Source organism: Balaenoptera musculus, chromosome 3 (assembly GCF_009873245.2).
Source record: "Balaenoptera musculus isolate JJ_BM4_2016_0621 chromosome 3, mBalMus1.pri.v3, whole genome shotgun sequence".
NCBI lineage: Eukaryota > Metazoa > Chordata > Mammalia > Artiodactyla > Balaenopteridae > Balaenoptera > Balaenoptera musculus.
Genome location: NC_045787.1, coordinates 155,653,409 through 155,791,084, shown reverse-complemented (window position 1 = coordinate 155,791,084; position 137,676 = coordinate 155,653,409). Strand labels below are relative to the sequence as shown.

At 47.2% G+C, this 137,676-nt stretch overlaps 6 protein-coding genes and 12 non-coding genes across 28 annotated transcripts; 5 read left to right on the top strand and 13 right to left on the bottom strand.

Annotated features, from left to right (window-relative positions):
• The first annotated feature begins 18,597 nt into the window (after positions 1–18,597).
• On the top strand, positions 18,598–19,199 carry EID1 (EP300 interacting inhibitor of differentiation 1). The gene is given in 3 exon segments (XM_036847336.1): positions 18,598–18,882; positions 18,914–18,987; positions 18,989–19,199. Coding segments are annotated over 3 exon segments (570 nt in total).
• Positions 19,200–21,234: 2,035 nt separating this feature from the next.
• On the top strand, positions 21,235–21,316 carry TRNAL-AAG. The gene has a single exon. It is a non-coding gene; the product is annotated as a tRNA-Leu (tRNA).
• Positions 21,317–21,671: 355 nt separating this feature from the next.
• On the bottom strand, positions 21,672–21,744 carry TRNAV-AAC. The gene has a single exon. It is a non-coding gene; the product is annotated as a tRNA-Val (tRNA).
• Positions 21,745–22,054: 310 nt separating this feature from the next.
• On the bottom strand, positions 22,055–22,126 carry TRNAP-UGG. Its single transcript has one exon. It is a non-coding gene; the product is annotated as a tRNA-Pro (tRNA).
• Positions 22,127–24,608: 2,482 nt separating this feature from the next.
• On the bottom strand, positions 24,609–24,681 carry TRNAT-UGU. Its single transcript has one exon. It is a non-coding gene; the product is annotated as a tRNA-Thr (tRNA).
• A 2,163-nt stretch (positions 24,682–26,844) lies between these two features.
• TRIM7 (tripartite motif containing 7) lies at positions 26,845–40,260 on the bottom strand. Of its 5 annotated transcripts, none has more exons than XM_036847036.1 (7): positions 40,228–40,260; positions 36,402–36,497; positions 32,168–32,398; positions 31,334–31,356; positions 30,932–31,047; positions 30,377–30,412; positions 26,845–28,473 (listed from the first exon to the last, which is right to left on the bottom strand). In XM_036847036.1, exons 3-7 carry the CDS (start codon positions 32,390–32,392, stop codon positions 27,962–27,964), a joined length of 912 nt encoding a protein of 303 aa, XP_036702931.1. In that variant the 5' UTR covers positions 32,393–32,398; positions 36,402–36,497; positions 40,228–40,260; the 3' UTR covers positions 26,845–27,961. The 5 variants fall into 5 exon arrangements, 4 of the variants coding, with proteins under 4 accessions (XP_036702931.1, XP_036702928.1, XP_036702929.1 ...); XM_036847033.1 differs by lacking the exon at positions 40,228–40,260 and adding an exon at positions 37,386–38,222; XM_036847034.1 differs by lacking the exons at positions 30,932–31,047; positions 40,228–40,260 and adding an exon at positions 37,386–38,222 and having other exon boundaries at positions 28,272–28,473.
• Positions 40,261–40,465: 205 nt separating this feature from the next.
• TRNAA-UGC lies at positions 40,466–40,537 on the top strand. The gene has a single exon. It is a non-coding gene; the product is annotated as a tRNA-Ala (tRNA).
• A 472-nt stretch (positions 40,538–41,009) lies between these two features.
• On the top strand, positions 41,010–41,082 carry TRNAK-CUU. The gene has a single exon. It is a non-coding gene; the product is annotated as a tRNA-Lys (tRNA).
• Positions 41,083–47,538: 6,456 nt separating this feature from the next.
• On the bottom strand, positions 47,539–47,611 carry TRNAV-AAC. The gene has a single exon. It is a non-coding gene; the product is annotated as a tRNA-Val (tRNA).
• A 3,261-nt stretch (positions 47,612–50,872) lies between these two features.
• On the bottom strand, positions 50,873–50,945 carry TRNAK-CUU. Its single transcript has one exon. It is a non-coding gene; the product is annotated as a tRNA-Lys (tRNA).
• A 391-nt stretch (positions 50,946–51,336) lies between these two features.
• TRNAV-CAC lies at positions 51,337–51,409 on the bottom strand. The gene has a single exon. It is a non-coding gene; the product is annotated as a tRNA-Val (tRNA).
• A 728-nt stretch (positions 51,410–52,137) lies between these two features.
• TRIM41 (tripartite motif containing 41) lies at positions 52,138–63,153 on the top strand. Of its 4 annotated transcripts, none has more exons than XM_036847022.1 (6): positions 52,138–54,381; positions 58,135–58,230; positions 59,974–60,204; positions 60,758–60,780; positions 60,876–61,105; positions 61,533–63,153. In XM_036847022.1, exons 1-6 carry the CDS (start codon positions 53,572–53,574, stop codon positions 62,135–62,137), a joined length of 1,995 nt encoding a protein of 664 aa, XP_036702917.1. In that variant the 5' UTR covers positions 52,138–53,571; the 3' UTR covers positions 62,138–63,153. The 4 variants fall into 4 exon arrangements, with proteins under 4 accessions (XP_036702917.1, XP_036702918.1, XP_036702916.1 ...); XM_036847023.1 differs by having other exon boundaries at positions 59,941–60,204; positions 60,978–61,105; XM_036847021.1 differs by having other exon boundaries at positions 59,941–60,204.
• Positions 63,154–63,989: 836 nt separating this feature from the next.
• RACK1 (receptor for activated C kinase 1) lies at positions 63,990–69,062 on the bottom strand. Of its 2 annotated transcripts, XM_036847052.1 has the most exons (9): positions 69,045–69,062; positions 68,608–68,808; positions 67,422–67,593; positions 66,387–66,534; positions 66,043–66,138; positions 65,518–65,628; positions 64,941–65,081; positions 64,461–64,571; positions 63,990–64,100 (listed from the first exon to the last, which is right to left on the bottom strand). In XM_036847052.1, exons 2-9 carry the CDS (start codon positions 68,714–68,716, stop codon positions 64,035–64,037), a joined length of 954 nt encoding a protein of 317 aa, XP_036702947.1. In that variant the 5' UTR covers positions 68,717–68,808; positions 69,045–69,062; the 3' UTR covers positions 63,990–64,034. The 2 variants fall into 2 exon arrangements, 1 of the variants encoding a protein (XP_036702947.1); XR_005019298.1 differs by lacking the exon at positions 69,045–69,062 and having other exon boundaries at positions 63,994–64,100; positions 66,387–67,022; positions 67,375–67,593.
• Positions 66,699–66,777, bottom strand: LOC118893704. Its single transcript, XR_005019554.1, has one exon. It is a non-coding gene; the product is annotated as a small nucleolar RNA SNORD96 family (small nucleolar RNA).
• LOC118893713 lies at positions 68,277–68,344 on the bottom strand. The gene has a single exon (XR_005019562.1). It is a non-coding gene; the product is annotated as a small nucleolar RNA SNORD95 (small nucleolar RNA).
• A 9,055-nt stretch (positions 69,063–78,117) lies between the features above and the next one.
• TRIM52 (tripartite motif containing 52) lies at positions 78,118–82,465 on the bottom strand. Its single transcript, XM_036847053.1, has 2 exons — positions 81,632–82,465; positions 78,118–78,186 (listed from the first exon to the last, which is right to left on the bottom strand). The coding sequence occupies exons 1-2, from the start codon at positions 82,436–82,438 to the stop codon at positions 78,118–78,120; spliced, it is 876 nt and encodes a 291-aa protein (XP_036702948.1). The 5' UTR covers positions 82,439–82,465.
• A 2,607-nt stretch (positions 82,466–85,072) lies between these two features.
• Positions 85,073–85,145, bottom strand: TRNAR-UCU. Its single transcript has one exon. It is a non-coding gene; the product is annotated as a tRNA-Arg (tRNA).
• A 5,890-nt stretch (positions 85,146–91,035) lies between these two features.
• LOC118892390 (H-2 class I histocompatibility antigen, Q10 alpha chain-like) lies at positions 91,036–107,501 on the bottom strand. Of its 3 annotated transcripts, XM_036847048.1 has the most exons (9): positions 107,158–107,501; positions 103,222–103,329; positions 97,519–97,779; positions 96,021–96,296; positions 93,224–93,493; positions 93,007–93,102; positions 92,649–92,681; positions 92,320–92,412; positions 91,036–91,494 (listed from the first exon to the last, which is right to left on the bottom strand). In XM_036847048.1, exons 2-8 carry the CDS (start codon positions 103,268–103,270, stop codon positions 92,348–92,350), a joined length of 1,050 nt encoding a protein of 349 aa, XP_036702943.1. In that variant the 5' UTR covers positions 103,271–103,329; positions 107,158–107,501; the 3' UTR covers positions 91,036–91,494; positions 92,320–92,347. The 3 variants fall into 3 exon arrangements, with proteins under 3 accessions (XP_036702943.1, XP_036702942.1, XP_036702944.1); XM_036847047.1 differs by having other exon boundaries at positions 91,036–92,412; XM_036847049.1 differs by lacking the exon at positions 107,158–107,501 and adding an exon at positions 98,761–99,099 and having other exon boundaries at positions 91,036–92,412; positions 103,222–103,293.
• Between the last annotated feature and the right edge of the window lie 30,175 nt (positions 107,502–137,676).

The window sequence follows — 137,676 nt, the reverse complement described above, 5'->3', positions numbered from 1 at the left end:
CCAAAGACTATGTGGCTTAAACAACAAAAACTAATTAACTCACAGTTCTGGAGGCTGGAAAGTACAAGATCAAGTTTCTGGCAGGATTCAGTTTCAGGTGTGGGCTCTCTTCCTGGCTTGTAGACAGTGACTTTGTCCTCATGTGTTCTTTCCTCTGAGCATGTGCAGGGAAAGACTGAGCTCTCTGGTGTCTCTTCTCATAAGAACACTAATCCTATCAGATAAGGACCCCATCCTTATAAACTCCATTAACCTTAATTACTTCCTTACTCCAAATACAGTCACACTGGGTATTATGGCATAACTCAATAATTTGGGGGAGACAAACATTCATTTAATTACAGGCACCAATGATATTTTTAACTTTGGTATCAAATAAATGTTTAACAGAATTAAGTAAAATTAAATTAAAAATTTTTTCCATGTTGAAGCTTTCTGTTTGTCAAAAAAAATAGGAAGACCTGGATAAGATAAAAGAGAAATTTGAAAGCATCAGAAAGAAACGACAGCCAAGACTTAGAGGCCAGAATCACAGAGAAAAAGGAAGCATGCTAAGGTGAACTCAGTTTTATCTGACCTTTTCCCCTTGAGTTGTCTGTTGATTAATAAGTAGCATAAGGCTCAGAGGGTGAGAAACTGAGCATAAAACAGAGAAGAAAAGGTTAGGCGTCGAGTGGACCTTTTGGTAGTCTGATGTGCTGGAGATCCAAAAATAGGTGTTAGGGCTTAGCAATGGGAAGTTATTCTCCTCTAAAATTTTTTTAAAAAGAAAAGAGACTTTTCAGGTGGAATGTTGAAAAGAACACACCCTAGAAGCAATGGTGAGCTGGAAAGAGATGAGCTCTCACAAAGACCATAATGCAGCTTTAAATCAGTTCAGTCATAGATCATATTAAGGTGAATGTCCACCTTAAAGCAAAATCCAAAAGCAAAATCAAAAGCAAACCCTCTCTTTAGGAAGTAACAACCTTCAAATTATTTCTATGGTTTATAAAATTACCAGGCATCTCAGAAGATAAGACCAAATAAACAAACAAACAAAACAGGTAATAGAAGCAGACATAAAGGAGATTCAGGCTTAAGAGTTATAAGAAATGGACTTTGAAATAACTGTTATTTATATATTCAAGGGGGAAAATCACACAGTGGAGAATTTTACTAGATACTTGGAATCAATAAAAAAAATCAAATGGAAATTTGAGAACTGAAAAATACATTAAATAAAATCGCAATCCCAACATATTTACCTCCAAATAGAATTTGAATTTACCTCCAGAATAGAATATAGGACAGCTGAATATAGGATTAGCACCAGTAGAAAATATTCAGACTGAAGCATAAAGGTAAAAAGGATACTTAATACAGCAAGCCTGCTCTAGCCTCAGGACAAGCCTCACCCAAGAGCAAGGGAACAACATCAGCAGGACAATTGCAGCCCTGCAGCCTGTGGACCCAGCCCACCCATCAGCAGGCCAGATCCTGCTCAGGAACTAGCTGGGTTCTGGCCCCACTTACCAGCAAGCTAACACAAGCTTTGGGACACCCCAGACCTTACAGGCAGCTGTGTCAGGAACCAGCCCCAATGACCAGCTGTCTGGCGCCAGCCCTGGGACCCCTGGGCCTTGCAACAAGACCCCAGGACACAGCTCTGCCTGCCAGTGGGCCAGCACTAGCCCCAGGGCCTGGCTTCACCCACCAGTGAACAGACACCAGCCCTGGGATCTCCTGGACACTGACTCTGCCCACCAGTTAACCAGAAATAGCCCTGGGGTCCCTTGAGGTTATGCACCAGCCACCTCATGACCTGGCCCTGCCAACCAGCAGCATGCAGCATCTGCACAAAGCAGGATCTGGCAACCAACCAGGCCAGGAGTGAACCAAGACTACCAGACCCAGTAGTCAGTTCATCAGTACAGAAAAGCCCACACAGCCCACACAGGGGGACCCCTAGAGATACAGCTCTGTTGACAAGACAGGAGTGCACTGCTGAGATGCATAGGACATCTCCTACAAAAGTCCACTTATCCAAGGTCAAAAAACATAACTAACTTAGGAGATACATAGAAAATAGCAATTTAGGCAAAATGAGACAGGAACATGTTCCAAATGAAGGAACAGGATAAAACTCTTGTGAGGAAAAACAAATTGAGTGGAGATAGGAAATTTACACAAGAAAAAGTTCAGAGTGATGATCATAAAGATGATGAAAGAATTCAAGAGAAGAATGGAAGCACAGAGTGAGAAGTTAGAAGTTTTTAAGAGTTAGAAAATACGAAGAACAACCAAAGATGAAGAACACAATAAATGAAATGAAAATTACACTAGAAGGAATCAACAGTAGACTAAATGATACAGAGGAATGGATCAGTGAGCTAGAAGACAGAGTAGTGGAAATCACTGGAACTGAACCAAAAAGAAGAAGAAAAGAATGAGGACATTTTAAGAGACCTCTGGGACAACATCAAGTGCACTAATATTCCCATTATAAGGGTCTCAGAAGGAGAAGACAGAGAGAAAATAGGGGCTGAGAACATGTTTGAAGGCATAATAGATGAAAACTTCCCTAACCTAGGAATGGAAACAGACGTCCAAGTTCAGGAAGCACAGAGAGACCCACACAGGATTAACCCAAAGAGGAACAAACCAGGACACAATGTAATTAAAGTGGCAAAAATTAAGATAAAGAGAGATTAGAAGCAGCAAGGGAAAAGCAAGAAGTTATATACAAGGGAACTCTCACAAGGCTATCAGCTGACTTTTCAGCAGAAACTCTGCAGGCCAGAAGGGAGTGGCTTGGCATATTTAAAGTGATGAAAGGGAAAAACCTACAACCAAGAATATACTACTCAGCAAGGCTCTCATTCAGACACTCTCTTCAATAAGTGGTGCAGGGGAAGCTGGATAACTACATGTAAAAGAATAAAATTAGAACATTCTCTATGATCATATACAAAAATAAATTCAGAATGGATTAAAGACCTAAATGTAAGACCAGAGACCGTAAAACTCCTAGAAGAAAATATAGGCAGATTACTCTTTGACATAAATCGCAGAAATATTTTTTTGGATCTGTCTCCTAGAGTAATGTAAATAAAAGCAAAAATAACCAAATGGGACATAATTAAACTTATAAGTTGTTGCACAGCAAAGGAAACCATAAACAAACAAACAAAAAGACAACCTACAGACTGGGAAAAAATATTTGTAAATGATATGACCAACAAGGCATTAATTTCCAAGATATACAAAAAGCTCAAAGAGCTCAATATCAAAACAAACAAACAAACAACCCAGTCAAAACATGGGCGGAAGATCTAAATAGACATTTCTCCAAAGAAGACATACAGATGGCCAAGAGGCACATGAAAAGCTGCTCAACATCATTAATTATTAGAGAAATGCAAATCAAAACTACAGTGAGGTATCACCTCACACTGATCAGAATGGTCATCATCAAAAAATCTACAAACAATAACTGCTGCAGAGGGCGTGGAGAAAAGGGAACCCTCATTCACTGTTGGTGGGAATGTAAATTGATACAGCCACTATGGAGAACAGTATGGAGATCACTTAAAAAACTAAAAATAGAACTACCATACAACTCAGCAATCCCACTACTGGGCATATACCCTGAGAAAACCATAATTCAAAAAGAGACATGTACCACAATGCTCACTGCAGCACTATTTACAATAGCCAGGACATGAAACAACCTAAGTGTCCATCGACAGATGAATGGATAAAGAAGATGTGGCACATAGATACAATGGAATATTACTCAGCCATAAAAAGAAATGAAATTGAGTTATTTGTAGTGAGGTGGATGGACCTAGAGACTGTCATACAGAGTGAAGTAAGTCAGAAAGAGAAAAACAAATACTGTATGCTAACACATATATATGGAATCTTAAAAAAAAATGGTTCTGAAGAACCTAGCGGCAGGACAGGAATAAAGATACAGACGTAGAGAATGGACTTGAGGACACGGGGAGGGTGAAGGGTAAGCTGGGACAAAGTGAGAGAGTGGCATGGACATATTTACACTATCAAATGTAAAATAGAGAGCTTAGTGGGAAGCAGCTGCATAGCACAGGGAGATCAACTTGGTGCTTTGTGACCACATAGAGGGGTGGAATAGGGAGGGTGGGAAGGAGATGCAAGAGGGAGGGGATATGGAGATATATGTATATATATAGCTGATTCACTTTGTTATGCAGCAGAAACTAACACACCATTGTAAAGCAATTATACTCCAGTAAAGATGTTGAAAAAAAATCTACAAACAATAAATGCTGGAGAGGGTGTGAAGAAAGGGAACCCTCTTGCACTGTTGGTGGGAATGTAAATTGATACAGCCACTATGGAGAACAGTATGGATGTCCTTTAAAAAACTGAAAATAGAACTACCATATGACCCAGCAATCCCACTATGGGGCATATTCCCAGAGAAAATCATAACTCAAAAAGACACATGCACCCCAATGTTCATTGCAGCACTATTTACAATAGCCAGCTCATGGAAACAACCTAAATGCCTGTCGACAGACAAATGGATAAAGAAGTTTTGGTACATATATACAATGGAATATTACTCAGTCATAAAAAGGAACAAAACTGGGTCATTTGTAGGGACATGGATGGACCTAGAGACTGTCATACAGAGTGAAGTAAATCAAAAAGAGAAAAATGAATATCGTATATTAATGCATACATGTGGAATCTAGAAAAATGGTACAGATGAACCAGTTTGCAAGGCAGAAATAGAGACACAGACATAGAGAACAACATATGGACAGCAAGGGGGGAAAGGGGGATGGGGGGTAGGATGAACTGGGAGATTGGGATTGACATATATACACTAACTAATATGTATAAAATAGGTAACTAATGAGAACCTGCTGTATAGCACAGGGAACTACACTTTGCTGTACAGTAGAAACTAATACAACATTGTAAAACAACTATACCCCAATAAAAACAAAGGGGGGGTGGTGTAGAGTGAAATTCTCTCCCAAGTATCGAATGTATCTTTCTGGGGATATTTTGTGCATTTAAAAACCAGTACATACATGAATTCCTTCCCCATGTTTACACAAAATTTAGAACACTATAAACACTGTTCTACACCTTGATTTTCTAATTTTTAGTTTTTTATTTTAAAATGTATATAATGTATACAAGAGATTTATATATGTAGTGTTTCTTTGCTAACTTCCTGAGATGGAAATTAGACAGTTGGCTTTCTGCCTTTTTCATTTTTAAATATATCCATTTAAAGTTATGAATTTCCCACTAAGCATGGCTTTACCTATATTCCACAAGTTTGGACATGTCATATCTTTGTTATCTCTCTTTTCAAAATATTTTAAAATTTCCATTGTAATTTCTTATTTAACTCATGGGTTACTTAGAAGCTTATCCCTTAATTTCCACATATACAAATATACTGTTGACCTGAAACAAATAGACTCCAGATATTTCTCCAGCAAAGATGGATTTATTCAGGATCAGCAGAAAATTGCAATTCAAGGTCTGCTACCATGGCGAGCCATATGCAAGTGCCCTAACAGCAAGGGAAGGAGAACCTTTTTTTGTTTTAACATCTTTATTGGAGTATAATTGCTTTACAATGTTGTGTTAGTTTCTGCTGTATAACAAAGTGAATCAGCTATACATATAAATATATCCCCATATCCCTTCCCTCTTGGCTCTCCCTCCCACCCTCCCTATCCCACCTCTCCAGGTGGTCACAAGTTGGGAGGGGTAGAGCAAACAGAATCCACAGCTTTTCATCTGCTGAGTCCTAGTCAGGAAAGATGTTTTTCTTCTTCCTGTTGGGCTCTGCTATCATGGAAGGGCATGAGAGCTCCCCCTTTTTGTCTCACAGCTCTATTTAATTGAGTTTTCTGTTTACTAATTTTTCATAATACATATAAATGGATTTTCTAGTTTTGTTTATTTGTCAATTAATTTCTAGTGTAATACTAGAAGAATATTGAAATCTGTCTGATTTCAAGGCTCTGAAATATGTCAAGGCTTGCTTTATGGAACAGCATGTGATCAATTTTGGCAACTGTTGGGTGTGCACTTGAAGAGAATGTGTATTTTGTGGTAGTTGGTTACAATTTTCTACTTATGTCCACTAGGTCAAGTTGCTACGCTAGTTGTTCAAATCCTCCATATCCTTACTGGTATTTTTGTTACTGTATTCTAAAGTTACTAAGACATGTGTGCAAAAATGTCACATTATGTTGTGAATTTGTCTATTTCCACATTTAGTTCTTTCAAGTTTCCCTTTATATAAGGCCACATTGTTAGATACATATAATTTTTTTAATTTTTAAAAATTTTTTATTTTTTTACAGTAGGTCCTTATTGTTTATTTTAAATATAGCAGTGTGTACATGTCAATCACAAACTCCCAATCTATCCCACCCCCCCACTCTTCCCCCCATAACCATAAGTTCATTTTCTAAGTCTGTGAGTCTGTTTCTGTTTTGTAAATAAGTTCATTTGGATCATTTTTTTAGATTCCGCATACAAGCAATATCATATGATATTTATTTTTCTCTGTCTGACTTACTTCACTTGATATGATAATCTCCAGGTCCATCCATGTTGCTGCAAATGGCAGTATTTCATTCTTTTTTTGGTTGAGTAGTATTCCATTGTATATATGTACCACATCTTCTTTATACACTCATCTGTTGATGGACATTTAGGTTGCTTCCATGTCTTGGTTATTGTAAACAGAGGTGCAATAAACATTAGGGTGCATGTATCATTTCGAACCATGTTTTTTTTCCAGATATATGTCCTGGAATGGGATTGCTGGATCATACCGTAGCTCTATTTTTAGATTTTTAAGGAACGACCATCCTGTTCTCCATAGTGACTGTACCAATTTACATTCCCACCAACAGTGAAGGAGGGTTCTCTTTTCTCTACAGCCTCTCCAGCATTTATCATTTGTAGATTTTCTGATGATGGCCATTCTGACTGTTGTGAAGTGATACCTCATTGTAGTTTTGATTTGTATTTCTCTAATAATTAGCAATGTTGAGCATCTTTTCTTGTGCCTCTTGGCCATCTGCATGTCTTCTTTGGAGAAATGTTGATTTAGGTCTTCTGCCCATTTTTTGATCGGGTTATTTGTTTTTTGGATATTGAGCTGCATGAGCAGTTTGTAAATTTTGGAGACTAATCTCTTGTCCATAGCATCATTTGCCAATATTTTCTCCCATTCTGTGGGCTGTTTTCTCATTTTGTTGTGGCTTCCTTTGCTTGCAAAAGCTTTTGAATTAAATTCTGTCCCATTTGTTTATTATTGTTTTTATTTCCATTACTCTGGGAGACAGAACGAAAAAGATGTTGCTGTGATTTATGTCAAAGAGTGTTCTGCCTATGTTTTCTTCTGAGTTTTATAGTATCCAGTCTTACATTTAGGTCCTTAATCCGTTTTGAGTTTATTTTTACGTATGGTGTTAAAAAAAGCTTGTTTCATTTTCTTACATATACCTGTCCAGTTTTCCCTCACCATTTATTGAAGAGACTGTCTTTTCTCCATTGTGTAGTCTTGCCTCTCTTGTCATAGATTAATTGACCATAGGTGCGTGGGTTTATTTTTGGACTTTCTATCCTGTTCCATTGATCTATATTACTGTTTTTCTGCCAGTACCATACTTTTTTGATGACTACAGCTTTGTAGTGTAGTCTGAAGTCAGGGAGTCTGATTCTTCCAGCTCCGTTTTTCTTTCTCAAGATTGTTTTGGCTATTCAGTGTCTTTTGTGTCTCCATACAAATTTTAAGATTTTTTGATCTGTGAAAAATGCCATTGGTAACTTGATAGGGATTGCATTAAATCTGTAGATTGCCTTGGGTAGTATAGTCATTTTAACAATATTGATTCTTCCAATCCAAGAACATGGTATATCTTTCCATCTGTGTCGTCTTTGATTTCTTTCATCAGCATCATATAGTTTTCAGAGTACAGGTCTTTTGTCTCCTTAGGTACGTTTATCCCTAGGTATTTTATTCCTTGATGCAATGGTAAATGGGATTGTTTCTTTCATTTCTCTTTCTGATCTTTTATTGTTAGTGTATGGAAGTGCAACAGATTTCTGTGTATTAATTTTGTTTCCTGCAACTTTACCAAATTTATTGATGAGCTCTCGTAGTTTTCTGGTAGCATCTTTAGGATTCTCTATGTATAGTACCATGTCATCTGCAAACAGTGACAGTTTTACTTCTTCTTTTCCAATTTGGATTCCTTTTATTTCTTTTTTTTCTCTAATTGGCTGGGCTAGGACTTCCAAAACTATGTTGAGTATAAGTGGTGAGAGTGGACATTCTTGTCTTATTCCTGATCTTAGAGGGAATGCTTTCAGCTTTTTACCATTGAGTATGAGGTTAGATGTAGGTTTGTCATATATGGCTTTATTATATTGAGGTAGGTTCCCTCTATGCCCACTTTCTGGAGAGTTTTATCATAAATAGGTGTTGAATTTTGTCAAAAGATTTTTCTGCATGCATTGAGATGATCATATGGTTTTTATTCTTCAATTTGTTGATGTGGTGTATCACACTGACTGATTTGCAGATATTGAAGAATCCTTGCATCCCAGGGATAAATCCCACTTGATCATGGTGTATGATCCTTTTAATGTATTATTGGATTCGGATTGCTAGTATTTTGTTGAGGCTTTCTGCAACTATGTTCACCAGTGACATTGGCCTATAATTTTCTTTTTTTGTGATATCTTTGTCTGGTTTTGATATCAGGGTGATGTGGCCTCATAAAAGGAGTTTGGGAGTGTTCCCTCCTCTGCAATTTTTTGGAATAGTTTCAGAAGTATAGGTATTACCTTTTCTTTAAATGTTTGAGAGACTTTGCCTGTGAAGCCATCTGATCCTGGACTTTTGTTTTTTGGGAGATTTTAAATCACAGTTTCAATTTCAGTACTTATGATTGGTCTATTCATATTTTCTATTTCTTCCTGGTTCAGACTTGGGAGATTGTACCTTTCTAAGAATGTGTCCATTTCTTCCAGTTTGTCCATTTTATTGGCATATAGTTGCTTGGGGTACATATAAATTTTAAATTATTTTACCTTTCTGGTTGAATGACCCTTTTATGAAATATCCCACTATATCTCTAGTTTTGCTTTTTATTTTAATGTCTGTTTTGCCTGATATTAACATAGTTTCATCAACATTTTTTTACATTGTTGGCATAGTATGTATTTGTCCATTCTTTTGCTTTATACTGTTAATACCCTTAATTTTAAGAGAATATTTTGTGTACAGTTTATGCTTTTTAAAAAATTGAGCCTGACAATTTTCATCATTTTTTGACATATTTAGTCCACTTACATTTAGTATGATGTCTGTGATAGTTTTCTAGGGCTGCCATAACAGAGTACCACAGAGTGGGTGGCTTAAACAACAGAAATTTATTTTCTCACAGTTCTGAAGACTAGAAGTCCAAGATCAAAATGTCAGCAGGTTTGGTTTCTTCTGAGGCCTCTCTCCTTGGCTTGCAGATGGCTGCCTTCTCACTATGTTTTTCCCTCTGTGTGTTTTTGCCCCTTATGTCTCTTTTGTGTGTCTAAATTTCCTCTTTTTAATAAGGACACCACTCAGATTGGATTAGGACTTGCCCTAATAGCATCATTTTAACTTAATCACATTTATTAGGCTCTATCTCCAAATATAGTCACATTCTGAGGTACTTGGGTGTTAGAGCTTCAATGTATGAATATAGGGGGGATACAATTCAGCCCCTAACAATATCTGATATATTTCAGTTTAAACTCATAATCTTACTATTTGGTTTTTCACTTGTCCCACTTGTACTAATTTCTCCTTGCCTTATTATTATTGTTATTATTATTATTAATTAGGTAATATTTTTCAATCTTTTCTTTTTCTCTAATAACTTGTTAGTTATCCTTATTTTTATTCTTCTTTTAGTAGTTACCTAGAAATTACAGCTGGCATACTTGATTACTAGTGTCTAATCCAAATAAATAAGTATTTTTGCTACTTCCTGCTTAACATGAGGACCTCAGAATACTTTACCCATTATTTTTTGTAAAAGGCAACTCTTACTCTTCTTACTGCACTTCTTAATGTAATCTGTCTTTTTTGATGGATGCTGTTAAATGTTTTCTTTTTGTTTTGATTATCCACAGTTTACACTATGAATTCCTTTTTATTCACCTTGCTTTTGACTAATAGAGCTTCTATGACTTAATGTTTTCCATAACTTTTGGAAATTTCTTTACCACTATTTTTTTCAAATATTGCTTCTGCCCTATTCTCTTTTTCCCCTCTGCTTTTGAGACTCCAGTTACATTTAAGTTAGACCTCACTGAGTCCATATATTTCTCATGCTCTTTCCCATATTTTATGTTCTTTTTCTGTGTTTCAGCCTTGATTTTTCTATTGACCTACTGCTCTCCTTACTTGTGTCTAACCTGCTCCTAAATCCATTTATTAAGTTCTTAGTTTAGTTTTTTTTTTTTTAATTTATTTATTTTTATGGCTGTGTTGGGTCTTCGTTTCTGTGCAAGGGCTTTGTCTAGTTGTGGCAAGTGGGGGCCACTCCTCATTGCGGTGTGTGGGCCTCTCACTGTCGCGGCCTCTCTTGTTGCGGAGCACAAGCTCCAGACGCGCAGGCTCAGTAATTGTGGCTCACGGGCCTAGTTGCTCCGTGGCATGTGGGATCTTCCCAGACCAGGGCTCAAACCCATGTCCCCTGCATTGGCAGGCAGATTCTCAACCACTGCGCCACCAGGGAAGCCCCTTAGTTTAGTTTTTGATTTTTTTTCATTCTAGAGTTTTATTTGAATGTTTTCATAGATTACAGCTGTCTGGTGAAATTATCCATCTTCTTTTCTTTTCTCTTGAATATAATAATAATAGTTATTTTAAAGTCTCTAAAAGGTAATGTCAATATATAGATCTCCTTTGAGTTTGTTTCTTTTTCTTCTCTCTTGATTTTTGGTCATTTTATCCTTGCCCTGGAATACCTCGTATTTTTCTTGAATGGATAACATTGTGAATTACAAATTATAGAGATAGTCTGAAGCTCTGGATGATAATCTTTTCCTTCTGTCATGCAGCTAAATTTTCAGCAGATTTTAATCTAGCCTATGACTGATCTGTAGGAAGCTGGGTCAGTATTTATGAGAATTTGTCTATTTCTGATTAATTATTATTCCTAGGATATAGTCTTTCTGTGGTCTTAGCTGGAAACCTGGGATGTTTTTGAGGGCTGTGAACTCCAATTTTTGTCTCCCAGATCTATGAGATTACTGAAAGTTCTGCTCAGCTTTCCAGCCATTAGACCCTTTGCTGTTTAAATCAACAAATTCCTTGAAAGAAAAAGCACCACAGAACATCCAACTCATCTCAAAATTCTTCCCTTCTAGCTGGGACCTCAGCCTCTCAAGTCATGGTTGCTTTGCTATTGTTATGATGCCTTCAAAAAATTTTGCTTTCTTGTATTTTATCCAACTTCTATAATTGTTCTCATTGTGAAAGTTGCTCTAATACAAATTACTCCACTATAGCTCGAAATTTTTTCTTCTTTATTTAATTTCTATTTTTAATTGTGTGAAACATTTGCCAAAACCCAAACTATAAACCAAAGTACATTCAAAGATGCCTAGTTTCTATCTCTGTCTTCTCCAAAATTTCTTCCTTCCTCCTACATGAAACATATTTTTATTAGTTTTTGGTTATCCATTCATTTTTGAATTTTGAAAATATAAACAAATGTATATATATACATATATATATAATTATCCTCCTTTCTTACACAAGAGATAGCATACTATGTACACTGTTTTGCACTCAACATTATATCCTGAAGATCAGCATAGCAGATAGAAATACTTTGTGTTGCTTTTTACAGTGTATAGTACTCCATCATGTGGCTATATTATAACTTGATCAGACCACGTTTAGTGAGCTTTCAATTTTTGTTATTATGAAAAAAATTTGGACATGTATGAAGTTAGAGAGAATAGTTTAATAAATGTCCATGTACCTATCACCTAGCTTTGACAATTATCAACTAATGGCCAATATTGTTTCATCTGCTCTCCCACCCACTTCTCCCTGCCTCCCTCATCTGTGGATTATTTGGAAACAAAAATTCAGGAATCATATAACTTCGTTATATGTAAATACATTAGTGTGTTTCTCTAAAAGATAAGGAAATAAAAAAAAATAATAGAATGAACATTTTAAAAGAATTTCTAACAGAGAAATATTGATATTGACATCTCATGGACATTTATGTCACAGTTACTGCTTTCTTCATAGTGTTTAAAGTTTGGGGGAGTAATTTGAATACCCTCAGACACTTGAAAAATTATTTTAGAAAATTACACTTACACATTAAAGTAAAACAGAATACTTCTATTTATTCAAGGTAGTTTTCAAAATAAAAAAGAAGGTATCAGTTCAGACTTCCTAGTAATTTATTTGAGAAAAATGGGCATTTCAAAGACTACGTCTATAGCCTTTAGAATCTTTAAAGATAAGGAATAATTGCTATTAATAGACTTTTCTTGCTTCCCTACTGTGGGTCTTCAAGCCTCAAGCTATCTTGATTTAGGATGGATCAAGGAGAAAAACACTGAATTTGGATATGAGATTCAAGTTTGATTTTTAATGGACTGGATTTAGAATACTTAAATGAGCTTTAGTCTAACCACCCAACTCTTGAATATGCATGAGATATCATGAGAAAATGGGGATGAAAGAATTGAGATGTCCTATTTAAAAGCAGTGGTTGTACAAAAATAAAGGCATTTCCTTGTTTGTACAAGATCAACTGGAGCCTGTTCAGTATAATGAATGGTAATATAGGAGATGTCACATGGCAATACAGTATATGTTTCCCAGTATGTAGACAGTAGGCTTGCAGTGATTCATGGGAGGCTGAAATCATGGTGGATTGAGTTTGGGGGTAGTTTGAAAGGAGAAGATGTGCTCAAGCTCGATTTTGGACAATTAGTAATGACCAAGGAAGACTAGAGGAAACAGACATAGTACAGTCATCCCCAGGTATACATGGAAGATTTACTCCAGGATCCCCCCTCCCCAGTGGATACCAAAACCTCTGCATGCTCAAGTCCTTTTTATAAATGGTTAAATTGCATATAACCTGTGCTCATCCTCCCATATACTGTAAATCATCATCATAATATTACTTAACTTAATACAATGTAGATGGTATATGAATAGTTGCCCGTGCATGGCAAATTCAAGTTTTGCTTGTTGGAACTTTCTGGAGTTTTTTTTTTCCTGAATACTTTCAATCTATGGTTGGTTGACTCTGTAGATTCAGAACCCAGAGATAGAGGGCTGACTGTAATCTCCAATGGGGAAAAATGGTTTGAGCGAAAGTGTGGACATTGAAAAACATCAGATGTATAAGGAGGATAAGAGGAAAAGGCTGAAAAGGGAGAAGAGTGGTAAATGCTCTAAGTCATGTCCTCAGCAGCCAATGTGCTGAAAACCAATTTGCCAGAACCCAATTCCATTCTCTGTTCTCTGGTCTTCCTGCCTTTCCCTCTAAGCATCCCCCTCAGTGTGTTCCTTGCCTCCAGCTGAAAGAGCTGGAAGCAAGAGCAGACAAAGGGGTACATAAAAAAAAAACCTATAACAAAGACACTGTTTTATGATGATCTCATCTTATCAATAACCAATGCTGTGGCTGGACCAGCCCTTGTGGTTCCTATTATGATTGCAACATACCCTTCAGCAATAGCCATCAGGAAACTTTGAAAAAATAGAGGTTGATTACATACACAACACACCTGGGACCACACAGAGAGGCAGCAAGTAGAGAAAGAGAAAGAAAGTGGGCCTGGGGTCCTGCTTTTACAGGGGTCAAGGGTGGGGGCCTAGGACTTTAAGGGATCACTCTTTATTAGTTAATTTAAACATAAGGCCGTGAATTTAAATCACAGGAAGAGAAAAAAAACAAGCAGCCCAAATGGCCAATTATTGAAATCAACCAGGATGTCTAAAACAAAGGAGCCTCAGTGGGGAGAGGCAGCTAGGCTCTGGCTCTTTGTCTGGCAACATGGCTGGCAATGTGTTCATTCCACATAGTCTTCTTTGAAGTGGATGCCTTCAAAGAAGTGGCAATCAAAGCTTAAGTCAGGTACTTGCATTATAAAAAAAAACCCAAAACACAAACAAACAAACAAACATACAAACAAAAAAGCCACTGTCAGAGCTTATACTACAGACACCTAAAAATACAAGGATTTAGAAGAAACAAGTCTGGTGACTTAGCCATTTGGCAGGTAAAATGCCACCATATTGGTCAGTGAGAAAATTAATTAATTCTATAGGACATAAAGCCAAAAAGAGAGAAACCATAAAATTTATCATTCAACATGAGACACTCTTGAGAGTGAAAGGGAGTGCTATCCACGATTACGCTGGGACAACAGGCATAATAACAAGACCACAGGATTGTCCACAGCAAACTGTGAAGGGCACTGAGCTTAGAGAACCATCTAACAGGGTTTGGGAAGACACCCAGCTCCCATGCCACCATCTGACTCTCTCAAAGATGGGTGCTTTTCTTTCCCTCCCACTAGGAGGGACGGAATTGTGTTCAGTTCCCACCTTTGATTCAAGTGCAACATCTCACCCAGTGCTCTGCATACCATAGGCCTCCGGTAGATGCAGGCTGACTTCACAGGGCAGGAAAAGGACAGGTGTGGATGGCGTAGTGCAGGGAGAGCCAATTGGGGCAGTCACAGGTAAAGACCCCATGTGGGCCTGGGAGGTCACTGGGGAACCATTGAAATGTGTCTGTGGTGGGGGATAGAGCACCAAGAAACTTGCCCCCCATTCCTGTGCCCTGGCTGCCCTGTGCCCCTCCCATGACCAGGTTTCCCCACACTGTCCCACTGGCCCTTCTTCTGGTCCTGTCCCCAAGCTCCCTGTTTGGATTTCTTTAATTATAAACTTGGGAGATTCTGCTCCAGGGCTGGAGTTTGTGGGCTCCCCTGGGACTTCACAGCTTTACCTTCCTCACTCAGGTTCAATGTTAAGCACCTGCATGGGCAGCGGGAGACAGTTCTGCAACCCAGGCTGGGAGGCAGCCCATGGAAGGGGGACGGGCATCAGGGGGTGGGCTCAGATACACGGATCCTGGCTCTGTCCCCATCTGCCCACCACCGTCTCCTTGACTAGGTTCACTTTCTCCACACCCCTTTTGCTGAGAGGAGGTTGTTGTCTGTCTGAGGCCCATTGTCTGAGCTAGAGAGTCACAGGGAGGCTGAGGGTGACGTGGACACCCACAGCTGGACTGAGAGGTCGGTGGGAGCTGAGGAAGGAGGTCAGAGCCGGGGGGCTCCTCCCTGACCCCGCTGATCCAGTAAGTGCAAACAAAGAAAGGAGGATGAAATGATTTTGAGGCTGGAATCTCCTTCACAGGGTATTTGCTGAGTTTGTTTTCTTCCAGGGAACCCACCTTTAGGTGAGGGTCTTTACCTGTTACCCACCTCTCTCCTTTTTGCAGTTCCTATTACTGATTGCTGGTCATTTCGCATTTCTGTTTATCAGCATTTTCTCTTCCTGTTATTTTCTGCCTAGGTTAGTTTTTATTTTCTTTTGGGGGGATGAGGGGGTGGGCATATATCTTCTAGTGTTATGCCTCTTCTCACTCTTTCTTCCAGTCTTCTTCCTTTGATTTACTTCTCCCTTTTTCTTAACTTAGTGTCTCATTGACCTTTTTCTTTTCTCTTTCCCTCTGTCTGGATTGGGGGGGCCACAGTGATGGGTTGAAGAGTTTTCTAAAGCAGGAAGAAAAAGGATGAGTGGAGAGAGATGCAGGTAAAGAGGCAGGGAGGAGAGGGGATGTAAAGTCACTTTTTCCCCAAAAGGTGACTTGTTTTATGGTGTCATTTCTAGGAAGAAAAATGAACTCGCTAACTAAACACCCAGAGAAAGGAATGACATTACAGTGCAAGAAATGAGCATGTGAGATGCCAGAATAATTTCTTGAATTGTTTTGCATAATACAATTAATCATTCAACAAATATGTGCTGAGAACAAAATATATGCCAGGCACTGTCCTAAGAGCCTGAGATCCCACCACGTGCAAAAGTGGCATCAGTGAATATAGGTTTTAGTTGAGAAATTAGGAGTATAACAAAATTCATGTGAATTAAATGTAGCATGCCCAAGGGTGTTTAGTGCAATGAGAAACATAAGGCAGGTTAGGAATGAGAAGGAAAAAAGGATTTCAATTCTAAATAGATGTGATGGAAGGCCTGGCTAACAAGGTGAGGAGCAGGTACGGGAACAAGGTGGAATATGCCTGGGGAGAGCCTTATATGAGGAGGTAAGAGCAAGCCTTGCCTCCGCCTGCTCTGTTGGAGGAACGCAAGGGAGGCCAGTGAGACTTGAGTGGAGGAAATTCCAGGGAGAGCAGAACATACATCCTTTTGCCTATGGATGCTCCAGCAACATCTGTTGAAAAGGCTAACCTTTCTCTGAGAAATTGAATTGCTTTTGCCCCTCTGTCAGTGTAGTATACAGAAGTAGAAATATAATGTTGCACATGAAACATATAATGCTATAAACCAATGTTACCTCAAAAAAAAAATAAATAAAAGCAAGCAGCCAAAAGGATAGCAACAACAATGACAAAAAAATTAGTTGGGGAGAAAATATTTGCAAGCCACATATTTGACAAAGGACTTGTAGCTGGACTAAATAAAGAACTTATCAAAACTTAATATTTTAAAAAGTTGTCCACATTAACAGAATTAAGGGGAGAAATCACATGATCATCTCAATTGATGCAGAAACAGTATTTGACAAAATTTAGTACCTTTTCATGATAAAAGCATTCAACAGACTAGGAATAAAAGTAGACAGGTGAATGGTTAAACAAACTGTGGTACATTTATACCATGGAATATTACTCAGCAATTAAAAAAAAAGAAATACTATTGATATAACTGGAATGGATCCCAAGGCAATTATGCAGAGTAAAAAAGCCAGTCTCTAGAGGCTACATATTGTCTATTCCTTTTATGTAGCATTCTTGAAGCAACACAATTAGAGACAGAGAATAGATTAGTGGTTGTCAGGGGTTAGGGATGGGAGACAGGAGAAATTAGAGGGGTTGTATGTGGCTATAAAAGAGTAGCACAAGGGAGTCTTGTGGTGATGGAACAGTTCTGTGTCTTGATTGTGACACTTACATGAAGCTACACATGTGATAAAATTGCTATATATCAGGTCCTGGGGCAGGAAGGGGCAGCAGTGCAGCTGTTACCTGTCACTGGGGGTTGACTGTGGCCCGGTGCCACCTCTTAGATCCTCCCCCGTCCCCTTAAAAAAAAGATAAGAAGTAGTGAGTCAAACAAAGAATCATGCCTCTTGAGAACTAGGTAAATTTAAATCTTGGGTAGCCTAATAGACAATGTTCAATCATGACATTGAAAAAACATGCAGTTTTGGTGTGCTGTGTTTTCATTTTTATTTGTCTCTAAGTGTTCTGCAGTTTCCCTTGTGATTTCTTCATTGATCCATTGGTTGTTTAAGATTGTATTGTTTAATTTCCACAAATTAGTGAATTAAAGTTTTACTTCTGCTATTAAAAAAAAAAGAATAATGATGTACACATTAAATTAATGCAAATTATATAAGTTTAAATAGTGAGCTGATTCCAGTGTAAATAAAGAATGAGAAAATGAATTGCTGGGAAAAAAAAATTGCTATATAGAGATATGGAGAAATCTGAATAAACTCTATGGGTTGTACCAACATCAATTTCCAGTTTTGTTACTGTACTATACTTATACAAGATGTCATCATTGGGGAGAGCAGGCGAAAGGTACATGAGACCTCCCTGTACATGTCTTTGCAACTTTATGTGAATCTATAATTATTTCAAAATATTTTCTTTCTTCCTTCCTTTCTTTCTCTCTTTCTTTGAGCCCAGATTCCAAATTAACATTCTAAGAAGTTAATGCTCTGATGTGCAGATAGTAAGAGCCCTGCTAATGTCAGGGGCTGTGGTTAGTTCATGATTCCGTGTGGTTTTACAGACACATTTTCTAATCCACACTGAGGACCTCACTGTGGAGCAGTGGAAGGGCCTGTTAATAAAATGACTGAGTGGAAGGTCGTGTTATTAAAACACGAAATACTCAGCTAAGGCCAATCTCTGCAGGCCCATGAGGCCTGAAAGACACACACATTGGTTGAAAAGCAGACAGCTATACAAAGTTATAAAAATCACACCACAATCTTTTCAGTAAGATTTAACATAAGCACCAGGAATAAAGGCACTGAATGCAGCAGTAATCCCAGTGTATTCTACTCTAGTATTGGTTACCCTCTTCTCTTCGAATCTCCCGTCCAAACTCAGAGCCCTAGGGACAGAAATCAGGCTACTTTTGTCTTCTAGAATTTGAGCCAACCATGCAAATGAGGTTTTGGAAAATTTAATAACATAAAAATCTAAGTTTAAAAAACGTGATTCAAGGCGTAGCTCCGATCTTGCTAAAAACGCCTTTTGGGAGGTTGAGCCGCTTGCACAATGTTGGGAATGAACGAGCCGTCCCAGCTCTATGAATAGAGCAATGACGTGCACATGGACCTGATGCCTGGCAAGAGGGACCTTCCACAGAGAGAGGTAGGCAGCGGGAGCCGGGAGCCATCCCCGAACCCCCGCACCGGAGCCCTGCCACAGTTCGACCAGGACGGCCCAAGGGCGGAGGAGGCGGCCCAGCCAACGGCGGAGCCACAGGGGGACGGAGCCCTTGCTAACCGGCCCAGCTCTGGGGAGTAGCCAGGCCGGCTCGCCAGCCCTGGCTTCGAGGAGGTGGGGGGAGGGGGGAGGGGGGTACGACGAGAAAGACTGGGAATTTGATGACTGAGAGGATGACTACGCCTATCCGGAAGAGGAGCAGCTGAGTGGTGCAGGCTACAGTTTCAGCAGCCTTTGAAGAAGCCAAGGTGTTTCTGAGAACCTCCAGAGTAAGAGAAGCAGCTCTGGATGGCGGGTTTCAAATGCATTATGAAAAGACCTCTTCTGATCAGTTGGCTTTTATGGAAAAGCTTTTTTCACTTATGGTTGTCAATCGTTTGACCGAAGAACTCGGCTGTGATTAGATTATTGATGTGATACAGAGTAGTTAAGTGATTTGGGAGCGACCCAGCGTTCCACTGTCTCTCGGGTTCATTCCAAATAGGTCCGTGCCAGTGGAAAACTTGATCTTAAAAAAATTTTTTTTTCTAATTTAATTAATTAATTAATTAATTTTTGCAGAGTAGAATAGGGTAGGGACAGCACAGTTATGAAAAAGGAAGATAATTGGTAAAGAAAAAGGCTGTTAGTACTGTTGACTCCTGTTTTCAAGAATGTCCTAAAACACCTATGGCTTTGACTTTGTTATTGATCCAGATTATTTTCCTTGCATTGGGGAAAATATCTTTCATATGTAAGGGATGGTTTTGCAAGAATAAGTCATGACCAAGACAAACTACCGGCACAAGAGCCCACTGTATTAGTTGCATGACAAAGAGTAACTAATTTGTCCAATTAAAGACACAAGATCTCTTTGAGTTATTTGGACTGAAAGCATTTTTATTATTTATTTATTTATTTATTTATTTATTTATTTATTTATTTATTTATTTATCTATCTGCCACACCGCGAGGCTTGCGGGATCTTAATTCGCCGACCAGGGATTGAACCCTCACCCTCAGCAGTAATATCGCCGAGTCCTAACCACTGGACTGCCAGGGAATTCCCTTGTCTGCAAGTATACGGAGAAAACTTTGAAGATTCCACTCTGTGATCTATCCAAGCTGTGGTTATCAAAGGCTAAATTTTTAGTGTAAGATAAATTGAGTATTCTTCAGTACCCCTAAAGGATAATCAAGCCCCCAAAGAAATATGTATTGTGTGTGCTATGTCTTAAAATGTGTTTCCAAGATCATCTGAAATTTTGCTTGTACTTGTATCTTAATCATTTAGATAGCTACTGTGATCTATAATTCAAGAAAATACCTTGTCTTGACTATTTTTATAAGTCAAACTTAAGACTTCCTTAATAAAGTTTCAAATTTGAGACATTAAAATGTATGTGAAAGTACAAGAAAACAAACTATTTCTAACATCCTTACACTCTAGAGAAAGTGTCTGTTTTACTTGCTCTCTGTTTTTCATTTAACTTTACAGGTAAAAGACTGTTTCAACTTCATAATGTAAGAACTGTTAAGTGAAAATTGTCAAGTAAAAAGAAAGCCCTACATCTAAAAGAGACTTTATGAACACTCATGTCCGTCAACCCTTAAAGGTTTTAAACTTGCCCAGAAATCCCCCTCAGTATCTGAAGTTTCCTCAGTCTCCTTCTCTAGTTAAGCTTGTTATTGGTTATGCACTGGCATTCGAGGTAATTTTTTTTTTTTTTAAAGCACAATTCAAGTCTGTATCTGAAGCAAAATCACTCACTGATGCAGGTAAAAATCAACAGAAAACCAAACTGGAGATTAGTTCACCAAATAGTGATGGTTGTCTCTGAGTTTGGGGCTTGCAGATGAATTTTTTTCTTTATACTTTTCTTGGATTTGCTATTTTTTAAGAAGTGGGTTTTTATAATGCGGGGCGGGGGTAGGGGTTGTCTCCGTACAGTGTGCAGTCAAGCATGTTTTGTCAAGACCCTGTACCTCCATACCTCCAACTGGAACATTTGTTTCAAGGGTGGAAACATCATCAGGCAACAGAACTGCATGGATGGAGGTTTCTGAGACCGCCAAGGCGGTCACTAATGAACCACTTCTGAATGTGTCGGTGTTATTGCCAAAAAATGTTTTGGGTTAAACAAAAAAGAATTGGGAGGAAGTAGTGCAGTGTTTCCCCTTCCTTTTTTTAATTCGTAAAAACAACACAAGCTCACGGGTAAACCAAAACAAAACAAGTGATAGTGTAGAAGGCTTCCCCTGCGTCCACGCCCACTCCCCCAAAGTGAACTGCCAGAGTGACTTCTTGAGTATCCTTCCCGAAAGCATTGTGTGCGTCTGTGCTTCGGTGGCTCTGGGCAATCTAATTCTGCTAGTTGGAGTGTGGTTCTCCTGACCTGTAGACCCACCCCAACAATTGACTTCCCACAGGACCCTGCGGATGTTATCTAAATTGAAAAATAACACCCAAAAGGTGGCCAAAAGCACGGTAGCGTGGCCGAGCGGTCTAAGGCGCTGGATTAAGGCTCCAGTCTCTTCGGGGGCGTGGGTTCGAATCCCACCGCTGCCAGCTTGTTTATCCCTTTTTTTTTCTCCCCACCCCCCATTCATCACAAAAAGGATTATACAAATTGGACGCTCAACCGCGGGCCCCGCCTTCACTCGGAGCATAGGACTGCGTTTACCAGCCTGCTGAGATATATCTCAGCTCAGGGCGCGCCGAAGTCCCAGACCGCAAGTTGAGTGGGTTAAGGTCTCTACGGGGGCCCGAGGATGAGTCGGGGAACCCAGCGCTGTAGATGCTGGTTCTCCCCTCCCTGGAAAACCGGGAGAGGTGATGATCGGATGTCCTGAACTGGAACCAAACTTACTTCAAAGTAATAAATTTCAAGAAGCAAAATGGAGAGCCAGCATGTGGTTAACGTTGTTTCCGCCCGGTTTCGAACCGGGGACCTTTCGCGTGTTAGGCGAACGTGATAACCACTACACTACGGAAACAGGCCTATCCAGGCTTTTTCATAATACTATTGAAAATCTCTGGTTAGGAAAACTTCTTGTGAGTACGGTGTATACACAGCTCTATGGTGGTGAAACAATGGTCCCACGATCCAGATCATTGGAAACGCCCACAGAAGGCTCTGCACCCAATCTCTCACCGGCAAGCTGCTCACCCACTCTTCTACCTATACTTCTTTCCCATCCCGGAACTCTTGGTGATGCCCACTGCCCGTCCAGGACGAAAACTGTCCACATAACAAGAAATTTTCAGAAGGTAAATGACGAAAGAAAAAAAAAAAAAAAAAAAAAAGGGCTCGTCCGGGATTTGAACCCGGGACCTCTCGCACCCAAAGCGAGAATCATACCCCTAGACCAACGAGCCACCCGCTAGAACAGTTTTTGGTTCAGTCCTTGATATGCTGCTATGTGGAGTCGTTTAATCGCTGAGAGAGTGAACATTTTTTTCTGGTATAATGAAAGCGTTCTCTGGGTCTCCGAGTCTCTCACGCCCAACCTATCCCTGTTCGACCGTCTTCGCGTCAGCTGTTAACTCTCAGCGGTAGATAGTTCGCTCAGCATAAAAGCTCGGTATCCCTTGGCCCCTCTGAGATCTCCTGGAATCCAAATGAGCGCCTCATTGCTAAGGCTACTCGCGCAGCAGGCAGGGGCATCCTTCCACTTTGGGGACTCCTCCTCTCCCAGGCGAGCCCAAATAAGGCGCAAGTCTGGAGGCCCAAGGGCAGGGTACAGAAGCCGGGAGAGCCGGGGGGCTCCTGGAGAGAACCGGGAGCCGGGCTTGTAGGGGACGCGGGATGGACTAGGTCCCGAGCCGCGACAGACGAAATGAAACCTGGGTAGTTCCTTCCTATGAAGCGCCTGGTAAGGGCGGGAGGGGGGGGCGGGGGGGGGCGGCTTTTCTTTATCGTTTTATGAAAATGTTAAAAACAACATATACTTATTTGCAAAATATTCAGAAAGTGTAGGGAAGTGAGAAATGAGAATCATAAATGAGATGGCCAGGAACCCCGCTCCCTCAAAGGGTGACCGACCACGGTAGTTGGTGCGCAGCCCCCCGAGGTTAGCATCGGTGCGCGCACGCACACACACACACACGCGGCGCCCAGGCCGCGTGTCTTGGCTCCCCGCCCTAGCTGCGTTCTCCCGGGATCGCCCCACAACAGTCACCCGCCCAGTGAACCAGAGGCCCGGGCTGTGCGGGCGCTTTCCTCCTCCAATTCCACTGGGTTATTTAGTAGTAAAAAGCAGTGATTCGGGATCCCTGCTTTCAAAGTTCACGAAAATCCACTCAGAGTGAACCCAAAAGTTTGTTTTTGTGCCACCAGCAGAGAAATTCCCTACACAGATGGCTGTTACAAAAGAGAGAGACGAATGGTGGTTAAGCTACTCCGAGGGGAAAAAAGTGCTATTTTTTTCCATTGCCACTCGCCGAGATCTTGCTCAGCCCTCTGACCTGACCTCTCTACTCGCTGCCTCTCCTCCTCTCGGCCTCTTCCTGGGAGACCGCGAGACTAACGCACTCCACCCCCACCTGCTGTGGTCTTCCCCTCCTCCCGTGCGCACTCAGCGTTAGGTGGGCTCTCCTCTGCTTCCGGCGGCTGTACGTCCTCGGCCTTCCAGTCACTACCGCCTCCGTGTTGTAAGCATTCGCTTCTCTTCTCTGTGGAATTATATAAAGTGCAAACAAATGTCCACACTCGTGACACCTGGACCTAAAAAGTGTAACTTTGTCACATGCGCTTCCAGTCTTTTTTTAAAACAATTATTTAGTTTTCCTTTTAACAAACAATAAACAGTAATACATGATGACCTTCTGACTTATTTATTCTGTTAACGGAAGTCAAGTGTACAAAATGACCCTAAATCCTCAGTGAACATGGGGGCCCTGCCCAATGGGCAGAACCAGGCCCGCTGGAGGTCTCGGGCGCCCGCCCACCGTGGCCTTCGCGGGCATGACGCATCCGGGGGGCCTTGGCAGAAGCAGAGACCTGACTAGGCCCCGCCGCGCCATCCGAGACCGCTGGAGCCCTCTCTCCAGCGGATGAGGACCCTCAGAAAAGCCCTGAGCGAGTCGCCATCCCACGTGAGGTCTAGCTTGGATCAGCGTTCGATAACAGAACCCGGGCCTCCGTCTCACCAGAGGAGAGAAAACCGCTCGCGGGAACTTGGGTAGACGCCCAGGAGGGGTGAAGGAGGTGGGTGGGGTGCGTGGCAGAGGAGGGACCCACTTCCCTCCTTCACACAAGCCAGCTCCCGTCCAAAGAGCCAGGCTTTCCATCAAGACGCGAAGGGACTCGCCCCACACGGGCACGCTGAGGCACTTGCGCGTCCCGGACTCCCGGGATCCTTCAACCCCTATGTGACTGCCCTACTGGAAGGCCACCTCATTAAAGAAGCCCCTGCGGGGACCAATGGCAAGCTACGCGGGGTCTTAAACATCGCTCCACTCTCGACTAAAATAGATTCCCAGGGGGCGGGGGCGGGAGGGCTTTCACAGGTGATCCCCCAAGCAACGCAGAAAGAATTAGAGACCAGGGCAAGCCCCTGGCCGAGTGGAGCGACAGGAGGGGAACGGAAAGACCCGCCGTGAACTCGCGGAGAGGGCGCGCATAAGGAAGCGAGAGAGGGGTCGCGGGGGAGAAGGCGTGCGGGGCCAGCAGAACCTGTGATCTCAAAGCCAGGGACGCAGTGGGTCTGGATCTTCGCGAGAGTAGACGGGAGAGAGGGACCGAAGGGTGGCAAGCATCTAAGGGGCACCTGAGGGGCAAAAACACGTAATGGCGGAAATTCGTGTTGGGGTGTGCATTTTCAGCTCTTAGAGGAGAGGGATGGAAAAAATTTAAAGTAGGCCCCAGCGAGATTTGAACTCGCGACCCCTGGTTTACAAGACCAGTGCTCTAACCCCTGAGCTATGGAGCCAACTGCGAATCGCCTTTCTGCGCACGAGTACTTGACACCGCTCTGGTCACCGCGCAGCCGCAGACACCAACATGCAGGAGTTAAGCGACGACAGGCGGGGCCCACGTCCCTCGGCCAGTGAGCGCCCCGTCCGGCTGCCGCCACCTCAGCTGCGGCGTCAGTGTCAGTGTCGCGGGCCGAGCTGCAAATCCTGGGAGAGAGCCCAGAGGAGAGAGGGCGGCCTTGCGCCCGCTGGGGAGCGGAAGCTGTGAGAGATCTGGTGAGGGCGGGGCGCGCTGCGGGAGGGGGCGGGGCCACCAGTGGGCTGAATACGAGGAGGGCCCGGGGTCTTCCGGGGTCTGGGGCGAAGACTTGTTGAGGATAGAGGTCCTATGACAGTAGGGGTCCGAGGTCGGGGCTCTAAGAGGAGGGCTAGAGGAAGGGTGTCAGTATGCCTGTCCTGAGAGGAATCCAGGTCTGGGCTGGGTGGGTGATCAGGAGGGAAAGATTGGTAGAGAAAGGTGGGAAAATCAAAAGGTCGGTGTGTGAAGGACTGGAACGGGACAGGAGGTCCCCAGCCCCTACCGCAACTTAAGGCAAATTAGGAAAAGGAAATCCTTAGGGGCCCGTCTTGAATTTTGGGGGAGCTGGTTCCATCGAGGCCCCCAAAAGGGCCCACGGGGCAAAGGGAAGAGATTGAGAGCCCAGGTGAGGGACAGGAGCCCTAGCCCGGAAATGGTCAGATACTGCGGCTGTAGTTGGTGGAACTTGGTCTGATGGCCCAACCCGCCCTTTGGTCCCTACAAGGCCAGATGACTTAGGTCACTGGGTGCCCTCTTGTCTGGATGCTGAGGAGTGGTGTGAGGGTCTGGTGTCAAGGATGTGGGTTTTCATGTCTCAGCAGCTCACAAGGATCTAGGACCAATGAATGGATGGAGTCAGAAGGAACCCAAGTTAGGCCAGTCATTACTCTCAGAGGCCCAGACATCTCAGAGATCTTATGATGGTCAAAGGATGGGAGCGGAAAATGCACACACACAGGCATACTCTCACACCAGCCTTGTGACATCCTAAGTCACTGCACCACCCTGGTGACCGAGAGAGAACATCTGTCTTACTGTCCACGTGTAATTGTTATGTAACTGTTGTTACATCTCTTCGAATATGTATATATCTACATAGTTATTCTGCAAACTCTGATAGACACACAATCACATTCACAAACACAAAAGCTGAAAATATAAACACAGCCACCCCTGCAGTGCCCAGACCTGAACCTACAGTCACCCTACCTTCTGTGACCTGTAATGTGCTGCAATACTTCAGCACAGTTGTTAGATGATATAAAGGGTAATTGTGCTACTCAATCCAAAAGCCATACAAGCCCGGATAACATTAAGGCTTGATGATAGCATTAGGCAATTTAATTAATAAGTGAATGTTAGAAATGGATTTTCCTTGTGGAAATCAGTGGTATTCAAATACATGGATTAGCTACAGTATTCTAGAGCTACTCTCCATGTATGAACACAACATAGGGTTCACCCCCTGGGATGCTGCTGTAGGCTGGACTCTTCAATGGTCCTGTCCCCAGCCCATAGGACACTGGATTCTGACTGCCTAGTGCTATATCTCTAGATTGCCTCTAGAAAAGTGGCATGCCTGCCCCGACAAGAACATCTCTCTTACTGTCCCTTGTATGCAAAGTGTGCTTGAAGTATCTCAGGGACAGAGCATGGAAACTCCAAGATGCTTGCAGATCAGACTGTTTGATGGTCACTGCCCCTGCATGCCAACACGTCTATCTAAACAATGTGTGCAGGACAGAATTAGGTCTGAGACTGGATTTCATCTAGCTGGGTAGCTAGGTCGTGGGGGAAGGAAACCTTTGGCTTTCACCTAAATATGGGGTGGCTAATATTTTACAACTACAAATCAAAAATAGGGTGTGACCATACTGACCTATGTCTGTTTGCACCTAAACCCTATATGCATGCTCAAAAACGCCCTCTCCAAAATCCACATGGCCCTGCCCCCCGTTCCTGAGATCTGAGATATAAACACACATGCAGATGTTCCTCACACAGATAAACACACATGCTCAGTCTGGCAGAAACCTTTGCTCATAATTGTGCTCTTGCATTCAGACTGGGGGCGTTAAGAATGAGCCAAGGCACCCTAGGAATGAGCTCACAGTCTGTATTTCCATCTCCCCATCCCCCTTTCCTGGAGCATACTAAGCAGGGAACAGCCCACCTCCACTCTCCCAGAAGCCCAGCCATGCAGAAGCTGGGGAACAATTAGCCAAGAGAATAACACCCTCCAGGGTACAGGCTGAGCAGGCCTTGGCACCAGGGTCTTCTGCTGTTGGCATACATTTGGGAAGCTCCAGGAAGTGTCTGTCAGGGGCATGCCTGTGCTCTGTGCATTTCCATGCTGGTGTTAGTTTCTTCTGTAAAATTGTAAGTGCCGCCTTGAGTTTCAAAATTCCAGAATCTTTGGTCTCCTTACCCAAGGGAGACTGTACTTTGGCACTTGAAAAGGGTTTAGGCAAACTTGAGAACACGGAGCAGTCACTGTGGCCAAGGATGTATTGTACATACACTCTGTCATCAGGCTAAGCCACATGGGATGGCAGCAATGCCTATATGCTGTTACCCTGGGCTTTTCCCTCATGTACAGATCAAGGGTCTTCTACCAGTTCCGGCCCAAACTCTCCACTGAGCTGGAAGTACAGTGATCCTCCCTGAGTAGACAACTTCGTCAGGCCAGCTAGATTCAGGTCTCTGAAGGCAGAGCTGGCAGCTGACAGGAAGGCAAAGCAGAAGGGATCATGAACCTGATTGGCCTGGCAGGAACCTGCCCGCTTGCAACTGAGGATGGCACGGGACCAGAGCTTGGTTTTGTTCCACAGAACCAGAAGCCCTGCTGAGTTGGGGTAGTGATAGGAAGCACCTCTGGTGGAGCTGGGCTCCTGTCCTCACCCACCTGCACCTCCTCACAGCTCAGGCCAAATCCACACGCGGACAACAGGCAGGAGACATGCCAGGAGGGTCCAAAGCATCTCTTCCCCTGCTCAACTGACCTCAGAGCCCTTTTCCCCAACAGCCCATTCTCATGTCTTTGATGTTGTAGTCTGCGGAAGCCCCTCTAAGGCAGCCTGGGGCAAGAGTCTGGAGGGCATACCCAGAGTGACCAGGAGGCTCCATCCGAGGGCAACATGCCTTCCCGTGGGCAGCCAGGACTAGGAGGAGTTCCCCCGTGACTGACTGACCCCCTCGGGGAGGCCGGGCAATGCCCCTCAAGGCCAGATTCGCAAGTAGGTGCCAGTGGAGCAGACAGAGAAAAGGGGGAACACGCGCTCTTGGAAGTTGACACGGAAGGTGTAGATGTGGTGCATGTCCTCCGCAGCATAGAAGGACACGGCCCCCACCTCCAGGTCCAGGGCGACCCGCACGCGGGACAGGTGCCCACAGCTGAGGGGCGTCCTTTCAGGGCTGGTCACCGCCCAGTACTGCCCGCTGTTGAGCTGCAGCGCCCAGACACCCTCCTCGGGGGTGAAGGGCGTGAGGCCCTTGCGGCGCACGCTCTCGCGTGCCACGCCGAAGGCCCAGCCGTCCTTGGAGCCCACTTCCACCTCCCAGTGGTGCCTCCCGGAGGAGAAACCGCAGGATGCCAGAACTCGCGTGTTGGTGTCGAAGCGGCGCGGGTGGCTGGGCAGGTCCTGGGCCCGCTGTCCAAGGCGCACGCTCTTAAGGTCCAGAGAGAGGATGAGGCGGGGGTTGGCCGTGTCGGGGTCCAAGGTCAGCTCCACTGCGGGGTTTGGGGAGGAGGGAAGACAGGGAGGAGACGTCCCATGCAGCGTCCTTGCACGGCTCCCCTCCCCCCACTCCCACCGCCCCCTCATTAAGTAGGTGTTGAAATCACAGAAAGGCAATTTATGGACCTGATTTGGATCTCAATTCAAACAGATTGACAAATCCAATTTAAAAGACTCAGACGCAGGCTTCCCCACTGGCGCAGTGGTTAAGACTCTGCCTGCCAATGCAGGCTCCACAGGTTCGAGCCCTGGTCCCGGAAGATCCCACATGCTGTGGAGCAAATAAGCCCCTGCGCCACAACGACTGAGCCTGGGCTCTAGAGCCCGCGAGCCACAACTACCGAAGCCCCCACAATGAGAAGCCCGTGCACCCCGTTGAAGGGTAGACCCCGCTCGCCCAACTAGAGGAAAGCCCGCGTGCAGCAATGAAGACCCAACGCAGCCCAAAAGAGAAAAAAAAAAAAAATTGGGGCTGTACAGCAGAGATTGGCAAAACATTGTAAATTAATGATACTTAAATTGAAAAAATAAAATTAAAAAAAAAGACAAGTGGGGGATTTTGGACACTAGATACTGGAAAGAATCATTAATTTTTTTAGTTATGATGTTGGTTTTGTGTTTATGCTTTTTTAATGGTTTTGTGTTTATGTTTTTTTAAAAGTCTATCTCGTTAGAGACAACATACTGAGATATTTACGGAAATGAGAGTTATCTGTGGTTTGCTGCAAAATAATCCAGTAGGAAGACGTGGGTAGGGATGCTTATGAAAAATACTAGCCACAAGTCAATAATTGATGAAGGTGTATGATGAGTACATAATACTCGTTATGCTCTTCTCTTTACTTTAGTGTATGTTTGAAATTTTCCATAATAAAAAGTTAAAATATGCACACTTGTTGTAAGTGCTACTATGTTCCAGGTCTGTTCTAGGCCCTGAGAATCCCACGTGGAGTATCCCTGCCCTCCTGCAGCTTCCTTTCTATGGGGAGAAGGAGGAGAGACAATAAATGATAGAGGGATCAGGAGAGCAGGCTGTAATTTCAACTAGAGGGGCCAGGGAAGGCCTTACTGAAAAGGTGCATTTGAGCACAGACATCAAGGAGATGAGGAAGTCAGATATGCATGCAGCTGTCTGGGGGAAGGGTGTTCCAGGCCCTGGCATAGCCAGTGCAGTGCAAAGGCCCTGAAGTAGCTGTGTGCCTGGTGCCTTCCAGGAGCAGCAAGGACTGTGTGTGGCTGCACGGAGTGAACCAGGGGAAGAGCGTGCAGTGAGGCCAGATCCCGTAGGGCCTTGAAGACCACTGCAAGGACTCCAGCCCTTACTGAGTGAGAGGGGCAGGGCTGTCACAGGGTTCTGAGCAGAGGAGGACATAGTCTGACTCAGTTGGTATAGATTCTTCCCGACTAAGATCTGATTTAGCTCAGTCATCAGCATCAGGAATATGTGCCCTCCCCTCCCCACTTCCCTTCCCCTTGGGGTTAGATCCCACTCACCGCAGAGCCCTGCAGGAGTGATAACCACCTCCCTTCCTGTCTTCAGTCTCCTCCTGCTTCCCCTGACCCCTGCACACAATCCCTGTCCCCAGGAGAGGTCTCCATCTCTCTGGGAGCAGGAACAGGGAAGAGAGGCTTGTCCAGGTGACCGACAAGCACTCCCTGATCTAAGTATCTCAAGATGCAGGGCACTCCTGCTCTGGAACAAATTATAGGCCTATGGGCCCCACTGTGGCCCGAAGGAATCAGAATTGTGAGGATGAGGAAGAAAGGGCAGTCGATGGCAAAGTTGCTGAGGTGGATGAGCGGAAGGAACCAACCATGCACAGAGCCCCGAGAGACAGCCACTGGATCTCTACATGGCCAAATGACGGGCACTCACTGTTAAAACAGCCATCATACCTTTTTCCTCTTTCTCCAGTTCTCCCCGAAGATCCTCTGAAGAGGAGAAACAAAGCAGGTTGTGTGTGAATGACATGGGAAATTTCTATTTGGCAACAACGGTGACACCACCTCTTGACATTTACAGCCCCACTGTAAATGTCAAATATCTGGGGGTTCACTCACTCCCCAGATACCCTAGAGTTAGTTGATGGGCAAGTGCTGGGCCAATCATGGGGGTGGGGAGGGGGCTGTATTCTAGCTCTACCTCTCCCACTTCCCCCTCTTTTGTCTGGAGCCATTCTGAGCTGAGCTCTCCCTCCTCATCCTTCTTTCTGCCCCCAGTGCCCCTCTACTCCATCTGTCCCCAGGGGAAGCTTCATGCCCTGGGGTAGGGGCGGGGGTTCTAAATAAATTAGTCACCACTGCCTCCCCGCACCAGTCTGGCCTTGACACACCCTAGTTCCTGTTTTATCATACAGCTTTTGGAAAGGCACATCTTCAGGACCCCAAACCACCAGAAACACACCACCACCACCAGGACTGCAGGGCCCAGCCCCACACACAAGCCCCTACCTCTGAACTTCTTGAGCAGCCCCTTTAAGACAAAGGTCTTGAGAGAAACATTCCAGACTTTATTCTTCATCTCAGAAGAGACTGTGGTTGGCTTGGGGGCAGGCACATTGCTGCACCTGCAGGACAAGGACCCTGAGGAAGGCCCACTAACACTGTCCCACTCCCACTGGGCTTGACAATTAGGATGGTGAGGTCCTCTGGGTGGGGAGAGGTGAAAAGGAGAGCCTGACCCCGTGCCGAATACCCATGGCCAGGCAGCAGATGTTTGCCTCAGAAGGTACCCAGGTAAGGCAGTGGGGGGATCAGGAGGTGAGAGGTCAGGGGTGGGGAATGAAGAGAGGAAGCTAAGTGGAAAAGAAGAGCCAGCTTAGAGAGGCCCAAGGTATCGTTAGGTCCACTCACCTGCTTAGTGTGTTTTTGAATTCCTGGAAAGAACAATGAGAGAAAACCAAATCAGCATTCACCTTTGAGAAAATAAAACTGGCCCCTTGCCCTCCTTCCAGAGGAATAAGCAATAAGCAGGTGTATCACCCCCTACCTCCTGCATGGGCCCCAGGTGGCAACTGCTTCCCGATGCTCCCATTTATTACAGAATCATCACTGGAGCCAAGTGCTAGGACCCAGTGTTGCCTCTGCTTTCAACATCATCCAAGACAAGTGACAGCTCTTATGCAACAACCGGTCATCACTCAGATTAGTGCCTTTTAAATGACCTTTTTTTTTTTGGCCTCATGGCTTTGTGGTATCTTAGTTACCTGACCATGGACTGAACCCAGGCCCCCGGCAGTGGAAGTACAGAGTCCAGGGAATTCCCTTAAATGACCATTCTTGATCCATTTGTGACTAGTGAAGTTTATTTAGTGGATTGTGACTATTTATTTTAGAAGGAAATAAGACAGAATAAAAAAAATCAAAGTGCATCACATGTAATACAGGTAAGTATCATTTTCTGAGACTTTTGTCACAATGTACATAATAGAATACATTGTAAGATATATTATTGTGGATCATGGTCAAGAAAGTTTTTATCACATCCCTTTAGACCTCTAACCCCAGGAAAATCAGCGCTCTTCTCTCTAGTCCACTTTGGCTCCAGATGTGTGATTCTGCTAAACTCATAGGATCTGATTCTGTTCTCGCTGCCATTCTTGTTTCCTCATTTGAAAAGTGGGAGGGATAAATTCATGCCTCCTGCCTTAGGATAAATGACTCATACCAAGGCCAAGCCAGGCTCACCTGGAGAAAGTCAAGATCAGGCTTGCAAGTTGTCTCCTGGATCTGGCTGCTGAGCTTGGAGAGCTGGGCAATCTCACCCCCAAGCTGGGCCAGGTTCTCATTCTGTTTCTGTGTCACCTCCCGGGACAGCTCCTCCAGGCGGCCCAGGAGCCGGCCCTCCTGCTCCACGAGGAAGGCCCGCAGAGCCTGGAACTCCGCCCCAACCTTCTCTCGCTCTGCCGCCATCTGCTTCTGTCCCAGGAGAGGTGAAGTTGAAGAGGGCAAAGGGATGTGGGCATCTGAGACACAGCGTTCGGATAGAAGCCTCTGAGCCATCCCACAGGGCAGGGGTCCATCCCCCTCACTGCTCAGGGGTCAGAGACACACGCACGCATGCCCACCGTGCACACGCTCTGGTTTAAATGTCCCAATTCCGAGCACGCAGCAGCCTCGACACGTGCTTTCCCTTTCCCTGTCACAGTGGCGCCCATGTGTCTCTTTAGACCTGGGCTCTCCCACCAACCTAGGGCAACTTCAAACCCACCCCAGAACCCCCCAGGGCTGCAGTTTCCTTATTTGAAAAGTGGGAGGGATAAAATAGTGCCTCCTGCAGTCACTGTTAAGGATTAAACTGAGGTCCCCAAACACATTTATTTTGTGTTAAAAACAAGACAACAGGCCCCAAATGGAGTCGCTTATGTTAAGCCCCACAACACCGAACCGAGACCTAATGACAGTTTCAGCTCTCCCACAAATGTTACCTTAAACCAGCCTATAAGGAATGGCCTGATCAGTATTTGTTCAGTAATCTGCCTGATAAACCCCTGCCGTCCCCTACAGGGAAAGAAAGCAACTTTGCAATAGCCAGCCCACTTTTTTGTGTGTGTGACCAAATTTACGATCTTTATTCTGCTGAAATTAGAGCATCCAAACACATGATGGTTTCAAGTTATTGCAGAGTTGGAAAACATCTTTGATAGCACACAGTGAGATCTCAAACGTAATGCTGTATGTAACTCTTCTCACTTCGGTTTAGTTCAACGTTTTCAGCAATGATATAATATATGATTTATAAGGCAACTTTAAGGTGTGGCTTTGAAGCAAAACCTTTGTGGAGTGAGGACTGCTGATGAAAACTCATTCTAAGACATAGGAACTTAAAGTAAATCAATGATGTCACTGGCTGTCAGACAAGCAGGCCAACAAAGTGCCCTAATTCACTGTTAGGCTGCAAGGGTGAGGGAAGTATCTACATGGAGAGATGATGGCAGGTCTCACATTTAAAGAAGCATATTCACAGCATTAAAAACATGTACTAATAGGATATCAAAACTGCAAGATTGGAAATAAATTTAAAATACTTCTACCTTCACAGCGCTTCTTATGTTTAAATGCCCTCCCTAATCAGACACCCAAACTACTTTGGGATCATAAATCATGTTGATGAATCAAACAGTCTATAAGTCCTTAGTAGTGCTGGCTTGGGCTCTGCAGGCAGAAAAGACAACTCTTATTCAGAAATGTGTCAGTTCCAGCCAAGATAAAATGCTGTCCCTTCCAGGGTGGAAGAGGTCCAGTGCAATCCATCTGCTACCAAGTAACTGGTTTCCTTCAAGGATGATGTTATATCAGGCCTCTGCAGTGGTTCTGTTGCTGCCAGGCTGAACATTGGGCAGCAGCAGTTGCTAGATCATTCTTGGTGAGTGGGAGCCCATGCTGTTGGGCCAATGAAAAGCCTTCTTAACCGTCAAAACAACTATTCTACTCATGAGCCTCTGTGGCCAACCCACTTTTTTGCCTAGTACAACTTCCTTGTTCCTGCTTCCTCTGCCTGTAAAGTCTCTTGCCTTGTACAGCTCTTCAGAACTTCCTTCTTTCCGCAAGATGGGATGTTGGCTGATTTATGAATCACTGAATAAAGCCAATAAGATCTTTAAATTTTACTCATTTGAATTTTGTACTTTAACATTTGTCACCCCTCCAACTTTCACTCTTCACCTTACTTCATTTTAAAGAGCACCTTTTCTGTCTAGCAATTGCAAAGGCAACACATGTTCATCATACAAAACCTGGAAATGCAGAAAAGTAGAAAGAAGGAAGGGAAATCAATGCCAGTGATCAGAGGTAACAGCACACCCACAGCGACCTAAGTAAGAGTATGCTGTGTGCAAGCTTTCTATTCTATTCTTTGCATTACCACTATCCACGGGATTTTCACCCCTGTGTTTTCAGACACAGACTCTCGCTCCTGATCCTCTTGATTCTTTACATGAACACCTGGGAGGGACTCTGCATGATATAACCAGTGAGGCCTCTCGTGGCCAGTGAGAAGGATTCCATCCCTCCAGGACAAGCTCAAATGTCAAAGTTCCTCTTCCCTGAAAACTCTAGGGGAGGAGGGGGTGGCTGGAAGAGGAGACTATAAGTGGGTTCTGAAGTCAGGAGACCTGGGTTCAGTTCACTGCTCCCCAGTCTTCAGGATGTTGGGCGAGCAGCCAGCAGCAGCACAGGGAACTTTACGGGCGTTAACTCCCTCAATGCTGACAACCACCCAGTGACGCGGGTGCACTCTCATCCTGATTTAAAAATGAGAAGACCAACACAGAGAGGTGCGTTACCAGGAAGCGGGAAGTCAGGATTCTAATCCAGGGAGTCTGACCCCAGAGTCCAAGCTTCTTGCAATTATAGCATGTGGTCTCCCAAGGAAATAACACAAGTGGGACAATATTTACCAAAATACTCTAAATCGGGGTTTCCAACCTTGGCGCTATTGACATTTGGGGCAAGATAATTATTTGTGGTGGAGGGCTGTCCTATGCATTGCAGGATGTTTAAGCAGTACCCTGGCCTCTACCGGTAGACACCAGTAGCACGCCTGCCCCAGTGTTGACAACCAAAAATATCTCCAGCCATTGCCAAATATCCCCTGAGGCCCCAAATTGCCACCAGTTGAGAACCACTCCTCTAAATGGTAACAGCGTTTTCAAATAAAAATATTCATTCTCCTTGTTCTCATAGCAGCAACGGTTGTCTCATTAAGCAGGTATTTTGTAATCATAAAGGATGTGTGGGCCAGAGCGGGGGTTGGCTGGGTGGGTGTAGGACAGAGTAGAAAGTGCTAAGCAATGTCATGGGGTGTGGGGTCAGAGACCATGAAGCTGCCCAAGTTGGAGAAGGCCCTCTGGGTCATGGATGTACAGCAATGGCCAAAGAGCCACATGCTTACTCTTTTTTCCAGCAGAGCAGGGTGGAGATCTGGAGGGGTGAGGGGTGAGCCCTTCCTTGTGGAGGGAAGTGAATGTTCAGAAGAGAATGCCTGAGATGTGCATGGGATGCAGGTGTACCAGATGCAGTTCAGGGTCAGGGAAGGACCCTGGGGCACCTGTACACAGGGTCCTCCCCTTCACCCCACACCTCCTTCCCTTAAGGGGGGGGGGCGGCCCTCAGGTTCCTCTCCCTCCATTTTCCAACTCCAGAACTTAAGAGCCCTGCCCTAACAGGCCCTAGTGGATCCTTTCATTCTCTTAACCCCTATTTTTTGAGCTAGGCACTGAATTTTCGAGATAGAAAATGACAGTGACCCACATTTGCCCACCTTAACCAAAATGAACCCCATTTCACTTTCCTGTTCCACTTCAAGGAAGACAAAATATCACCCCAAGCGCTGGGCAGGGGGGTGCTAGCACAATCGGCTGCTGAAAACCCAAGTCCCGGAACCTCCTGCCCTCTGCTGGGTGGGGAGCAGCTCTGCCATCCCCCTCCCCCATCCCCCCAACCCGTCTCCCCTAGCCTCGATTTCAAAATCTAAAAAACTCTAAAAATGAAAAAAAGTTTTTTTCATAACTCCTTTGGTGGTAAAATATGCCACAGACTGACAGAAGACTCCCACTTAGTATGAATATTCATATGTTGCTCTATAGAAATATTAATGTGTTCAATTACAAGATGCTCCACAGACCCTAACTGGGGTGTTATGTATCATTAGGGGGACTATACATCCTGATTCACCTGGACAGTTCCACTTCAAGCCAGCTGTTCTAAAATAATTATTTCAGCCCTCCCTTTCACTCTCAAAAGCTCTGGTTATATAATAAATGACACGGTCACCCTATATCATATGCATCTCATTATATTTCTAAAATCCACCTCTGCTGTTCCACAGGCACACACTCCAAAGCCGCACACACCTAGCCAGAGTGGCGGGTGGCCCTCTGTTGTCACCCAGGGGAGCCAACCTGGGGGTTGCCATGCTCACCAGGAGGTCCTTGCTCTCCTTCTCTTCGGTGGAACGAAACTCCTCATAGTCCTCCAGATCCTTCTTCAAGACCTTCAGCCTGGACTCCAGGAGCTCCTGCGGAAGAGTGAGAAGGAGGACATTGTGGGGAGAGGATTCTGGCAACTCCCACGTGTGCCTTCCTGAAGCCACCCAGGAGAAAGGGAAGGCCCTGTTCATTGAGGAGGAGGAGGCAGGGTTGAAGCCACCTCTGGACGTCGGGATGGCTACAGCCTGCACAGGCGGCTCGTAAGGGTACAGGACAACTGCTGGGCGACTCCAAAGGCCTCCGGGTCTCCCGTCCTCAAGACCATCGGTGCACAATCCAGGCTGAAATCAAGCTCCCCAGCAGCCCAACCTGCCTAGTCCTCTCTTCTGCTCTCCTCACCACCATCAGAAAGCCCTCTGGGTGGGAGAGCCGGAGCAGGGTAAGAGCAAAGAAAGACTGGGTACTGTGCCACAGGCCTCCGCACACACCCTAGCAAGTTGGCAGGAAAGGGAGGTGCCAGAATCCCAGATGGCTCTTGGCTCTCTACTCAGCCCTGGAGCCACCCACCCCCTTACCCCGACCTCTTGGGAAGGTCGTCCCACTCGGCCACAGGAGGTGAGAACATCGAACAGAGCTATGCCCAGGGAAAGGGCTGAGACTGGGGGTAGCGAATGTGTGGGTGTGACGGAGAAACCGCTCAAAGCCAGGTACCGACAGAAAGAAAATCTCCAAATCTGTGGGGCATCGTGCAGGCGGTCCAGTAGGGGCCCAAAGGGAAACGCGAGGGGGTTGGGAAGGTGGTATTGGTGGTGTCGGGGGTGACAGCGGGAGAGCTGCGCTCAGTCCCGAAGCCAATGCTGCGCAGCATGGGATAAGGGAAGAGAAGCAGGGGCTCACCTGGGCCTTCCTGCCTGCGCGGGAACGCGGAACGGGGACTGGGGGTCCCGGGGACGCGCAGGGGTGGGGACGGCGCTCACCTTGGCCTCCTGCACCGCCTCGTCCAGGGGTAACACGGCGTGAGCGCGGTGCTCGCGGGCGCGGTCGCACACCACGCAAATGGCACGTCCATCGTCCTGGCAGTAGAGCTTGAGCGGTTCGCGGTGCTGCGCGCACGCGGCCGCCACCGCCTCCGGAGGCCCGCGTTCCCCCTGCGCTCCCGCTGGCAGGCTGAAGCGCCGCAGCAGCGTGGCCACCGCGGCCAGCTGCCGGTTGGGCCGCAGCTGGCCCGGGCGCGCGGGCTCGCGACACTGCGGGCAGGGCAGCGAGCAGGACAACTTGTGGGACGCGGCGGTGGCCCCGGGGCCCGGGCGCTCCCAGCAGCGCGCGATGCAGGCGCGGCAGAAGCTGTGGCCGCACTCGACGGACACCGGCTCCCGGAAGAGCTCCAGGCAGATGGAGCAGGTCGCCTCGCCCTGCAGCTCTACCGCCAGCGCCAGCGCCTCGGCCCCGGCGCCCGGGCCAGTCCGCGGCCCCACCGCCGCCATGCGCGCCCTCGGCTCACCCAAGTCGGGCGGCGCGGGAGAGGCTACCCTACCCTACGGTACGCCGCTCCCGGCGCAGCGGCCGGGGCGGGCCTCCGAGCGCCCACGGGAAGAAGGGCGGGGCTGACGCCTGCTGGCAGAGACTTGAGCTGAGGGTGCGCCAGGATGGGAAACGTGAGGGGAGGGTGTGCTTTGATAGCTGACCGGGCAGCACGGGGCGAGGGGATCTCAGTGCAGGCCAGTGCTCTGCGCTCCCGTTCTGGGCCCCTCAATATCCCGCCTTGGCCCGCGGCCTCCTGGGTCCCGCGGCGCCCTCTCTCCTTCTCTCCCTTCTCTCAGCCCTGACGCGAGCCTGTCTGGGCCGCCCCAGCCTGACCCAGTCAGCCTTGGGAAACGGGCCGGGACAGGTGGAAGCACACGCCCATCTGGGCGCCACTCCCAGTTGCCGCCCGAGGCCGACCCAGCACAGCCCGAGGGCCTGGCGCCGGACCAGTGTCAGGTTCCCGGAGCTCAGGTTTGTCCGGCCCTGTGCTGAGCTAAATTTAGAGTCTGGAACCTGACTCTTGCCCCCGACCCCCAAGCGTGGCCTTGTATCCACTTTTGTAGCTACCTCTCCCGCGATTGTGCCCCCCCGCCTCCCCGTTTATTCTTTATTTTTATTTTTTTTAAGCAAGATACAGTTACAGTCAATTCCCCCACTTTATTCGGTGTTATACCCCTCCAAAACCCAATCCTTTGTTTCTCTAGCTCGTTTCTACAGTCCCCCTAACCCCCGCCCAGAACTGCCAGTGTTATTTGCTCACACCGTCTCTCACCTCACTCCCTCTGGAGGGCACTCGGGGCAGATTTTCTTCCCCAACCTCCTCAGAAACTGCTCTTGTCAAGGTCACCAGTGACCACAGCGATCCTAACCCAAAGGTGAAAGCAGGCCCCTTCTCAGGCCTTACCTCCCCTCTCCTCTGATGTTTCCTCCTTCCGGACACCCTTTCTCAGCGCCTTCCGGGATGCTGTACTCCCTGACTCTCCTCCCACCTCCATGGCCTCCTACCCACTTCTTGGCCACCGCGGCGGTTCCCTCCTCCTCTCCCAGCCCTTGCTCAACCCTTGGACTTCTGTCTATACTCACTTCCTTGTGATCTCTTCCACTTTCTTGCTTAAAAGAACTTCTCCCTGCTCCACAGTACAAATCCCCAGCCCAACTCTTCCTAGGATGCCTGGCTCCCACATCCAACTCACTGGGCAGCATCTCCACATGCAGCATTCTAAGGGGGAGGCACACACTCACCGTTTCCACAATGCACTTCTGCTCTGCCCCTCCACCTGCTCCTCCCACAGCCTTCCCCACCCCATCCCAGTTAACACCTCCACCCCTCCAGGTGCTCAGGCCCAAAGGGGTGAGTCCTCTGAGGCTCCCCCAGACAGGGGAAATGCGAAGGCCCCACTCACAGTCCTCAGCATCTCCTCACTCTCTCACCCCCTCCACTGCGTCATCTCCTATAATTTGATGATCACAACAGTTTTCTCCCCTTCTGTCCCACTCCTGCCCTATCTTCTCCACCCAGCTGTGAGAACAATCCTGTTAAAATGTTAAATCAGATAGTGGCTCTCCTTTGCTCAAATCCTCCTGTGGCTCCCATCTCTCTCAGAGTAAAAGTCAAAGTCTTCACAATCGTCTAAAGGCCCTACCCATTCTTCCTCTCCATCCCCTGCACACAACCTCTCCACCCTCATCTCCTATCACTCTCCCCTGCCACATGGACCTCCTTACTACTCCTGCAATAACATGTCAGAAAGATCCTACCTCAGGGCATTTAAACTGGCTGTTACCTTTACTTGGACCTCTCTTTCCTCAGATACCTGCATGGCTCAGGTCCCATCTCCTTCAAGCCTTTTTTCAAAAGTCATCTTCTCAAAATCACACATTACTACATTCTCTCCCTCAACGCTTGCTCTGTTTTCTCTCTAGCACTCTACCTCCTCTGGAATACGAGCTGATAGATGTAATGGACTATGTCAGTTTTGTTCACGGTTGAACCTCCAGTTTTCTAGAGCAGTTCTTGGTACATAGTAGAGCTCGGTAAACTTTTCTTGGATTGAACTGATTTAAATGTGGCTCAAAATTCAGATATACAGAGCAGTTAACAGTGAAAAATCTGCCCATTGCCTACGCCCCAGTCCCCTTACAATCCCAAGCAATCAACTTTGCAATTCTGAATTACTTTATACAAATATTACATATTTTGCTACACTCCCCCCTCTTTTTGTTTAACAAAAGTAACATCCTGCACCCGTCTTAACTTTCCTTTTTTCGGCTCACAGTTCATTTTGGGCATCGTACCGGATGACTTTCCCTTCTTTTTCCCCGCTGCCTCCAAGGGTTTATCCCGGTCCTGTGCTGCCCCCGGGCGACCCTCGGTAGAGGTCCGCTCGCCTAGAATCAGTAGAGGACCCTGGAACAGCTCCCGACGCTGGCCGCCGAGCTTTGCTGCATTTGGGTTGTCGCGACTGGCGATGCCACCCGTTCACCCTTGCCAATAAAGGACTAAGGGAACATGGAAAACATACGCTGGAGGAGTGGGGATGTAGCTCAGTGGTAGAGCGCATGCTTTGCATGTATGAGGCCCCGGGTTCGATCCCCGGCATCTCCAGCGCAGGTGTGCGTGACTGTTTTGCTTCCTCTCCTTCCAAGTTTCGAAACGCAGGGTGTTTGCAGAACATTAGGAAAAACCCTAAAGAGTGGAGTGTGCGCAGGTTGGAGGAGTCGGCGGCCCTCACCCACTACAAGCCCAAGCCCGCGGCTCTGCCTTTAAACTTCGGACTGAAAAATCACAGGGTGAGCTCTTCGATGGCATCAGCGTGCGCAGTTTTTCCCTGCACTGAGCCGTACGTTTTCCAGGGATGGAAAAGGGCGAGGTCGCTGGCAGAAAAGGGCAAGCAGAAAACGGACGGAAGTAGGAGGGACGGTCAGTCAAGCACGATCGGTAGAGTCTGAGTTTCTTGGGCTGCTAAGAATCTTGTCTTTAGTGGCCAGATCTTGTCCCAACTAACTTCAAACGTGGAGCTAGATACAGCCCAAATCCTACCTTGAAGTAAGAATTATTTTAAAAAAGCTACACACAGGCCCGGCTAGCTCAGTCGGTAGAGCATGAGACTCTTAATCTCAGGGTCGTGGGTTCGAGCCCCACGTTGGGCGAGATGTCTGTTTTGGTCACACGAAGCACTTCCTTGCCTGACCCGCTTTCGAAAGAAATAAAGAAATCCTGTGCGGGAAATTCCGTGTGTGTGATATTCAGTAAGGCATTTTGTTGTCACTCTCCCGTTCATTGATAAATCTATCCTTTACCTACTATCAAAGTGGGTTTTAAAAACTTGTTTAAGACATACATAATAAAATTTACCACTTTCACCATTTAAAAAAATTGAAGTATAGTTGATATACAATGTTGTGTTAGCTTCTGGTGTACAGCAAAGATAATATAGATAGATATAGATATAGATTGTTTTTCATATTCTTTTCCATTATGGTTTATTACAAGATATTGAATATAGTTCCCTGTGCTATACAGTAGGACCTTGTTATTCATTTTCACCATTTTAAAGTTCACAGCTCTGTGGCTTTAAACACATTCACATTGTTGGGCAACCATCACCACCATCCATCTCCAGACCTTTTTCATATTCCCCAGCTGCAACTCTGTACCCAGTGAACATTAACTCCCTAACTATCTTTCTCTCAGCCCCTGGCAACCACCATTCTACTCTCTGTCTCTATGAATTTGACTACTCTAGGGACCTCATATAAGATGAATCATACAATATTTGTCCTTTTGTGATTGGCTTATTTCACTTAGCATAATGTCTTCAGGGTTCTTCCATGTTGTAGCATGTGTCCGAATTCCTTCCTTTTAAGGCTACATAATATTCCATTGTATGTATGTACCACATTTTGTTTATCCATTTATCTCTCGATAGACACTTGGGTCCCTTCCATCTTTTGGCGATTGTGGATAATGCTGCTATGAACATGGGTGTACTACTAGTACACATGTTCGAGTTCCTGCTTTCACCTCTTTTGGGTATATATCTAGAAGTGGATTTGCTGATATATGGTATTTCTCTGTTTAATTTTTTGTGGAATTGCCATACCATTTTCCACAGAGGCTGCACCACAAAATGAGTTTTTAAAACATCTTTTGAGTAGGTAATAAACTGTACTGTTCAAAAATTGAACCATCTATAAAAATATTCAGTGAAAAGAATCTAACTTCCATCCTCCCTTCTTAGGTAACAAGTTTTGGATCTATGTACATATTCTTCCAGAGTTTTTTAATGCAAATATATTTTTGTTTTCCCCTATTTTACACAAAAATATAATTACAGCTCTGTTATATTTTGATGATCTTTCCATCTCAAGACGTAGAAATTTTCCTCAGTCTTTTTTTGCAGCTGCATAATATTCCACTGTAGATGAATCCTAGTTTAACAGATCACCTACTGATGGATATTCATAGTTTCCAATCTCTTGCTATTACAATCAATGCTGCAGTTAATAAGCATGTAGTGTTGTCATTTTGTGCTTTTGAACTTATATCTGTAAGGCAAATTCCCAAGAAGTATGATTCCTGGGTCAAGGTATATATGAAGTTGTAATGTAAAATAGACAAATCACCAGGCTATGGGTCCTACAGGGTGATCTTACCTCCCACCAGTCATGAATGAGATTGACTGTTTCTTCACTGCCTTGGTGGCATCGGGATGCTTTAACAACAAACCTAACATGTGACTGTCCCTACCCCCTTAAAATTAACAGGGTCCCTCACTGTCTGTCCTATAGGATAATAACCATTGCAGGGCCAACGGGGAGAGGGACCTTCCTTTTGCCTCTCACAGGCACATACTTGGACAAAAGATTTTTGAAGATCACATTGTCACTCTAATTTATGGTTTCTAATCTAATTCTACAGGACAACATTATTTTTTTCTCTTTTCAGTCCTGTTTCTGTGGGAGGCCATCATGTTTTCTTCACTTGCAAAGCCATGACATCATTGGAAAGGCCTGCTCAGTTATTTTTTACTCGGCAAATTTTCTCCTTGGACAAGAAGACTCCAACCAGATATAAGACATTAAATTTGTATGTGATGTTATAAAGGCCTTGGTGTCATATGGGGGATATATAAATTATTAGATCATGCATGTAGTTTGTGAAGTGGTCTAAAACAATGATTATATATAAATTATGTGTAAATTATTAATCAACCACCCACACGAATATTCTTATTTAAAAACCTCATTTGAAACAGATGATTATTTCCAGGTTTAATATATTCATGGCTATATTCTAATTAGTCTAAAAATACTCCAGTATCATCTTTTTCTTTAACAGCCACTGGTTTCCCTTTACTAAACTTGAGAAAATCATTCTTCTATGGTCTGTGTAGCATCAGGAGAGAAGGTTCAATCACTATCAAATGCTCACCCGTTATTTCATTGCTGTTTATGTCATATCACATTGGTTTAAGGGTGCAAGTCCCCCCAGGAAAAAGGCAGGTCTCAGTCACATGCTGGTGTCATGGGGAATGTGAACTGTGGGTAAGGAGGAAGACAAAATGTCAACCAGAGCAAGCTAATTCTGGAGGACTGCCTGCAAAAGGAAGAGTGGCCAAAAAGATGACCCAGAACGACCTGCTCCTCTAGTCTGTGTCAGGACCAACTGAACTAAAATCACTGGCTATTTTGGGAAACCCTCTCTGCTATCATTTGAGATGTTTAGTGTCTTAAGGGCAAGGCGGAGGCTTTTGAATAGGGAAAAGTATGTATTCTTTTCAATACATACTTCTTTTGTGATTAATATTCAATGTATTACAGTTGCAAATGTTAAAGTCTAGTTTTCCTCAAGGTTTTAAATTTAATTTACAAATATCGTTGTTCTTCTTATAAAGCTAGAAATTTTTGAAACAACTGGAACAATCCCTTTCACTGGTTCTTTCATGAATTAAGGTTACCAAAAGACATCTTCCTGAACATCTAAGCCACTGGTGATATTCTCTTAGACATTTTAAATGACAATTACAGAATTTATCTGAACCTTCAATTTGTGGTGAGGTGAGGGAGGCACTGGGGAGGCACTGATTAGGTCACAGCTGGAATCTAGAGCTGGTGTTTATTGTTTATTTGAAATTTTCTGAATGAACCTATGTGTTAATTCATTTGTCCTTAAAAACTCCACATTGTGTTGAAAACTTTACTGTATTCTTCATTTGCCTGGGAGTCCTCAAAGACATAAGATCCCGTGTCCTCCACTAATTTTTCTATCCACCTGCAAACAAAACCAGCAAATGGTGTGGAGGCAGTCATCCGAATGCAGAGCCAAGGAGGTATAGGTGTGGCTCCTTAGCCTCCAAGCCCCTGGTCTTCCGTCCTTGAACCCACCAAGTTTACTCCTACTTCAGGGCCTTTGAACTCTCTGCTCCCTCTCCCGAAGGCCTCTTCCCCGAGATATTTGGAAGGCTGGCTCTTTCTTATCTTCCTGACTCAGCTCTTTGTCACCTCTTCTGATGCATCTTTTCTGGCATATCTCTCTAATGCTGTGCTCTGCCTGACACTCTATCAGATCACCCTCATTAATTTTCTCACAGTCCTTATCGCTCTCTGAGATTATTTTTCTATCTGTTTATTTGTTTGTTATTTTAATTGCCCATCAGAAGGTAAACATCAGGAGGGCAGGGACCTGGTCTGTCTTTTTCACTGCAATGTAAATGAATGAGTGAATGAAGTTTCCTTTGAATAGTGGCACACCACAGGTTGGTTGCAACGGTGCAAAGGAGTCAATGATGCCCAGCATCTAGAACAGTTTCTAGTCCACGGTAAGGACCCAATTCATGAGATTTGTAGCTATTAACATTATTTCCTAACCTTGAAGTTTTACACATAAAAGAACCAGAGGGAAAGGGAGATTATCAATAGAGTGACTATAGAAGGCTATTCCATGAGATCTATGAGGATTATGAAGAAAAGAGCCAGTGGGATGGGAAGTGGTAGATGTAGAGATAAAACAGAAATGGTGGAAGAGAGAAAAGTGTTGAAGCTGAGTGATGAGTACTTGGGGTTTCCTAATACCATTCTGTCTACTTTAAATTTTCTAATAAAAGTTTAAAAAATGAAAGCAAAAAGGAATACAATTACTTCTGAGTGAGAGATTTAGGTAAATAATTTTGTAGAGTAATGATGTTGAGGTTTATTTGAAAAAAAAAAAAAGTAAAGATCTAGCAAAGCTACAATTAAATAGAGCTCTCAGTGTAAGCTTACATCCTTTAAAGGATTTCCCTAGGGTACCTCAGAAGTGGGGGAGCCAGGGACTTTTGGCCCCATGCACTGTCCTGACACCCAGATTTGGCTCTTTTCTTTTACTCTTCACTGAAAATCAATCAATCAATCAATCAATCAGTCAAGCTCACTGAACATTCTCCTGCATCCATCCAGGAAAAATTATAGATAGGCCCGAAGTGTGAGTTTCTACCAGGAAACAAGGATGCTCTCAAATTGCCAGGGCAATGCTGAAAGGACCAAGGGGGCCAATTTAAAGGGGCTTCCCCTGACAAGCAGCTACAATTTAAGCAACAAAAAGAGAATAATTTTAGCATTAATTGAAACAAGATGAATCTAGGAAAGCTGTCAAGTCCTACTGACGAGTTAGCATTAAATGTAACCCAAAAGAAATATGACTCACGTGAGACAGCTTTCTGTGGAGCTTATTGCTCAGTCCAGCTGGTTCTTTGGTGTTAATTGTGTTGCATTGAATTTGTTTACTGTCTCCCCAAGGAAGTCAGATGACAACTCTTATGTTAGCTGAGGCACAGACCAAAATCCACCTGGAGAAGAGTGACAGGACTGAGTGACGGTCCTGGCCTCCCAGAGTCCTGGGTCGGCTTGGAGGGGGTGCAAGAGAACCTCTGGCAGTCCAGAGCCTCAGATGCAGGGACTGTACTGACTCATCTCAAATTAGTCTGAAAAACATGAGGAAAAAAAAAGAAATTGGGTCAGCAGGGGAAAGCCTGGGAGAATTCTTCCAAGTGGGGTCCAAAATTCTTCACTCTTCTAGGGCTCTAAGTTGCATGACAGGGCCCTGTCATTCTTGGTTGGGTTTACATCTGTAAACCCAGGTAAGGCATACAAATAAGTATAAAAGAGCAATGATAAAGAGATGGGCCCGATACTGATTCTGTGTGTGTGTAAGTTATGTGAATGCAGGTGGCCTAACAAGTTTTGCCATCACTGGGCTATTTTTGGTTATGCTCTGTCTGCATTTAAGATGTGTGAAACTTTAGGGAATTCCCTGGAGGTCCAATGGTTAGGACTCGGCGCTTTCACTGCCAGGGCCAGGATTCGATCCCTAGTCTGGGAAATGAGATCTCGCAAGCTGCGAGGTGAAGCCAAAAAAGAAAAAAAAAAAAAAAAAAAAAAAAGCGTGAAACTTGAAAGAGAATTTGATTTACCACTTTGATGTTTTCTCTACTTGACTTTCAAGTTTGACAGAAGTCCTGGGAAAGAAGTTGCTTCTCTCACGTGTAAGTTGGTGCACCGTCAGGTGTATGCAAGTGTGAACCTCATTTTCCAGGCTGCACTGCAAAAGTCCACACCGTGTGTTTCTCTACTGACATCTCTCCGGCCGGGAACTCTGTTTGGGGGACTCCAAGCACCGCTGGTCTGCTTCTGTGAAGTCTTCGCTGCCTTTTTCCCTTGATCTCTGGAGCCCGTTTCTCAACACACCTGTCACTTGGCACAGGCCCGAAACAGATGCGCAGGAAGTGAGGATCGGTGAAGAAGGCGGCTGACCGAGACACCTCTGGAGAGACTGATGGTTCTTTTTACAACTGTTCTGCACTGCCGCTGAGGACAGGTTGATGAGGAGGCGCGGGATGGGAGTGAAACCAGTCAGGGTAGAAAAACTCAGACTCGCTCACGGTGGTGTCTGTAAGGTGGAGGTTGTCGCTATAGCCAGCAGCGCCGAGCGGGAGCCAGGCACCAGCAGAGCACTGGCAGAACCAGGTGCTTTTCCGGCTGTGCTAACTTGAACTTCTCTCGGTGCCCTGTTTCTTCCCCTATTCTCCGTCCTTCAGCACCGTCTACTATTTCCTCTACCCCACATTTGCTCACCTTATGTGACGTGTCTGTGCCTCAGTGGCCTCACCTACAGTAGAGGGAGACACCTACAACAAGACCAGACACAGTCAACATGCTGTGATAGATGGTGTGGTTATTACTACTATCTTTCCTGTGAACAATTCCCCGGCCTGACTTCCACTCTACGTTTCCAACGCACTCCTTCTTGCACTTTTTTTAATATTTCATTTGTCGTTGAGTGGCATTCCCGCCTTTTGCTGCCTCTAAATCTTCTAGGATTTTAAGTTCTGTGAAGTCTGGCTCTAATGACATAGACCACCTGCTTCTGCACTACAGACCTAGAGATCTGGAACATATTAGCTTGAAGGGAACTGGTAATAGACTGGAAAAGACAGGAGTATGGATAAAACTGTAAAAGTTATGCGTACTTTTATGCACATGCATTCCGGCAACAAATGACAGAAGTAGGCAAGTTAACTGGAAGAAACTGTTTTTAAGCAGGGGAAAAAAAGTGAGATGAAACACCACTGTTTCCGCCCGGTTTCGAACCGGGGACCTTTCGCGTGTTAGGCGAACGTGATAACCACTACACTACGGAAACACGCTGTAGCGTTTCTTTCCATACCTTTTATAGGACTTATGATCATGTCAATGTCCAGGACCCTCTCCATCCCCCCCCACCCCGCCCCGCCCCGCCCACCCGCTGGCTCAGAGCCCCCGGAACCATTCTGCCCCGGAATACCGGTCCCTTGGTGGGCTCGGGTAACAGTGTTTGTCAAACTGTGGAGCGCGATCCGTTAGTGGGTAGTGAAATCAATCAAGTGTAGCAATTAAAAAAAAAAAGTGTGAATGAAAGCAGCGGCCCTCGTGGGAGGGAAGGTAACATGTGGCTTGAGGCTGGATAACCCTCTGCATTATCTCTCTGTCTTCTAGGGAGACAGCTGCCGGGTTTAAATTTTCAGATAATTTGTGCTCTATTGACAGTTAGATCTAAAGGGTTCAAATACATTCAAAATATATGAGATTTGAATATATTTTCGTCAAAATGTAAGTTAGATACGAACAAGCAACAATGAAATTAATTTCACATATGCTTTCAAAATAATTATATATTTCTTAGAAATTATACAAAATTATTAAGAATAAAGGGGAGATTGAAATTAGTGAATATCAAATTTTAAGTCGATGTTATTTAAATAAAGCTGAAAAAAATTTATTAAATTTTGAAAACGTAGTGAAATCTTTTAAGTATTTTATAAAAATAAAACTCATTCAATGTCCAGAATTGGGATGAGGTTTAACATACGCTATATGTAGATCTACATGTATGCAAATTTAAGAGTAGTATCGATGGTATAATATTGAAAAATGTTTTTCTGTTGCCGATGCTTGTTCCCAAAGACCTAGGTAACCAGGAATTGGAACAGAGGCTGAGTCCTGCTGAGTAGGGATCCTTAAAGTGTCTGTGACACGGAAGGCCCTCTCCCCAGAGCACAGGGCAGGAGGCCCTCTTGTCCAAGTCTAGTTCAAGGTTACCAATGGGCCTGCAAGTGGCCCAATCCATGGACGCTTTACCATTTTCCCTTCCTAGACTATAATTTGACTCTACCCACTTGTCGTCCCCTTTTGCACATCTCGACTCCTTTGGCTTCAATAGAAGCTTCGCTGCTGGCTTTCCTCCTATTTCGACTCCTTCTTGTACCTGAGGCCATCTCCCTGAGGGTCAGATCCCAGCTCACAGCTTGACCCACACTCTATCCCTGCAACTGAGACTCCAGCTAAGACTGCTCTCCCCTGTCTTGCACATGTCCCTTTAGACGTCTCCCAACTTGCTCAAGACTGAACTCATTACTCCTCTCTCCCCCACCACTTCCAATCTTCAGTATCCGATCTCGGTTGTTAAATCATCTAAAGCAGAAATCCAGGAGACCCCTCTCTTGCCCTGAGTACAAACCATACATCCAGCTCCTTCACCGCTTCTCCGGTTGGCTGCTGCCTTGCCCCTGGCGCCAGCCGCCTCCTGTCTGGACCGTGACTGTGTCCTTCCAGCCCCTCTCCCTGACGCGGTCTCAGTCCCCTCACACCTCCTGCTCATCATTCCTGAAAGAATCCAAGACGTAAATTGGTGCGAGTCCTTCTGCCTCTGCAGCTTTTACTACCGCTCGAGAAAAAGACCAAAGATCCTACCATGCGTTTGCCTAACGTCTGAACCTATGAACGCCAAGAGCAACGTGGGTCACTTACTATCACAGGGATTCTAAACCAGACCTGGCCCGAGGGGCGGCAGTGGAAGGGGTGGTGAGGAGAGAACAGCAGGAATTGTAGCAAAAATCTCGGGCGGGCGTGCCCTGGGCTTGTTGGGAGACAGGGAAGAGAAGCTTGTCCACTTAGGCTTTCTCTCTCTCTTTTTTTTTTTAAACATCTTTATGGGAGTATAATTGCTTTACAATGGTGTGTTAGTTTCTGCTTTATAACAAAGTGAATCAGCTATACATATACATATATCCCCATATCTCCTTCCTCTTGCATCTCCCTCCCAACCTCCCTAACCCACCCCTGTAGATGGACACAAAGCACCGAGCTGATCTCCCTGTGCTATGCGGCTGCTTCCTACTAGCTATTTTACATTTGGTAGTGTATATATGTCCATGCCACTCTCTCACTTTGTTCCAGCTTACCCTTCCTCCTCCCCGTGTCCTCATGTCCATTCTCTACGTCTGCATCTTTATTCCTGTTGCGCACTTCGGCTTTCTCTTAATGAAAAAGCCAGAATCTTTTAGGAATGTTTTCCAGTCCCACTAAGGGTGGTAAAAAATAACCCTGAAACCACTTTGCAAACGAATCCACAAGCATTTGTGCAAGACGAAATGCCAAAGTTCGAACTCTTCTAACACCGTCTTGTTTAGACCCAAACGTTCCAAGAAAAGACCATAATAACACTAACTCCCCAGGGACGCGTGAGGTAGGCCTGTACTAGCAACTCTGCCTATTTTACCAACTCTGCCCAATTCCTGTCCACACTGCTCTCAGAGGGTGTCATGCTAAATCCTCCCTAACGCTCCCTTTTGATACACTTCTGAGACTGAAGGTGGTACTATCCTTCGCTTAGCAAGTTTAATAAACCAGCTTTATATAATCGACAGACTTCTCTCGTGGTCTGGTATGTATGTGGGGAGACTTCTACAGACGGAAAATAGAAAATGGGCTGAATTTGCAGGACTAAGGAACAATAAATGGAAAAGAATGAATTCAAGTGAAGTTAAGGAAGAATTTCGTGACAAGACCGGTAAACTGAAGATGTTCATGTTAGGGTGTTCCAAGAAAGGACATTTTAACGTTCCTTTGTGTGTGTGGGGAATGTGGAGGCTGGGATGTGTGGGGCAACATTTCACAAAAGATCGACTCAATATTGAGCATAAAGAGAGTATACTGAACATGAGGGTCTCGGACATCGAAACAGGGCGGCGGCGGTGAGAGCACAGAATACTAACCTCTAAATCACCTGGTAAGGTGGTCGCTAATCAGGGGGCCCTGGGGTCCTACCGCAGCTTCCAGGGGCCACTCAGTGCCCTCCCTCCCAGGGCAGCTTGCCCGGCACACGCGGGCGGGTCGTCTCGTAAACAGAGGGCGCCTAATACATGTTGAGCGCTGATAGGCGGATTTCAGTAAGCGGAATGTGGTCTGAGGAACAGGCCCCTAGGAATTTGTCCGCCGGCAGTCACCCTTCACTCTCCCTTTTAGGGAAGCGATAGGCCTTACAGCTGGGTGCACTCCATCTCGAGTGCGGGTCTTGTTCTGGAGAATACCTTGCTGCCCTTGCATCAAAAGCTCTTTTATTATCCTAATTTCCAAAACGACATAGCGCCCAACGTGGGGCTCGAACCCACGACCCTGAGATTAAGAGTCTCATGCTCTACCGACTGAGCTAGCCGGGCGACTACATGAAGGTACTTTTTCTGTCCCAAGGGACCAAGATCCACAAGTAAGGATGCAGACACACTGCTAAGCAACCGCAGAAGTATTATGGAGCGCCAACTGTGCGCCTGGCTCTGCCCTAATGACTAGGGCCGAGGGGTCCGAAGTCTACGCCCCCTCGACACGGAAGAGGTGGCCGTGCAGGCTTCCAGGGGGAAGAGCAAAGAGATTAGCTGAGGTAACGAGACCCGAACTTACGTTGGAGCACTTATGGAGAATATAGACCGCTACGGTACCGCCTCACGGCCAGTCTCCGAGAAACAGAAATAGAGATAAACACACACACTTGTCCTTCATGTGACAGCCTTCATTCTCCGGGATGCGGGAGAGACGGTGACTAGGACCAAAAGTTGTTTCCGCCCGGTTTCGAACCGGGGACCTTTCGCGTGTGAGGCGAACGTGATAACCACTACACTACGGAAACACCCACAGCGAGAGTGTGACTGAATACACCCTGAAATCTACACGTGGCCGGAACTGGCGGGGTTGAGAAACGCCACAAATCCAGAGGAACAAGGGGCTCCCATCAGGGGCCGGCTGAACCGTGTTCAGGTCTTGTGGCCCCATTTCTCTGCCACAGTAGCGCTCGCAGCTCCCGGCACGGCCTAGTACAGTTCACACACGAGGATTCGTGGTTTTGGCGCGTTCGGACCACCACTTTAGAAAGCACGTCCATTTGGAGCTTCCCCAAGAGGCGGGAAGGGCCTCGAGATCAGGGTCAATTCTGCGTGCCCAGCCCTGGCATCGCGCAGCGTCCGACACTCGCTGGGGATTCTGTACACGGATATAGGTCCTGTAACTTTCCCCGCAGTTTTTTTTTTTTTTTAATTTTTAATTAAGCGAGATATATATATTTTTAAAGCATCAAGTATTATTTCTATTGCACAAATAATCTATTTGGCAGAGTTGCTCTGAGTACCACAGCAGTATCTTTACTGATACCGTTCTACATGCCCCCTAGGATTCTCTCAAGTAAAATCAATTCCGAAAACCCAGTCTGAGTCCCTGCTCTTAGACTGCGACTCCACGAAGACAGACCTCGAGGTATTCTGGGCGTGGAGCACGCGTGGTGCACAGCTCAGAAAGTGTTAAATGAATCGACAGCACTTGGGGGAAAAAAAAACACTTTTTTTTTTTCTTTAAGGCAATACATTGACATGGTTCAAAATTCAAAAGACACACAACGACACTTACGGAAAAGTGTCCTTCCTATCCTGGATCCTCAGACTTCCCAGAGAAACTAGTATTCTTCCAGAGATAGACGACGACGATGATAATAATGGGTAGCTAAACCTTGTATCTCACTTACCATGTGCTAAGCAACATTCTAATAGCTTTGCATTACATTAATTTCACTAAACCCTCTGAGGTAGGAACAACTGCCCTTACTTTATGAGTAAACACAAGACTATAAAGCTATTACATACATTTAACATCCTATTCCCCCCCCCCATTTTTTACAGATATACTCTACACACTATTCAGCACCTTGCTTTTTTCACTTCAGAATACTGTACATTTTGAAGAGGATTCCCTTTTTATATCTAAAGCGTTCCACTGTGTGAATGTGCATGTCATGATTTGCAACCGTTCCTTTACTGATGGCAGTTAGGAAAGTTCATCTAAACGATGCGATAGTGACCAACGGCAGTTTCTAAAATGGGTGTGGAAATGCTAACTACAGAGGGGAGGAGGAGGGGGAGGGTCTCCGGTCCCACCTCCACCGCACTTCTACAGGCCCCGCCCCCTAGTCTCGGAGGGACGCTCAGAGCCCTCAAACAACAAAGTCCTTCGCCTAGAAGGGCCGGAAGTACTTCAGGGCGCTCACCAACCGCCGCCCCTCCGCTTCCGGAATCGGCGGTGCGGAGTCCCTGCTGCAGTTCTCCGTGTCCGGTCGGTAGGATGGCGCCGGGCCGATACGGTCATAGCACCGAGAGCAGACGGGCGCCAAGCCCTTCCACCGTCCCCCGAAGTTTATCCCCAGTGGCGGGCGATGGGGGAGGCCGGGCTTTCTGTTTCGTCTGCGTTCCCTGCTCCCTCGCATCACAGAGGCTTGCGCCTCCGTCTTTCTAGGTCTCCCGCCCTGTTCCCGAGTGCCTGTTAGAGCGTCTTCTCACCGTTTCCTGTCACCAGGGGCCCGGGGCGGGTAAGGGTCGGGAGAGGGGTAGAAAGGGATGTAGCGTGAGCGCGGATGGAACTCGCGAGCTTGGGTGGCTCGCAGCACCGGAAGTGTTGGGGGGACGGAAATGAGGGGGCGGAGCCAGGAAGTGAGGAGGGGCGGGGGTTTATGAGGAGGCCAAGGTAGCTTTGGGGTAGATTTGCACTCAGGGCCACCTGAGGGACTTGGCGGTAGCGCTCAGCTGTGTCCCCTCCCGTCTCAGGGACACGGTTGTCGTCTGGGAGTAGGGAACTCTGTGCGGAGGGGTGGGTTGTCGGGAGGACATTTCTCTCGCTGCGCTTGAGGCAAGGTGTGGAGAGGCAGGGCTGGGGGTGGGGCTGGGTCGTCAGGGCGTCTGAGAGTGAAGACCCCCCCCGCCCCCCACCCCCCCCCCAACGCCCGTTTACACTGGCTGACTGGACACTAAGATGGCTGCCGTTGCCATGGCACCCAACCCTGTGCAGACCCTTCAGGAGGAGGCGGTGTGCGCCATCTGCCTCGATTACTTCACGGACCCTGTGTCCATCGGCTGCGGGCACAACTTCTGCCGAGTGTGTGTAACCCAACTGTGGGGAGGGGAGGATGAAGAGGACAGGGATGAGTTAGACCGGGAGGAAGAGGAGGAGGACGGAGAGGAGGAGGAAGTGGACGCTGTGGGGGCCAGTGGGGGGTGGGACACCCCAATGCGGGATGAAGACTATGAGGGCGACATGGAGGAGGAAGTTGAGGAGGAAGAGGAGGGTGTGTTCTGGACCAGTGGCATGGGCGGGTCCAACTGGGAAAACATGGACTACGTGTGGGAGGAGGAGGACGAGGAGGAAGACCTGGACTACTACTTGGGGAACGTGGAGGGGGACCTGAGGGGGGAGGATGAGGAGGATGATGAGGAAGTGCTGGAGGAGGACGAGGAAGAGGAGCTAGATCCCATCACCCCACTGCCCCCGCCTCCAGCCCCTCGGAGGTGCTTCACCTGCCCCCAGTGCCGCAAGAGCTTTCCCAGGCGGAGCTTCCGCCCCAACCTGCAGCTGGCCAACATGGTCCAGGTGATTCGGCAGATGCACCCAACCCCTGGTCGAGGGAGCCGTGGGAACGAGCAGGGCATTTGTCCCAAACACCAAGAAGCCCTGAAGCTCTTTTGCGAGGTGGATGAAGAAGCCATCTGTGTGGTGTGCCGAGAATCCAGGAGCCACAAACAGCACAGCGTGGTGCCATTGGAGGAGGTGGTGCAGGAGTACAAGGTGAGAGAAGTAGAAGATGGGAGTTTAGTGGGGGTGGAGAAGAAGTAAGAGGAGCTGGGAAAAGGAAACATGTCTTCCCCCCCCCCCCCACTCGAAGAACCTCATGTACTGTTGAGCTGATTCTCCTTACCTAAGCACTTACTGGCACCAGGATGGGTCAGAGTGAGAAGGATCCTGGACACAGACAAAGTAGACACAGTGAAGGAGACCAGGGAAGACTGGCTTCCTCAGAGGAGATCTGGCAAAATTGGTGATGCCATAGCTCTGGGCTTTGTCTTCTGGGGAAAAGCCACTGCTCTTTTACACTCCCACTGTCCCTAAGTAATAGGAATGCAAGTGACAAGCCCCTAGGGCTTTACTACCAGTCTCATTTAACTCTGGGTGACTCTTAAATGTATCCTTGACTAAAACCCCTAGAAATGGAAAGAACTTGGGGCTCAAATAAGAAGGGGCTTTGAGGAGCAGGAATGTAGTATTGACTACTCGTATCACACCCATATGCTGCTCACTTGCTTTCTCAGGGGTTCCCCCCCCACTCCAAGATACAGCTTGGTTCTCTCCTTGCATCTGCATCATTCTGGTGTAGTGGCCAGGGCTTCTTACCTTTCCTGGGAATTCAGAAAAAAGGGAGAGGTTTTTAAGTCAGAAGACCTGGCTTTTAGTCTCTGAATGTCTTTGAACTTTAATTTCTTAGTATGTACCCCAGCACTGTACTAAGCACTTTTCATGGACTGTCTCATTTAAAACTCAGAACAACCCTGTGAGTTTGATATGGTTTGTATTTCTGTTTTACAGATTGGGAAACAGAGAGATTTAAGTAATATACACAGGGCCACACAGCTACTAGTGACTGATGGACTTGGTTATGACCACCCCCCGTCCTGGCCTATACTGTTAACAGCATCACCGCCGTTTGGATGTCTGTTGTTTGTTTGACTTTTCTGACATGTGACTTTTCTTCTTGGAGTCTGATTCTAGTTTAATTAATATCTTGCCTCCTACTTCTGATCCTGGTTCTTTGGACACAGATAAAGGAGATTTGTGTGTGAGAGAGACAACCAGTAGAAATGACATTATTTAGCAAAGGCCCAGATGGGTTTGTAGCAGTGGAACCAGGAGGAGAGGGTAGCTTCTTCTATGTAGTCTGCACAGAGCTTTGTGTTTTATGACTTGTGTTTTCACACCTTCCCCTGATTCCTACAGTAACGTTATTTAGGTATTATTATCATTACCCCAGTTTTAGAGTGAGCTGTCTAGAGCTTCTCAGCTGTGAGTGATACATACAGCTAACACAGACCTACACCCCTCATGACAAGTAACTATTCCTTGCACACAGTGATTGTCAAACGTGGCTGATTGTCCCAATTATTAGTGGAGGATTTCAGAAGTACAGTGCGCCCTACCGTTAGAGATTCTGAATCAGTGACAGGGAGAATATCTTTAGAAAGCCCAAGCTAGTATGGGAATCACTGAACTGGTAATACCGCCTGCCTTTTAGGCCCTACATTATTAGGGGAGATTGTGAGCTCCTTCTGTCCTTCCATTTTATATCCCCTCAGTTTCTAGTTAATTGTACTCGTCACACAATGTGCAGTCACTTTGTTAACTGGATCCCAGGGCGGAATATCCATGGGCATTCCACCCCTTCTCCACCTTCCCCTTGCAGAACTCTTCTGAAGAGCTTCTGAAACTGGATTTTAATTTGTGTTAGCCATAGCTGTTGAATGCCAGGCCAGTAGAGCTGTGCAATTTGGAGAGGCCACATAGACACAAATAATCTGATCAGCAAATGCAAATACATAAGTTTTATTATATCAAACTAATTTGAGTGACTCCCTTTCTAACTTACAGGATATTTTACAGGCAGGTAGTTTCTTTTCAGATATGTACACTAACTAGCATTAGCTTGGCACAGTGTTGTTTTGTAGAGATATTTCCTTATTGAATAGGTAATAATGCACAAATGATGTATAAATAAAGCTTCAAAAAAGTTAAACGTTCTTGAAACTTTCTCTTAAATGGCACTCTATTTGGATTTGTGTGTATGAATTTTTTGTCAACAATTTAGGAGAAATATTAAATGAGAAGTTTATGCATCATGAATTCTGACTTAATAGAGTTGAAATTATTGTGGAGAAAAGTAGACAGTAATAGCAAAAGGCAAAATTTTGTGTAGTTTATGTTATTTTTATGTTATGGATTGATTGTAATTTTATTATGATTTTTTTCTTCGACCAGTTAACCTGTGCAACAACTACCTTTTGTGCTCTGGGACACTCACCTCTTTAGATCAAGGGTCATTATCAGGCTGTCGTTGGCAGCTTAGGCTTGGGTAGGGAATTCTAGATAACATTTAGTACTGATCTTTTGCTCCATGCCAGACACTGTGCTAAGCATAGTGTCTGTGAGGTAGATTCTGTTATTCCCAGTTCCCTTTTTGAGATGAGGAAACCGGAAGCATGCCTTGCCCCGGGCTGCATTCAGGTTCAGATCAGAGTCTAGGCTTGAGCTCTTCTATGCTGTATTACCCCTCAAGGAAAAAGGAGGGAGAAAGGCAGAAGAAGTAGATGGCATAAAAAAGGAAAGAGCACAAAAGTCGGGCTTACCTCATCCATTCCAGTCTAACAGCCCTTTAAAGCAAAAGATTCTGCTACAGATGATGAGAACACAGAGCTCAAGAGCATACTTGCTGAGAGAGTTAAAACTTTAGGAGGAGAGGGTATTTGTTTTCCATTTAGCAAGTAACTGAGTAGGAGAGAAAGCCAGTGGACAGAGAGAAGCATAGAAATTACAGTAAGTAAAGCAGGGTTCCTGCTGCCATGAGCCTGTGTGTCCTGGGGACAGCACACTTGTAAATGATTGCAGTGCAGGGGAGTACTGTAAAGGTGTATTCATGTTCCTTGGGATCACAGAGGAAGTTGGGGACCATCAGGGGCATGGTCAGGTAGCTGGGTTTTAAAGGAAGAATGCCTTGGGCTAAGTGTAGAAGGGCAGTCCCAGGCAGAGGGAACAGCATGGATAAAGGTATGGAATTATGCTCAGGAAAAGACAAGTTTTATGTGACTAAAACTAAGAGTCTATGTTGAGGGGGTGTAGGAGGGGAGGTGTAGGAGGGGAGGCTAGAAATGAAGGAGCAATGAGAGCCTCATATTTTGCAAGTCATGGAGAACCGTTGAAAGATTTTTAGCACAGGCGTAAAATCATCAGAAAAGTATTTAGAGATGAAAATTACGAGGAAGATTGCTTATGAGGGAGAAGGGACTATAGGTAGGAACATTCATATGGAAGGACTTTGTGTGGTGAGGGGCTCAAGCCAGGTTTACTCCAACTCTGAGTGTGGGGCTATGTAGTCATCAGGATCCTACCTTTGTTTTTAATTTTAATTTTAATTTTTTTACTTTTTGGCTGCGCTGCATGGTATGTGGGATCTTAGTTCCCTGACCAGGGATTGAACCCTCGCTCCCTGCAGTGGAAGTGTGGAGTCTTAACTGCTGGACCGCCTGGGAAGTCCCAGGATCCTACTTTCAGAGCACACCCAGGGCTTTGTACATGAGAGCAGGTGGAGGGTTGGAGGCCTTTGTCATCATCTGAAGAGAAGAAAGGGGAGGAAGGGAGTGTGCTGCTCCTTTGATACCTGTGATGGTGATCAGGCTTTGAGCCCCAACCCAAAATGGGAGAATGGGGTATGTGGGCTCTGAGAGCAGGTGCCTCTCGCATCCCAGGCCTCTAATCTTCCTTTCCTCGTTTCCTTAGGCCAAACTGCAGGGGCATGTGGAACCACTGAGGAAGCACTTGGAGGCTGTGCAGAAGATGAAGGCCAAGGAGGAGAGGCGGGTGACAGAGTTGAAGGTGAGTGAATGTCCCTGACAGGGCTCTGTGGTCAGAGCAGGGAAGATGGGCTCTCACAAGGGGTGACTAGATCCGCTGAAGAGGGGCAGCCGAGGCCTGTGAGAGAGGTAGACACCTTCCCAGGGTTGTGAGGAGAGAGGGGCCTTGGTGGATCAAGAGGCATGTTTGTTCCTAGGTTCCAAAATGGAGTGGAACAGGTTTAGCTGGAAGAGGGTTGGTGCCTGGCCCAAGGCTGCAGAGCAGGTTTACCACCCGACACCTAACCCAAGAGCTGCTGCCCCATACTGCTGTGCCCACCACACAGGGCAGAAGAGGGCAAGGCAAAATTCAGATACCAGCTATCAGAGAAGCTCCAGGTTCCAGGATAGATGGCAAATGGTGGGCAAAGCAGCCCTGAGCATGAGGGGAGGAATGTTAGCACTGCAGAGACCTAATATCTTCTAGTCCGGTGTTTCTCAGCCTTTTTTTTTTATTATTGCTCACCCCTCCCTAAGGAGTATTTTTAGATATTTTCCCCCTAATTCCCACCCCTTACCTCTGCCTCTTTTTGTAAGGCCGGGAGGCACTGGAATGGCCCGGCACTGAGCTTTGGAGACCAAGCCAGGGCATCCTTTCTGTCTGTCCTCTTCCCCCATCCCTCCAATGCCTGCCACCCTGACAGGGTGGCTGAGCCTTGCCACTTCCCAGGGCCCGTGCTCATTCATTGCCACCTACACATTAGGGACTCTGTTGCTGGCAATTGCTAGGCACTGAGTGGTGAAATCTGAGTCTGGGAGTTGGGGAGTTATCTTGCTTCTAGCCAGCTGCCCAAGTTGAGACTTTTGGGCTCCTGGAGTGCAGAGGTGTCAGGATCTGAGTTTCACTGGGACAGAGAGTAAAACTGACTATTTCCTTCACCCACTTGGCCAGCCAGGACTTTTCCTCCCCACTCTGGCCTGTTACTCTTTTTCCTAAGAATGTCTCCAGCTTATATCTGGGCGAAAAGTGTGCCCATCATCTGGGATTGTCCACCTCAGGCAGAAGGGGTGGGAATGGGCAGAGGTTTTCTCTCATTACATATCGAAGTTACCTACATAATAATATCCTTGATTTTGCCTCTTGGCCCATAAAGTGTAAAATATTATCTGACCCTTTACAGAAAAAGTTTGCTGACTCCTGATCTAGAAGGATTGGGTGACTTTCCCAAGGTCATTAGTGGTATAGCCAGGACCCTAATTTCATATCTTGATTCCTGAATTTTTTATTCATTTCAAAAACTTCTTACCAGCACCTACTCTGTGGTCGGCACTTTGCCAGGGTCCGAGGACACTGTGGCAACAGCGCTTACAGAGAAGTGGGTGAAGACAATGTTAAAAGATACTCCACTGTAAATACAACGTTTCAAATTGAGATATATGCCATGAGGAGATACAATGATATTTATGAGGGTGGTCCTGATTTAGATCTGGAAGAGAGATACTTCTCTTAGGAACGTTTAAGCTTAGACCTGAAGAACGAGTCAAGTTAGGTAGCCAGGGTGGAGATAAGTGTTGCAGGCAGTGGTTGGTGAGTCTGGGACCAGTGTGCCAGGAGCATGGAAGTGGTGCCTGCTAAAGCCAGGAGATGGGAAAGGGGACAGGGTCCTTTTTCCATTCAGAATGTAGGGGTCCTTTGCCTTGGATTGAGGGGCAACAGTTGCACAATTGGAGGTTTATGTTTCTGTGTGTTGAGGTGGTATCCACCATCCCCTTTGCATCATCCCAGAGCCAGATGAAGTCAGAGCTGGCAGCTGTGGCCTCAGAATTTGGGCGGCTGACACGGTTTCTGGCCGAAGAGCAGGCAGGGCTAGAGCGGCGCCTCCGAGAGATGCACGAAGCTCAGCTGGGGCGCGCGGGAGCAGCGGCCAGCCACCTCTCTGAGCAGGCTGCCCAGCTGAGCCGCCTGCTGGCTGAGGCCCAGGAGCGGAGCCAGCAGGGGGGCCTGCGGCTGCTCCAGGTGAGCAATGGCCCCTTCCCTGTCCACCCTCCAGAACCCTGTGTCTGCTCTGTCAGGCGGTGCTTACCAAACACCTGTCCAGAGCTGCCTCTCCTCTCATTGGGAGGAACCCACAATGATTTAACCTGAAGACCAAAAGGTTTTTGAGGCTGCAGAGTAGTTGATGCCAAATGTGGTGTGTGTGTTGATTATACGCAATGAAAAGAACGAAGATTCAGTTCGTAGAAGGAGGGTTTTAACGAGTTGAGGAAAGAATTTTTGACAGCGACATCCTGAAAAACATGACCAAGTCGTATTGTGAAAATTCTTTTACTGGGGTTGAAAATTCTATTGGGCTCACAGCAGGATGAGTTAAATTAGGCATACGGAGGCATAGGGGTGGTTGAGATGGATGCATGTTTATTGAGGGCCTTGTGTCCTTTTTCTCACTCCCTTGTTCAAGTTCAGTTCTTTCTCTGGCTGGAATCAGATGGGGAGAAGGGAGCCATCCCTGTGCAGCTGACTCTCTCTTTGTCTCTTTCTCCCTCTCCCCCTTTTTGTTTGTTATTCCCAGGACATCAAGGAGACTTTCAATAGGTGTGTTCCCACCCTTTATCCTTTGTGACCCAGTGGCATCTGGTTCCCCATCCCTGCCTCTCTTGGATATCCTGCTCCTCTCCTTCCTTCCCCAGGACCCGAGTTTCTGCCTCCTGGACCCTCTCCTTCCCCTCAGCTTCTGCTCTTCCCTCTGGGAATACCATGGTCCCACCCCCTGCCCGGTCCCCTTCCTCCAGGTGTGAAGAGGTACAGCTGCAGCCCCCGGAGGTCTGGTCCCCTGACCCGTGTCAACCCCATAGCCATGACTTCCTGACAGATGCCATCGTGAGGAAAATGAGCCGGATGTTCTGTCAGGCTGCCCGAGGTAGGGAGGTCATGTGTTTGACCTTCCTTTGCCTTTTTCTTCACATACCTGAGATTGGGTTCTGAGGGAAGTTGGGCCCTGGGGGAATAGTGGGTGCTGAGATGGAGCAGGATACAGGCAGGCCAAATGGTGGGGGGCTTCAAGCCACGAGTAGCTTTTGTCCTAGCTCAGGTAGGTGTTGGGGAATAAGAGCTGGGGCCAGAGGGAAAACCTGTCTGGTGTCCTGAAAACAGAGTGGGGAAATAAGGGGAGCCCCTAGGAACTTAAGCCTGGACTCTAGGTTGGGGTGGGGAGCTGAGGACAGCTGGATGGTGGGGAGGGAGAGAGGTGAAGGGAAGGGCAGCAAGAAAAGGCCAAACCTTGGAGTTGGCTGCTAATGGGGAACAGTCGTTCCAGCCTTGGCGTATTTGTCCTCCCTCCTCCCAAGTGGACCTGACGCTGGACCCTGACACGGCTCACCCGGCCCTGATGCTGTCCCCTGACCGCCGGGGGGTCCGCCTGGCAGAGCGGCGGCAGGAGGTTGCTGACCATTCCAAGCGCTTCTCTGCAGACTGCTGCGTGCTGGGGGCCCAGGGCTTCCGCTCTGGCCGGCACTACTGGGAGGTAGAGGTGGGCGGGCGGCGGGGCTGGGCAGTGGGTGCTGCCCGTGAATCAACCCATCATAAGGAGAAGGTGGGCTCTGGGGGGTCCTCTGTGGGCAGCGGTGATGCCAGCTCCTCCTCTCGCCATCACCACCGCCGCCGCCGGCTCCACCTGCCCCAGCAGCCCCTGCTCCAGCGGGAAGTGTGGTGTGTGGGCACCAATGGCAAACGCTACCAGGCACAGAGCTCAACGGAGCAGACACTGCTGAGCCCAAGTGAGAAACCAAGGCGCTTTGGTGTGTACCTGGACTATGAGGCCGGGCGCCTGGGCTTCTACAATGCAGAGACTCTGGCTCATGTGCACACCTTTTCGGCTGCCTTCCTGGGCGAGCGTGTCTTCCCTTTCTTCCGGGTGCTCTCCAAGGGTACCCGTATCAAGCTCTGCCCTTGATCAACCTGCCACCCGCAGGGGCCCCTCTGGTTAGCACTGGGGGGGCGGGTGGTGGTGGAAAGCAGCCCATAAGTTTGGGAGCTCAAAGGCTCCTCTGTTAACTTCGTTGCTTCGTGCTCCTCCTTGACCCCAGGCCCCTGCTTCTCCCTCTAGGAGCCTAATGAACTCCCCTAGCCTCCAGCTCAGTCTTCTCACCTACTCTGTCTGTCCAGCAGGTCTGCATGGGTTCCTGATGAGAACAGCTGCCTGGTCTTCCCTCCCTCCCTCTGCCCAGGGATCTGAGTTTTTGAGTAGGGGATGAGGGGAGATTGTAATCTCATTATAAACTTCCCTTTCCCCATCCCTGTTCAACTTTCATGTCAGTTCTGAGACTGGAGGATTTGGGCAAGACTCATGACAGCCCTCATTCCAATTCCATTTTCTGATGCAAATTTTAGCTAAGGGATTTGGAATCTTTTTTGGGGGAGGCAGGCTGGGAAAAGGGTAGACCTGGATAATAAACAGTCTACTCTCTGGGGGAAGTAGGAAGGATTCTAATTTTCCTTCCATCCCCAATTTCTACCTCCATGGACTGGCCAGAATTTAGCTTCAGTGAGAGATCTGGAATAGTCGACATGATCGAAACTACGTAAATCACATCACCCAATAAATTATTCCTCCCCCACTTCCTTTTTTCCAGCACTTAATCTAGGAGCAAAGCTCCTCCCCTCCCCAAACCCTCAGGTCTTTTCACTGACAGGCTCCTTTCCCTTTTGTTCAGTGGAGTTCCTTTTGTCAGGTTTCCAGCCTCTCTTCTTGTGCTTAGGTCCCTCCGTTTGGTGAGCCCTGGAGGGGAGCCTGGGGACAGGGATTTGAATCCCTGGGAGGAGAGCCTTGGGCAGAATCTATTTTTCTAGTAACCCTTTGCCTTCTGTCACTTATCAGCTTTTGTCCTCTGCTTTGATGGCTGAGGTCAATTTATGCTCCTGGGGGAAAGGGAAGATGGGTTGTGTTGCGGAAATAAAAAGTTTATTTGCTGCTTTTGTGGAGTCCACTCCTTTAGAAAAGTATAAAGTAAGGAGATGCCACCTAATGGAGGACAGATTAATTGTACCTTCCCTATCAGGCGTGATTCTGTTTCAACAGTCTGAGGTATAAATCTTACCCCCCTCCATTTGAATGCCCTGCCTAGCCTGTTACTGGCAGGCCCCTCAGAATACCTACTTGAAGATCATTTGCCACTTCTTTTCTACCACTGCTATGAGACTTTATACCATACCATGGCCCTCAAGCCCAAGACTCAGGCACACTACATCTCCAAAGTCCTTTTATATGTCATTATATCTAGTTGAAGTCCCACTAAATTGAAGTCAAAGAAAAGACTCATTGCCATTATGAGTTGGAGGATATATGTAAGAGACCTCAATATGCTGCACATTTGTCATTTAGCTGCCACTTGAGGAAAAGCCATCTCTGTGATTGTATTAACACCTCCAGACCATCCCACAGTATTTTAAATCTTCAATTATGGAAGGAGTGAAAAGGAGTCATTACGCAGCAGCTCTTCTGGTGAGTTGCCTTGCCTTAAAGCAGGGGTCCCCAACCTCTGGTGAGTGGCGGGCAAGTAAGGAAGCTTTGGTCTGCTGCTCCCCATTGCTCACATTACCGCCCAAATCACCAACCTCTCCCCAAACCCTGGTCCGTGGAAAAAGTGTCTTCCATGAAGCAAGTCCCTGCTGTCAAAAAGGTTGGGGAGCGCTGCCTTACAGGATTAAAACAAGAAAAGCGAAACCTTTTTAACCAGAGCCCCAATCTGATGCAGACTGCACAAACCTGATGAGTTTCAGGAAGTTTTCAGAGAAGACACTCACTATAAAAGAAAACCAGTTTTTTTAATTTTTAAAGCTCTCCCATGTTTTTAGCGGGTGCCAATGGTCACCTGCCACACTCGCACCAGGTTGTCTGTGTAGCCAGCAAACAGAGTCTGCAAGGGAGAAATGACAGGTTAAGTCAGAGCCATGGAATTCTACAGTCCTGCTAGTGCAACAAAGATGGCCCTTCTTTTTAATCACCCACTATTCACGGGTGATTATGTATTCCTAGAGGAAGCAACAGCTGGCAGTAAGCACTCACAGGTTTGTAAAATGGCCAGGTTAATCAAGGTCTTAATTGAAGACAGGTAACCACTGCCCCACGGACCACAATCTTCCTACTGACGCTGTGTCAGTAAAATGACAATAAGCAATCATTTTACTTATGTCAAAGACACTGGTTTTGTAAATGGCTGACGAGCAGAAAGTGAGAAAGGTTAAAAGCTGAATCACCTGAGGACAGACCCACTTACCTGGCCATCAGCAGACCAGGCCAGAGAGGTACACTGAGGCGGCTCTGCCTTGCTGCTGGTACTGATAACTTCTTGCTTCAATTCATCTACAATGATTTTGCCCTCCAAGTCCTGGGGAAGGGGTAAAACCAGGGTGAGGACACTCAACACTTCAGTGCCACTCTCAAAAGCCTCTTTCATCTGTAATTCAGTAATTCTCAAAAGAGAATGATTTTTTTGCCCCCTTGGGGACAGTTGCTGAGGCTGAGTAAATTGCTACACTTGGTCATCCTTCTTTTTTAGTAGGCAAAGATCTCCCACCGCTGCAAATCCCAATCCCAAGAAGCTTTACTCATTCTTCTCAGGTATCCACTGGCAGTGTGATGGTTCAGTTGTTCAGGAAGTTCAAATCCCACCAGTGAGCCAGATGACACATTGGGAAATAACATTGCCGGGGCTTGCAGAGCCAGGTATCTGGCCTCAACTGCAGCCCACACTCACCCAGATCTTGATGCTAGGGCCCGTAGCAGCACAGAGCCAGTAGCGGTTGGGACTGAAGCACAGGGCATTGATGATGTCCCCACCATCTAGCGTGTAAAGGTGCTTGCCTTCATTGAGGTCCCACAACATGGCCTGGCCATCCTGGGTGGACAAGGAACGAGTCAGGGCAATGTGACTTCTTCCGGATGTTAATCCCACCCACCTTGTCTCAAGATTCTGCCTTAATTCTTAACTGCTTATCACAGTACCCTGACCTCCCAAAAGCCAATTTCTCAAGTATCAACATTTATCTCTGTATGCTTTTCCTTTAATACATGACACCTCACTAACCCTATCAAGAGTCTCTGACAACTTCAAAATGCATCACTATAAGCTCCCAAAACACAGGATCCTAATCTCATCAGCAGCTTTAAGAAACCAGCTTCACAGAAAACGATCTCTTTTAAAGGGTATACCATATCTACGTCATTTTCAGAATGTTCTTCAGAAACATTTACTCTTAAATTGCTATTGCATTATCTTAGGTATTCTAAGTCACTGTCCCCCACTGAGTAGGAGACTCCAGGCCTCTGAATACCTTGCCTCCAGAAGCACAGAGGGATCCATCTGGAGAGACGGTCACAGTGTTCAGGTAGCCTGTGTGGCCAATGTGATTGGTCTTCAGCTTACAGTTTGCCAAGTTCCATACCTGAAATTGTGGGTCATAGGTGAAGAACCTGGCCTGGGGATCCATCAGGGTCAAGAGGGCTTAGCTCAAATAAAAGGCATGGCACTGTGCTTAAAAGTATTCCTAGATAGGACAGCCAATTTCCAGTCTATCAGTAACAAAAAAAAAGGTCAAAGACTCTGTCTTGGCCACGTAAGGACAATGAGGATTGAAACTGGGAAAAAAAAAAAAAGCTTTCTGTGTTGCCATCTTACAAGGGACTCTGGGTTCCCAATTAGCTACTTCAGACCAAATGTCAAAATTTAATGGCCTGTAATGAGAAAATATCAAGAAGGAAATGGTCAGTTGAGGAACAAAGCTTCAGAGTGACCAACTGGGAGGCAGTGGGAACACATTCTGGTTGGTAAAGGCCTTACACCCTGGGTCCAAGCTCACCTTGACCAGCTTGTCCCAGCCACAGGAGACAATAATGGGATTGCTGCTGTTGGGCGAGAAGCGGACGCAAGACACCCACTCTGAGTGGCTCTCATCCTGCAAAGGATGGAAAGGAAACGAGAAACTGTCTTGTCCCATGAAACTCTAGACCCCCACCCCTCCCCTCAGTTACATGGGATGTATGTTGACAGTCTTGTATTCATACCTTCAGAACCCAAACCTTTAAGATTGACAGAACCCCTTTAGGTTCCAGATGAGGCTTGAAATCACCGTATAAAGGCACCATGAAGAAGGGTGGGAGAAAAGTGTTCAACATGTGCTCCCTACACGTGCCTTCACTTTACCTGGACAGTATATTTGCATACACCCAGAGTATTCCATAGCTTGATGGTTTTATCTCGGGAGCCAGAGACAATCTGTCGGTTGTCAGAAGAGAAGGCCACACTCAGCACATCCTTGGTATGGCCTACAAATCGGCGCGTGGTAGTGCCCCTGAGAGGAAGGACGTGGTTACCCTCTAGACCGACTTTGCAAACATTCTTACACAGTTAGACTGTTTCCCTGGCCTGGTTCCTCTCCCAGTGGAGTGGCATCACTCACACAACCCTGGACATGGCTTTGATAACAGCAGGCCCTTGGCCGAGAATATGCCAGAGAATCCCTTCAGAATTGCAGGACATGTCCTCACTCCCATGTGGGGATTGGCTGACAATGTCACCTCTCATCACCAGGATCCTCCGTTATGCCTGACCATCCAAAGACTGAGCTACCAGCACACAACACGGTCAAACTTTGCCTACTCCCAAGTGCAATATCTGATAAAACTGCTCAACCAGACCACTCCTCAGCAATTCTGTATAACATTAAAAACAAGGAGGGTGGCCAAGCAACCACAACCATCTTCTCCAGGTATTCTCTGCCTTATAGTTCCCACAATGAACCCAATCACCCCTGGGAAACCACTTCCAGATATTATCTACCTCATTTCTTTTCTTTTTTTTTTCTTTTTTTTTAAATGTTTTGGTTTTTTTTTTTTAATTTATTTATTTATTTATTTATTTATGGCTGTGTTGGGTCTTCGTTTCTGTGCGAGGGCTTTCTCTAGTTGCGGCAAGTGGGGGCCACTCTTCATCGCAGTGCGCGGGCCTCTCACTATCGCAGCCTCTCTTGTTGCGGAGCACAGGCTCCAGACACGCAGGCTCAGCAATTGTGGCTCACGGGCCTAGTCGCTCCGGGGCATATGGGATCTTCCCAGACCAGGGCTCGAACCCGTGTCCCCTGCATTGGCAGGCAGATTCTCAACCACTGCGCCACCAGGGAAGCCCTATCTACCTCATTTCTACCCAGCTTTCCCCCAGTGCCCCAGAGCAGCTACTTGCGTTGTGAGATCCCAGAGGCGAAGGGTTCCATCCCAGGAGCCTGAGAGGGCAAACTGGCCATCTGAGGAGATGACCACGTCACTAACAAAGTGGGAGTGACCCCGAAGAGCACGCTGTGGGATACCGTAGTTGGTCTCATCTCTGGTCAGCTTCCACATGATGATGGTCTTGTCTAAGGGCAGGTAAAACAGAAAAGAAAACCCAGTGAGAAACCCCACAGCCCACCCTCTAACCTACTGGATAATGCCTCAAGGTGACTGGTGGGCTCACAAGATAAATTAAGGGCATTTAGGGGGTAGGTGAACTACAGGCTGTGAGTGCAGTTACTAGCCAAATCCAAGTGACTCTATTCAAGAGCCAAGTAGAGCTAAGTGGTACCCTGAGAATTTAACTCAGGTGTGTGAAACTTTACCAGGTTATGGATGCCCCTTTTGGAGATTCAGACCAATACAACATCTATTTTAAGTATTTTCTGAGGTCTAATGCATGAACACAGCAGCCTGGGTGTGGGAAGACTAGCTGTGGGCCTCCAGAGACTACTGCTGAGGGCTGCAAGAAGTGCTGGAATTAGGAGTCGCTTTAGGCGCTACAGGACTGCATGCTTTCCCTGCAACGTGTTCCACTCAACAAGCTTTCCTAGTAAGTGCCAGACAAGATCCTAGCCTTAGATGATCCATTTTTAAATAGCGTGGGCGCAAACGCAAGGCACAATAAGTCTCCAAACGCAACCAGGTACACAGTGAATAAGAAAAACCCAGAGCAGAATGGGCAGACGCGGGTTAGCCGTTGAGAATGGTGTCACGAGGTTCTCCGTGGAGTCCCCCCCCACTTCCCACCGAGTAGACGGCCAGGCGGCAGCTCAGAAACAGCCTCTGGGTTTCAGCATGGGCACTCAGATGGCATGTTGGGATCATCACCGCGCCGCCCGACCCGTAGGCTCCTGGGCACACAGCCACACACGCGGGTTAGTGGGCCAGAGATTTAAAAAAAGCCCCCAAACCGTGCAACCCTCCCGGCAGCCATCCGTGTTTCGGAGTCTGCAAAGTGGGGACGCCTCACGGGTTTGGCCGTGCTGACACCTAGGCACGGGTCAACTCACACCCCACCTCGCGGCCCACGGGCCCAGTCATGCGACGCGCGCAACGCCCCCTACCCCTCAATCCTCTACCTGGCACCTCAGCCGTACCTCGAGAGGCGGACAGTATCATGTCCGGGAACTGGGGAGTGGTAGCGATCTGGGTCACCCAGCCGTTGTGGCCCTTGAGGGTGCCACGAAGGGTCATCTGTTCAGTCATGACGGCGGCGGGTGCGGGTGTCGCCGCAGCGACAAGGATGGAACTGGATGGCTCGGAGAGACGACCCCCACACACACGTTCCCGCCGCGGCCCTGCGGAGAAAAAGAGCGAGCAGCTCCGAGCCGGAACCGGAAATATCCGCCCTCTCGAGCAAAATGGCGCCCTCCTATAATTCACTTCTGCTCAGGATGGTGGCGCCGTGTAGTGCGCGGTGGGATGTAAAATAATAAAACCTCATGGTCTCCTCCGCCGCGCAACATAATTTGGCAACACCTTACAAATACATTCCGAAACCAACACGCCCGAATAATTAAAAAAGGCTCCTCACGGTTGGGGCACGAGGTCTAACAAGCGGAAGAAAGTGCACGCCCCACTCCCGGAAGGATCGCCTAGCGTCTTCACTGTCCCTACGTGGCTCAGCGTGAACCCCGCCCTTTCCGCTTGGTGGCTTGGAGGGCAACGGAGAGGGAGCGTAATTTCGTGGGCGCAACTGTGAGTAACGGTGGGCAATGTGAAAAATACGGTATTAAATTTTAAAAATAAACTGTGCTCAGGTGAACTATTAAACCCTAACAGATTTCCTTGCGCGCGGGGAGGGGGGCAACTCGTCCCTCAAGAGATTGATGCTCTGATGGTTTTGGTTAAGGAACTCCATGCCCGGAAAGACTTAGTCCACCCAGGACTAAGGCAGGAATGGGTCACGGAGCGGAAAACCGGGGATGAAGGAAAAATCAGTCTGTGGGCTTCTGGACAGTAGCCCGCTCCCGCCTAGGCAGAAACTGAAAGGCCCCAAGAGGAAGGACCTCCAGGTTCTGACTTCTCGGTACTCAGGCCAAACCACTCACAGAAAGGTGAGGGGTTTGCGTGTCCAGGCGTGCTCAAGTATTTCATTACTGTTTGTAACATGTATTAACTTTATTTTCTCATCTGTGAAATGAGATTGGGAATAATAGTACCTACCTCACATGGTGTGGAGAGTAAATGCGTTAAGATAGGTAAAACGCCCAGAAAAATGCCTGGCAGAGTAAATGCACGCAACTTAGTGAGCACCTCTTGGGTACCAGACCCTATTTTAGGTCTTGGGAATACAGCTGTGAACAAGATAAAACGTACCTGTTCCTTTGTTGTTTTTTGAGTTTACATCCGATGGGATGGGGAGAAGAGAGCTCGAGGGGGAGATTTTAACAACGACAGGAAGATGTGGGAGAAAGCCCTGAGAATTTATGGGGGCGATAATGTTCCAATTGGAGGGAAGAGTCAGTGCAAAAGTACAGAGCTGGAGCGTTGGAGGCCGTGGGGACCAAAACAATGAGATGGAGGTGGGGGGCGGTCGACAGAGGGCCTCGCAGTCTAGGGGAAGGACCTTGGAAAGCCGTGCTAGAACGCCTGCCTTTGGTTAAAAAGGCGAGGGGCAATGGCAAAGCTGCTGTGGGTTATGGCCACTCAAGTGGGCGAAGAAGGCCAGAATCCGTCCCTGAGAGCAGCTACTCTCCTGGTCCCTTGCAGACCCCTGCCTTCCTCCGCAGCCATGCTGGGGTCCTCCATAGCCTAACAACTATCCTTTAAGGCTTCCAGGCTTGTACATCACCTGACTCCATGGCGCCCCCAACTGGCTATCCTGTCGCTTTTCCAACACTGAACTCTACCCCCACCCACGTGTTTTGTTTTTCCTGTGGTCCTGGTAGACCCTTGCGTTTACTCACCCCAGTATCCAGCTCGCTGCGCACGACTCCCGCCATGCCTGCGCCCCACTAGGCACTCAGCACAGCGGAGAGGTGAGCGATTCTTGGTCATCTCAGTGTGGAATGTGAGATGTGTTGCCCTCAGGAACACTGGCTCCTACAACTCCTACCTCCACTCTCCAAAGACGCCATCACTCAATCACATTATTACATTTTTTCCCCTCGAGAAACCTCATTCGGCTCTCTGTTTCTTGAACTTGCCCGGGGTGCCCCTGTGGAATCTGCATCCCTGAGGTAGGACACCAGGAGACTAGGTTTAAAAGGGGCCAGCCAGGCCCTTCACGCCAGCTCAAAGATGGGACCTTTCTGTAACACTAGGCTCTTTTCCAGAAGCCTCCCAGACAATCCCTGCCCTCCCGGGTTCCCCAGCCCACCTCTGCCCAGCCCCTCCCAAGTCCTCCTTGCCCTGCCTCTGGGCCGAGACCCTTGAAGGTACCTTTCCCAACCCGCAGGCCTTTCCCCACACTTGTCTCTACTCTTGAGATGATTCTCGCAGTGCCGCCTCCTATGGGGCCAAGGAGGGAATTCAAGGTTTTGCCCTGGAGCCCACCAGGACTAAGCCAGTGATGCCAGCGCAGGAGAGAGAGAAATGGGATGTAGTGGAATTTCCTGTCGACCAGAGACCCTGCAGGATTCAGGCTTTCCACTTCAGAGTTTTCCTCCAACCACCACCTGGCCTATCCTTTCTTGGAGGGTAGGCCAACAGGCCACAATGCCACTGAAAGACAATCTTTAGCCGAAGGAGGCCTTGCCCCAACCCTGGGGACGCTGGGGACCTCTGGCAGTAGCTCTGGCAGGGGTTGGGGGGTGGGGTGGAGCAGCCTTTCCTGCCCAGCCCCAGCTGCAGTTGAGCCCCATCCACGCCCGCTTCCCTCAAGGGCATCTGTGGCTCCCTGCTGGGCATCCAGGTCCTCTCTTGGCCCGGTTAGGGTCCACCTGGTCTCCTCACTCCTCTCAAGTAGGAATCTGTAGGTTCACTCTCGGTTAGCAAACGGAGCCTGGCCCCTTCCAGCAGAGTGATGTCCCTCCGCTGCTGGACAGTTTGAGAATCAGCTGTGCCTTTCACAACAAAGTCTACTAACTACCCCAGCCAGGTTGGGCCGGGCCTCCAGGCCTCTTCCTTCTCACCCAGGGCATCTTTTCTCCAACCTCAGGGAGGTGGAAGCCTGCTCTCACCTGCCCTTTGGGGAAGATTCAGCTCTCCTCCAAGCCACCTTCCCACTTCTCCAGGCTGCCCACACCCTATAGGCAGAACTGGTCCTGGCCCCGAGTTTAGTGTTGTCTCACCCACTTATCATCTGAGCCCCTGGGCTGCCCCATCTTTCCCGTCCCGACGGGCACCACCTCCATTCCACACAAGGTAAGAATCCCACGGAAGAAATTGGAGAGGCTCTTCTAAGGAAGTCTGTCTCACTATTTCTTTTCTGAAGGGAGCCCCCAGGACCCACACAGCTGGAAAGAGCCCCTTAGGCTTCTTGCCAGAGGCCCATGATCTCCAGGAGCAGAGGCCTCCATCCCCTCCTGCCAGCATTCAAGAGGTGAGAGAGGTCTTCCCTTGAATGCTGAGGTGAGGGCTTCTGTAGGTGCTGGGTAAGGGACTGAGGGAAAGGTGTGTGGCCAGGACCAGAGGGCCTGCTGACTGCCAGCCCTGGGCAGGCGGTTTCCCTTCATTTTACTGTCCTTCTGCTGATTCAGTGTGGTTGGCTCTGGCATGCCTCATACTCTGTTGCTGTGATTACATTGGCCCTCGCTTGCTCCTCCAACTCATCAGTTCTCTCCCACACAGAACACACATTGTTCTTCTGCCTGGAAGGCCCACCATGTCTAACCCCCCTTTTCTTAGTTAAATCTAAGCTTCCTTCAGGTCTCAGCTCCGGTTGCCACATCTGGGAAGCCCTCTGTGACCCTCAGATGTAGGTCAGGCTCCTTTTATTTCATGCTGTCATAGTGGTGGTGCAGTGTTTGTTGGGTCTCGTCTCCTCTGAGTGCCCTAAGGACAGGGACTAGGCTGTTTCTGCTCACATGTTGCATTCCCAGCACCTGGTAGAGGGTTTGGTATGAGGAAGATTCTAATCTTGGTGACCAGCCTCACAGGCTGAGTAGTTAGGGGCAAGTAGTTAAAGGGAGGGCGCTCCGGGCAGAGGGATCAGCTTGGGAGACGAGGTGTGCAAGTGGTTTGCATGCACAAGTTTGGGAGTGATGGTTTCAAGGAAAGTAGAGTGAAACCCAAGGTGGGCAGGGAACCCTAGTGCTTTTGTCGTGAAACCCAGGACAGTCTCTTTAGGATTATCTCATCCCTCCTGCCTAGCCTTGATTTTACTGAAAGGCATCTGTAGTCAGAGTGAAGGCTAGGTTGGAGGAGTAAGACTAGAAACAAGTAGAGTTCAGAAGTTGGACAGGAGGGTCTCCTAGAGGATCATGAGAGTCTTACAAAGGAAAGGACAGAGGACTTAACCAAAGGCCTTACGAGTGAGGGGTTGACCATCTCTTCCAATCCATCTCTACCCTGCTTCCTTTACTCCAGGGTCTAGAGTTGGGTTCTGTATACAGAAGCTATTTAATGATTGAGGCCTAAAGAATTAAGTTCAAAAAGGCTGGAGACAAGGAAATGTGAGACTGTAATTATAGGTTCTGTTCCATTCTTCCTAGTGAGAGGTGGGGATGTAGCATTAAATCAATGCTGGGAACAGATCTTACAAAGAAATTACATGCCATTTTTTAATGTCTCTTGAAAAAGATTCCTTGTCCATCTTCGTCAGTAATCTGAGGTCTAACAGTCGCCCAGAAAGCTGCTAAGGCATTCTGTTGGGTCTTCCCTGTGAGAGGGACTGTGGGATTCCCCAGGGCCTGGGTGCTTTACCAGATGTGCAGAGTCAGAGGCTATGAAAGTGGGCATGATCTGGTCAGGTGGCTGTATTCCAGGCAGGACTATAAGAAATGCCAGCAGAAGGCAAGCTTCTTGCCTTGTTAAAGGATTTAAAGCAGCATTAGGTGGTAGGGAGAAACAAAAGGTGACCCAAGGTGCCTGTTCTCAGCTTTTTACCAGGAAGAGGATATCATATGAACCAGGGTCAGGAGATTATGTTGAAATGGAACGTTGAGGCTAGCTAGCTCACTATAGGATATGAGAGCTGAGGAGACAGCCCTCAGCTCTCATAACCCTTCCCTGCTCACACCTGGGTTAAACAGCCAAGAGCCTGCTAAGAAATTCCATGCTTTGCTACAGAGGGAGAGAAGGGATTTTATATGCCTAGGAAATGGTAGACAAAAAAGGGGGTGTGACCTCCAGGGATCCTCTTGCAGGCCACCTGGATCCCCATTTATCTTTGCAGGGGCCCTGCTAGATGCCAAGTGGAATTGTCAACCAGAAGGCTCTGACCAACTCTGGATCTGAATCCTTTAGGATGGGGGAAAAGGCAAGGAAGGCCTAAGCATGAACCTCAGTTAGTGAGATAGATATGGAGGAATGAACCTCCCTGTTCTTTAAGGCTATATCTAATTCAAATCCCTGAGGTATCCATTTTCCCCCCTTTTTGGAAGGAGGATAGTTGGGGAGAAGAGTAGCAGGTCTCCTAGTAACAGGAGCCTTGTGGCATCTCCTCCTGTACTTCCCACATGCACAGATGGGCTGTTTCCCCAAGCCCCAGATTCTCATACTATACCTCTGAGGACTCTGGTTTGTGGGCAAACACTATCATTAAAAGTTAAATTTATCATTACCTTTAGCTCTCACAGTCTCCTCTTCAGCCCTGTTATTCTTAGGATCTCTCACTTCATCTTCTCTCTTTAACACTGCCAGCACACACTGCTTTCCCTTCCAGGACTCCAAGACCTCCTCACCACCTTCTGTCAGGATCTAGTGTGAAAGGAGAAAGGGAAGAACCTACTTACCTGCTTTAATACTAGGTTCTGCCCCTCATCCCATTTTCAAAAAGTCAGGCACCAAATAAAACCTTGTTTATACTTACACTCCTGTTTTGAGGTTCTAGCCCCAGCTCTTTTTGGGACGGGGGTAATGGGTTTTTTTTAGCTGCTTTTCACTAGAGTTCTCCCCTGTCACGTCTCTTACATGTGATCCACATGGATCGCAACTGTAACCGGCTCAAGGCCATTTTGGTCAGATTTATTAAAAAAAAAAGCTGCCTTTTCTCCTTTTATACCTAAAAATATCACCTTACAGCCGTCTCTCTCCTGATTGAGAAAAGAAAGTTGTCTTACTTCTCCTTTTTCTTCTTCCCTTTGGACTTTACTACTCCTGAGGGTCCTAGGAAGGACCAGAATTCAACCTGCCTTTTTTGTATAGAACTGTACAGTTCAACATGATTTGACAGCCACTAGCCATATATGACTATTTAAAATTAATTAAAATTAAATACAATGAAAAATTCGGTTCCTGAGTTGTACTAGCCACGTTTCAAGAGCTCAAGTCATATGTAGCCAGTGGTACCTCTACTATATTGCACAGCACAGATTTAGAACACTTCCATCATTGCAGAAAGTCCTTTTAGAGCTGGTATAGAGGGCTAGTGTCCCTGTCTCCCCCTTTTTGTAATCCTATTTTATCAGTCAATAAATATTTGTGATAACTTCACTGTTACAGGATAGCTTTCAAAGGTGGTAAGGGATCAGGGGTGGGAAACAGCATAGAATCTCTTGGTCCTATAAAGGTTTCAGAAGGCATGGCATAGGGGCCAGAGGTTGATGGCCAATCTAAGGAGGAGCCTTAGATTTTAAGGAAGTGCTTTAAGGGCTGATGTTATATAACATGTATCAGCCCAGGGCTTCTCCCACTCTGACAGGAACAGAGAGGCTCTGGTCTTACCTATAAGTTCTGAATAATACTTAAAAAAACAAAATAAACAATTGCCCTATGGCCCTGCTGAAACTAAGGAATAGCTGAAGTGATTGCCTTTTCTTACTAATTGTTTCTAGATTTTAATTTCATATACTGCTTTATCTGTTTTAGTCCTTGATGGCAGTGATGTAGGCAGCTCTAATGTTTACAGAAGGCCTGTTGACCCTGCCACCTGTATGCCAAGAGCTGGGAGAAGTGGGGGTCATATCAATTAATCCACTGATGCTAAGGCTACATTTAATAAAATTCCAGATAGGTGAGGCTGTTCTTCCACTGAACACTTTTGTACACCTGTGCTAGGCACTGGCTATAGGGCCTAAGTGAGGCTAGTAATGGCACGTCTGTAGATACGACCACTTTTCCCTGAGACTAGACAAGTGGTTCTCAACCAGGGATGCTTTTGCACCACCCCTCCCCAAGACATCTGGCAAGGTCTGGAGACATTTGTGGCTGTCACAATGGTGGAGGAGTGCTACATACACCTAGTGGGTAGAGTCCATGGATGCTACTAAGCATCCTGGAATGCACAGGACATCTCCCGCGCCCCAAAGCAAAGAACTACCTCACTCAAAATGTCAAGAGTGCTGAGGCTGAGAAACCCTGGCCTAGACCACAACATGGATCAGTTCTTCGTGCCAAGACTAATCATGCGGTCCAGGGTCAGAAGGATAGTAAGTAAGGCTAACAAGACTAATCATGCGGTCCAGGGTCAGAAGGATAGTAAGTAAGGCTAACAAGTGTCTGATAAATTGGGAAAGAAAAAAATTAGGAGTCAGTGCAACAGTGACCTCCATAAAGCTGAAGGGCAGGTATAACTGGAGTGTGTTTAACTGCACTAGAATGCTAAGAGCTACGGTCATGGTGCAGTTGGAGTTCAGGATTTCAGATGTGTAGCAAGTCTGTGAAGATGAGGTCCAGGGTACAGCCACAGGAGTAGAGAGGAGCAAGTTTAAACAGTCTGACTTGTGATACAGCAGTCAACAGCTGAACCTAGTAGGGAAGACATTCAAACACATGAGCGTCTGGTGCATATAGCTATCAGTTTTTCTCAATGGTTTTGTAACCCACACCTTTACCTTCCATATACCTTAACATCTCACATTCTGTCTCCTTCAGTGTTATTTAAAATTTCAAAATTAAGTTTCATGATTAAAATTAATCAAAGCAATGGTAATTCTGGAAGGCAAAAATTTATTCAGGTGATGTAATAACCATGTCACTATTAAGCCTTAACTTTTCTTTCCTGGATGGTGTAGAAGATGCAACAAAACACAAGCTGCTTTGACAGCGCTCTTGCAGTGTTTTCTCCCACAGTTAGTTATACCAAAAAAAAAAAGCTTTTAAGATATAAGGAGAAAATGGAATAACAAATGGATTAAAGTCTGAAAGTTTCTAGTCAAAACAATCAGACTTTGAGTTCCACAAACTCCTCCTTAAGTTTTACCAGTGAGGACTGAACATCAGTGTGAAACATTCTTCCCCAAAGCTACCGCAGGTAGGTTTCAAGAGCAAGGTCAAGAACACATCACCCAAAATAGTTTTAGATTCCCTTCCTTCCTTCCTTCCTTTTCCTTCCTTCCTTCTCTCTTTCTTCCTTTCCTGGAAATAACATTCATGTAACTTATTCTCTAAAGATTGGCCAAGAAAATTAAGACATTTTAAGCATGAGTTTGCTATCTGTAGCTAGATTTTTGGCAAGTACTTAAAGTATTTCATAATGAGCAGTGATGTTGGTGTTTGCCCCTTGACATTTCAGGATCAATGTATTTTAAGCTTCAATGTGTTAAATTATGCTTGAAGTTTTAATTTTTGAAGTTTTAAAGTACAGATTCTTTATCACTGGTGTCCCAAAATCAGTTCTGTCCATAAATTCAGCTGAACTAAGTTCTCTGACAACCAAGGAACCTCAGTATATGACAGAAAACACTCTCAACAGCATTCAGATCTTCGAAAACCAAGGCAAACTGGGATCAAATGTACTATTTTTCACAACAGTTATGCTGACAGCAAGGCTTAAGATTCCCAGTAGATAATGGGCAGACTGATGGAAGTCGATGCTTGGTGGTGACTGCTGCAGTACATCTTTCTTTTTTAAAATAAATTTATTTATTTATTTATTTTTGGCTGTGTTGGGTCTTTGTTGCTGTGCCCAGGCCTTCTCTAGTTGGCGGTGAGCAGGGGCTACTCTTCTTCATTGCGGTGTGCAGGCTTCCCACTGCGGTGGCTTCTCTTGTTGCGGAGCACAGGCTCTAGGTGCGCAGGCTTCAGTAGCTGTGGCACATGGGCTCAGCAGTTGTGGCTCATGGGCTCTAGAGCACAGGCTCAGTAGTTGTGGCGCACGGGCTTAGTTGCTCCGCGGCACGTGGGATCTTCCCAGACCAGGGCTCGAACCCGTGTCCCCTGCATTGGCAGGCGGATTCTTAACCACTGCGCCACCAGGGAAGCCCTGCAGTACATCTTGAATGCCAGTTTTCTTGAATTTTTGACAAAGACCCATATCTAAAACATGCCATTGCTGTAGCACCACCAACATATACTCCTATACTTTTTTTCTTCCAACTAAGTTCATTTCATACAACTTCAAAAATATTGTCTTTAGTGCTCGCTTAGTGAAAAAAGCACATCCACAGTTTTTAAAGCCTTATTCTGAACGTAAGCAAAGCACAATTTTCTTCATCAGTAGATTAATCTCAACTAATAGCAAAGAAGGATGAACTGTTTTTTTTAAAACCTGACGTTTGATATGCTCAGTCAATGAATTCAGAGTTCAGACGCAGAAGTCGATGAAGAAATTCTGGAATTCCTCAATTTCCTCTCAAATTTGTGGCAGCATTCGGAATGCAAGGTTTCACAAGTTTCTCCATTTTTTTCTCCTTTGCAATTAAAAGGGCTATTTAATAGTAAGCTTTCATTGCCTTTGAAGATTCCTGTTAATATTCCAATACTGTCCAATCTTAAAACTGCAGAGAATTGTGCTTTGCAGAATACTGTTTTTAGTGGTATAACTTTAACAGTGTTTGGCATGTGTCACTGCCCAACACTTTCAGATAACTCAGCTGAAGAAGTTGACCCTATCTTCTGCATCATACATGAATCCATACTTGATAAAAGCCTCAAAAAATTTTTGGCTGCCATCTTTAGCTACCTCAAAGGAGAAAACAGAAAAACAAGGAGTACTGATGATGGAAGCATCTGGTCCCCCTTGCAGAGCGATGAATGATTTTATCAGCGGCAGCTGGGTGGCAGGGCAATACAGGCATCCAGTTATGCCTGAGCCTCAAGAAGTGAAATCTTTGTTCATTTGCTTTTTTTTTTTTTGTTTTTGTTTTTAATTTTTTGGCTGCATTGGGTCTTCCTTGCTGCACGCAGGCTCTCTCTAGTTACAGAGAGCGAAGGCTACTCTTAGATGCAGTGCGCGGGCCTCTTACTGCAGTGGCCCCCCTTGTTGGGGAGCACGGGCTCTAGGCGTGTGGGCTTCAGTAGTTGTGGCACACGGGCCTAGCCACTCCACAGCATGTGGGATCTTCCCAGACCAGGGATCGAACCTGTGTGCCCTGCATTGGCAGGCAGATTCTTAACCACTGCGCCACCAGGGAAGTCCCCATTTGCTTTTTATACACCTGTCTGCCGCCTAAAACCTGACATCGTTTAATGGTGCCCTTGGTCAATCTAAATGATCTTATTTTCATAATCCTCTGATTCTAGCTTGAAGAGTCTAGACGAACTCTAACTAATGGGATGGACAAAATGGAAGATGTAAATAAGTAAACTTTTCAGAGCTAAAAAGCCTCTTCTTATACAAAATTAAACTTTAAGGAATAGCAGTATAAATGGCACCATATCCACAACAAACATCTCTGGGTATCCAACTAATTATACACCTCATTGACAATAGGCCTTACTCTGAATGATTCTTGCTCCATCTTTGTATTCCCACCAACCAAGGAGTTCTTTCCAATTTATTTCTTATATTATGAAAAATTAAATCTTTTTTTCTTTTTAACATTATAATACTAAATATGATTTTATAAATGATAACTCTCCCCATACCCTGCAATGCTGATACAATGTGTGAAGGGAGGGGGAGAGAATGCCTTTCTTTTCTGTTCCTGAAAATCACTGACCTATTCCTTGAGTCTATGAGTAACAACTCCCGACTTATAGCCCCTAAAGCTAAAAAAGCTTGATCACCTCCAAAGTAAGATTAAAATTTTGTTGAATTAGTAGCCGACAAGAGAGAATTTAACGTAACCAGAACTGTGTGGTGGCTAATGTATAGCATATTAAATAAACCATTATATAAAAATAGTTCCATATAATGTTAACTATTATTGTGAGAGTTTTGTATACTACGATTCTAAATCATGCTACTGTAAGGTGCATGTTTACCAATGAAAGGAAGTGACAAAACTATAAACTGTATAAAGAATGAAAGAATATGTCAGTTAATAACAGTTTACACATAGCCTACATAATTTTTACGCCTTCAGTGTAACTCCTATGTTTGGTAACACCATCAACCTAAGTTCTGGTATATGTTTGAAAATAAAAGTTTTATTTATTTTTTAAATATTACATATTTTGAAAGGGATTATCTCCAATTTGTTTAACTTGGTTTTGCTGTTTATACTTACTAAGGTGCTTTATAAATAACTTCTGAGGTTTCAAATGAGAGTCAGCTGGCCTCCCCAGATGAAAAGACCACCTCTTTTCTCTTGTCTAAATTGGCTTTCAATTAAAATTTTGGTTTCAAAATCCTTTCTAGAAAATCCTAGCAGAGGAATGAAAGGTTACCTCCTCTCCTCAGCTTCAATGTACCAAAACCCAGAAATATAGGACATAGTTTCTTCTACAAGCAAACTTAATTATTACCCTGGGGGGAAAGCATGGTAGTAGGGTTTATCCTTAAATCATATTAATATGATGGAATTAGCAGTGGTTTGTAGTGAAGATGTGTGTCTTAACTGTGCACTTGCCAATAGTTACTGTGAAACGGGGGTGGGGGGGTGATGATATTATCTAATATATAATGCCTGTAGGGCAGTGTTTTGTTTGTGTTTTGAAACCAAGTATACACCTGTGTACATATAATTTAAAAGTTTCATAAAACAATACTTACTTACCCTTACTGTGCTCCCATGCACTCTGATATTTTCTGTTTCATTTAAAAATAATGCTGGGCATAATCCATTTATTTTAAGACCCACTAATTGGTCAAAATCTATGGTTTGAAAACCACTGCTGTAGAAGAACATGAGGAAATACATTTTATAAACTGTAAAGCACTACTAAGACGTGAGCAGCTGCTATTGATTATAAGACTTTTATGGACTTGAAGACAACCTCTCCCTCCTTGGGTACTGCTAGGAGTCACATCCATCTAGGCTTTTTGACAGTATTCATGCTGTCATTGAGACAATTTTCTAATTCTCAGATCAGGCCTAGAAAGCAAGGTTTTAACCAAATCAGAACCCAAAGAAATGAAAGGAAACTAGAGGAAAGTCAAACTAAAGAAACATCTGTTTAGCGCTTTATGGTTTATAAAATACTTTCACATATATGATCTCTTTTAATCTTAACAAGCCTAGGGGAAGAGTAAAGCTAAGAGGTTGAGACTTGGCCAAGATGAGACAGTAAATTGCAGAGCCAGGTCATCTGATCCTAAATCCTTAACTTCTTCCACTCTGATAAAATACCAGGTAAGGAAAGTGATCAGGCCAAGAGGTTTATTCTGATCCATCAAAGATGTTTATGCCCTCTGCCTTTCTCTACAGGGAAAATGGGCCCTACTGAAGGTGGGGAAGTGACCCCAGACTTTGGGAGGGTGGGTGTGTCCAGCTGCTCTTCTTAGTCCAGGAATCACACCTGGCTTTTTGGTCTAACCAGTATTAGTCCTCTGTTTTGACACTGCTTGTGCTGACGTCCTGAATGTCTGTTATCTACAAGTACCGTGGCTTTCCATTCCTATGTATTAGGGATCCCCGAGTCTTGGTCAGGTATAGACTCAGGACTCACATCAGAGGGAAATTAAGTACTGGGGGTGGGGGGGGGTCTGTCACTTATACCCCCTTATACTTCGGTAGATTGAAAGGGAGTAACAACAGTGGTCAGCTCCCAGTTACTGTCTTTTGTCTTTACTCAGTTTCCTCTGGGGAAGCCAGTCAGCCTCAGCCAATGTCTCCTTCCTCCACATATGCCCATCTCTCTCCACCCTGTGCCCCATCCCTCACAGAAGAAGAGGCTCAACTACCAAGTCCCCAGCTCCCCTGGTCTCTCCTCCACTCCCTTCAAAACCCCACATTCCCTCATGCCGCTCACCTTGTACTCCTGCACCACTTCCTCCATTGGCACCACGCTGTGCTGTTTGTGGCTCCTGGATTCTCGGCACACCACACAGATGGCCTCGTTGTCCACCTCACAGAAGAGTTTCAGAGCTTCTTGGTGTTTGGAGCAGATGCCCTGATCATTCCCCTGGCTCCCTCGATTAGGAGTGGGGCACATCTGGCGAATTATCTGGACCGTGTTGGCCAGCTGCAAGTTGAGACGAAAGCTGCGACTCGTAAAGCTCTTTTGGCATTGGGGGCAGGTGAACTGCCGTGGAGGGGCCGGGGGAGGAGGCCGGTGAGTGTCAGGATACAGCTCTTGGGCGTCCTCATCGTGTTCTTCCAATATCTCCTCCTCTTCTTCTGGGTAGACGTCAGCTCTCAGGTCATGTCTCACGCCTCCCAGGTAATAGTCCGTATCCTCCTCTTCTTCCTCCTGGTCCCACACATAATCCACGTTGTCCCAATCCCTTACGCCACCGTCACCGTCCCAGAGTTCATCATCCTCTTGGTCCTGGAGCAACTCCTCGTCAGCATTCCCCTGGTATAAAACCTCTCGAATGGAGTTGCCCCATCCACCGATGGCCCCCACCGCCTCCTCGTCCTCCTCCCATTCAGCTTCCTCTTCGTCCCTGACTTCCTCATCATCTTCCTTGCCCCACAGCTGCGTCACACACCCTCGGCAGAAGTTATGCCCGCAGCCAACGGACACGGGATCCTTGAAGTAATCCAGGCAGATGGCGCACACCGCTTCCTCCTGAAGTGTCTGCAAGGCGTTGGGAGCAGCGGCATAGCCAGCCATCTTAACGCGCTGCCGGTTGGTATGGATGCGTCAGCTCACAGCTGAGAAGCAGGGGACACACCTGCAGGCCTGCCTCCAAGCTACGCTGGTGATCCAAAGCTGTCCCCAACCCTGCTCTGCCTACTTGGGCCCTCAGAGAAGCCTTGCTCCACTCTCTCAGACTCTCCCCAGCTTTAAGTGCGAAAGCCCCAGGCCCGAACTCACAGCTGCCCTCGGAAGGCAGTGGGGGTGGAACCAGGCTGCGGCCCCCACTTCCCTTCGAAACTCAGCGTGCAAACTCAGCTCTCTCCACGTTTCTCGCCTCCCTCCCGGTTTGCCTGACCCGGCGGCGTCCACCTCAGGCGTCCACCTCAGAAGCCGGCGCTCCTCACCACGCCCTCCCGGTTTGCCTGACCCGGCGGCGTCCACCTCAGGCGTCCACCTCAGAAGCCGGCGCTCCTCACCCCGCCCTCCCGCTTTGCCTGACCCGGCGGCGTCCACCTCAGGCGTCCACCTCAGAAGCCGGCGCTCCTCACCCCGCCCTCCCGCTTTGCCTGACCCGGCGGCGTCCACCTCAGGCGTCCACCTCAGAAGCCGGCGCTCCTCACCCCGCCCTCCCGCTTTGCCTGACCCGGCGGCGTCCACCTCAGGCGTCCACCTCAGAAGCCGGCGCTCCTCACCCCGCCAGAGGTGACCGAAAATGACGTAGGCGCGTTAACCCACACTCGAGAGGGGGCGGACTGGGCGGACGGAGGGCCACCTCTCTATGGTTTCCCCCGGCGACGCGCCCCCCGGAAACCCCTGCAGCCCATCCAGCCGCCTCAGACAGGAAAGACGGCCTGGTCAGAATGGGTGGAGGCTGCGAGAGAATCAGTTTAAGCCACTGAGCGCCCTAATCAGCCAGACGCAGAGGGTCCAACAGCCGCTCAGGAAACCCCGTCCCCAGATGAACCCAAAAGGGTGGGGACTGCGGTGGCCGACCCCTGGTGCTCTCGTGCACTTCCGGCCCCTCTACCCAGAGGCCTTTGTGGTAGGGAGGATTCTATCTTCACTGCTGCAGCGCTCGAGGGAGTGGTCTGTAGCAACCTGGTGGGATCGAGCTCGCTGCGCAGTTGGGTGGCGGTGAGATCAAAGGATCTCGCGTGAAGACTTGGGTGCTTCCAACTTTACTCAGACCAATTCACCCCTTTCTTGCTGCCTGCCCTCAGCAGGCACCAACTTCGCCTGTGGATCTTTTTACCTCCATCTATAATCCTTCCATTCACCATCCATGCATGCATCCACCCGCCCAAATAACCATTCATTTTTCATCCATCCCTCTCTCTCCATCCATCCATCATATGCATGCATAACCCATCCATCCATTTATCCATCCACTTTCATCTATCCACGTTATAGGAACAAAAAAATGAGTAAGGCATGATTGTTCCTTCCAGGAGTATAGAGTTATAGGCGAGCGGTCGTCCTTCACTGAAGGTTCACAAGGTTTATTTTTTTCTTTTTTTAACTTGACCCTCAGTAAGAAGTACATTGCACATATTTATCCAATGCAGACTTGCATATATATGACAGAAACAAAACTGGGGGAAATTGTTCGTTTCCTTAGGGCGTTCAAGTCACTCTGGTATGTTCTGTTTTACTTCAATAAGATGCTGTTCAACACCCACTGGAGTGATTGCACCCCTCAATAATTGGTCACCCCTCAATAATTGGTCACTTTGGTTTGAGGAACTCCACCTGCCCTAATGGAAACTTCAACGAGCCTTCAAACTTTCCCTCTCTGGGCCCAAACTTGGACTCTAAGTCCCACAGAGCAAGAATGGTAAATGTGCTATTCAGCATTGTACACATAGCTCCTCTGTCATAGTGCTGAACATATAGCAAGTACTCCCTACATATCTGCTGAGTAAATAAATGAAACCCAACAAATTGCTACCATCAAGTCCTGCTGGTTTTTATCTCCTCAAATCTAGGTCTTCTCTATCTCTGTTCCTTCCAGCCTACATCTGACCCCATTAGCTTCCAAATGGACAAGAAGTTTCCTGAAGGGTCACTTGGCCTCATTTAAGTCCATCTTTCAGCCACCAGTACCATTCACCTGAAATGAAAGTCTGACACACTCAAGCCAAGCTGTTGCCTCTATGTCTTTGGGCATGTTGTTCACTCACCTAGAAGGCTCTCACCTCACTGCTTCACTTGGATATAATCCCTAATTAACCTTCAGGTCTCTGCTCAGGCATAATCTCCTGAAGGAGACTCTTCCCTGAGGCTGGCACCAGGCTGTGTTCAGACCCCAACTCTGTCACTCTCTGTATGACCTTGGATTAGTTTCTTAACATCCCTGTGCTGCAGTTTCCCCATCTGCAACATAAAGATATAGTAGCACACACGTCCTGGGTTGTTGTGAAGTTGGATTAATTGTAGAATGGTTTGAACAGTGCCCACTGGAGTTATCTTTTTATCCTCATCACCTGCCACTATATTCCTTTCCTGTAGTAGATAAGCCTTAGAAGAAACTCTCCCTTATCTCCTATTCTCTCCCACTTTGAGTAGGGTCAAGTGATTTGAACGCTGAGGGGAAAAATAATATGCCATGTGTCATCCTAGGTTTTTTGTTTTTTTGTTTTTTTCTGGCCATAGTGCTCGGGATCTTAGTTCCCTGGACAGGGATCGAACCCGTGCCCCCTGTAGTAGAAGCTCAGAGTCCTAACCACTGGACCACCAGGGAAGTCCCTGTCATGCGAGTGGTTCTGAGAGCCTTTTGTCTGGAGAGGGAGGGAGTTGAAACCCAGGTCTGACCTGCCTAAGGTGGGACACCTATTGGTGGTGTTTTTGTTAGAAAACTAGCAAGTAAACTCCCGTATACAATCTGGGAACCATCCTGGAGGTCATGACTGACCCTGAGAAGCCACGGGGAAAATATGAGCAATGAGAACTGGAACTGAGTTTCAAGGCTGGAATACTTCCCCATCTCTGAATGCAGATTCTCCCCTGCACGTGGAAGCGGGTGGGCAAAGAGCTGGGGAGCAGACCAAGGGAAGAGGGGGCTGCTTATAAAAGCAAGTTCCTGCTTGCCCCAGGGAGCAGAGCCCAGGTGGGAAGGAGAGCTGGAGAAAGAGCAAGGGGGAATGAGGGGAAGAAGATGGTGGGAGAAGGCTTGTGGGATCATCCTGAAGGAACTGTTGAGACTTAAAAGGAACATACAGTGGACACCCATTATCAAGAACACCTAGGTGGGGGCTTCCCTGGTGACGCAGTGGTTGAGAGTCTGCCTGCCAATGCAGGGGACACGGGTTCGGGCCCTGGTCTGGGGGGATCCCACATGCCGCGGAGCAACTAAGCCTATGAGCCACAACCACTGAGGCTGCGCATCTGGAGCTTGTGCTCCGCAGCAGGAGAGGCCGCGACAGTGAGAGGCCCACACACCGTGATGAAGAGTGGCCCCCGCTCGCCGCAACTAGAGAGAGCCCTCGCACAGAAATGAAGACCCAACACAGCCAAAAAAAAAAAAAAAAAAAAAAGAATACCTAGGTGAATAAAGACCTGTAAAGTTCAATACCTATTTTATCTTCTTTTTCCTCTGAATTACATCTCCTCAAATCCAAGTGGCAGCTGGGAAAGGGGCTTTGTTTAGATTCCCTCAGGTTGTGAGGCTTAGCTGTTATTTATCAGGGTATACGGGAGGCTTGGTTTTAAGCCCTCTGGCAAATTCCACATCCCCAGCAACCAGGCACACTCTTCTATTCATAGGAAGACTGCTAGCCTTCTCCTGAACTCAGCTGGGAGCTGGGGGTTGTTGGAGTAGACCATTTGGCACACACAGGGCCTCAGGTGCCATTGTCCCAGGGGCACTGGGAAAACAGCTGCAGCGGAGGGCACTCAGGAACAAGGGCTCAGCAATGGTGGTGGCTGCCAGTGCATTTTTCTCAGGACTCTGATTTCAGAAAATTTATCCATGGAAATTTACATCAGCCTTTTTAGGCTGAAGAACCCCACACAACTGCAGATGATTAAATTCCAGTTTATGCTGAGGAGGCAGGTACTTGTCACACAGACACTGGGGACCACTTATCAGAGGTACCAGAGAGGCAGTCTAGCACGGTCTTGGTCACACAGGGGTTGGCAAATCTGGCCCTCAGTTTCTTTCTTTTTTTTTATTTTTTTAGAATTTTTATTTATTTATTTATTTATTTATGGCTGTGTTGGGTCTTCATCTCTGTGCGAGGGCTTTCTCTAGTTGCAGCAAGCGGGGGCCACTCTTCATCGCGGTGCACGGGCCTCTCACTATCGCGGCCTCTCTTGTTGCGGAGCACAGGCTCCAGACGCGCAGGCTCAGTAATTGTGGCTCACGGGCCTAGTTGCTCCGTGGCATATGTGGGATCTTCCCAGACCAGGGCTCGAACCCGTGTCCCCTGCATTGGCAGGCAGACTCTCAACCACTGCGCCACCAGGGAAGCCCCCTCAGTTTCTTTTTGTAAGGCCCAAGAGCAAGGAACAACTTTTAAAGTTTAAAGGGGTTGTAAAAAAAGAAAACAAAGGTGAATATTAGGACAGAGACTGTATGTGGTCACAAAAGTCCAAAATATCTACTATCTGACACTTTACAGGAAAAGTTTACTGACGCCTGTGCTAGGAGGCTGGAATGGAGGACCTCCAGAATGCCTTCTGATGTTACAATTCTGGCTTGTTTCTCCCCTCTGGGTTCAAGACTCAGGCTCGTCCCCAACACCCTAGCACTCTCTCCTTCCCGTCAGATTCCAGAGGTCCTGGCTGGACAGAGTGAGTATGACCAGTGGGTCAGCCTTGCTTTTCCTTAACTCAGGCCCAGCTTCCCCTCTGCCCCTGCTGCAGTGCAGATAGCTCTGGCTTCCTGGGTCTCTTCCCTGTCCTGGCTCTGTCACTGTGGAGCAAAGGTGCCTGGAGGGGCTAGGAAGTTAGAGGAGAAAAAAAAGACTAGCCCAGGGCTGGGCCTTTCAGTTGGCCTTTGTCGTATGTTCCCATCTGGCCAGGCCCTGGCTGCCTGGCTATGTCCTGCATAATTCATCATGGTACTCAGGGCAGGGATGGCCAGGTCTCCAGGATTCTGGAAGGCCTTGGGGGAGGGCAGGCATGGCTGGAACAGTGGGGGTAACTGGGGGAGTGAGGCTGCGTCGAAGACGGCTTGTAAGAAAGGCTTGCCATTCGGTGAGTTTGGATTCTAATGTTATTCACTGAATACCCATGATTCATTATTATTCATTAATGAATTCCTGCATTCATTTGACACATAATCACAAAGCACCAGGCCACATTGAGCAGCCAGAGATTCTGCTCTGAATGTAGTGACCCCTGAAAAGTTGTGGTTTGGGACAGGACTCCTGAGTGAGTGGTCAGCATGTGAGATTTGTGCTAAGGGGGGTGTGGAGGATATCAGGGTGGCCTGAGGCCTTGAAGTCTGGACTCTACCCACAGGGTGAGCGAGGGGTGGGTCTTCGGGTGGAGATCCCACAATTCTGAGCCACAGCCAGCCCGGTCTGGCTGACAGAGGGAAGCAGTTCCCAGGAGAGGTCTGTGGCAGTGCCCTCAGGACGCAAAGTCAGTGCCCTGCTGGGTAGGAAGGCTGTTGCCTCAGGTCTCTGAGGGAAGAGCCCTTGCAAAGCTGCCATCCCACCCCTGCCAGATTCGCATGCCCCTTCTCTGCTTCCAAGGGCACTCAGAGCCCTCCTTACTTGCCTTCCTCTCTCTGTCTACTCCTGAGACTGTGGTAGCTGTTGGGGCCGCTGAGGGGAACACTCAGGGCTAAGATGAATTCCCTCTGTGGTTGCCTTCTGTCCCCTCACAAGCTTCTCACCTGGTAGGGGTGGCTGAGGAAGGAACCCAGGAGAGAGGCAGGCATCTGGGCTGGTCCAGTTGGGCCCATAGCCCCGGACTTTGGTTGAAACCACTGACAAGCTGCTACTAAGCAGGGAAACAAAAATGAGGGTGGAGTAAAGCCTGGGTTAGGGGAAACTGCCATGCTTTCTGGGCCTGTTCATCCCTCCGTAGAATCAGACTCAGGACCCCTAGGTTCACCTCCTACCTGGTTGGCAGGTGCTAATTGAATCATCTTCCTTTGCTTCAGTTTTTGCAGGTGCACCAGACTTAGACCAATCTGTGTTGGGGAGGGGGTGGGAGGTAAGAGAGAGACACACTTGAGAGAGCTCACAGCCTGGGCAGGAAGGACTCTAATGTGAGAGGCCTCAAGACCTCAGCAGAGGGAAGTCGCAGGATGGGGTGGGGTGGTTAGTCAGAGTGTCAAATTATCAGGGGCTCCTAGAGATGCTTTAAGATCCCTTTAGGTCTGAAATGTATTATTTTATTTTTTATTTTTATATATTTTTTTGTTTTTTTTTCCCCTAAAATGTATTTTATGGTTCCATGGGCAAAACACTGAACTAGCCTCTAAGGGAAATATGATTAAAACAAAATAAAGTTGAAGTTGCCCAGTTGCCAAGGATCTCATCATCCAGTTATGGAGCAGACACTTCCTGAACGTCAGGACGGTGGTGCCATTGGCAGCATAAAGGCTGGTAGGTTCTGCCTGGGGTGCGAAGTTGGGGTGAGGGCGGCTTCAGCAGGGAAGGGTTACTAGGACTCAGGAAGAGGGAGGAAGGGCCCCCAGGCCAGGGTAGGCGTAGCGGCTGTCTCTTCACCTCAGGCACTTCCGTCTACCAGTGCCCTGGTCCCAGAGCTCCAGGTTTTCTTGCAGATGTCGTGTTCTGGTGAGAAGGCGGGAGGCCGAGTGGACGGAGGGTGAGGAAAGCCAGCAGGAAAAGGCTGTGAGGTGCAAAAACTGGGGTTTGCTGATGGATATCCAGGACAGATATTGACTGCTCGGCCTTTGCCCTCTGGCAGTTTCTAAACCAAGTAGCCAATGAGGCTAATGGAAGAGCGAAATGACTGTAGCCTTTGGGTGGCAGGTGCCTGGGGCCCTGCTACTGTCCTGTAGGGGCTGTTATGGGACTGTTCCAGTCCATGGCCTCTCTGCCCCTTTTCCTCATCTGGAGGGATGGTCCTATGATCCCGCGGCCCCAGAGGTATTCAGGGTCCTAGACACAGAGAAGCACAGAACTGGACAGGAACTTCCGGCCCATTCTGCCCAGGGCTTGCACTTATAGAAGCTGGACCCTCTATCTAAGGCTCCCTGAATATTCAATGCCCTTGCATCAAAGAAGCCATGCAAATTGCCAGTCTAAGGTCTACACTTGGCTGGGCAGGACCAAAGCTGAGGAGGTGGGTCTGGGAGGTGTGTAGAGGAGCCTGAAACCTTGGCGGTATGTGTGGGGTACAGAAAGGTGACACAGCTGTACCAATTCAAAGAGAGAATGACTGACCAGAAGCCTCCTCCAATCTGCTTCTCCCCAAACACACTCTGCCTCTACCCCTTCCCCAGGGAAGAATGTTTCACTTCTGCTCAGGAGGACCTAAGTGCATCCAGGGCTGAGGGAGCCTTGCGGGTCCACCTGGGCACTTGTGCCTCCTATCGGTGGGGGCCAGACCTGCCCTGTTTCCTAACTTGTCTCGCCATACAGTCAGACAACTGTAAAAATAAAACATGTTTATTGCCGTAAAACCTTATTAATACAGGTCCATAATCTCTTACCCGAAACCCTTAGGGCCAGATGTATCTCAGAATTTAGAATTCTTTGGGCTTTAGAAAGCTACCCAGGTATGGATGCTGAATATTACCTAATACTACCAGAGGGGTCTGGGGTGACACCCCATAATCCCCCAGATCAACATTTCTGTGGAAAATTGTGAAAAGGCACACTAGAGGAATAAATGAAGAGCATGAATAACACTTTTTTTTTTTTTGGCCACACCACACAACATGTGGGATCTTAGTTCCCCGACCAGGGATCCAACCCACGCCCCCTGCAGTGGAAGCACAGAACCTCACTTCACTTTAGGGTTTTTTGTTTGTTTGTTTTTCCTCCCACCTCTCTCCCAGGTCAGTTTTTTTGTTTTTTGTTTTTTTTAGTTTTAGTTTAATATTTATTTATTTATTTTTGGCGGTGTTGGGTCTTAGTTGTGGCACATGGGATCTTTCCTCATGGCACACAGGCTTCTCTCTAGTTGTGGTGCACAGGCTCTCTAGTTGTGGCACACGGTCTCAGTAGTTGCAGCTCATGGGCTTAGTTGCCCCGCGGCATGTGGGATCTTAGTTCCCCGACCAGGGATCGAGCCTATGTCCCCTGCATTGGAAGGCAGATTCTTAACCACTGGACCACCAGGGAAGTCCCCCAGGTCAGGTTATGGTGACAAAGTTAGGAAGGAACTTCTGGCTTTTGGAGGTTTTCTTGGATTTCAGAATTGCAGATAAGGGATTGCAGACCTGTACTTGCTTGCCTATTTACAGAACAGCACAGTTGTCATTGAGACTTTTGGTGCAGTGGCCAGACTACCTGGCCTCACATCCCAGCTCTGTCATGAACCAGCTGTGGGGCCCTGGGCCTCAGTTTCCTTACCTGTAGCACAGGAGTATTAATTCTCCCGCACAGGTGTGCTTTGAGGATTAAACAGCTTAGTATACAGTAAAGTGCTTAGAACCCTGCTTAGTATGTGGTTTGCTCAGCATATATGGAACATGACAACATCACTGAGAAAGACAGACATTTAAGACACGTCTTCAGGACAATCTGATAATTACAAGCTCACTGCTGAGGTCCTGCAAGCCACCAGGGCAGGCTGAATCTTTTTCTAGTATTACAGTCGTTCACATCCTCAGGCTCGGAACCTCCCAGGGCTGCAGACACGGAGGTTTCAAAAGTCCCCACAGGAGTCTCTGTCACACCTTGGGGTCAGCTGAAGGGGAGGCAGAGGGTGCCCTGGGAGGGGTCTGGCCTTGTGTCCTTTATGACAGTGGAGCGCTCCCTCTCTCTGCCAGGGCTCTGGAGTCCCAGCCCCTTAGCACATCAAATGGCCGTGGGACTGGATTCTTGTTCACAGAGGAGACATGGGGTTTCTGCTCCACTGAAAATGCAGAGGTGAGGCTGGGCCTTCTCCAGACGTATCCTTCACAAGCATTTCCACAGGACACAGCGAAAAGGGGTCTTTCCCTTATTGTAAAAGTAACACGTGCTTATTGCAAAAATTCAAGTCATTCAAAAGGACAGGAAATAATGGAAAATATGGCCTGTGTTGTTTCTCATCCTCCAGCTGCCTGGGACCAACGAACAGGCCCCCAGGCACCTGTCTCTCTGAGCTTCTCCTCCTATACGCAAGGACACCCACTCACCACACCTACACTCACCCTCACATACACCCTATATCCTCTCACCCTCACACATACACACCCACACACCCTCACATACACATGTTCCCACCCTTGCCGCCTCCCCTACACCCTCACAGCCCCAACACTCTAATCTTTACAAAAGGGGATCAGACATATATAAAAGAACACACTTATAAATGAGGCAGGCATTCAGCCATTTCTTCCTGATGCTGGCAGGTGCATGAAGGGTGCTGCCCCTGTAGCTCTCTGACTATTGTTCTGGTTCTTCCCTGACTGCCCAGACCCTTGGTTTTCACGTTGGGGAAGCGGGAATGAGAATAACGTAGCCAAACTCACAGGGGGCCTGAGAGGCTCAAGTGGGATTTACACTTAACATGAAATCATTTTGCAACTTGTCAAGTGTAAAACAATCTGAGGAATTACTACTGCCCTCCTCCCCATCCCCGAAACAGGAAATAATTAGACTTTTAAAAGGACTTCAGGAAGATGGCAGAGCTGTCTTAGTGGCACAGGCCGCTTGTAACAAGGCTGATGGGGGGAGGACGCCTCAGTGCTGGGGTGGGGTGGGCCCTTCACAGTCAGATTTCACACCAGCCAGCCAGCGTGCGCAGGGGGCCTTCAGGTCCCCAAACACCCCACAAAACACCTCCTTGATCTGTGACGGTGACCTTCTGTCAGCAGATGAGTTGAGTAGCCCCAGCTCTTGCTGGGCTTTGGGAATTATGGGGGTCCTCTCCACCTGCAGGGAGAAAGGAGGGAGGTGACCCCAGCCCCCCCCCCCAACCCAGGTGGTGACTCCCTGGAGTGCTCCCTGCCCCCTCTGCCTGGCTCCAGGATGGCGGGATGGGGCGGGAGGCTGAGGCCAGGGAAGGCACCCACCCCATGCCCCGCCCCCATCCTGAGTTCCAAGGCATCCCGGCCATGCTTGAGAACACCTGGGGCTTCCTCTCCCCAACCGGTCCATCCCACAATCACCTGGGGCTTGCTCGTAAGATTCCTTATTCCTGGCTGTGGGGAAAGAGAACACAAGAGAGGAGGTGGGTGGTGTGTCCCCACCTTCCCCCTCCCGCTCCCGCTCTGGGCCCTTTCCAAAGTCAGGCCCAGTGGTCTCCCCTGACTGTGGGATCTGCAGGGTCCTCGGGGTGGTGTGCAGCCGTGGGGTGGGGACGTTTGGGCTTTTCCACAGGTGGGGGACAGGGGGCAGGACCTCAGCAGTAGTTGCTGCTCCCCAGGAGGGAACAGTTCTAGCTGCAGGGATGGGAGCACAGCATTCTTCCCTATAAGGCTGGACCAGCCAGAGGGCCTCCCACTCCTTTGTTTCTTCCCCACCTACCTTGAATGCACTTGGTCAAGATCACACCACCAACAACCACCAGCAAGACCAGGATGAGGGAGATAACCATGGCAATAAGTCCAGGATGAGAGGACTCTAAGAAAAGACAGAGAAGAGGGGGCACCCCCCCCATCCCAGTCCATGGGACTGTCTCCAGGTGCCCTGGGCCCTCCTCTGCCCCTCCTCACCCGCTCCGGGCCAAGCCCCAGCTCCTCACCCCAGGACACAGTGAGCGTGCGGTTCAGGCTGGAGTGCTGCACGTGGCAGGTGTACTGGGCCTTCTCCCCCGCCGGCACCCACACAGCCGCCCACGTCTGATAGGTGCCGTCCCCACTGGGGCGTGTCTCCACATACTCAGAATCCAGCTCCTTCTCCCCCAGCCACCAGCTCAGCAAGATGTCGTGTGGATAGAAGCCCAGGGCCCAGCACCTCAGGGTGGTGCCCCCATCCTTGGCCGAGTGCTTTGTTATCCGCACTGTGGGTGGCTCTGCGGGGAGAGGTGGAGCGAGGAAGGCTGGTGAGTGCCTGCTCTCTGCCCATCCCTCATGCTTAATCCTGGGCTCCTCCCGCAGCCTCCAGGGTGGAGGGCAAGGAAATAGGGACAGGGTCTCTCTCCAGGGGAGGCACCCAATTACTGCTGCAAGCAGGGACAACCCATTGCCCACCATTCCAGAGGGGCACTGTCCCGGGAACTTCCATGAGGGGGATATGACTTCCTGTCCTCAACCTCCAAGGAGGGTCCTGGGTGGGGCTATTGGGCCCTAGACTGACCCTCCCCCTTCTCCCTACAGAGACCCTAGGGTTTTCTCAGAGACTTGACATACTTGCCCCTGTGACTTCCTGCATACAGGAGGTGCCTAATAAGAGTTTGCTGGGGCTTCCCTGGTGGCGCAGTGGTTAAGAATCTGCCTGCCAATGCAGGGGACACGGGTTTGAGCCCTGGTCCGGGGAAGATCCCACATGCCGCGGAGCAACTAAGCCCGTGCGCCACAACTACTGAGCCTGCGCCCTAGAGCCCGCGAGCCACAACTACTGAAGCCCGTATGCCACAACTACTGAAGTCCGTGCGCCTAGAGCTCTGCAACAAGAGAAGCCACCACAATGAGAAGCCTGCGCCCTGCAACAAAGAGTAGCCCCCGCTCACTGCAACTAGAGAAAGCCCGCGTGCAGCAGTGAAGACCCAATGCAGCCAAAAATTAAATAAATGAATAAATAAATAAATTTATTAAAAAAAAAAAGTTTGTTAAATGAGGGCAAGAAGGATGATACTTCTCTGACCCTATAATGAGAATGGTTATGACTGTGGGCTCCGGAGCTGGACATCCTGGATATGAAGCCCAGTCTGACTCTTGTCCACAACCCTCTGCCAGCACTCAGGGCCTTCCTTCATCATTCCTTCCGCTCAGAGTTCGAGTTCCAAATGACGTAATTTGGGGTGATAGTTCATTTTCTGTATCAACTTCCCTGGGCCACGGGATGCCCAAGCATTTGGTCAAACATCTTTCTGGGTGTGTGATGGTGTTTCTGGGTGGTATTAACATTTGAATCAGTGGACTAAGTAAAGCAGATTGCCTTCTGCAATGTGGGTGAGCCAGTTCACTGAGCTGAAGATCTGAGCGGGACAAGGAGGCTGGGTAATAGGGAGCTCCTCTAGCCTGACTACTGAGCTGGAACACTGGTCTTTCCTGCCTTGAGACTCAAAATGAAACACTGACTCTTCTTGGGTCTTGAACTTTCCAGCATTCGGAGTGGAACTACACCACTGGTTCTCCTGGTTCTCAGGCCTTTGGTCTCAGACCAGAACTGCAACATCAGCTCTTCCTGGGTCTCCAGCTTGCTGACTGCAGATCTTGGAACTTCTCTACCTCCATAGTCATGTGACCCAACTCCTTAGAACACATCTCTTTTTTTCTTTCTCTATGCATCCTGTGGGTTCTGTTTCTGTGGAGAATCCTGACTAATCTACCAGGTGAAGGACATAGGACAACACCTGGTGCTGAATGAGAGTTCCACACTACTTATTTAACGCACACCAATATGTTTGCTTTGGGGAGGCAGCAGGTATTATTACCATCCTCATTATACTGATGAGGACACTGAGGCACAGAGAGGGCAAGTAACGTGCCCAAGGTCACACAGCCAGCAAATCCTGGAGCTGGGATGTGTATCTAGAGGCTAGGCTCCAGTGCCTGAGCCCTGAACCACCACGCTCTGCTCTCATAATCACATCTTCTGCTCCTGATGTTATCTGTCCTGTCCTCCCTTTGAGGAATATCCTCCCCATTACCTCAACTGATTCACATCCCACTACTCAATCACCAGACATCACGGTGTGCTGGGTGCTCTGATCAGCCCCACCCCCAGCAGCCTCCCTGACCACCACAGCTGCGAGGCTTTCACCCTCGGCACCCCAAAGCACCCACCTTCCCTAGTGTCCATCCCAGCCCTTGCGTCTCCAGCCCTGCTGACTGGGTTCAGGAGAAGTTTGCGATGCACCTGGAGTCTGGGGAGCATGTTTAGCATGAGGGGTATGAGGGAGGAGAGGGGCAAAGGGCTTCAGTTTCCCTGGCAGTCCCCAGTGGTCCAGGGAGCGGCGAGGGATGCTATCCCCTGGGGCCTGGGGTCTGTTTCCCAAGGAGCAGAGCCAAAGGATGTTAAACCCCAAAAGGAATTTATGAGCACCTAGTTGAACCCACTCGCCCTGTAGATGAACAAAATGAGGCCCAGAATAAGGGGGTTTATTCTCCAAGACCACACTGGGACAGGGGAGACTCCAGAACTCCCCACTCCATCTCACTTGGAGTGAAGGCCTGTGGTCTGCGCTTTCTTCCTCCTCTGCAGGAAAAAGCTGTTGGCTAGCTGGCCATCTTTCTGGGTCCCAGTGGGCTTGTCTGAGCCAGGGGGACACTGCCTACTTCCTCACCACCCCCCCCCAAAGGCTTCTCTGTCAAATGGTATGGCTCTCGAGAATGGGAGCATGGGGCCATTCTGCATTGCCACAGGGTGGGCCTTACCTCTCCGGCTGAATCTCTGGCCTCCCAGCTCCAGGTATCTGTGCAGGGAGGCAAGGCAGGGGCCTTCCAGGTAGGCCTTGTCGTACTCTGCGTAGCAGCGCTCTGTCTCCCACCAGTGCTTTGTCCGCGTGGCCACGGGCTCAGCTGACACCCAGCTCAGGGTTTCCAGGTCCAGCGACAGGTGGTCCTGCCCATCGTAGCCAAACTGCCAGAAGCCCCTGTAGCGGCCGTCTTCCTGGATCTCACAGCCGAACATGCGCTGAGTGCTGTGCATGCCTGTGTGTGCAGGTAAGAAGGCTTTGGTTAGTGGTGGCCGGGGGCGTCAAGTCCCTGAGAGCCGCGGAGAAGCCCACCACCCAGAGGGGCCTCCAAAGGGCGGAGGGACAGGGTGTCAGCATTTAAAAAAAACAAAAACTGGGGCTTCCCTGGTGACGCAGTGGTTAAAAATCCATCTGCCAATGAAGGGGACATGGGTTCGATCCCTGGTCTGGGAAGATCCCACATGCCATGGAGCAGCTAAGCCCGTGCGCCACAACTATTGAGCCTGCACTCCAGAGCCCGTGAGCCACAACTACTGAAGCCCGCACGCCCGTGCTCTGCAACAAGAGAAGCCAATGCAATGAGAAGCCCGCGCACCGCAGTGAAGAGTAGCCCCCGCTTACTGCAACTAGAGAGAAAGCCCGCGCGCAGAACTGAAGACCCAATGCATCCAAAAATAAATAAATAAAATAAATAAGTTTATTAAAAAAAGTCTCCCAAGTAATTTTGATAAGCAGCCTGGGCTGAGAAACCTGCTGGGCCTCTCATGTGGGACGAACACTCAAGTTCATAATTAGACACATCCTTATTTCATATCCCACACTACTTATGGGTGTATAATGTCCTCAGTGCTAAGACTATGTCATGCCATGCTTATCCCGGGGGCCCTGGGCTGATGCACAGCCCTTCCCAGGCTCAGTCCTTTCTATCTACTCTTTCTGAGGCCTCTGGGGACCCGAGGCTTTTAGTCTGGTCATTTGGGTGTGTCTGGGCACAGAGCAGGAGGGTGCTGTGTGAACAAGCTGTGCTCCATAAGCACTTCATTGAGAATTAGCAGCAGCCTTGGTGGTAGGTGTAAGGTCGCTGTTGCTGAGATGGGGAAGCTGAGATGGCATCCTGAGGACCTGGGGTGGGCCGGTGTGATTTGAGGGTGGTGCGTGAGGCAGGGAAAAGCCTCTCCCAGTCTGCTGAGGTGCAGAACCCTGGGTAGCCAAGGGGAGAGGGGGAGGTATCGTGGGCCCTCTGCTCCTGTGGACGCTTGCTGCACTGGCCTGTGGGCTGGCTGCTGAAGCCCCGACTGATTCTGAGGCCCTGAGGCCCCTGCTTGGCTGTCGGGGGAAGGAGACTGAGAAGAGCCAAGTATCAGAAGCTTGCCCCACACCCTATGACAGGCATGGCTGCCTCGAGGGTCAGTGTGCAGAGCGTGAAGGAAGGAGCATGGCGAGTCCGCCCAACGCACCGCTGCTGTGGTTGTGGTAGCCCATCACCGTCCACATCTCCACCTGCTGCACCTCCGCCCATTTCTCCTGCTTCTTGGTCTCCGTCTCCCAGTACTGGGCATCCATTGGTGTCATCCATGGGGCCTGGGGCTCAGCCTTGCCCACACGACTGTCAAACCGGATGAAGGGCTGGTCGTCCACGTAGCCCACAGCCAGAAACTTCGGGAGGCTCGGGCCTGGCTCTGATAGGGCCAGGTAGTAGTAGTGGAGCGAGTGTGTCCCTGTGGAAACACACACTGGTCTCAGGCTCACGTGGACTGCCAGGGTCTGCACTGGGTGGGGGTCGGGGGGTGGTGGTCAGTGTGCTGGGTAGGGTTGGCAGTGGAGACTTATCCAGAGAATTCGTTATCAGCAAGAGCAAGAACTGGGAATTTCAGTGGAAAAAATAAGGGCATCCAAAAAGTTTAAATATAGACAGAATCAGTCAAACACTGAGAACGAAGTTCATGCATTAAGGAAGTTTCTCAGCTCTTCTTCACTCAGGGCCTCCTTACTCATACTTTATACTCATCTCTAATAAGTATGATTGTCTGGTTTCCCATTTCACAATTAAAAAGATTTCTTTTTAAGAGTTGGTTGTTAAGAAGCTTAATTTATGTGGAACTATTCATTGCCCAGACATGCCTGGGAAAGGTTGGCCATCATTCTTAGCTTGAATCACTGCTGCCAAGCTGGTGGCATCTTGACTCCATTCCCCACTCCCTCCTGCTCCCACAGCAGACGTTACTAGCCAATCTCTTTTCTCTTTGAGTCCAAATGCTGCCTCTCTACTATGTCTCCAAAAGCACCAACTCATCAGTTAAACTTGGTGCTGGAGATGAAATCTACTTAGCAGCCAGTCCTGACTCAAGCTATTAAAACAAACGCTGTATCTTAAGAAACTCAGGCCACATTTCTCAGAGATATCCCTGGCTTACTCTCTTACCTAATTTAAAAAAAAACTCTTTGCTCAGAAGTTTTTATCCCTCAACACTCCTGTCTGTGTTATTTTTCGCCATAGCACTACACTTCCTAGAGAATATGCACTTTGTTTGTCTTGTTAATGGTCTGCCTCTCCTCTGCAGTGTCAGTTCCCTAAGGGCAGCGATTCCTGTATGGATTGTTCTGTTTCCCCAGCACCTAGATTAGCTTCTGGCACACAGTAGGTGCTCGATGGTTGAACATTCAAGTGAGAAAGAAGTCAAACACATCTCCACACTCACAGCTCTTTTTTTACTGCTTTCCTGTTACTTCAGGCCACACCAAACTCCTCCCAGGCCCTCTGAACCTGCTGTTTCTTCTGCCCTGGGCACTCCCCTCTCTGTTTTCTCTCAGCCAGTCTCCTCATCCCTCAGGTTGCAGTGAGGTGTCCCCTCCTCCAGGAAGTCCTCCTGATTTCAGCCTGATGTCCCTCAGAGGGGTCTCAATAGTTTCCTGTGCTCCCTGTGAAACTGTGGACTCCATGAGGGTGGGCAATACATCCGACTCTGTCATCGCTGTTTCCCCAGGGCCTAGCAGCACAGCTGGCACACAGTGAGCACTTACTTCCGGCCTTTGTTGAACTGGACAAAAAATAAGAACATGAATGGCAGTGACAATAATCACAGCTGCCATTTTTGGAATGACCACTGTGTGCCTGCACTGGTTTAACTGCTCTTCACTCACTCTCTCAGCTGATCTTTACAATAAACCTACGAGGTCAGTGTGGTTGGCCCCATTTTACAGATAAAGGAACCGAGGTCCAGGGGAGGCCACGTATAGCACTCAAAGGCATGCACTAGAAAGAGGGCAGCCCAGATTCTCTCCCCAGGGTTTGCTGCCTTTTTCTAAGCTTAGGAAAGAGGTGTTCTCTTCTCACGGCTGGAGAAACCTCCTCACGGGAGGCAAGAGGGGTCAATGTTAAGAGTGTTTGAGTGAAGGGTTAACATCGGGCCTGGGCTGGTGTGGGCCTCCTGGGAAACGCCTGGAGTCTCTCTCACGGTGCTGTTTGCTTGCACACCATTGAGTTAAGATCAGTGTGGCGTGCTCCTGTGCTGGCAGATGTGAACGGGCACAAAGGCGTTGGGGAGAACAGAGGCTACGGTTTCTCTGTGTCAAGGTGACCCACCCACTCCTTAGCTCTGATCTGCAGCAGCTCTACCTGCCCTGGAAGTGAGGGAGGGCAAAGATCCTGTGTCTTTGGGTAGCTGCTGGCCTCCTGGGTGGGGAGGAAGCCATGCAAGCTGGGCTTCCTGTCCTGCCTCTGTCTCCCCAGCTCAGGAAGCATAGTGTGGCAGGCTGAATAATGGCCCCCCAAGATACCCCTGGAACCTTTGAATGTTACCTTATATGGTAACAGGAGTTTTGCAGATGAAATTAAGGATCTTGAGATGGAGAGATTATCCTGGGTTGTCTAGGCAGGCCCTAAATGTGTCCTTAGAAGAGGGAGGCAGAAGGAGAGTCCATGACGTCAGAGGAGAAGGTGATGTGAAAGCAGAGAAAGATGCAGGAAGGCACCATGTGCCAAGAAATGCAGCTCTAGAAGCTGGAAAAGGCAAGGAAACAGATTCTCCGTTACAGCCTCTTTAGGGAGCTGGCCCTGCCAACACCTTGATTTCAGCCCAGTGAAACCCATTTTGGACTTCTGACCTCCAGAACTGTAAGAGAATAAATGTGTAGCTTTAAGCCACCAAGTTGTGGTCATCTGTTACAGCAGCTACAGGAAACAAATAGTATTCGACTGAAGCCCATTAGGTCCTGAGAGTTTGGTGGCCAGTGAGTCCTGGGGCCGGGGGAGGGTAGTGGAGGGGGGAGGGAGAGAGAGAGAGAGAGGAGAATGCACCATCTGGGAGCAAGGACATCCTCTGAAAGCTGTGCCAAAGACTGAGGGACAGGGCTTCCCTGGTGGCACAGTGGTTGAGAATCCGCCTGCCGATGCAGGGGACACGGGTTCGAGCCCTGGTCTGGGAAGATCCCACATGCTACGGAGCAACTGGGCCCGTGAGCCACAACTACTGAGGCTGCGCGTCTGGAGCCTGTGCTCCGCAACAAGAGAGGCCGCGATAGTGAGAGGCCCGCGCACCGTGATGAAGAGTGGCCCCCGCTTGCCGCAACTAGAGAAAGCCCTCGCACAGAAATGAAGACCCAACACAGCCAAAAATAAATAAATAAATTAATTAATTAAAAAAAAAAAAAAAAGACTGAGGGACACAGAAGTAGAGGCCCAGGAACTCTGCTACTCCTGTCACCTAAGCAAAGAGGCCGTGAACGGGCTGATGTGCTCTTCCCCAGGTGTGGAAAATGCAGGAAAGAGCAAGTGATCCTGAGGTCAGGCCCGGTGGGAAAGGGAGCAACACACACCTGGTCGTTCTGTTAGGGCAGGTGCACGACCTTGCTTACTATGTGATGTTACTATTTATTAATGTTAGCTGCTTTCGTGGCCCGTTACTTTTGGTTAAAATGAAGGGAAGTCGATCCATATATATATATTTTAAAATTTACAAAACACTTTTAAAGCACTTAGGGGCTGGCCCTGTCCTGAGCACTTTATAAGATGTTGGCCAGGTCATCCTCATAACAACTCTATCAGGCGGGTACTATTGTACCTATCTATGACATATGGGGAAACTGAGCCACAGGGAGGCAAAGCCACCTGCAAAGCTCACACCAGTAGTGAAAGGCAGGAACAGATTGCACACCCAGATTCTCGAGGTGATCCTTGGCTTGCACCCGCCCTTTAGTGAACACACTTCTGGGTGACACTGAGCGGCTGAGGACACATGAGGAGGCCCCTCCCCATGGCATCTCTCCACTCTCTGCCCTCCCAAGACACCATCCTGTTTGCAATTTAAGATGGCTCAGCTCTGCTCATCCTGGCAGCCTAGATCATATGGCCCAGCAGGGCCCACCCTGCCGCCCCACTCAGCAAGTACTTTCTGAGCACCTACTGTTTGGCTATCTCCGAGGCCTTGGGGATGCTGGGATAACCCAAAGAGCCCCAAGTGCCTGCTCTCAGGAAGCTTACATGAATGTAGGATAAGCAAGATAAATGAGTAAAATGTATGGTAGGCTGGATAGTGATAAGTGCTGAGGGAAAAAAATAAAGCAGAGATATACAAAATGTTAGGGGAGGAGTTGAAAATTTTAGATCGAATGGGCAGGGAAGGCCTTCCCAGAAAGGAAACTCTTAAACAACTCAAGGAACCAGCATGTAAAGATCTGGGAGACAGAATTCCAGGTCTGCAGAGGGGAAAGTCAGTGCAAAGGTCCTGAGGCAGAAGCATGCTTGGGGTGTTCTGAGGCTGCTGCAAGAATGCAGGGGAAAAATAAAATGGTGGTGTGATTCAGTGTAGTAGGTGTAGGGGTGAAAGAAGGGGCTGAATTCTGAATCCTTTCCAGGCTTGTCCAGAAGGTGTCTGGAATGGCCTGGATATAGCCCTCTGGCCTAGCCATCCCTGCCACGAGGGCTCTGGTTCCTGGCATCGGCTCTGCCCTGGACTGCTTCACCATGGCCTACATCCTGGCATCTGGTACCCATCCTGAGAGTCAAGGACCTGCTTTTAGGGCAAGTTCATGATTGTGACCCCCTCAGCTGACTCAGGCACTGCCTCCCCTGTATCCAGGGAGGGGCCTGCCATCCCTTCCTCTCTGAAAATCCCACTGCTCTCTGCTCTGCCTGCCAGATGGTCTTGAGAGCCCAGCCGGCTCTCTGCAGGGGCTCACACCCTGCCCATTCCCATCTTTTCCCCAGGAGGACAGTCTCAGCTGGGACTAGACTCCCACTTGCTAACTGGGCCCAGGAGGGATCATCATGCCTTGGGCTGCAGCCCAGAGTGTGGCAAAAGAAGCTGAAGGAGGCCATCCATCTCCTGGCTTTGGAGGTGATACCACCTGCCAGGCTGGGAGGGGTCAGTGCCAGGCACTGTGGGGCCATGGCAGGAGGAAGTGGGGGACACACAGCAGGCGTCCAGGGGGATCTGCTCCTGCTGTGACATGGCCTAAGGAAGTGGCTACATGCCCATCGTTGCTTCAGGGCCTGTTGGTATCATCAGCTTCCCACCCCCGACCCCCTCCACTGCCACTTCCTGGTCACTGGTCCATGTGGCCAGTCCCCTGACAAGGAGCAGTCCTGCACCCGCTTTGGCCCAGCCTTTTACCTCCTCTGACTGTGGTGGAGGAGGGACGAGGCCAGCCCCTTTCCCACTCTGCCCAGGAGACTGTTTTGCATCTGCGTCACTTCCCCCCCCACAATCATGTAGCACTGCCAGTGGCCTTGAGGAAGTTATTTCACAGCTCCAAGCCTTGGTGTCCTCATCTGTAAGTGGGTGCAATTAACGGACCTGCTCCAGAGTGCTAGAGCATTCAGTGAGATAATGAAAATAAGGAAGAAGGACAGGCATGGAGACCTCATCTTCTTAGTCTCAGTCTTTTCCTATTCTGAAGGGAGAGGTGGCCGTGGGAAGGAGAGAGCTGGAGTCGGGGGTGGGGAAAGATGCCTGAGTGCGGGGCCAGCTTGCTGGAGGTCAGGTCTCATCCCCTGGGACACCCTCCAAAGGCTCTGGCCTCTGTGTCCTCTACTCTGGTAGAGTTCCCCCACCCCAAGACAGTCCACCAGATTCCCAGGCTGTGCACACGGCCTCCTGCAGACTGGGGGCTCCTGGCCTCCACCATCCTACCCCTTGTTCAGCAGGCAGGCACGATCTTACTTGCAGGCCACGGCTTCTTTTCCAACTTCAGGTGTGCCAGTTCTGCCATCACCACTTTTGCCCTGGCCGCCGGGCTATCGGCCACCAAGGGCAGCCCCCAGGGACTCTCTGCAAGGGAGAAATGGAAAAGGGAAGTATGAATCTCAAGGTATAAAGGTATACCTATAAAGGTATAAACATCCTACGCATCCTTGTGTTCGCTGGGAGAGATAGTATGGAATGACAATGAGAGGCACGTTGAAAGGGAAGAGGGACGTGGCGCCTTTGCCACAAGAGTGGCTGGAAACTCCCCCCAGCATCCAGGCACAAAGCCAGCAGGGCTGAGTTCTGGGCCTTGGTGCCAGGCGTGGTTCCTGAGCTTTACAAGTATTGATTCGTGGTGTTTTCCCTGCATTCCTGTGAGGCAGGTCTTGATTGTTCCCACTTAGAGAGGAGGGAAACCAGGACTGGGCTTTGCTAGAGGTTCTCCATCCGGCTGCCCAACACTGCTTTGACAGTCCTGCCATTGATATGGATTTAGTGGATTTGAGGGTAAGGGAGGGCTGGACACTGGCGGGCGTTGAAAACTCCCAGGTGATTCTCATGTGCTGCCAGGAGGAGAGCCCAGGTACACTCCTGGCGCTACCTGGCTCTGCCCTGCCCACCTGCTCAGCTGTGCCGGCCCTGACCTCTTCCCTTGCAATATTACTCATTTGACAAACATCTATTGAGCACCTACTACAAGCCAGCAACTGAGCCAGGTGGGAGTGTGTGTGGGGACAGAGAGACAGGCATAGCCTCCAGGAAGCTCAGGTCTGGCAGGGAAGGGGACAATTGAGCAATTAAACAAGCAGATCCAGTAAGGCCAGTGGGGGCTGACAAGTGTTGGGGAGCAGGAGGTACCAGGTGCCCAGCATCCTGGGGCAGGAGGGTGCTGAGGTCAGAGGTCTTATAGGCTGAAACCTGAAGGAGACCTCCCCAGTGTGAGTTACCAGGCAGTAGGGTGGGTGAGGAGGGAAGAAAATTTTGGGCTCGTGAGTCTAGTGTAGTTTCAGAACTTGCTGCATCAGCCTCACCTGGGGAAATGCAAATTCTTGGGCCCCGGCCCTACTGAATCAGAAGCTCTGGGGGTGGGTCCTAGCTTTCTGTAGTTCAGCAAGCCCTCTGGGTGATTCTAAGGTTTGAGGACTGCTCTAGGGAAAAGCACTAGCACATGGGAATGGCTGGACTGAAAAAGAGTGTGGTGTGTTCAGGAAAACCAAGGTCAAGGGACGACTGCAAATGCAAGAGATGAGTCTGGGGAGGAAAATAAGGGCTAGATTGCCTCTTCGTGCCTCAGTTTCTCCTTGAGGCCAAACTGGGTCAGGTCCTATGGGCTGGAGTTCAAGGGCAAGGTCTGGGCCAGAGAAAGGGTGTGGCTGTGGACAGCATGGAGGGGACCCTGAATCCCTGGCTTAGATGAACCTGAGATGGAGTGCAGGAAGGGGGAGGCAGAGTAACAAGGGCCCGCAGAGTCACGTGAGGAGGAGGGTGGAAAGGGGAAGAGGGAGACCAGAAGCAGTCTCAGTGGTCATGGCCCTTGAAGTTCTATAGGACTGGCCTCTGCAGTCCCTCCCCTAGCCTGCCCTTGATGCTGCTCCTATCTCAGTGCCCGCTGGTTGCCCAGGCCAGATACCCAAGAGTACGGCCCTTACCCTGCTCTCACCCCCACTCCCCAGGCCCTAATTCCAGCTTTGCTGTAGTAACCAGCTTTGTAATCATTTATCTCTACTTAATCTGTCTCTCACACAGTTTTGATCCCAAGGGCCACTGATTAGTTCTGCCATCTCCTCTCACCCGGCCAGGACTTGCTGCCTCAGTTTTTGCCTGAGGCAGCATGGGCTCCAGAGCCAGCCTGGAATCCAAATCCTAACCAGCCGTGAGACTCTGTGAGACCCTGGGTAGCCAGTTAACCTCTCTGAGCCTCAGTTTCCCTATATTTACCATGGGGATAATAATTGAATCCTTGTCATAGGGTGCTGCTATGAGGCTTAGAACTCCCTGCTGCATGACTCATGATATCTGCCCCTTGAAATCCACTTCTTCATTCCCCACCTCCTGCAGGGAAAGCCTGGCATCCAGGAGTGTTTGTGAGGGGGATTGCTGGAGATGCCTAGCTACCTCCCTGCCATGTGCCATCTCTTTCCTACAGTTTGGCACACACCAGGGTCACCCTCCATTCCTTCCCTCCTTGGCTTGGGGACCTGTCCCCCTGGGCCAGCCTTGACCATTCCCCTCACAAGGCTACACGGTCTATGCACACACACCCATGACCATCCCTGCCATGCAGAACTGGAATTGCCTATGCGCCCCTATATCACCCCTGGGGGGAGCTGTAAGAAGGATCCTCAGGGGATGTGTGAACCTGAGAACCAGGACTGGTTACAGTCTTGGCCCAGAGACACAGTGTGACCAGTCCTGGTTTTCAGGTTCACAGCCCCACTTCCCTGGGGTCCCTGTTCCAGGGACACTGGCCAAACTCTTCCCCATCCCTGGCTCCATTCTCTCCACTGATCTCCTGCCCAGACATCCAGGGTGATTCTCCTTCAAGTGTTTCCCATGGGGAGCTGAGGGCTGAATCCTCCTGAAGGTGCATCCTATTGCATTCAGGAGCCTCAACTTGGAGAGAAAAGATAACCTCTTTATTTTCACTAACCTCTAGCTGAAGTTTGGCCTTTCTTCCATGCTGAATGGAGGCAACAAAGCTCAGCAGGATTAGCAGAACCTGTGCTTTGGTCTCTGATAGAAGCCACAGATGTTTTCGAATCACATGACAGTTGTTGCAGACACCTGGAAATATGCTTTACCCTCACTACTTCCAAATTCTGGGAATTGTTGCTATTTAATGCATTCTTTAATGTGCTAACTTAGAAGCACATATATTATATATCACAAACTTATATTTCTAGTTAAATTTTTTAATAGCTTTATAAAAACATAATTGGGTTCCTTTGGAATCCTATGTATGTCATTTTATGTATTAGAAACATTCTGAGACAGGGTCCAAGCACAAAAAAGTTAGGAACTCCGACTCTGGATCCCAGTGCTGCCACCTAGCGCCCGCTCTGGGCCCTATTTTTAATCTGTAAATTGTAAATTTTGTATGTTCTGAGAGCTGAAATGGCTTCTTGGACGTGAAGCCCTTAGAACAGAGCCTGGAATAAAGGACATCAGCTATTATTACTGCCATGATGGTGGACACTCCCCGCCTGTGCTAATAAACTTTCAGGCATCTGTGCGGTCAGGGTGGGCGGTGCTCGGTGGGAGCGGTCGGGAATCCAGGGGGAGGTCCGGCCCTGCAGTTCTGCGTGCAGAACGGAAATGGCTAAAGGATGGAAATTCCCCGCTAGGTCAGAAAAATCTTTGTTGCTCCGCATCACCCGCCACCTCAACAAGGGGCTGCCCGGGCAACCCGAGAGAACCTCGCCAAGGAGCCAGGGAGACCTATAGCGATGGGCAGGTGCCTCGCCGAGCTAGCAGGCAGAGGCTGTGCAGGCGGCGCTCAGGTTCCTGCCTCCACGGAGCTTCCCCAGGGCCTTCCTGGAGGACCCAGCCCTGGGAGCCGAGCGCGATCGGCGTCCTCCAGAGAGGCCAAGGGACCCCCAGGAAGCTGTGGCGTCGGCTGGTTACTACCAGCCCCCGCGCCCCGCCAGCCCCCCGGGGTCCCCACCCTCTTGGCCGCTCAGTCCGATCAGGGGTCTGAAATGGGAGGCGGCAAAACAGGGGCCCTGCCTAGCCCGGGGCTCAGCGATCCCTGCGATCTTGGATCAGCTCTCCAATTCACCATCCCGCCCCCTCCCCCAAACCCGGAATAGCTTCCGCGTTCTTGGCGGATCTCTCCCTAGCACCGCCACAGGCGCGAGGCTGCGGGACGATTGGGGGTCCGCCCCCGGCTCCCACACCTCTCCGCCCGGTTACCTGCTGCGCCCTCCCGCACCAGTCCCAACAGCAGCAGCAGCAGCAGCGGTGGCGGCGGCGACCGCCGGTCCCGCACACTGCCGGGACTCTGCGGTCGCCTGATCGGCAGCCTCACGCGCTGCCCCAGGGTGCCGGTCCCGGTGGAGTCCGTCTTCAGCTGTGGGGCAGGGGCCTCGTGCCAACGCCGGCCGCCGTCCGGCCGTAGGACGCGTCCCTCGCCGGGGTCCGGGCGGGAGAGCTGCGACCCCGGCAGCTGCGACCCCGCCCTGGCTCAGGTTCAGGCTCCGGCCGGTCTCTGGCTGCGCCTCCACCGCACTCACCCTGGGGCCCGCCCGCAGGTCCTTGATGGCGCCCTCTGGTGGTCTCGGGAAAAAAACCATGAAAAAACCCCCAATCGTTTGTGATAATTGTGAAATACAGCACATATGCTTCTTTACTGCCTCACGAAACGAGACCACGAGACCAGGCAGTGAAGCTCAAGTTACAAGCATTTGGAAAGTCGGGCCGTGTCTGAGACAACTGTCATGTGATTCGAAAACACCTGTGGTTTCTGTTGGGGACCGAGGCAACCGTCCTGCTACCACCACTGAGCTTTGCTACCTCTACTCATCACGGGATGAATGGCTAAATTTCAGCTAGAAGTTAGTGAAAATAAAGGTTATTTTCCCCATCTGGGTTCACAGACCCCCTGAATTGTGACCAGGGATTCCCATGTTCAGGATAATAGTTTTCAGCTGGGCCTTTTCTGGTATTTGAAAATTCATAGGAAGAGCTTTGGTGATCCTGATTGGGGCGAGTGAGGGGAGCAATTTACACAACAGAGGGAAAGGCCAGAAGTACAGCTTTGCGCTGTCTCGGGGCCACCACACACATGGTGTCCTGCCAGGACAACGGGAGAGGAGAAGCCGGATTGTAATGATCTGAGTCTAGAACACAACGTTTGTTGAGTTTTAATATTGTCAAAAGAACACAAGGAGGGGAAAGAATAGAGGAAGTTGGGCATCAGAAAAATCTAGTTAATCGAGGGACTTCCCTGGTGGCACAGTGGTGAAGAATCCGCCTGCCAATGCAGGGAACACGGGTTTGAGCCCTGGTCCTGGAAGATCCCACATGCCGCGGAGTAACTAAGCCCGTGCGCCACAGCTACTCAGCCTGCGAGCCACAACTACTGAGCCCATGTGCCACAACTACTGAAGCCTGGGCGCCTAGAGCCCATGCTCTGCAACAAGACACCGCAATAAGCCCACGCACCGCAATGAAGAGTAGCCCCCGCTCGCCACAACTGGAGAAAGCCCGCACACAGCAACGAAGACCCATGTAGCCAAAAATAAATAAATTTATAAAAAAAAAAATTCTCACCCTTCACAACCTTTGGGTAAGCTTCATCTACCAATAAGAGGCTCCCTGGCCAAGGTCTTCACTGCTCTGGCTTGAGAGCTTTGAGGGGAGGAAGGAGGAAGCAAGATGGTAAACAGGCCTCCTTCTGTGGGGGAGTGCTGGCTACCATCACCTAAGAGCAGGAAGGAACCACAAAGTTCTCTGAGCTGGAGCCCTTGGCCTCTCTCACACTTCCCCCACCTTCCAAGGTCTGCTTAGCTCACCTTCAGAGAAAGACAAGGCAAGAGAAGAAATACTAAAAGTTGTCCAGGTCCACAGTCAGGAGGGACACTGGGGCGTGTGTGCTGTAGAAGGAGAGAGAGGAGTTGAAGTGGATGAGGGCCCCTGGCCAGTGAGGATGTGAAGCTAAAGTGACCATGGTCCTGGCAACCTTATCCTGAGAAACCTGCCTTATGGCAGCACACCCATGAAGAGGGTGTTAATGGAGGGGAAGAGAGAGCTACAGGGGGGATGCGGGGTGCTGGAGCTTCCTGCCAGAGCGTCTTTCCATCCACACCTTGGACCAGGAGGAGCCACACGGGGTACCCAGCTTTGATCAAAGGTACCCAGCCTTTGATCCCTTCCAGGATGAGAGGGTGCATTCCCTGCCCCTGTCCCCCTCCTGGTTTCTGGGGGTAAACCCCAAGCAGCGAATACTTGCACCCCAGGACTTCTGCTCTGGGAAGCCAGAGCACCTGGGTTTTCACACTCACCAGCACCCTCCCCTTGGAGCCCCAGACTTCTGTGAGTTGAGGACTCCCTTTACACCTGCTTGAAATGCCTCACCCGGGTACCCTCTACTGCTGGTAAAATGACTCTTCTATACATCTGATCTTTGAAGTTCTGGAAATTCACTAACCACAGAGGTAAACTGTAATCTACCGAGAGTTTAGCAAAGAGTTTTGCTTAGAAGATGTTAAAAAAAGACAAGGAAATGAAGGAAGGCTGATTAGCTGAGATGACACACATTTGAGGGTGCAGGGTGCACAGCAGGTGTTCCATCATGTTTGGAGCTGTTTTTTGTTTTGTTTTGTCTGTTTGTTTTTAATTGGGGTATAGTTGCTTTACAATGTTGTGTTAGTTTCTGTTGTACAACAAAGTGAATCAGCTATATGTATACATATATCCCCTCCCTGTTGGACCTCCCTCCCACCCCCCCTTACAAGTCCCAGGACAAGACCTGAGTTAAGGCTGCTCTATGCCACCTGCCTCCAGCAACAGGATGGGAAATGGAGGAGGGTCTGGGACTCATATCGGAGGAGGCAGGTTGAGAGAGGCAGCATGGAGCCCAGCTGGGTTAGCAAAATGCACCATGTTTCTGTTCTTCCAGTCAAGGAGGCATTTTGTAAACAGAAACATCTAGTCCATAAGTGAGACAAGGGGGTGCGTTTGCACCTCCGGGGCAGGTCCTGGCAGCACCTCTCAGCTTGCTCTCCAATCCACTGAGTTCTGGTCACCCAGAGCCACAGCCTCATTTTGAAAGGAGGCACAAGAGAAAGACAGTCCCTCACAGCCTCTCTTGTACACTCACACTGGCACTCAGGTAAACTCAGGTGAGTGCCTGTACACTCGAGGGGGAGGGAGATGCCCCCAGAGAGCCCCTGTGTCCTGCTACATCCATTGACAATAATGACGTCACTTTGCCTGTGAACGGTGCTTCGCACCTTACTGAACACTTTCAAAATTTCATGTGGTCCTTGTACCAGTGTGGAGGTGCATGCAATTTACCCCCGTTTTCCAAATGAAGAGCTAGAGACGTAGACAGGTGCTGCTAGATGTGGAATCAAGACTCATGTGCCATGTGCTCTGGCTCAACGTTAATTTCAAAATTAATTAACTTTCAGCCCTTCCTGTAGGAGGACAGCCTCTGTCCAGGAGATGGTAAAGCCCCAGGGTGGGCACTGGGATGTTCTCAGCCTAGTATCCCCAGAAGACAGGCACAGGGGTAGTGCTTCCGCCTTTGCTGAATGAGGTGTTGATATTGTGGATGCATAGTCTCTAATCACGGGAGAAGCAGTGGGCAGTGCAGCTTGGCCATCAGCTCTACTGGGCACCGCTTCAACACTGATGGTCCCAAACCCTGCTGTTATACCTGGTGGGACCTTGGACATGGTGAGCTGCTGGGATGAGAGGCTGGAGGGACAGGTACCTGTCTGACCCCCAGGCTTGCTCTGGTCCTTTAGGAACCTCTTCAGGAGGTAGACACACTCATGCCCCAGACCAGACTTCCTTTGCTTTTCAATGGCCATGTTGCCTCCTAGTTGCACTTGGTGTTGAGGGTGACATGATGGCAGCCATCAGTCTCTAAGTGATGTAGTCCTCCACATCAGAGCAAACTGACAAAACCCTTGGACGCTGCCATCAGCCGGGACCTTGAATCTGGCCATGAGCTGGAGAACGTGAACCATGGAAGGCCCCAGCCTCATCAAGGGTGCTCTAGGGTGGGAGGTGGTGGGGGGGTGAGAACCCAGGGGTCACGCAGCCTGCCTCACACACTGGTTTTCTGCTCAAAGCCTGAGGACCCTTTCAGGTACCAACGAACTTATTTACAACTCAGAAGTAGAGGCCTGATGTAGAAAACAAACTTTTGGTTACCAGGGGATAAGGGGTGGGGGAGGGATAAATTGGGAGATTGGGACTGACAAATATACACTACTATATATAAAATAGATAACTAATAAAACCCTGCTGTGTAGCACAGGGAATTCCACTCAATACTCTGTAATGGCCTATATGGGAAAAGAATCTGAAAAAACAAAAAAAGAGTGGATATATGTATATGTATAACTGATTCACTTTGCTGTACACCTGAAACTAACACAACATTGTAAATCAACTATACTCCAATAAATATTAAAAAAACAAAAATAATGAGGCATATTCAAACACATTGTCACTATTAAAATTTTTTTATTGAGAATATTTACTATTTGAAAAGGTTTTATGTATATTTAACATGCAAAATAAATTTAAAAATGTCTGAGGACCCTTTCAAAACGCGCAGTTGGTATTTGTGCTTTTCGGTGACATTGAACGTGGATGACTGGAAACCCTCTGAGTCTGTTTTATGATCCTCCCCTCTACACAGTGCTTTTATGTGAATTGCCCATTTTTCAGGGTTGCTTCCCCCACCCCAACCTTGACAGCTTATCCCTCCCCAGGGTACTTGCACTGGCCAGCCAAGCAGGGGCTGCATTGCTGCCCCCTGACCTGCTGGGCGAGGAGAGAGGCCCTGGACCTCAGGCCTGGGGTCTCTGCAGCAGGAAGCTGTGCTGCCTCCTGAATCACTCACCTTGGCTGTCACTGAAGTAGCCCATCATGGCATGCAGGTAGTCCTGGAACAAGCACTGCCAGCCCAGCACCCAGGTCACTTCTACTCCCAGGAGGCTCCCTCCTGTCTCGGACCCCTGGCATCAAGGACTCCACGTTCCGATGCTCACTGTCAGACTAGGTGACCATCTGGTCCTCCAGGCACATGAAGGCAATGTACCCAGGTATGTTGGGCTGAGCCTCTGATGTGCAAGAACAGCGGAGAGTGGAACACTGGGAAGGGTAGAGGGTCCCACCTCTAGGTCACAAGTGACCTGAGTTGTTCTGACATCACTGGTTCAAGCCCTTTGCATGATCCCCACTTTAGAGATGAGGGCACAGGCACAGAGAGGTTAGGCCGCTGCTCATGATCACAGAGCTGGGAAGCAGTAGTGCTGGGTTAGAAGCCAGGCCATGAGGTTTCAGAGCACACAGAGGATCCCTGCAAGTCTGGAGGGAAACCGCAGTGATTTTGCCACCACACTCCCACCCCTCAAGGACTCAGAAGCCCTGGGGTCCAGCCCTGGGTTGGTCCTTGCTAACTGTGTAACTTGGACAACAGTCTCTGAAATACTAAATCTCTTTTCTTTTTGAGGCAGGTGGGTGGGCAGTGACTTGGGTGAAGGGCTGGCTGGGGACTGGGAGAGGTGGGTATACACAGAGCTGCACAATGGGAGATGTGTCACTAGTGGTAGAGCTGGGCTCTGGGGCTTCCCCAGGAACTAGGAATCCTGGGGAATCACACGGGACTCCATATCCCTCTACATCTTGCTGCACCTAAAATCAGGGAAGAAGGAAAGGAGACAGGGAGGGGAACAAAAGCCACACTGGGAAGGTTTGGACAAGGGGAAGCAGAGGACAGGGGCCTATCCTGGTTCCTCCCTCTAGAGATGGCCCCTTCTCGGAGGCCACCATCCAGTCTTTTTTTTTTTTTTTTTAATATTTTATTTATTTATTTATTTATTTATGCCTGTGTTGGGTCTTCCTTTCTGTGCGAGGGCTTTCTCCAGTTGCGGCAAGTGGGGGCCACTCTTCATCGCAGTGCACGGGCCTCTCACTATCGCGGTCTCTCTTGTTGCGGAGCACAGGCTCCAGACGCGCAGGCTCAGCAATTGTGGCTCACGGGCCCAGTCGCTCCGCGGCATGTGGGATCCTCCCAGACCAGGGCTCGAACCCGTGTCCCCTGCCTTGGCAGGCAGACTCTCAACCACTGCGCCACCAGGGAAGCCCCCACCATCCAGTCTTGAACTGATTTCAGCTGCTCAATCCTCCACCTCCCAGTGTGGGCAGTGGTGTCAACCCTCAGGAGGTGATGAAATAGAGGTAGCCCGGGAAACCTAACTGAGGTGAGTTATACTTGGGATGAGAAGGAGGGTCAGGGAATAGCCAGGTTCCTTTAGAAATGCATTCTAAGGACAGATCTGTTACAGGAAGGGGGACCCCCTTCCAGGGCCCAAGAGTGGGCTCTTGTCTAACACTCGGAAATGAATTGCCTGAGGAGACACACGTACTGACAAAGCAAAAGACTTTATTGGGAAGTGGCACCTGGGTTGAGAGCAGCAGGGTAAGGGAACCCAGGAGAACTGCTCTGCCACGTGGCTCACAGTCTTGGGTTGTATGGTAATGGGGTTAGTTTTTGGATTGTCTCTGGACAATCATCTTTCTTGGCCCATATTTGGTTTGACTCAGGGTCCTTCCTGGTGGCACACATCTCTCAGCCAAGATGGATTCCAGTGAGGAGGATTCTGGGAGGTTGTTAGGACACAGGGACTGGTGTCTCCTCCCTCCTTTTGGATCTTCCCAGATTCTTCCGGTTAGTTTTCAGTGGTAGCACGGCATTCATTATCGGGACCTCTTGTTGCGAGACAACTCATGCAAGTGGTTATCACTGTGCCTGGCCAAGGAGGGAGGTTTCAGTCAACGGTTCTGTAACAGATCCATCCACACTGGTCTTTTCCCCACAGAGGGTGTCCTGGAGACCTAGGAACAGGTGTTGACAGAGTGGTGGGATTTTGGAGAGAGCCCCGGAGACTAGCTGCTGGCCAGGGGAGCCTGGAGCCCAGGATGGAGTAAGGGAGGCACTACTCTGGTTTACAAAAGACCTCTTTTCTCCACTGGGCCTTCCTGGATCCTCTGTCATGTCTTCCAGGTGGTGGTGTAAATGAGGCAAAAGCAGGAAAAGCATCACTCTCCTTGCTTGTGTTGTTAAGATGTTGTTTCTGGCTGGTCTCTGCTTTGAGCTGTAGATGCAACAGGGGTAGCAGCTGGTGTAGGGAATGCAGCAAGTGTGTAAGCAAGTGCTTTCTAAGAGTTAGAGCAGGCAGATTGCCAGATATGAGCAGAGAAAAGGGGGGTCATGGGCCAGGTGGCAGGAAACCATACATCTTGTGGTGACGGGGGTCCTAGAGGCAGACAAAGAAAGGTGGCAAAAGGTGGGAATCTCTGGGGGTCAGAATGTAACCTTTTGCTCATTATGCCCTCATTACAGTAAAATTAGCCTTGCAGATAAGAAGTTCCCTTCATGCACTGAAGCCATGACACTTCTGATCAAGACCAAATAAGGGGATTCCCTGGTGGTGCAGTGGTTGAGAATCCGCCTGCCAATGCAGGGGACACGGGTTCGAGCCCTGGTCCGGGAAGATCCCACATGCCGCGGAGCAACTAAGCCCGTGCGCCACAACTACTGAAGCCCACGCGCCTAGAGCCCATGCTCCACAACAAGAGAATCCACCACAATGAGAAGCCCGTGTACCGCAACAAAGAGTAGCCCCTGCTCGCCACAACTAGAGAAAGCCCACGTGCAGCAACAAAGACCAAACACAGCCAAAAAAAAAAAAAAAAAACCAAATAAGAACTAAAATCCCTCCTCCACTTGGGAAGGTGGAGCTGGGATGAAAATCAGGAAGTATCAATACAATAAACCCCCTCCCCTCCTCAATGAATATTCTGCCCAAACATTTTTACACACCATAGACCCAGTTTGCCAAAGGAATTCAGGGCAGCTACTCACATGAGCCTGCCCACTCTCCCTTCTGAGAGTGTACGATTCTTACTGAATTAAAGGGAAATGTAAATTGATGCAGCCACTATGGAAAAGAGTATGGAAGTTCCTCAAAATATTAAAAATAGAACTAAAATACGATCCAGCAATTCTACTTTTGGGTATTTTTCCAAAGAAAATAAAAACACTAATTTGAAAAGATATATGCCCCCCAAAATTCATTGTTGCATTATTTACAATAGCCAAAATATGGAAGCAACCTAAGTCTCCATTGATAGGTGAATGGAGAAAGAAAATGTGGCGCATATATATATATATATATATATATATATATATATATATATATACAAACACACACAATGGAATATTAGCCATAAGAAATAATGAAATCTTACCATCTGTGACAATGTGGATGGACCTAGAGGGTATTGTCCTAAGTGAAAGTCAGATAGAGAAACACAAACACCGTATGATTTTACTTATATGTGGAATCTAGAAAACAAAATGAATGAAGAAACATGACAAAACAGAAAGAGACTCATAGATACTACAGAGAATAGACTCATGGCTGCCAGAAGGAGGGGGTAGGGGAATGAATGAAATAGGTGAGTGAGACTAAGATACAAACTTTGGCTGATAAAATAAAGAAGTCACAGGGATGTAATGGAAAGCATAGGGAATATAGTCAATAATGTTGTAATAACTTTGTATGGTGATAGAAGTTACCTAGACTTATCATGATGATTATTGTGTAATGTATAAAAATACTGAATCATTTTGTTGTACACCTGAAAGTAATATACTATTGTCAGTCAATTATACCTCAGTTTTTTTAGAAGATGGTAAGTTTGTTGTTACACATATTTTACCACAATAAATATAATTTGTATGGAGACAAAAAAGACCCCGAATAGCCAAAGCAATCTTCAGAAAGAAAAACAGAGCTGGAGGAATCAGATTCCATGACTTCAGAGTATACTACAAAGCTACCATAATCAAAACAGTATGGTACTGACACAAAAACAGAAATATTGATCAAAGGAACTGGATAAAAGACCCAGAAATAAACCCATGCACCTATGGTCAATTAATCTACAACAAAGGAGGCAAGACTATACAATGGAGAAAAGACAGTGTCTTCAATAAATGATGCTGGGAAAACTGGACAGCTACATGTAAAAAAAAAGAAACTAGAACATTCTTTAACACCATACAAAAATAAACACAAAATGGATTAAAGACCTAAATGTAAGACCAGATACTACAAAACTCTTAGAGGAAAACATAGGGAGAAAACTCCCTGAGATAAATTGCAGCAATATCTTTTTAAATCTGTCTCCCAGTGTAATGGAAAAAAAATAAACATATGGGACCTAATTAAACGCAAAAGCTTTTGCACAGCAAAGGAAACCACAAAGAAAGTGAAAAGACAACCTACAGAATGGGAGAAAATATTTGCGAAAAATGTGGCCCACAGAGGATTAGTCTCGAAAATTTACAAACAGCTCATGTGGCTCAATATCCAAAAACCAGAAAATCCAAACAAAAAATGGGCAGAAGATCTAAATAGACATTTTCCAAAGCAGACATACAGATGACCAAGTGGCACATGAAAAGATGCTCAACATCACTAATTACTAGAGAAATGCAAATCAAGACTACAATGAGGTATCACCTCACACCAGTCAGAATGGCCATCATCAAAAAATCTACAAACAGTAAATGCTGGAGAGGGGACTTCCCTGGTGGCACAGTGGTTAAGAATCCACCTGCCAATGCAGAGGACAAGGGTTCGAGCCCTGGTCCGGGAAGATCCCGCATGCCATGGAGCAACAAAGCCCATGTGCCACAACTACTGATCCTGTGCTCTAGAGCCTGCGAGCCACAACTACTGAGCCCACGTGCCACAGCTACTGAAACCTGCATGCCTAGAGCCCATGCTCTGCAACAAGAGAAGCCACCACAATGAGATGCCTGCGCAGCCCAACAAAGAGTAGCCCCCGCTTGCTGCAAATAGAGAGAAAGCCTGCGTGCAGCAACAAAGGCACAACACAGCCAAAAACAAACAAACAAACAAACAAATAAATGCATGCTGGAGAGGGTGTGGAGAAAAGGAAACCCTCCTACACTGTTGATGGGAATGTAAATTGGTGTAGTCACTATAGAGAACAGTATGGAGGTTCCTTAAAAAATGAAAAATAGAGCTACCATATGATCCAGCAACCCCACTCCTGGGCATATATCCAGAGAAAAACATGGTTCGAAAAGATACATGCACCCCAGTGTTCGTTGTAGTACTGTTTACAATAGCCAAGACATGGAAACAATCTAAATGTCCATTGACAGAGGAATGGATAAAGAAGACGTGGCATATATATACAATGGAATATTACTCAGCCATAAAAAAGAATGAAATAATGCCATTTGCAGCAATATGGATGCACCTGCAGATTATCATACTAAATGAAGTAAGTCAGACAAATATTATATGATATCACTTATATGTAGAATCTAAAAAAAAATGATACAAATGAACTTACTTAGAAAACAGAAACAGACTCACAGACTTAAAGATCGAACTTACCGGGGAGGAAGGGTGTGGGGGATGGATAGATTGGTATTTGGGATAGATTTGGGATTGACATGTACACACTGCTACATTTAAAAAAATGACAAATAAAAAACCCTGTATGTGAATATACAATTATCTCAAAATATTAGGCTGGCCAAAAAGTTCATTCGCATTTTTCCGTAAGATGTTACCAATAAAAAAGTCTTATGAAAAGAATAGGTGATATTATTTTTAAAAAAATCTCTAAAGCAAAAACCTAGGAAGAAAATTGTTAGCTTTGATGACAGCAAAAAGGAAGATACCTCTTCAAAGGTGGTCACCACATACACCACAGAAGAGAACCGATGAAAAAATACATTTACAGCAGCTGTCAATGGCCAGAATATACCAGCAACTTCTACAACCTGAGAAGAAATGGACAGGAATCACTATGGAAAAATAAAATTGTGAAGAGGCAATTTATAGAAATTGAAAAAAGAACGGCCAACAAATAGGTGAAAGGTTGCTCAAAATCAAGTGTCATGAGTAAAAATGGAAATGAAGACAAAAGAGGGACACCCCTCCATGCCTATCAAATATGAGAAATCAGAGGAGGGTCACTGGTGGGGGGAGAGGGAGGGAAGCAAGATCTTTGTTCTGCTGGCCCCAGGGCAGGTAGTGCAGTCTTTCTGGAGAGCAGTCAGGCAAAGTCGTCAGTGCCAGAATTTCTCACACAGGCATAGGCGGGAACATGGCCCAAATGTGCATTGCAGCAGAGTTGGTAGCAGAGATTGGGAGCCAGCCTGGGGGATGGGAAAGGGATGTGATATGAGTAGGATGCAGCAAGGGCTCGCTGCGGATTATCATGTAGTTGTCTGTCCACACAGCAAGGTGGACACAATGCTGTGAGGAAAAAGTAAGAAAGAATCTGTTCCAGAGGATAGCACTAGTTGTGTAAATTTAAAATAAAAATACAGCACAGAATTTTTAAAGATGAAATTGAATTCAACAATTTTTATCAAAGGAAACAATTGCCATTGTGTGGGAGAGGAGCAGAATGAGGTCATGGGGCAGGAACGGGACCTGATTCACTAATGAGCTAATATTAAAAACAACAGGTGTGCTGTGCACAAAACAAAGACAGTGCTTTGCCATGATCTGGACAGCAGGGCCAATTTAATCTGGACAGCAGGGCCAATTTAATCTGGACAGCAGACCCAAAAAAGTTGATTGATTTTGTTATCAGAGTCGCCACAGACCCTTGCTAAAAACCCACCAACACCTCCGTTGAACAAGAACTAACATATATCTTTAAGTCATAAGGTCAGAACGCAGAGAAAGGAAGCCATAGCAAGAGAAAGACAAAAACCAGATAGAACCAGCTGAAACCAAGATGGTGCCAAATCTGACCTCCAACAGACCCTGAGTCTCATTATACGCTGATTTTACTGCATTAGCCACTAAGTGACACACCTACAGGCGGCCATGAACGGAAGTCACAGACCAAAAAAGGACAGAAAAGGAGTGGCATCCCAGTTCCAGGAAAGTCCTGCCTCTTTCTCAGAAAACTAATGCCTATGCCTTCCCATCGTTAGTCTCACCCCTCATTGTTCTTACCCCTTAAGAGCAAATCCTCTTTGCCACTGAGGTGAGAAGTCGATTTGTGAACTAAGTTCCCAATTCTCCATTCTCTGGCCATTGAATAAAGCTTGCGCCACTCCAGTCTAAGCTTTGGTTTCGTTTTTGGCTGTGCAAACTCACATGGAAAAAGTACGTTCTCCACTGAGAGACAGGGGGCCTTGGCCAGTCTATGCCCTGAGTGGGGGGTCCATATGTCCTAATTTGGTAACAGTTTTAAAAGAAAGAAAAAAAATAAGCTTACAAGTTAAGGAGGGAGAGGATTATCTGGGGCTGTGAAGCCCAGTGGTGGCCGCATCCAAACCCTTGTTATGAGCTGGGAGGGTTTCTCTGTGAGATGGCCAGTGGGATTGTCAACTGCCACGCCAACCAGACTTGAAACCAAGAGCCTGGGCACATGGGCTTTCCTTCAGCATTCTCAGAGGGGACATTCCCGCTGACCACCCCTCTGTTACCCCAGGCCCCTTCCAAGGCAAGGGTGGGTATGGGTCATAAACTGCTCCTCTGTTCTCACATCTCCCACATCCTCAGGTCTTCCTCTCCCAGATTCCTCCTTTATCTCTTACTCACAGCTTCCCCCCTGGAACTTCCCCAGGGTTAACACGGGATCTTCTGAAATGTTAGTCCTACACACATGGGGCTAGTGGGTGTTGAGGGAGGAGGCCCTGTGGAGGGAACCAAAGGGTCAGGAATGTGACAAGGAGACAGGAACTCCAGCTCTGGTCCCCACCCAGACACTAATGCTTGTGGCCTTTGCAGCCTTGGAGCATAAATGTCCTTTTTGGAGCAATGAGAACCCCCTGCCAAAGTCTGTGATCTGGCTACCTGGGAGGTTGGGAACGTGGAGACCATGGAGCCCATGGGACTAAGGGGAAGAGGAAGGGAAGAAGGATCACACAGGAGACCAGCAATGGCTACCTTGGTGCCTGCAGCCTAAGACCCAGAAGAAGGGGCCTAGGGCAGGGTCACTTCTCTTTCCCCCATAATCACCAACTCACCCGGGTCTCCTGAGTGCTGGGAGTTAGCAGGACAGGAGGAGACAGGGGCTGTGAGATGTATCGATTATTTCCCGCCCCACCACCAACCTCTCCATCCCCTCTCCCCATCCCAGGAAATTTCAGACCGACTGCTTACAGTTTTCCACTGGCTTCTGAAAGAAACACAAAAGAAACCTTTGAACTTCCTCATAATCAGCTCTGCGCTGTGATGACCAGCTGCCCACAGGCCCAATCAGTAAACAATGGTTCAACTTTGACTCTCCACACCTTAGTTTTTAAAGTACAACTATCAAAAACAGAAAGGAAACACTGCATTTATCCACAATGCTGGAAGGAGGGAGCCACAGATAAGGCTCTTTTAGGGTGCTAGGGCCTTGAAGCTGAAGGGCCCAGAAGCTTTGCAGAGGAGGTGACACTTGCTGAGGTCAAATTTAGGATTGGCAGGAGGATGGTTTGTGGTTCTCAGGGCATGGTCCCATACTTTCAGTATCAGCATGCCCTGAGGATGTGTTAGAAATGCAAATTCTAGGCCCCACTGAATCAGAGATGCAGGGGTGGGCCCAGCAACCAGTTTTTAGGAGCTCTCGTCCTCTGTGGAATTCACATATAAGCCCAAGTTTGAGACCACCCTTGTAGTGGTGGTACACTTGAGGGGTGTTTCTAATCATCTTTTGATAGAAGACAAAAATGTAGAAGCCCTCACTGATGGGATATGCTAAAGTGTCAGCACATGTTTGCCTCAGGTTCTGTTTTCTTTGGAAACTGGACTAAGACACAACTCCAACATGCCGATGCCAGGTGAAAGTGAAGGAACTGTCTATGACAGGTGTTTGCCCATGTCTACCCTCAGGGTGGAAAATCCCGTAAACATAGCTGAATTTTTTTTTTTTTTAAATTTTTTTTAATTAATTAATTAATTAATTAATTAATTTATTTATTTATGGCTGTGTTGGGTCTTCGTTTCTGTGCGAGGGCTTTCTCTAGTTGCGGCAAGTGGGGGCCACTCTTCATCGCGGTGCGCGGGCCTCTCACTATTGCGACCTCTCTTGTTGCGGAGCACAGGCTCCAGACGTGCAGGCTCAGTAATTGTGGCTCACGGGCCCAGTTGCTCCGTGGCATGTGGGATCTTCCCAGACCAGGGCTCGAACCTGTGTCCCCTGCATTGGCAGGCAGATTCTCAACCACTGCGCCACCAGGGAAGCCCTAGCTGAATTTTTTAAAAGCACTTAGTGTTTATCATATATTTACGCTTCTACTTTGAAAACTTATTTAAGGCAAAACATGAGGTAACATGGATTATAAGTATGTGAACAATAAAAAGGAAACATGGTTACTACAGGCCTGCCCAACGATTTGGTCTCATATGATGTAGGTACCCAATTCACAGGACTTTGGACAGTCTCTCAGCTCTGCCGAAAACTGCATCATGAGGAGCAAGAGTTGGACTCCTCCAGAGTGGGGTGCTGGCACCCCGACTGTGAATTTGTTCAGTAAGGAAGTCAACAAGCGATTGCTCCAAATCTCTCTGTACCAGCCTCCCCCGGCCGACCTCCAATCCCCTGTAATCCCTTTGTAGAAGGAGGAGAGGCAGCAGGGAGAGGGAAGAGGCAGACCTGGCAGAATCATTCTGCCAAATAGTAAGGGCCTCCCAGCTCTGGAAACAGGCACCCCAGGATGACAAACAGTACAGTGAATAACAACAAAACTGGTTGTGTCTCCTCTCATTCCATAGCCCTGGAATCTGCTTCCAGCCACACCTCTGCAGCTCTTCCCGTAATCTCAGTTCCCATGCTGTCCTCCAGGTCTGCAGCCTACCTACACAAGAAGGCAGGCAGTGTCACCTCCCTGGCCCTCGGAGAGGTTCCCCCGGCTCTGACTTCCTTGCACTTCTCCTCTCCCAGGCCCTCTTCCTCACCCACATGGAGCTGGCAAAAGGGAGTGGGTTCTTGGTTCCTAGGAGGAAGACAGAGAACCCAGGCTTGAGAACCCAAGAATTGTCCCATCTATTCTGGGCCCCTTGCTCATCCATGCGAACTTTAGAATCAGCATGGCAATCTACAATAAAAATCCAAATCCCATATCCAGAAAAGGTAAATCCATAGAGACAGAATGCAGATTGGTGGCATTATGGGTTGAATTGCATCCCCCAAAAGATATACTGAAGTTCTAACCTCCAGTGGCCATGAATGTGACTTTATTTGGAGATACGGTCTTTGCAGATGCACTGAATTTGGGTAGGCCATAATCCAACCATGTGTCCCTAAGAAGAAAAGAAGAGACACAAAGGGAAGGCAGTCATGTGAGGAAGGATGTATGCAGACAGGGGAGTGAGGCTGTCACAAATCAAGCAATGCCTGTGGCTAACAGGAGCTCAAAGAAGCAAGAAAATGTCAATGAAAGAATGCTGCCTGCCATATCAATAAACAAAGGATATTGAACCATTAAGCCGTCACACTGCAGCCAACCCCAGTGATGCACCCTGAGGAGACTCAGGATGAGAAAGCACAGGATACTGGCCTCAGGTAGCTGAGGTGCATATCAAAAGAATGATTTCAATGAGCAGACTCTTGCATCTTCTCATACATAGATATGTGCTAAATTCATTAACTTGAGATGTATGGTTTTCTTTAATTAACAGTAATCTCTTGATGTTCCGACTACCTGCTCTTTTTGCAAAAACTCTTATATATCCTGTGTCCTCCCTTACCTCTTCGGAGGAGTCCCTTAGAGATATTTGACAGGCTGCGTCCCAGGCTTAAGTCCTCAGTTTTGTCTGCTGAATAAAACATAACTGTCAATTTTTAGGTTGAGCATCTTTTTTCAGTCAACAAAAGAGTCTCCCCTAGAGCCTTGGAAGGATCATGGCCCTGCCAACACACTGAATTCAGACTCTTGGCCTTCAGGACCATGAGAGGATCAATTTCTGCTTTTCTTTTTTTATACGCTGACCAGGTTGCGGTACTCTGTTATAGCAGTCATAGGAAACTAATAGTGGTGGTTACCAACATTATGGGGAGGGGGATGTTAGGAGCAACTGCTTGATGGGTACAGGGTTTCCTTTTCAGGTGCTGAAAATGTTTGGAAATTTTTCCAAATTTTCATTGCCAATAAAAATATTTGGAAGTACACAGAGAGTGCACAACATTGTGAATGTACTGAATGCCACTAAAATGGTCATTTAAAATGGCAATTTTTATGCTATGTGAATTTACCTCTATTTTAAAATTTTAAATAATAAATAAATAAGTAAATAAATCCATCCATCCATCCATTCCTCCATCTATCCATCCATCCTTCTGGGGTTTAGACTGAGATTGAATCGAATCCATAGGATAATCGAGAGGAACCGACCACTACTATAGTGAAGTTCTGACCTGTGAATAAGTCTTCTTTACATAAGTCTTTTACATGTTTTCTTTTTAAAATTTTTATATTTATTTATTTATATTTTACATAAGTCTTCTCTATATGACAGCTTAATTTCTTGTAGATATATTTTCTATAGTTTCCTTATGCATATACAAGGAAATAATATGGATTCTTACTTTTCTCTGGAAAAGTAGCATAATAGACACCCATTTCCACTAAACAATCTTTTGTAGAGATCTTTCCATGTCAGTACATAGAGATCATTCTCATTCTTTCATGCTGCATAATATTCTACGTATATGGTTGTATCATCACGTAACTAACAGTCCCCATGGATGGACTTCTGGTATAGTTCCATCTACGGTGAAGCTGTAATGAATGATGTTGGATGTATACCACTTAGCAAATTCACAGGTATATTTGAGCAGCCAGCTCTGACTCCCCACTCTTCCTTTAACCTGGGGTGTATGGCCCCAACTTAATATAGCCCAGAAACTCAAAACAGAGTCTGTCTCTGGAAGAGTTTTCTCCTAAACAAACTCCCCATTTTCCAGCTCATGGGAGTGGGGAGAGGGCTCCAGGGTATAGCCCCTTCAGTCTCTGTCTCACCCTAACCCCATTTCCACTGGCCCAGTTCCAGGTCCCCATCAGCACAGGTGACCACATGCACACACACACACACACACACACACACACACACACACACACACTCACACACTCACTGAGGTGCAAAAGAAACCATTTTCAAGTGTTGAGCTCTTAGCTATTTCTGTCAACTAAAAAAGAATGTACAGGGCTTCCCTCGTGGCGCAGTGGTTGAGAGTCTGCCTGCCAATGCAGGGGACATGGGTTCGAGCCCTGGTCTGGGAAGATCCCACATGCCGCAGAGCAACTGGGCCCGTGGGCCACAACTACTGAGCCTGCGAGTCTGGAGCCTGTGCTCCGCAACAAGAGAGGCCGCGATAGTGAGAGGCCCGCGCACGGCGATGAAGAGTGGCCCCCGCTTGCCACAACTAGAGAAAGCCCTCGCATAGAAACGAAGTACCAACACAGCCAAAATAAATAAATAAATAAATAATTAATTAAAAAAAAAACAACTGGTACTGTATTTAAAAAAAAAAAAAAAAAAAAAGCCACACAGTGTGATAACATTTATGTTAAAAAAAAAAAAAAAGAATGTACAATGTAAAAGCTGAGAATTATATTTTATTTAGGGCATTACTGAGGATTTTAGCCTGGGATACAGCCTCTCAGATAGCTCTGAGGGACTGTTCTGAAGCCGTGAGGGCGGAGCCAGGATATGTAAGAGTTTTTGCAAACAAAACGAAACAAAACAAAAAAACCCCCAAAAACAGGTAGTCTGAACATGAAAAGATTACTGTTAATTAAAGACAATCTGACATCTCTAGTTAATGAATTTAGTGCTTTTCTCTGTATGGGAAGATGCAAGAATCTGAGCTTATTGAATTATTCCTTTGATATGCACCTTAACCATCTAGGGCCAGTATCCTGTTTATCTCCATCCTTAGTTCCTCTCAGGTTGCACCATCCAGATTGGCTGTGGAGGCTGATGACTTGGTAGCTGCAACATTCACTGATTACTGAAATGGCAGGTGACATTTTGTCTAAATTTCCCTCAAGAAATCAATGCTTGGATGGCTACTGGACAGGGAAGAGCTGACCTAAGACACAGAGCACACTGATGACATGGCCTGGGAGGAACTTCCAGACATGAGACTCACAGAAGTGAACGTCAGTGGAGGCCATCCCTGGGGAGGAGCAGAGATATACCTGCAGGGTGACACAACAGGCCTGTGGGAACGTCTCTGAAACCTGAGGTGGAGAGTGAGAGGAAGGGCAAGAGAAGAAAGGAGAAGAGAGAGGTATCTGGGATTGCAGCACAGGGCAGGTAAGCACCTGGGAAGACCAGGCTCACTGTCTCTCCCCTCTCCAGAACTGCCACCCACCCTTCTGTCTAGGCTGTTCCTGGCAATGCACTGCTGTCCTTCTCAACCCAGAAGTGATCAGAGCTGTGGGTGGAGGAAGAAATGAAAGAAGGAGTGAAGAGTTGAAGATGGATTGGGAAGGAGGTGTTCATGCTTCCCTGTGCTTCCCTGTATGGTTGGATATCTGCCCCCACTTCTCCATTCCCATTCCGTTTCCAGTATTATAGATAGTTTTTGTCACATAAAGGATAAAAACAAATACTCCAGAGCCAAATGTATGTCAGGAGAAAAAAGTTGAATTCTATGAGAGTTGAGGTGTCAGACTGCTGTATCAGAGCCAAAATGTATAATGGCTCAAAATGTGTAACGGTTCATTTCTTGCTCGCTTACTTGGCAGACTAAGTGGCCAGCTGACCTAACGAGTATTCACGTAAATGAGTAAACTAACAAACTTGAATTACACTCTCTTTTTTTCTAAACTGTTAAGACCAATCCGACATGAAAACTGGTGAGGTGTTTACACCTCACTAATGCAAAGTGAATAGGAGTAATCTGCCTGATAACTGATGATGCATGATCAGTTTGGCCTTGACTTTCATTTGACACTGTGGTTCCAAATGGGCCAATCCTGAATGATCCTGCCCAGACCTTGGTCCTGGGGCTTGTTTTTACCCACTGAAGTCTCCTTTTGAGTTTGGACTGAAAATACAGGCCAGGTGCAAGGGGCTTGATATTAAGAGCAGGTTTGTACCTCTACCCATTTTGAGGGGCTCTGTCACAGAATCTGCCTTTCCCATAACTCTCTCTCTCTGCTCAGTCTTTGTCTCTGTCCTTACCTGCCTTCTTCTCCCACTTCTGTCTTCTCATTTTTCTTCTCTGCTTTGGCAGTAAGATCCCAGAATTGTTTCATTCAAAAGATTTGGGGGAGTGCCCTTCTAAGCCAGTTGTCACTTACCTTTCCTTCAACAAAGGGACTCTGAGAATTTTTTTTTAAATTATTTATTTATTTATGGCTACGTTGGGTCTTCGTTGCTGCGCACGGGCTTTCTCTAGCTGCGGCGAGCAGGGGCTCCTCTTTGTTATGGTGCATGGGCTTCTCATTGCAGTGGCTTCTCTTGTTGTGGAGCACGGGCTCTAGGCGCTTGGGCTCAGTAGTTGTGGCTCATGGGCTCTAGAGCACAGGCTCAGTAGTTGTGGCACACGGGCTTAGTTACTCCGCAGCATGTGGGATCTTTCCCGACCAGGGCTCGAACCCGTGTCCCCTGCATTGTCAGGTGGATTCTTAACCACTGAGCCACCAGGGAAGTCCCGGGACTTTGAGAATTTTATTAAATCTTTAAGCAACATCCCCCACCCACCCCCCCACCACCCAAAAAAAGGCCACACTCAACATTTCACACAATCACAGAGGGTTCCTAAATCTGCTGAAGCCACAGAACCCAGGAGACCTGGTTTGAATCCATTTTCTGTTTTTCTCACATGAGGGTGTAGACAAAGAATGTCACCTGCGATTTCAGTAAACAAAAGATGTTGGGGCCTTAAAGCCATCAGCCACTGCAGCTGCACCCTAAGGGGAATTCAGGATGGAGAAAAATGGAAAAAACGGGATAATGGCCCTAGATATTAAGATGCATGTCAAAAAAAATGATTTCAATAAGCCCAGACTCTTGCATGTGCCCTTACATAGAAAAACACTAAAATTATTAACTTGAGTTGTCTGTATTTTTTGTGTGATTAGCGGTAATCTTTTGATGTTCGACTACATGTTGTTTTTTTTCCACAAAATCTCCTATATATCCTGGCTCCTCCCTTACCCCTTTGGAACTGTTCCTCAGAGCAATCAGAAAGGCTGTTTCTTGGCTATTAGCCCTCAGTAAGACCACCAAATAAAACATAATTCTTTACTTTTAGGTTGTGCAATTTTTGTTCAGTCAACAAGGGAAACATCCCAAATTCTATGTGTGGCATTTCCAGGGACAAGAATGTTGTCCTGTAAGTTATAAACAGCATCTGAGTAAATAACAAGCAAATGCAGTGTCCTTCAACTACAATGATTATTAGAAAACAGAAAGCAAAAGTGGACTCTAGAGCTCATTTCTACAAGAAGGAAATACCACAAGAATGCATCCCTGGCATGGGGAGAGGTACAGACAGAAAGGGGACTGAGTGGGCCTTATTTAGATTCCAAATCCAAAAACTAGCACTAAAAAGATATATTTACGTCCATCATGGAAATTTAATTATGCACCGGGCATTAAGCACTACCAAGGATTACTGTTAATATTGTTGGATGTGACAAGGCCCTGAAATTCTATAAGAAAATGCCCATGTTTTTTAGAAACACCTTCCTGAGTTATGTAGGTGTGGAATGACAAGTTGTCTAGGATTTGCTTTGGGATTGAGTTCAGCAAAGGAATGGACAGAGATGAAGCAAATGTGGTAGTTATGCACCTGGGTGGTGGATATAAGGAGAGGTCCGTATATTTTTCTTTCTACATTAATGTTTGTTTGAAATGTTTCTAAATACAAATACTTTTGACAAGCAAATGTAGCTTTTAGGAAGGCAGGCCTAGGGCAAATACACAAGTGACTTTTATTTCAAGTGGTAATAGGTTGTTATTTTTCTGCCTCCAGTGCTTCCAGCTGCTCAAAGGATGCACTTAACCCTCTTCAGGAAGTGTGGTCCGCATTCCCTCCCCCACCAGTCTTATATTTATCCCTCAGTCCCCAGGGGTCCTGCAGCCAGTAGAGCAGGCTCTGGGCCTGGCCTCAGCACAGGGTTGAGAAGTGGAGTGGCCTGGCCTCCTCTCAGATGACCCATCATCTTGTCCATAACCACAGCAGAACCTGTGGGTGAGTGATAGTGGTGTAGTAGGATCAGGTCTTCACGTCACCCACGTTCCACAGCATACCCGCTATCAGTAGAGAACGACTTCTGAACTAGAGGATGGTAAAACCAACCTTGTGTTCGTGTATGTAACATTGTGCCACTTATATTACCAGAAAGTAGGTTCTTGTCTCATCAAAGAAAGAATTCAGAGACATGACATGGAGGCCAAGGAAGCAAAGTGAGGATTTATTAAGCGATAATACACTCTCAGAAAGGAGAGCAAGCAGGTTCATGTGAGTAGCTGCCCTGAGTTCCTTTGGCAAACTGGTTAAAAATGTTTGGGTGGAATATTCATTGGGCAGGGAGGGGGGTATGTCCTGATTATTTATCCCAGCTACACCTTCCTGAGGGGAGGAGGGATTTTTGTTCTTATTTGGTCTAGATTGGAAGTGTCACTGCCTTGGTGCATGATGGGAACTTCTTATCTGCAAGGTTAATTTTATTGTAATGAGCAAAAAGTTACATTCTAACACGAGAGATTCTCACCTTTTGCCACCATTCTTTGTCTGCCTCTAGGACCCCTGTCACGACAGATGTATGGTTTCCTGTCAGTCCAGAGGTTTCTGCTTTTCTTTGTCTGCCCAAGAACCCCCGTCATTCACAAGATGTATGGTTTCCTGCCACTCGGTCCATGACCCCCCTTTTCTCTGCTCATATCCAGCTATCTGCCTGCTCTAACTCTTAGAAAGCACTTGCTTACACACTTGCTGCAATCCCTACACCAGCTGCTACCTCTATTGCACCTACAAATCAAAGCAGAAACAAGCAGGCTGCAGACTCTTCACACAAGCAAGGAGGATGCTGCTTTTCCTGCTTTGCCTCATTTACACCACCACCTGGAAGACACGACAGAGGGTCCAGGAAGTCCCAGTGGAAATAAGGGGTCTTGTATGGACCAGAGTACTGCCTCCCCTACTCCATTCTGGGCTCCAGGTTCCTGGGATCCAGGACCTTGGGACCTAGCACCTTACTCCCAAGGACTTGGGAGGAAATTCACTCATGAGTAAAGCTGGTAGCAACAGAAAAACCTCTATATGGCTGCAGAATTAGCAGAGCCAGAGAAACTGCTTAGACTCCTCAGTTTGCTAGCAAGCAAAAAATGAGGTGATGATGAGCTGGGCAGGCACTCACCCATGGAAGAACTTGCAGAAGTCTGGCATTCCTGAGGGGAGAATCCAGTACATCACTGGAAGGAAAAGTAAAAGAAAAATACAAGTCTGGTTGCAGCAGAGATGGTAAGAGGAAGTTTTCCTGTGCTGACCTCCCCCAAGAAAACACTGAATGGGAATGATTTATCTGGTGGAGGTGACCGCTCCTGTAGAGGAAAAGAAAAGCAGTGAGTGAGCACCCATCTACTTCATCTGGTCAGTCAGGGTCGGAGAAATCCATTTCTTTGCACCAGCACCTCTAGTACTAAGGTGGGAGTTCTACAACTGGTGGGAGGGAGGATATTGGGAAAGAGGCAGATCAGAATTTAAGGGATAGTAAAGGGATTGTGCTGAGCAGGAAGTCATCCCATGAGCCTCTGGAAGTACCATCCCCAGGGATCTCCCTACCAGGTCCACTGGCAACCCGGATGGGCACGAATGCCAAACCCACATGTCTGCACTCTGCTACTGGCTCCTGTGTGCTCCCAAGTGCATCTGGGAGAACAAGTTCTGGTAGACAGGGAGTGGAGTCTGAAGACAGGATATGATGGTTGGTAAGAGGGACATCACAAACTTGTCTATAGTGCCACCTAGTGGAAAACAAAAGAGGGGTTTCAAAAGCCAGCATGGTATATTGTAAGGACCAGAGAAAATATAAAAGCTTAAAATTTTGTCTACAAAGGGAAGCAAGAAGAGAGGAGCAAATAATCCTTCACAAACACAGAAGAAAAACTGAGATAATGTCAACACCATAGAACATAACAACACCACATCTGCTGAAGGCAAAGAGCAAAGAGTGAAGGTGATGTCTGCTACTTCAAATGTGAAAGCAGCATTGCATAACTAAAATGAAAATAACCACGCAGGGAAATAATAACATCAAAAAAGAAACTGATAATTCTCAAGCGTACAAACTCAAAGGCATAGAATGTTGTGATCTAAGTGATAAAGAATTCAAAATAGCAGTTGTGAGAAACTCAGTGAGTCACATGAAAACTCAGAAAGACAACTCAATGAATTCAGGAATAAAATATATGAACTAAGTGGGTTATTTGCCAAAGAGATGGAAATTAAAAAAAAGAACCAAACAGATAGCCTGCAGCTGAAAAATTCGATGAATGATAAGAAGAATGCAATAGGGAGTATCTGAAGCAGGGCAGACAAGGTGGAAGAAAGAGTAAGTAGGGCTTTCCTGGTGGTGCAGTGGTTGAGAATCTGCCTGCCAATGCAGGGGACACGGGTTCGAGCCCTGGTCTGGGAAGATCCCACATGCCGCGGAGCAACTAGGCCCGTTAGCCACAACTACTGAGCCTGCGCATCTGGAGCCTGTGCCACGCAACAAGAGAGGCTGCGACAGTGAAAGGCCCGCACACCGCAATGAAGAGTGGCCCCCGCTTGCCGCAACGAGAGAAAGCCTTCGCACAGAAACGAAGACCCAACACAGCCATAAATAAATAAATAAATAAATAAATAAATAAATAAAAAAAAGAAAGAGTAAGTAACTTGGAGGATGGGAATTTTGAAATACACAGTTAGAAGAGAAGAAAGAAATATAATTTTAAAAGATCAAAGAAAGCCCATGTGGAGAGAAGGGACAAGATGGCAGAGTAGAGGCAGCTTGAGCTCACCTCCTCTCATGAGAACACCAAAATCACAAATAACTGCTGAACAACCATTGATGAAAAAGACCATAACCTACCAAAAATATATTTTACATCCAAAGACATAAAGAAGACACAACAATGAGATGGTAGGAAGGGAGCACTCACGATATAATGAAATCCTATACCCCTGGGTGGGTGACCCACAAACTGGAGAATAATTACATTGCAGAAGTTCTCCCACAAGTGTGAGAGTTCTGAGCCCTATGTCAGGCTCCCAAGCTGGGGGTCTGACATGGTGAAGAGGAGCCACCAGAGCATTTGGCTTAAAAGGTCAGCGGGGCTTGATTGCAGCAGCTCCATAGAACTGCGGAAAACAGAGACTCTGCTCTTGGAGGGTAGACACAAGGTCTCATACATACTGGGACCCAGGAAAATATCAGTAACTTCACAGGAGCCTGGACCAAACCAACCTGCTATTCTTGCAGGGTTTACTGGGGAGGTGGGAGGCGGCTGCAGCTCACTCTAAGGACGAGGACACTGGTAGTGGAGGTATCAGGGAGTAGTCATCGGCTTGAGCTCCCCCAAAAGCCAGTAGGCTTCAGTGCCTGGTCACCTCAGGCCAAACAACCAACAGGGCCCACACAGCTCTGCCCATAATATAAACAGATGAAATGCTCCAACAAAAAGACACAGACTGGCTGAATGGATACAAAAACAAAAAACAAACAAACAAACAAAAACATATATGTTGTCTAAAGAGACCCAATTCAGATCTAGAGAAACATACAGATTGAAAATGAGCAGGTGGAAAATGTTATTCCATGCAAATGGAAATCAAAAGAAAGCTGAAGTAGCAGTACTCATATCAGAAAAAATAGATGTTAAAATAAAGACTGTTACAAGAGACAAAGAAGGACACAACAAAATGATCAATCCAGGAGAAGATCTTACAATTGTAATATATATACACCCAACATCAGAGCACCTCAATATATAAGGCAAATACTAACAGACATAAAAGGAGAAACTGAGAGTAAGACAATAATACTGGGAAACTTTAACACCCAACTTACATCAATGGACAGATCATCCACATGGAAAATCAATAAGGAAACACAGGTCTTAAATGACACATTAAACCAGTTGGAATTTTACTTGATATTTATAGAGCATTCCATCCAAAAACATCGGAATATACATTCTTTTCAAGTACATGTGGTACTTTCTCCAGGATAGGTCACATGCTGGGCCAAAAAGCAAACCTCAGTAAATTTAAGAAAACTGAAATCATATCAAGCATCTTTTCTGACCACAACACTGTGAAATTAGAAATCTACTGTAAGAAAAAAACTACAAAAACACAATCATATGGAGGCTAAACAATATGCTAATAAACAACCAATGGATAAGTGAAGAAATCAAAGAGGAAATAAAAAAATACCTAGAGACAAAAGACAATGAAAACACGATGATCCAAAACCTATGGGACAGAGCAAAAGCTATTCTAAGAGGGTAATATATAGTGATACAATCTTACCTCAGGAAACAAGAGAAGTCTCAAATAACCTAACCTTACACCTAAAGCAACTAGAGAAAGAAGAACAAACAAAACCCAAAGTTAGTAAAAGGAAACAAATCATAAAGATCACAACAGAAATAAATGAAATAGACTAACAATAAAATTAGAAATGAAACAGGAGAAGTTACAACAAACACCACAGAAATACAAAGGAGCAGAAGAGACAACTACAGCAAGTATATGCCAATAAAATGGACAACCTAGAAGAAATCAAGTTCTTAGAAAGGTACAACCTTCCAAGGCTGAACCAGGAAGAAATACAAAATGTGAACAGACCAATCAAAAGTACTGAAATAGAAACTGTGATTAGAAAACATCCAACAAAGAAAAGTCCAGGACCAGATGGCTTCACAGATGAATTCCATCAAACATTTAGAGAAGAGTTAAAACTTATCTTTCTGAAAATTTCCAAAAAATTGCAGAGGAAGGAACACTCCTAAGCGCATTCTACGAGGCCATAATCACCCTGATACCAAAACCAGTCAAAGATATCACAAAAAAAGAAAAGTACAGGCCAATACCCCTGATAAACATAGATGCAAAAATCCTCAACAAAATGCTAGCAAACTGAATCCAACAACACATTAAAAACATCATGCACCATGATCAAGTGGAATTTTATCTCAGGGATGCAAGGATTCTTCAATATAGGCAAATCAATGAATGTGATACATCACATTAACAAATTGCAATATAAAAACCATATGATCGGGCTTCCCTGGTGGCGCAGTGGTTAAGAATCCGCCTGCCAATGCAGGGGACACCGGTTCGAGCCCTGGTCTGGGAAGATCCCACATGCCGCAGAGCAACTGGGCCCGTGAGCCACAACTACTGAGCCTGCGCGTCTGGAGCCTGTGCTCCGCAACCAGAGAGGCCGCAACAGTGAGAGGCCCGCGCACCGCGATGAAGAGTGGCCCCTACTCGCCGCAACTAGAGAAAGCCCACGCACAGAAACGAAGACCCAACACAGCCAAAAATAAATAAAGTGTAAAAATTACAAAAAAAAAAAAAAAAAAACAAAAACAAAAACCATATGATCATCTCAGTAGATGCAGAAAAAGATTTTGACAAAATCCAACACCCATTTATGATAAAAACTCTCCAGTAAGTGGACATAGAGGGAACCTACCTCCACGTAATAAAGGCCATATATGACAAACCCACAGCAAACATTCACAATGGTGAAGAACTGAAAGCATTTCCTCTAAGATCAGGAACGAGAGAATGATGTCCATTCTCGCCACTTTTATTCAACATAGTTTGGAAGTTCTAGCCACAGTAATCAGAAAAGAAAAAGAAATAAAAGAATATGAATTGGAAAAGAAGAAGTAAAACTGTCACTGTTTGCAGATGACATGACAGGATATGCAGAAAATCCTAAAGATGCTACCAGAAAACTGTTAGAGCTCATCAATGAATTTGGTAAAGTTGCAGAATACAAAATTAATACACAGAAATCTCTTGCATTCCTATACAGTAAAAATGAAAGATCAGAAAGAGAAACTAAGGAAACAATCCCATTTACCATCACATCAAAAAGAAAAAAAATACCTAGGAATAAACCTACTTAAGGAGGCAAAAGACCTGTACTCAGAAAACTACAAAATGCTGATGAAAGTAATCAAAGTTGACACAAACAGACTGAGAGATATACCATGTTCCTGGATTGGAAGAATCAATATTGTCAAAATGATTATACTACCCAAAGCAATCTATGGATTCAATGCAATCCCTATCAAATTACCAAGGGAATTTTTTACAGAACTAGAACAAAAATCTTAAAATTTGTATGGAGACATAAAAGACCCCGAATACCAAAGCAATCTTGAGAAAGAAGAATGGAGCCGGAGGAATCAGGCTCCCTGACTTCAGACTATACAACACAGCTACAGTAATCAAAAACAGTATGGTACTGGCACGAAAACATTAATATAGATCAATGAAACATGCTAGAAAGTCCAGAGATAAACCCACTCACCTATGGTCAACTAATCTATAACAAAGGAAGCAAGAATATACAATGGAGAAAAGACAGTCTCTTCAATAAGTGGTGCTGGGAAAACTGGACAGCTACATGTAAATGAATGCAATTAGAAAATTCTCTATCACCATACACAAAAATAAACTCAAATGGATTAAAGAGCTAAATGTAAGACCAGATACTATAAACACTTAGAGGAAAATATAGGCAGGACACTCTTTGACATAAATTGCAGCAAGATCTTATTTGACCCCCTTCTAGAGTAATGAAAGTAAAATCAAAAATAAAAAATGTAACCTAATGAAACTTAAGAGCTTTGGCACAGCAAAGGAAACCACAAACAAAACAAAAAGACAGCCCACAAAAAGGGGGAAAATATTTGCAAATGAAGTGACCAACAAGGGATTAATCTCCAAAATTTACAAACAGGTCATGCAGCTCAATATAAAAAGAACAAACAACACAATCAAAAAATGGTCTGAGATCTAAGTAGACATTTCTTCAAAGAAGACATATAGATGGGCAAAAGCTCATGAAAAGATGCTCAACATCACTAATCATTAGAGAAATGCAAATCCAGACTACAATGAGGTAACACCTCACACTCGTCAGAATGGCCATCATAAAAAAATCTACAAACATTAAATGCTGGAGTGGGTGTGGAGAAAAGGGAACCCTCCTACACTGTTGGTGGGAATGTAAGTTGGTACACCCATTATGGAGAACAGTATGGAGGTTCCTTAAAAAACTAAAAATAGAAGTACCATATGATCCAGCAATCTGACTCCTGGGCATATATCTGGAGAAAACCACAATTCGAAAAGATATATACACCCCAATATTCATTACAGCACTATTTACAATAGTCAAGACATGGAAGCAATCTAAATGTCCATCAACATAGGAATGGATAAAGAATATACGCATGTATACAATGGAATATTAGTCAGCCAGAAAAAAAAGAAATAATGCCATTTGCAGCAACATGGATGGACCTAGAGATTTTCATACTAAGTGATGTAAGTCAGAGACAGACAAATATCATGATATCATTTTGCTGTATACCTGAAACTAGCACAACATTGTAAATCAACTATACTCCAATAAAAATTTTTAAAAATTAAAAAAAATAATATGTGAGAAAATGTATTACATATTTTGGCATTACCATACGTAGAAAAAAAATGTGATACATATATATGATGGAATATGACTCAGCCATTAAAAAGAATGAAGTAAATATCATTTGCAGCAATATGGATGGACCTAGAGATTATCATATTAAGTGAAGTAAATCAGACAGACAAAGAGAAATATTATATGATATCACTTCTATGTGGAATCTAAAAAAATGATACAAATTGACTTATTTACAAAACAGAAACAGACTCAGTCTTAGAAAACAAACTTATGGTTACCAAAGGTGAAAGATGGGGGGGGGGGGTGGATGGATAAATGAGGAGTTTGGGATTAACATATACACATTACTATATATAAAATAGATAATCAAAAAAGACCTACTGTATAGCAGAGGGAACTCAATAGTCTGTAATAACCTAAATAGGAAAAGAATCTGAAAAAGAATAGATATATGTATATGTATAACTGATTCACTTTCCTGTATAGTAGAAATTAACACACCAATGTAAATCAACTCTACTCCAATAAAAATTAGAAAGGTCTTCTTTAATGTATCCAAACCACAGGAGACAAGCCAGCTTGAGCCAGGAGCAGCTGAGAAGGGTCAAGTTGAAAAACACTGACTTGAGGCTGAGTGGAAATGAGAAACAGACTTTGGCCACTGGAAATGGTCATGAGGGATGCATGGGGATCAGAACCAGAAATGGGTGACTGGAAGGAAAGTAAACTTTGGGAGCTTCCTTGCCTTCCTGCTTCTTGCCACCTGTCTCTCTTGCCATGCCTACACCTTCTTACCAACTTTTCCTCATCACTTGCTTTCCTGACAGTCTCAGCTATCCAAAATCAAATGGCCCTATGACATTTATCACACAAGTAGAAAAAAGAATGCTAAACATGTATGGAACCACAAAAGACCCCAAATAACCAAAGCAATCATGAAAAAGAAGAAGCAAAACAGAGGCATCACACTTCCTGATTTCAAAGCTGTAGTAGTTCAAGGAGATCAAGATGGCAGAATAGGAGGACCTGGGGTTCACCTCTCCCCACAAATACATCAAGAATACTACTATGAGTGGAAAAATTTGCACAGAGCACCTGCTGAACACTAGCAGAGGGCCTCGGAGACCTAAAAGGACAGGAAAAGATCCCAGCATAACTGGGTAGGATGAAGGAGAGAAAGGGAAGAAAAAGAAAAGAGGAAACAGGACGGAACCCACACCCTTGGTGGGAAGCTGAAGGAAAGGAGGGGTTACCACACCCAGAGAGAACTCCTCATCAGTTGCGAGATATGCTGAAATAGAGAGGGGGCTTTGGAGGCTAGTGTAAGAAAGTACAGAGGCCAGTCTGTGGCAGGCAGGACAGAGTGAGACATGCACAGGCAGTCTGTGCCACAGCCCTAGGTGCCCCAGCCTGAGATGGTTGTCCGCCAATGCTGGCAGGGGCTGGGTGCTGAAGTGTGGGATTAGGAGAGTGGACCAGAGAGAGGACTGATGTTGGCAGCATGGAGAGAGCCTGAGGGGTCAGGAGTGAGGAATTCCACAGCTGGGAATGCTCCTGGAGGAAGCGATGTCTGCCTTGGGAGTGAGGGACCATTGTTGAATGCTGCACAAGGGATACAGCCACCACTGCAGACTCTCTCCCCACACGCCAGCCCCGCCTCTGCAGGCACTGGGAGAGACTCCCACCAGTGCGAGCATGCCTCAGTCTGTCTCAGCCTCCAACCAGCCCCCGCCTCCTCAGGCACTAAAGGGGGAATCCCATAGGAGCAAGTGTGTGCACCCCAGTCGTGGCTGCCTTATCCCTCTCCCACCTGAGAAAGCATGCACGTCCCTGTCTGTAGCAGCCTCTTTACCCTCACACCTAAGCAAGCAAGTGTGCCCCAGTCATCTGCTTCCTTTGACTCCTTCTCGCCTGGGCAGGGAAGAGAGGCCTGAGGGTGACCCACATGCAGAGGTGGGGCCAAAACCAAAGGTGAGCCCCAAGCTCAG

Bases quoted from the DNA above. Each gene is read 5' to 3' on its own strand.
- TRIM7 (XM_036847033.1), bottom strand. From the start codon at position 37,892: ATGGCGGCGGTGGGGCCGCGGACTGGCCCGGGCGCCGGGGCCGAGGCG. The intron at 31,048-31,333 runs GTGAGTGGACCT...CTTGTCCTGCAG, and splicing joins TTCAAAAACACACTAAGCAG to GTGCAGCAATGTGCCTGCCC. The intron at 28,474-30,376 runs GTATGATGGCTG...CAAACCCCGCAG, and splicing joins ACTGGAGAAAGAGGAAAAAG to TGGAGCTGACCTTGGACCCC.
- TRIM41 (XM_036847021.1), top strand. From the start codon at position 53,572: ATGGCTGCCGTTGCCATGGCACCCAACCCTGTGCAGACCCTTCAGGAG. The intron at 54,382-58,134 runs GTGAGAGAAGTA...TCGTTTCCTTAG, and splicing joins AGGTGGTGCAGGAGTACAAG to GCCAAACTGCAGGGGCATGT. The intron at 61,106-61,532 runs GTAGGGAGGTCA...CCTCCTCCCAAG, and splicing joins GTTCTGTCAGGCTGCCCGAG to TGGACCTGACGCTGGACCCT.
- RACK1 (XM_036847052.1), bottom strand. From the start codon at position 68,716: ATGACTGAACAGATGACCCTTCGTGGCACCCTCAAGGGCCACAACGGC. The intron at 66,535-67,421 runs GCAAGTAGCTGC...CCTTCCTCTCAG, and splicing joins CGCCTCTGGGATCTCACAAC to GGGCACTACCACGCGCCGAT. The intron at 64,101-64,460 runs GTAAGTGGGTCT...TCTCCCTTGCAG, and splicing joins CCTGGTCTGCTGATGGCCAG to ACTCTGTTTGCTGGCTACAC.
- TRIM52 (XM_036847053.1), bottom strand. From the start codon at position 82,438: ATGGCTGGCTATGCCGCTGCTCCCAACGCCTTGCAGACACTTCAGGAG. The intron at 78,187-81,631 runs GTGAGCGGCATG...TTAATTGCAAAG, and splicing joins AAGTGGTGCAGGAGTACAAG to GAGAAAAAAATGGAGAAACT.
- LOC118892390 (XM_036847047.1), bottom strand. From the start codon at position 103,270: ATGGCAGAACTGGCACACCTGAAGTTGGAAAAGAAGCCGTGGCCTGCA. The intron at 97,780-103,221 runs GTAAGATCGTGC...GTGTTTCCACAG, and splicing joins AAAGAAGCCGTGGCCTGCAA to GGACACACTCGCTCCACTAC. The intron at 93,103-93,223 runs GTGAGGAGCTGG...GTCTTTTCTTAG, and splicing joins CACGCTCACTGTGTCCTGGG to AGTCCTCTCATCCTGGACTT.